This window comes from Emys orbicularis, chromosome 4, assembly GCF_028017835.1.
Source record: "Emys orbicularis isolate rEmyOrb1 chromosome 4, rEmyOrb1.hap1, whole genome shotgun sequence".
Taxonomy (NCBI): domain Eukaryota; kingdom Metazoa; phylum Chordata; order Testudines; family Emydidae; genus Emys; species Emys orbicularis.
In genome coordinates this window covers 110,278,933-110,423,111 of record NC_088686.1, presented here as the reverse complement: position 1 = coordinate 110,423,111, position 144,179 = coordinate 110,278,933, and the positions used below count along the sequence as shown (strand labels likewise).

The 144,179-nt window shown below is 44.4% G+C and overlaps 1 protein-coding gene across 1 annotated transcript; it reads right to left on the bottom strand.

Moving 5' to 3' along the window:
• Positions 1-62,952: 62,952 nt before the first annotated feature.
• On the bottom strand, positions 62,953-116,920 carry KMT5B (lysine methyltransferase 5B). Its single transcript, XM_065402730.1, has 10 exons — positions 116,875-116,920; positions 102,407-102,649; positions 100,648-100,795; positions 83,793-83,958; positions 81,786-81,895; positions 74,724-74,890; positions 74,058-74,077; positions 73,753-73,889; positions 71,241-71,437; positions 62,953-65,037 (listed from the first exon to the last, which is right to left on the bottom strand). The coding sequence occupies exons 2-10, from the start codon at positions 102,564-102,566 to the stop codon at positions 63,566-63,568; spliced, it is 2,577 nt and encodes an 858-aa protein (XP_065258802.1). The 5' UTR covers positions 102,567-102,649; positions 116,875-116,920; the 3' UTR covers positions 62,953-63,565.
• Positions 116,921-144,179: the final 27,259 nt, after the last annotated feature.

The following is a 144,179-nucleotide window of genomic DNA, read 5'->3' as shown; positions in this document are numbered from 1 at the left end:
TTAAAGGGTGATTGAACTATAAAAGTGAGGGGCAGAAACACCCCAAGTTATCTCTTCCTGTCCATTTCTCTATTTTCAACTAATATGACAAAAGAAACAGCTGTTGGACCTTGGGAGAAGATCCGTACCTGAAACTTGTTCAGCAATGCTAGTGAAAACCTGTGGTAAGAATTTCACTTTGAACCTAGTCTAGTTTGTTAAGTTTAATACTAGGAAGCATTTTATCTTCATTTTTCTTGTAATCACTTCTGACTTTAATGCCTTAATACGTGTACTCACTTAAAACCTATCTCGTTGGAGTTAAATAAACTCGTTTTATTCTTTAATCAAAACTAATCTAGTGTTGTGAACTGTCTGGGTAACTCCATTTAGGGTGGCAAACTGTTGTATCTTGAACCCCTTAGAGGGGCAATAGACATAATATATCCGGACTGTGAGAGGGCTGGACAGTGCAGAACACATGTTTTGGGGGGGGAAATTCAGGATTGGGAGTATGTTTGGGTCACCCTGCATGTAATAGCCAAGGCTGCTGGAAGCCAGAGTGCGGCTGGTGTTTGCTAACAGGTTGCTAGGGTCAGAATTGCTGGGCCAGGGCTGTGGCTATACACAGACTCTCAGGGTGTGACCTGCATGCTGTTTGTGAGGAGCCCAGGTTGGGAGCCACAGCAGCAAAGCATTGCAAGGCACTCCAGGTTGCAGGGCAGATGGTGACATACCCCCTCACTGGTCTGGATTGCACCCCAGAATGTCATTCTGAGTGAAGGGTGAGGTGGATTCAGCTTTCATTCTGGACAAAAGCTTTGACAGTTCATATGTTACCCAGATGAGGTTTATCATCTTTAATGATAAACTAACAACCAACAACCTGTAGCTAGAGGGCCCATTAAAGTTACACATTTAGAAACCCTTTCTAACAGTGAGATCATTTAGAGAACAACTTGTCAAGGAGGAAGTCACTGGGTTAAAAATATCACTTAGAGGTGTTCTAGAGCAGACTAGATAAAGGCCAGAGGATCACCAAATCCAAGAGATTGTCACAGGCTGAGAGGGGATAGCTCTGCTTTTCATCCTTCTGAGACACACATTAAGTTCCAATTGGTCTTGGCTGAGACCTTAAAAACTAGGGTCTAGTCAGGGCTGCATAGGCACTAATGCTGAGGTTTTTAACTCTTCCTAGAGAATCTGGACACACAACTACCCGACTGATATCAAAGAGTTGTCTCTAAATCCCTTAAGCAGCTTTTAAAATATCATCCTAAGGATCCCAAGGCATTTGTAAGAGTTGCTTGCTCTAGTATCCTTAGCCAACATTTCCCCCCTTTCCTCCACTTCAGAAGTGGCTGAATATTATGATTATACATATCTGAGGCTTGACTTTCCATGAACTTCTGTGGTGTTACGCTGACATAAAACATGTGTAAAGGAGTGGAGACTTGGGCCCATACCTTGTGAAGTACTCAGGGATCCTTCAGGACAAAAGGCATTATATCAGTGTCAAATATCACTGGCAATGTCCATCTGTGATGATATTTCAAAAGCCCTGCAAGTTATTTTGGGACACATCCAGTTTGTAGGCTGTGGGACTGATGGGTTAACTCTCTTTTTATCTGGCTTTTGTTTGTTGTACTTTGCAATGTAATGGTTTAATTCTGTTTTCTTTGCATTTTACCTTGAATGCAGGAGTAATACAATTATTACTAGAAGACACATCACTAGAAAATAAATCTGACGTAGCTTTACTCCAACAAAAAGCCTGCTCTCAAAATAAGTGTGCTCCCACTAAGCACCAGCCTTTTTCCTTTAAAGATATTTAATATATACCTATGGACTATTGACATTAAATAAAGTATCAAGGAGTTCTCAGTTCTTCTTTGTTTTGAAACAAATGAATTTACAAATCTGGCTTGTTATATATTAACCAGACGTGGGGAATCCAACTGAGTAACGTGGGAGTTGTTGCAACATCAAGACTCCATATAAAAATCATTATTTAGACTTAAATAAATATTGGTTCAAACAAGAGATAGATATGACTGCAGTTTAAGAGGCTATGGTCTCAGAGTGAGTTACCTTAGCACTTATCTCTCCCTCTGTTCTCAACTGAGATCTACTATGTCAATCTGAACTCTTGGGGACTCGGCCTTCCCAGCAGCCGGCCTTCATTCGTGGAATTGGTTTCTTCTCCATCACAGCCTAGGTTTGATGCTTGTCATGGCCCCACACCACATACAACTTACTAGGCCATAACTTGCCTGGTTATTGATTCTGTAGTCAGGCAGGTTTTCTGGCAGCAGAGGGAAGGGATAGTATAGAATAAATTGTTCTACACTGGGCACTGAGGGTAGTGCATAGCATAGTTTGTTATACAATGCCCAGATGCTGTAGTAACGGACTCCAAATAAGTCAGGTGCATGCATATGGAATTGGACCATAAGCTATAACGATACCTCCCCCAGTTTTGGTAAACTGGATGGGTCTGTCATTGATTTCAAGGAGCACAGAGAAGGGAGTGCCCCTATTCAGTTTGTCTATAGAATGATGCAAGGAATTGTCTGCTACATCCACACTAGTAATCTGCTATTTGTTGCAATACAGATATCTCCTTTGCTTAGCCTTGAATTCCAATTGCTCTGCTGAGTGGGAGTAATACAAATCCTTCTGGATACATTTTATATTTGCTGCTCATAAGCAAGGACTAGCTTCCCAGTGTAGCTGGGGTGCTTAATCTCTTTTAAAAATGTGCCTTTAGTGCTAATGAAAGATATTGCACTCACCTGCAGACTGAGGTGCTGTATTTATTTATCCACAGAAGAGGTTCAACAAGAGCAGAGGCACTACAGGCTTCTCCAAACTGCTTTTCAAAGACACCTTAACACTGACCAGGAGGCACCATTGAAGGGGTGAAAATAGTCTGGTTTCCAGCTGCATGCAACTGCTTTTGGCCTCTCTTCTGAGACTACCAGCTAACATGGCCAATTAGTGGGATATAATTGTGGTGGGATTTTTACTCTTCTGGGAGCAGCTGGATTGGAATTATCATCACATTTCACATCGGCCTCCAAAGAACCAACTGAGTTAACAACTACTAGTCACTTCTGAACTGGGAAAGCTCTAAATCCGTGACCTAATGGAAAGAGGCAGCAAATCCCCTTGCCAACCAGTCCTATCTGTGACATTTATTAATCACAAGCGTCTACCCTAAATTTCCATCTCTTGTTAAAACTCACTTTTGGTAGTGACTCTACAATTGCTATTTTTGCTAAACATGAAGAAACAAACTATTTCCACGGACTAGTTTTCAAATAATGAAGATAGACTAGCAACACAATCAGTCCACAATGTATGATCTTACAATTCCAGTGAGATACACATATCTTTATCTCCCAGAACAGATTGGCCTCCCTTCCTGTTTTTAATATGATACAGAAAGCTAACCCAAGCACTGTCTTGGGTCTCAAAACAAAGTCCTTTCCTTAGCAATATTCTTAGCCGAAGGAATAGTTGGAACCAAAATTGGTGGCATTCTGACATCTGAAATGCAAATGCCAGATATATCATAAGAACTTGGCAATAAGTAACCACCACCAAAGTGCACGGTGTTTCCTCTGGCTAACTAGACATCTTGGCAGTGCTGATGGCCCACAACTAGCCATTAATTCCATGTTGTCATTAATTCCCGGAAATGCCCTTAAGTGAGGCTGTTACTATTGTATGTTTTTCATTTTATAATAGTGTGTGTGTGTATAAACTCAGTTTCCCCCTTTGTATCAAATTTCAGAATGGTGACTTGTGCATGACTGGCAGTGGCACAAGGACTGAAAAACATCCCTTGGAGATGTGGAAAATTCTGTGGGGGTGGAGGAGGGAAAGAGACCTGCATTACCTCCCCATGAATAGCTGGTTGGGAGGGATGAGATGTGTGCTGGAAATCAAATGGCTACTGTGATATTAGAGGTGCCTTTTTAGCAAGGGCAAGAGGGTAGGGGCAGCTCACTACTAGCAATAGGGGAGAAGGGTAAGAGCTGCTTATCTGCAATGGGAGGGCAGCAGAATCCTCCTGCTTGGAAGAAGGGGAGGGCAAGAAGCCCAGGGCTTGATGGTTGCCAGTCTTAAAATGTCCCAGCTAAGTTCTGAAGCAAAAAAAATTGACCTTTGTTATTTTTCAATACCTGAGGCTTAGGGATGTCTCAGCTTCAGCATTGTGACCCCAGCACACAAGCTTCAGCAGAACGCAGCAGCAACAAGGTTAATGTTGTCTACTTTGGTTCAGTTGTTGCTGGTGGCTGATAACTAGTACAATAAAACTTTACTGCACTTGGGAGATTAGTGTGGAGGACAATCCTGACGTCATGCAGGGAGAGAATAAAGCACTAGACAGATTCCAAAACTATTGGTTCACCTACCATCTTGCAAAAAATGGTTGTGAAGGGAATTGATGGAACATCAAACTCACGTACCACCAGTGGTACATGTATCAGGTTTTGGGAACCCCAGACTAGAAGACCCAGGAGTTCCCTTCTAACTTTATCTTCTAGGTAATAGGAGAGAGCATATTAACACCCATCTTACTTCCAGATTTTGAGGGATGGCTGTCACAAAACCAAAGCCATCTGGTAGGTCATGATACAGCTATATGAACAAGTCCTGGCTGTGGACTGGTATAAATGGACACAGAGGCTTTTGTGTCTAAGTCACAAATTAGAACGTGGTCCGGGTCAACAGGGACCAAAATGTTGTACATGTATATTTGATCCATGCAAAATGAGTATGGTGGCCTGTGTTCTGCAGAAGGCCAGACCAGATGATCACAGTGGTACCTTCTGGCCTTGAAATCTATGAATTTTTTGACAAAAGGGTTCATCACTGAGAACATACTGGATTTCACAAAAATGTAGTTGATCAGTGACTTGAACCCAGTTGACCACCAGCCTAGTAGTTATTCTACAGCTTGGGGGTTTCTCCCAATCTCTCCTGTTGGAACTGTTCCACTTTGTGAATCCTATATAGTCACTGGAGCAGGGACTCCAACCTGACTCATGCCTGGGGCACTGGAACTGGGGGGGGAGGAGAGTGTCCAGAGGGGTCCTGCCCCCCCACTTTTAAAAGTAGGAGGGCCATGCCCCCCCACTTTTTAACATGGGCATAGTTTGGAAGGTAAGGGGGTGCAAGCCTCGAGCTGGCATGGAGTGGTGTCGGCAGAGGCTGCTCTTCGCAGAAGGATGAGCCTCTTCCCTCCGAGGCTCTGCCAGAAGCTGGAGTTGGGCAGTGGTAAGAGTCACCCAGGAAGCCCAGGCCACTGTGGAGAGCCCTGGAACCTCCACCTGCTCTGGGCAGCACGGGCCAGGGGCCGCTCTCAGGCACCCTGCCCCCCCCCCCCCAGGGCAGGTGGAGGGTCCAACAGCGGTCTGAGCTCTCTGGGCGACTCTTACCACTGCCTAGCTCCAGCTTCCAGCCTGGCCTGGGGGCACGGCCCAGGTGGGCCACAGAGCAGCAGCTGGGCAGTGGTAAGAGAGCAGAGGTCGGAGAGCAGGAGCAGCTACGTGGGGAGTGCTAAGGAAAATTTTGGGATGGCGATAGCCCCTGCAAGTGCCCCCCAGCACCACACCTGCCTGAGGCTTGCAGTTTGGTGGGGCAATGCTGGCCCCAGCTCCCCAAACTATGCCCATGTTAAAAAGTGGGGGGCATGGCCCCTTGGCCCCCTCAGTTCTGGTGCTGGTGGCCCCCCCACTTTTACAGAGGTTCCGGTGCCCGACTCACACACAACACAAGTGAGTGCCTTAGCCCAGGGGTTAAGGAGTCAGTCTTTTCCTCACCTCTTCTGGCCCCGTGATTATTTACATTTATACAAAGTAGAATGAGAGAGAGTGAGAGAAATCGCCCCCCCCCCCCCCACACACACACACACACTAGCCAGGATATTCACCTGGGCTGTAGGAGATAAGGGTTCAAATCCCTACTCCGGATCAGGCAGAGTGGGATTACAAACCCGCGTGAGTACCCAAACTAGCAGGCTGTTGGCTACCCTGGGGCATGTGTGCCCGCTATCCTTTATTGATGAAAATCGTTGAAAGGTCTCGCTTTTGTTCCAGTGCAGAATGGGAAATTTCAGAACTCCTGAAAATATTCACATGATGGAAAAAGTCCCCCCCTCCCCCAGCTCTAGTTTGGACCACTAATGCACACGGTCTTCCTGCTGTGCCTACAGAACTCCTGCTAACTCTATGGCATTGCAGCAGGCACAGCAAGCGACCTACATCCCTAGGTATAGAAGAGGGCTCCCAAATCTAGCACGGACTACACCCTACTTGTGTATATTTATCTCCCCTACCTCCTCCAAAGTAATTCATGAAAATATCTCAATTAATGTTCTGGCCTGTGTGTTTTTGTGCGCGCCATGGCCTTTTTATTTACTTAGTTCCACTTTGCGTAAGGTGTGTTCCACACCCGCTCCCTGACCTTGTGAAGGCCAGTCCCCTAACACACCACTTCACACATGCTTTGTTTTAGTAATTCTTACTCAAGGTCTTGGATTTCTGTTTGTGCAGCTTTGGACAGAATCGGATGTTGGGCTGGGGAAATCCCTCAATGCCTAGTATTTACTATGTAGCCTTAAGCACTAGGGTATAGTCAATGATTTACAAGCTTGTGGCACTGAGGCAGTTTCTCTGTGTTAATCTCTTCTCCTCTGAGGGTAGGTGGCTCAGGTTTTAATTATAGCACTCAGAGGATACAAAAGTTTCTGGGAGCTGCCCAGCAGGATTTCTGGTTCTAGCACTGTGCATTGAACTCCTGGGAGCCCTGGCTCTGGTGCTTGGGGGAGAATGATGGTGGCACAACCCACTCTGAATCCCTCCACCAACCCTACAAAGATTTTTACAGGGCTGTGCCCTACAGTAAACTAGAACCATCTTCTGCTGTCATCACAGTTACAACGTCAGTCACAGCATGGATATTGACCTCATGAGCCTGAAGTGTCACATCATTGGCCCTGTTATAGCCTTGTCCTGGTTCCTGCAGAGAGCAGTGTGAAATCTCAGCCCCAACCAAGCCTTTTGCATGCTTCTTGATATGTGCTTTCAGTACAGTGGCAGACATTGTGACATCAGGAGCATTGCCAGCACTGGTTTTTGTTTTGGTTTGGTTTATTTCCAGAGGTTTCTAAGCATTTGTTTGCCTCAATGGAAATATCTTAACCCCTCAGAATTTGGCTAGTTCCACTGTAGATAAATACTTCAAGAACCATTGGGCCAGATCGACAGATTGACTCTGGAGCCCAGTGATTAGGGCACCTACCTGGGAGGTGGGAGACTCTGGGTCCAGCGCCCCTGCTCCAATGAGTCTTTCATTATTTATCCACAGTGGAACAACTTCAACAAGAGAGACTGAGAATAGAATATCCCATAGCTCAGTGGTTAAAGCACCCTCCTGAGAGGTGGAAGACCCCTCTTCAAATCCTTTCTCCCCCTCTGGCAGAGGGGGGAGGAATTGAACTCCCACGTCCCAGGTAAGTGTCTTCACCACTGGGTTAAGTTATAAAGCAGGCACCTCCTCCTCCTGGATTTTGAATGGAACCCAATCCAGTAGGTATGCTCAGAGGCCACCTACTAGATTGGGCCCTGCAGATGACTTAGGCAGCTGAACACACTTTCCTCCAGTGCATGAACTAGTCTGGGGCTTAGGTGGGAGATAGGTGGCCAGATGTCTAGAAGGAGGCAACAGTGTGCATAGCCCAAGATTTAAAACATGGGCACGTAGGAAATGTTCACAGCAGAAAGGTATCAAGTGAGTTTAGGCACCTGTATGATTAGGCGGTAGCCCAGTGGGAGTTTCACAAATTGCACTGGTGCTGCACATGGGGACTTAAGCACCTAACGCTGGAATTTAGGCACCTAAATTACTTCGAGGATTGCAGCACCCAACGCTGGAATTTAGGCACCTAAATTGCTTCGGGGATTGCAGCACCCAAGTCCTCAGCTCTCAGTGGATTAATACAGGTAGGGCTATCTAGAGAGCTAAAGATGTGGAAAATGAGAGCTGGGGGTGGAGGAGTAGCAACCTGCATGGAACTTGGAGGGAGAAGCGCAAGTTGGCAGAGGAAAGAGGTGGAAGGAGCATCAGGAAGTCTGACAGCGTGCACACGACTTGACAAGTAGCTGGAGTTGCAGCATATGTGTAAGACAATTTAGTTTTAGAAACGTGAAGTCCTCATGTTATTACCTAGCTTGCAGTACATGGAGGCAGCAGACAAGCTAGTGCCACCCACAGCAGCTCCTAGAAACAGAACAAATAGACAGCATAGAGTGACTCAGACTACTGGATTTCCAGACAAAAAGTCTTGCACAAGCATGGAAGCAAGAATTGAGTCTAAACAGAGTTGACCATGGGGGATAAAGATAAGAACATGTAGGTAAAGCTTTTTTATGGTCTCACTGGGGGATGGAGGGAGTGGGTGACAAGAAGTGAGTGAGAGACAGTTGCCAGTAATGATGCCCAAGATATAAACAGCAAAAGCATTCGAGCACTTGATCCCAGACAGAATGAGTCTGTAGAGCGCTGATTTTTTAAAACCCAAAACCAAGAAGCAGGAGGAGGAATAGATACTTATATTACTGAGCTGAGAACTCTGGCATCCACATGTAACTTCAGAGACATAAAAGACTGTCTAATTAAAGAAAGACAGGGTTGTTTGTAGGACACATGATTTCATCTTACAGGAGAGAGTGTTGAGAGAAATGGCTCTAATCTGAGAGTCAAAGTGGGTCAGATAATCTCTTTTATTAGACCAACTTCTGTTGGTGGAAGAGACAAGCTTTCAAGCTTCACAGAGCTCTTCAGCTCTGGAGAAGGAAACTAGAATGTCCAAATTAAATACAAGGTAGGACAGACTTAAGTTTAACTACTTGACCAGCTTTAGACAGACAGTTAAAGATGCTCCTGATCTGCCTACATGACATAGGTGGAGTAGATGGAACAGCATTACACTGGCTCTATTCTTCTCAAACAGGATGCCAGACAGATGGGCAACTAAATCTCTTTCTCCAAGGGCCCTTGCCTGTGGTGTCTCCTATTCTGTTCCCACCCCTCCACCTTTTCAACATCTACATGAGACAAATCTCTTCTGACAATCTATACCTGTAGTTCTTTTCTTTAGATGCAGTCGATGTTGCCAAATGTGTCAAATTATGCAAGACATCAGCATCTGCATGAAGAACAGCTGGCTCATATTTAACTCAGGCAAGACCAAGGTGATGATTCCTTCTTCCCACCAACATTGTGAATTAACTGAGATATCACTTCCACTGAGGCTAGGTGTCTGATCTCTCTTTCAAAGTGGTGCAAAGTCTTGGACTCCTGTTGGAATAGTCATTAAACCTGGACAGACAGGGGTGACAATGTCAAGAAATGCATTCTGTCAAATATAATTGGCTAGACACTTAACCTCGTCTTCTGGGAAGAGGACCTGGCCACAGTGATCCATTGATGGATGATTGTAAATCATTGTACTTGGAGCTGAAGGTGGAACCAATATTGATGCCCCCAGCTCATGAAAAACATAGCTGGGTGCCTCTTCAGTGATGCAGGCCACCAGGAACACACTAGGTCAGTACTCCTTATCTTTGTCCCCTAGTTCACTCCTGTCAATTCAAGGCTTTGGTCCTAATTTCCAAAGCCACCAAATTATCAAGAACTAGCTACAGCAGAGACCACCTCTTCATGCATAACCCACGCCGATAGCTGTCCCACTCTGGGACAATGCAGCTAATCAAACCTAGGACAGTGGTTACAAGAGTTGGAGAGAAAGCATTCTGTCAAGGGGGTTTGTATTTGGTCTAATTTTCCCTTGTAGGTTAGTCGAAGCTAAAGCCTGAGTCCAGCAGAGGGTTTTGAACTTTCAAAGAGTGGGGAGCTCATGGGACTTGCAACTCCAGCAAACAGTTCTTGATGCATCTCTAAGACAAGGTGGGAAAGTGTACAACTTCTACACAAAAAGGAAAAGCAACTGTGAGTTGAAGTTTGTGTCTGATTAGAACTCTTGAAATTATTTTTTTTAATAAACCATAGATCTCCTGCACTCACTTGCTTTACCATATCCTCCTGATCATCAATTGCTAGTTCAGGCATGTTCTGCTGTATTATTGGTGTCATGTCTTCCCATACTCCTCCACAAACACCCACTTCTTGCTTCCCATTAGGAACCCATTGTCTAGTGCTGAACGTTAATATCATTGTGGTTTAAAAGGAAACAGTCTTTCCCTTAAGAATTCAATGTCTTCTTTGGAGGGTGTCTGGTTCCTTACAAGTTCTTAGCCCAGCCCTCTTCAAAATTTTGTACTGGGCAGTGACAACTGTTTCAACAGATATCCCAGGGGTCATCAAAGGCAGTGCAAGAGCATCTGAAATCATGACTCCATTCCTCCAGCACAACACACTAGACCAACAGGAGGAGTACCCAGAGGAAGTTTTAAACCCGAGTCCCCTTATTGTGGGCAACACACCTATCTAACCTAAATTAGTTGGCACTCTAAATATTGCATGCAGCCTCCACTATGGAATATTAAAGGCCTCTTCAAGACACTTCCAGGTATCTTTATTATAGTTGAATAAGATTATTAGTTTACAGATGAAGCAAAACCCCAACACCCTAGCGTGCATGACATGCTCAGAGGCTTGAAACATCCATATCAAAGCTCCCAGGAGACTAACGTGATGAGTAACAGGTGCTGACTTTTGGGCAGTGAGTCTTCTGACTTGCTGGCATGAGAGCTTCCTCCATCGCTGGTTCTCTCATAGAATTCTCTGTCCTCTTCAGGTGCAGTGGATCCTTTGAACAGTAACTGCCTGAGCCAGAGCCTATGGGAGTCTTTCCGTTTACTTCAGTGGGCTTTGGCTCAGGTCTTACATAACCCAAAAGCTCTGTAAAGAGGCCACTTGAAAGGAACTAGAAAGCTCAAGAACAGCTCTGCAGGAAGGAAGTCAGAAATTAAAGGTGTGGAAAACCTACTGAAGCATCTTTCATCCATTCTCCCCACCCATTGCAGGATTGTTCCCTGCAGTGTTTTAGTTCAGTCTAAGTTAAAATTGCTCCATCATGACCCTAGAAGAGATCTGTCCACTGTCTAATAAGAGTAGCTTCTGTGTATAGATACAAGGGAGCTGATTCTTGTACAACTACACTACTACAGAGAAACATGATTTACAAACTGCAATAGATAGGAATTGGTATGCATTAAGAAGTGTAAATGGGAGAAGATTTGAAAATGGAGGAGGATAAAATAACTCTATAGCTAGAAGTCATCATTCTTTTCTAACCTGAACATGTCCCTAATATTATCAAAAGCAGCTTGGTGTTTTGGGAAACCATCTGGCTTTAAAATAAGTGATGCTAATTCTGAAATACTGGCTTGAAGTTTGCCAGACTTGGAAATCATCCCTCCAGTGAACTTCAGGATATGAAAAAAGACAAGACATTCTGTACGGCAGTTCAGAATTCAAATCACCTGCAAGAGCTGAGTCTGATGTCAAACCGTTACTTCAGCAAATCAGAAAAGTCTGGCACGCTGGGGGAAATGGGCAACAAGTTGGTTGGGGAGGACAGCCACTGCCAAAAACAAACAACTTGGCTTAAATATGCCTTGTTTCAAAATCTTCCTATAATGGCTGTAGCTAGAACTCTAACTGAGATACAGAGCATAGTGTTAGAATTGATACAGAATATGAAGAGTTGCGAGCAGAAGCATCTATTTAAGACATTAGGTCAGCTGAACTATCTGTTCCAAATATTAGATGGTATTATCAAGCCACATCTTAAAGTGAGAGTGGACTGGAATTGCTCTCATCCAACCAAACACAGGGACCTATATTCTGAGCTGCACCCAGCAGAAGGTAGCTGAAATAGTTGCAGCTCCCTGATCCTGGGTCAGTTCTGTGCCAGCCCTGGTGTAGATTAGAACCACCTGGGGGCAGCTCTGATTTACACTCCCTGGAAATGTCCCCCAGGGCCTATCACCAGCCAGGGATAGTCAAAGCTCAATGTGTTCTGGCCACACCTCCACAGTGCCCCAACACATGTGTTATGCTGGGTGCTGAAGAGGGAGTAAAATAAGAGCTGAAGATGCCCCCACCCGAGAACAATTTCCAGCATGAGATCCTGCTGATTTCAGTTCCCTTTGTGCTTCTAAAGGCAAGAGAATCTTGCCCTAGCTCTCCATTGAACAAAATTATGATAATGAAAGATTAATAATAAATATAAGAACCAGACTCATCTGCAGTAGAAATACACAAAGTGATCTTAAGGAGAAAATAAGGCATAGGTGGCTGCCTGGCTTTTTTACATGCTCCTTGCACAGCTTGAGGCAGGGCTAATTCAGCTGCTTATGCAAATTAGAGCAGCCTCAAGGTTATTCTAACTTGATGGTACAGTAAAGCCCCACTCCTGTCCTTGCAGGTTGCAGCCTTTGGAGGCCTAGAATTCCCTCTCTGTGGGGGAAGAAGTGGTGGTATAGAGCCCAAGCAGCTCAAATGGGACAGAAGGGGGCGCGGGGGGGCGGCAAGATTTTAGTTTAAGAAATTCCTCATACAATGGGCCTAACCAGCACCTTTTGTAGCCATTTATACTAGTGCAAAGTGGGTGTCATATGCCACCTAATCAGAATGCATTTTACACCAGTGCGAATAACTATGCAAGATGCAGGCAATGGTGAATAGGACCAATATGTCCTGCCTTGTGTAGAGAAGCATTTCCTGCAGCTTGGGATTGCTCTGCCAGCTGGGAAAACTCAAAGTGTCTATTGTTGCCCTCTGTCTCCCCAAACAAAATGTGCTAAGTTGCTGTTTAATTATCAATACTGCAACCCTGGTGATTATTTAGGAAGAATGAGCAATCACACTGAACAGCTATAAAAAGAAACACTGGAGACTCTAGCAAAAATGCAAACGTTTCACAAATCAGGGAAGGCAAAAAAATCCATAATATATTGCTTTTTATTCATCAAAGTGTGTATTTATCCCCTTCCAGTGAGAGACCATGCCTGCACAGCTGTCTGGCTCTTCCAGCGGGGTTGGGGGCGGGGTTCCTCATCCTCAGTTCTGTTTAGTCTTTGTTATTCTTTCCAAGGTCTCCCCTCTCTGCTGCCAGGGCTTCATTTTACTCCCTTCCTTGGCCTCCAGTGCCCATCAGCCTCTCACATCAAGGTCACCCTTGTCTTTGTTGCCATCCCACTCTTTGTCCTCCCCCATCTCTCTGCTGCAGGTGCCACTTAGCCTCTCCTGGGTCCCTGGTATCGTTTTCCTGTTTTTTTTCCCTTCTCAGACTTGGTTCTGGCACAAATGAGCATTCAGAAGCTGTATAGCCACAGGGAGAAAAAGCAAAAACTTAGGTTATGTCTACACTACAGCCTAGGTCAGCATAACTTCTATTGATCAGGGGTGTGAATAAACCACCCCTCGGAGCGCCATAAGTTACACCGACAGACGCGCTCGCTCGTGTGCACAGCCCTGTGTTGGCAGGAGAGCTGCTCCCGTCATCACCAAATGCACTGCAGCGTTGCAGCTCCATGGAGATGTGCCCTAAATCTCTTGTGAAGGATCAAAGCCACCAATGTACATTGGGTTTAAGTCCCTGGGGCATTGTCCATACACTGCAAGAGAGGCGAGTCCAGCTGTGGCACAGGGCCAGGGAGAAACGCACAGCAAAAAGATTGGTGCATCCTGAAGACAATAGGCTAACACTGGAATCTTGCACTGGGTGAAAAGGGTGCAGTGGGAGGTGGTGGCAGAGGACAGAAGCATGGCAACTGGTGCTAAATTACCAAGAATAAAAGTAGGCAGTCCAGAGGGCTCCAGGGCTTTTACCTTGCTAAGGATGCCAGAAAACATCCATTCTTCCCAGCCAGGGTTGCCAATTTTGGTTGGGCGTGTTCCTGGAGACACTCTTTAATTAAAGATTAAGCTTTAATTCCTGGAGACTCCAGGACAATCCTGGAGGATTGGCAACCCTATTCCCAGCCCTCAATCTCATGCAACAGGGTTAGCATGCATTTTGCAGTCCCCTTTTCTGCAGGTGCGGTAGAGGCAGCCATGGTGAGGAGGGGAGCCATTCTGGTAAGATTGAGCTGAATGTGAGACTCTCTCACTCATTTATGGTGCTTTTGCTTTTAATGCCATTCTCCCTGCATATTTAGCTTCACTTCTTGCTGAATTTTGCAAGTTAGGTCACCTACCATGGTTATGTTCACTGCATACACACCACAAAGTTAGTTAACGTATAAATTATCTTGCTGGAAGATTGCAACATAATACTACATCAATTCATAGAATTCAGAGTGATAACACACAAGAACCCAAAAACCACAGAGAGAGAAAGCATGCTGCTCCCTATGCAGAGAAGCACAGCTCACCTCACCTTACTCTAGGGAGCCAACTGCAGATTGACTGCTGCTAGGCCCAGATCACACACTTCCCTACAGAGCCTTCTGTCTGCAAGCAGGATCAGGAAACCCCCCCGACATTTAAAATGAAACTTACAAATGTAAACACAGTTTTCAATACACCATAGTCACAAGCCAAGGTGATCATTTAGTTGGTTCCTAACATTTTGAATGCACAGCTGGGTTCCTTTGCTTGGGTGGGATGTGTTCTGGAAGTGGGGCACCTTCAGCCGTTATTCTGTGGAAGGACCTGCAGTGGGGCCAGCCAGCAGAGTAGAGGCACTCACAGACATGTAAATTTCTTCCTGCAGACACTCAGATTTGCTAGTTATGGGGTGAAACCCCAGGCATCTTCCACAGGGGAGTAGAGCATGGGGCCCTGATGGAACAATAAGCACAACGTCTGAGTTTCCTCTTTCCTCGGAGTAGGGGGGCATGGAACCATCGGTTTTAGCAACAAACCCAAACTCCTCAGCCAAAAGCTTGAACTGATCCTGATCTCTTGCAGAGAATTAAACCTGCTTGGCAGTGGTTTTTATTTATTTATGTGTCCTTGGTCTCTTCCTGATTTAATCAAAACAGAAGTGTTGAAATGCTGGGAGAAATGCCAGGCTTGAGGTACATGAATGCCACATCCAAACAAAATACTGGAACCCTTGTCTTTGACCTAGAGCCTCATTCAGGCGGCAGGGCTGGGAAGATGATCTGAAAGGAACCTGAAACACTTTCACTGATAAGGAAACTGAGGCACAGAGTTGCAGCCCAGCTTTTCAGAAATCACCAATCATGTGGGTGACCTAAAAATTAGAGGCTTTTTGAAAACAGAGGCCTAAGTGACCTGCCTACATTCACACAGGAAGTCTGGCAGAGCGGGGATTGTCAAAGGTGCCTAAGGGAGTTGAATTCAATGGGAGTTGGGTGCTTAATTCCTTAGGCACTTTGATAACCCCAGCCCTTAAATACTGACCCATAATACCCCCAAGGCCATACTCCCTCCAACTCTTTCTGTTAAGGGCCATTCATCACTAATGGGAGAAACTTGACAAATGTCCAATGTGACAGGTCCCCCACCGTCTCTAACATAGATTGTGGGTGGTTCCCATATTAGGTTCTGGTGAGCAGAAAGCATTAAAGGTAGATGACTAAGCTCGAGCACTGGGGCTCCTGGTGGCAGCTGCCAGCAGGTTCCTTGTGAGAAAATAGGCCACATTCTACTGAGCTGAAGTAGCAAGTAGTTATCTCAAGGCAGTTACAAAGCTGCAGCGGAGGCTGACAGACACAGAAACCCCTGTTCATAGTGAGAACTCATCGCAAAGTTCAAGTTGCACTTGTTTCAAAGGACACATAGTTCAGCAGCCCTTGGGTGATTTCTACAACATTCCTGTGGTGGGTCAGAGTCTAAGGCTCATAAAAAGGGAATTTACAGATACTCAGCTGACTCCGCGTTGCCCTTTGGACAGACACATCAACAGCATGGGCTCAGCTCCCTTTCCCATTTCCCCTTTGGTTTTTTGGTCAGTGCAAACTGGAAACAGAGACGACAACTCAGAGCTGCTACCATGAACTTTGGCTGCAGCGTGAAATGTTTGCTCTGGCCAATCAGGAAGTATTATCTAATCTCTAAAATAAACAACTTGCCTGCTTAAACTGAATGACCCGATAGCTAAGATAAAAGTCACTCTGCAGATACCTACCCCATCCTGGTGGTGTCTGATGTTTCCTAGGGGCGATACATTTCCTCACCCAAGGAAAATACTTGAGCAGTTGAGCTACTGAAGTGCCCTTTTGCTCCCAGACAGAAGAAGGGTTGAGGCCCCGATTCAGCAAAGCACTTAAACATGTGCCTAAATCGCACTGACTTCAGTAGGACTAAAAATGCTTTGTTGATTTGGGGCCATATAATCAGCCCCTTGGAAAACACAAGGAGTTCCAAAGCCCAGTTATGTTTCTGAACCTAAAAGCAAACAGCCCATAGAAGGCCTTTCTCTCAGGGTACGTCTTCACTGCAGTTAACTTGCGTTATGTATACTCAAGTTACTCCTCTCAAGTTAACCTAGCTTGCCTGAGAGCAGCCACACTGAGAAACAATACTTGAGCTGTTGTCTTTCAGGGCTGGTCTACACTGAAAAGTTACATTGGCATAGCTACATCACTCAACACCTGTGAGAGACTTAGGGTAGGTCTATACTTACCTCCGGGTCTGGCGGTAAGCAATCGATCTTCTGGGATTGATTTATCGCGTCTTGTCTAGACGCGATAAATCGATCCCGGAAGTGCTCGCCGTCGACACCGGTACTCCTGCTCCGCGAGAGGAGTACGCGGAGTCGACAGGGGAGCCTGCCTGCCGTGTGTGGACCCACGGTAAGTTCGAACTAAGATACTTCGACTTCAGCTACGTTATTTACGTAGCTGAAGTTGCGTATCTTAGTTCGAAGTGGGGAGTTAGTGTGGACCAGCCCTTAGCTAAGTCGACCTAACCCCTGGTGTAGGCAGGTCAATGGAATTCTTCTGCAGCCCAGCTACCGCCTCTCAGGAAGGTGGATTACTTACAGCGTAAGTGTTTACGTTGAAGCGCTGCAGCATTGTAGCTGTGCCACTGTAGTGCTTTTAAGTGTAAACAGAGCCTTACACTGAGGTGCTATACTCTCTTATGTGGTGCTAAGGCTTCTAGGGGTGTCCCCTGTGGTTCTTAGGCCTGGTCTACACCTAAAACTTAGGTGGATCTAGCTCTGTCATTCAGGGCTGTGAACAGCATCAGGTCCTGGTCGACCTAACCCCCACTCTAGACACAGCTAGATTGACCAATTTTTTTTCATTGACCTCGCTGCTGCCTCTCGAAGGAGTTGATTTACTACAGCAACAGAAAAAAACCCCTTTGTCACTGTAGCAAGTGTCTACACTGCAGTGCAGTTGCAGCAGTGTCACGGTCATGCTTGTAATGTAGAAATACCATCAGCGCTGCAGTAAGCTGAGTTGCTCTGTGAATTCTTTCCCAGTGAATTGGGAGAGAGCTTATCTGTTCTTTCTGGGCACACGGCTGGAGGGAGACTGTGGGAAGGCACTGGAGGACTAGCAGCACTCAAGTGGAGCTAGCCTGCCTCCACCCAGCAGAGTGGTTGCGTTAGTAGTTGACAAATTGTGCTAACTTAAGCTTTAGTCCATTCCCCCCTGTTGGGCGAGCCAACTCAAGTGAAAAGCACTACTGCACTTGAGTTAAGGGTTTCTCTGTGTGGATGGGACTCAAGTTTGGGTTTGATATTCCTAAGGTAAAAAACATGCAGAAAAACAAAATAATTCTCCCCAGGGAGTGGGAGGGGAAGCTTTTTTGAGGCCACTGAAAAATAGCATAAAAGGCACTTAAAAAATCCTTAGCAATTCACCTTAAAAAAAACAAAGCCACACTGTATACATGGAGTCCAGCCTTTCCCACCACGCCCACTTCCACTGTACTGGGGCCACAGTCAGGCTTAGGATTCAGGGGAAAGCCAGCTAAATTATTCTTTGGTCCCTTATTTAACAAAGCTAGGACACCTCTTGCCCAGTGTGAGGCTGTGAATAGTCCGTGAGTGTTAGTGTATAAGGGAGATTTTTTCCTCTCAGCCTCTAGCAATGCATTTACATTTTTGAAGGAGAAAATTTTGCGCCAACTCCCACTGAAATCAATGGGAAGGTTCTATTTCAAAGAGATTTGAACCGATCCCTAAATGTGCAGTGGAAAGGGCTAGAAAAATCCATCTTTTCCACGGAAAAGGACTAAGATTAGCCTCGATGGTAGAAAGGACCAAGAACATCAGGAATCCGGGCCTGAAATCTTTGCAGGACCCAAAGGTTTGCCTTGTGCTGGGCTGAGGAAGATGGTTGTTTCCAATGCTACGTGTGCAAAGTAACTGAAAGCCTTAGGGAAACTACTGTATATAACCAGCTGTGCACCTAACCTACAGCCAGGCTCATTCCCGGAGCACCAGCTTACCAGACCTCAGTGCACTATTTTCCTTGCATGATACACCAGTAAAACAGCAATGTAAACTCCTCCCCTTTGCCACATCATGCACAGCACATTATAAATGCAGTGGTTCCAGAGCTCCAGAGTTTTGCAGCCTAGACCTCCATTTGGGCCCCACCCCAAGCCTCGTAGGATATGGTGGGGTCATCCACAAACTCCCTATACCTGGTAGAAAGACTGTATGCAGAAAGCCCTTAGAAATTAAGAATGACTTAGCCCACAAGGGCTCTCCAAATCCACAAGGCCCATCCACAGTAATACTGAGCTCTGATCTAGCACGTCTCATGTTCCAAGAGCTTTTCAGACATGAACTGAACAAGATGCAGGGCACCCTGCAAGGCATCTGCTTTCAATGATTGTGCATTATGCTTTTCCCTCTTTAAAAAAAAAAAATCAAGTGACTCCAGGACTGTCATTTCTGGAGAGGAGGCAGTGTGGCCCAGTGGCTAGGACGTGGGGCTAACTCAGGAGAGACCTAGATTCTCTAGGGAGAATTGGGAGAGAGCTTATCTGTTCTTTCTGGGCACACGGCTGGAGGGAGACTCTGTTCCCATCTCTGCCACTGACCTGCTGTGTCCTTGGGCAAGTCACTTCCCCTCTGTGTGCCTCAGTTCCTCCTCCCGCCCTGTATCTATCTTGTCTATTTGGTGTGTAAACTCTTTGAGGCAGGGACTGTCCATTACTATGAGTCTGCACAGCAGGGCCTAGATCTCAGGTCAGACTTCAAGGAACTACCCAGTTAAAAGTAATCAATATTTTAGTCACATGACAGCATGAAACTGAAGCATCACATCTTTGGCCCTGTTCTATTCTTGTCCTGGTTATTTCATAGAGCAGCGTGACTCCTCAGTCCCAGGGCTTTCCCATGCAGGAAGCCAGGCTGCTGTTTCCTATGTGCTCCTTTCAATCCAATAGCAAACACTGTGAAGGCAGGAGCTTTGGCAGCAGGGATTTTGGTTTGATAACCTCCAAAACTAAGCATTGGTGTTTGCATTATTGGAAATACATTATCGCCTAGGAAACTGGCTGGTTCCCAGGTGGATAAGACCACTTGTGGACTGGGGAGGCTTTGTGGGAGGCCAAGGAAGGTTTCAACAGTGGCCTAATGGACTAGGTCAAAACTATTGCTTTGATTGAATCCCCTGTAACCGTGCCTCGGGGGTCCCAACTGAGGATGCCAAATTCAGGACCAACTGCTGAGAAATACGGCAGATACACCCCAAGACTGGTGGCTAATCCCCCATAGGATATACCAAACCAGCAACAAAAGTAAACTTCTGTTTCACCACACTGTCTAACAAGAAATCGTAAAAGCAGTTTCCTTAGGTATCCCAGTCCTTGTATTACCACCGAAAACACTGGATTTAAAGGCGAATGGTTCTTTACAACCAGTCTCATTAAATAAAAGGTTCTTCTGATCCCAAAGGACCAGCCACACACCCAGGTCAATATATAACTTAGACCTTACCCAAAAATCACGCTGATGCTAAAGAAAAAGAAAAAAAAAGGAAGGTGAGAGTTAAAATTGGTTAAATCAAATACATACAGTAATTGCAAAGTCCTTTGTTCAGGCTTGTAGCAGTGATGGAATAAACTGCTGGCTTAAGTCAAGTCTCTGGTTGCTTCCAAATCATTGGAAGGACCTCAGTCCCTTGGTTAGAATGCTCCCATTAGTACAAGTTCATAGTCCAGAGGCTGGAGCAGGATAGAGGCAAAATGGAGGTGTTTCCAGGGCCTTTTATAGCGTCTGCCACGTGGAGGGAATCCCATTGTCCTTACTGTGGAAAATTACAGCAACAAGATGGAGTTTGGAGTCACATGGGCAAGTCACATGTCCATGCATTTCGCCTAGTCACAGCAGGAAATTCCATTAAGTGTAGATAGGTGTCTCCCATGGTCCATTGTCAGTCAATTTGAATAGTCCCTCCAAGATGTTCTGGCTAGCTACCTTGTGGGCATAACCCCCAGGAGCAAACATTTGAAATCCAGGTATAGAGCCAATATTCACAACTTCAATGATACATGCATACAGATAGCATAATCATAACCAGCAAATCATAGCCTTCTCATAGACATCTTACATGCCATATTTTGTACAAGATTTGTTGCAAATATATAACAGTGGTTGCAACCATGATCTATATAGTCATATTTTAATCAGATGTCACCCCCCCACCCCCAGAAACACTCACGGATTTTCATCATATACCACCTGCCGCTGCATTACAGCTGTCTCACCAGTCACAGCAGAAACCAGCGGGGGCAGTGAATCTGCCAGGAACACAGGGCTGAAGGGGCTGGGAAGGAAGTGGGTTGGATGCAGAACAGCAGCAGAACTGAAGTGGGCAGCAGCTGCAGGAAACAGAAGTAAAGTGGCCTTGGGGAGGTTGGACGGGAGAGAAGCTAAGTTTTGGATTGTGGGGCAGCAGGAGAGGAGTCTCAGCTCAGCTCTCACACAGTTAACACAGACATGAGTGGCTACTGCGGAGCGACAAATGAGAGGAGGGAGGGGCGGATGTAGTTTGCTGGGTTTACACCAAGCTCATTCACTTGCCAGTTCACGTACATTCATTAAACTTCTAACTGCTCCCTCTGGTGGGGAACGTTGGTAAAACCACAACCACAGTGGGTTTTTGGTTTTGGTTTTGTTTTTTGTTTTGTTTTTGTTTTAAGCAACCCAGGCTGCTGGTGAAAGTTGCTGCACTAACACAGCGCTGTAGAGTGACAGCCTCTCCTTCGTCACTCTCAGGTCAGGCAGCAGCAGTGCAAGGTCTCCGCGCACTGTCCCACCTGCGTGTCTCAGGAGCATAGCCAGGGCTCAGGCAGTAGTGTCACTTATGACAGTGGCTTCTGGGATGTGGACTGTTGTCCACCAGGAATGGGGGAGAGGCCCCTACCTCATCTGACACGCCACCGAACGTCCAGATTTTTGGTCACAGCTACCTGCCTGGATTCCAATCAGTCATCCAGAGGTATGAAATAGGATCTTCTCAAGGCTGAGAAGACTCACATTTCACCTACAATTTCCCCCTCGTGGTTGCTAACTCTATTAAAAAAAAATCTATGATGAATTTATTTCAAAAGACATCTACTAAATGAAACGAGTATCAGCTGCCCAGGTCTGCTGAGAAATGCAATAAACAACAAGGGATCACAAACAATGGCAAGGGGACAATTCACTGCGGGTGTTTTTAGTGATTATTTGTATTACAGCAGCACTCAGAAATAGCACCCATTTGATATCAAGGCCCCATTGTGCTCAACCCTGTACACACACAGTGAGACTGTCCCTGGAAATAGACAAGCTAGACACAGGGTAAGAGAAAGGAATCCTCTCCATTTTACAAAGGGGGAAATTGAGAGACAGAGAATTGCGCAAGGTCACACAGAAAGCTGGTGACAGAGCCAGGAACTGACCTTGGATATTAAGAAGTGCCAGGCCAGTGCTTTAACCACAAGACAGTCCTTCCTCTCTGATTGCGCAAGTGTCACAAGGGCCTAACTAATCTTGCAGAACCTTAAAAACTGGTGGCAATGTGCATGATGGAAAAGAACCCAACTTTCCTCTCAGAGCCCCAGGTGGCAATTAGAATACACACTTTGTAAATTGAGCAAATGGAAATCACTGAGACTCAACAGACATGGAAGCCCATGCTGCCTATTTTACAGTCACTTTTCAAAGCTGCAACTCCTTCCTTGACTTGCCCTCTTGCATCTCAGAGTGGTGGTGAACAAACTCGCCAATGGCTGGCAGAGCCCTGCTGCAATAGCTAGGCACTGTGAAATGCACTAAGTGAAGTGAACTCAACCCCCATCCATTACCTGAGCCCATTTCTGCACTTTGTATCTCTTCTCCCCTGCAAGCCCTCATGTCTCCTCTCTAGATTTTATAAAGCGGTGCTGGAGCGCAGTCACATACGCTCATCTAGAGACACAATAGATTTCCAGAGCCGAGATTAGCTGAGGGGCATTTCATTGACTTCTACTCTGTAGAAAAATGGAAAAAGTTTAAGTTTTAACACGCTCCGCAACGCTAGTTTATATAGTGACTAACCACCGAGGAGAATTATAAGCAATTTAAAGAAGAGATTCCAAAAGATGATAAACAATGGGAGAAGATCACTACTGTCCAGTGGTTAAGAAGAGAAAGGGGTTTTCTTCAAGCTAGCTTATTATAAACCAGGGGTCAGCAACCTTTCAGAAGTGGTGTGCCGAGTCTTCACTTACTCACTTTAACTTAAGGTTTCGCGTGCCGGTAATACATTTTAACGTTTTTAGAAGGTCTCTCTATATAAGTCTATATTATATAACTAAACTATTGTTGTATGTAAAGTAAACAAGGTTTAAACAAAATGTTTAAGAAGCTTAATTTAAAATTAAATTAAAATGCTGATCTTATGCCACCGGCCCACTCAGCCCGCTGCCGGCCTGGGGTTCCGTTCACCTAGTTCGGCAGCGGGCTGAGCGGGGCCTGCGGGACCCCGGCTGGCAAGGGGCCGGCAGCCGGGACCCCAGACCGAGGGTGCAGGTAGGAATGTGGGGGGGGGGTGCAGGAGCTCCCGTTTGGTGCTCAGGGTGGGGATGTGGGGGGGTGCAAGAGTCAGGGCATGGGGTGTGGGGGGTGCAGGAGTCAGAACGGGGGCTGGAGGTGTGTGAGGGGGTGCAGGAGTCGGCAGAGGGCTGGGTGTGTGTGTGTGGGGGTGCAGGGGTCAGGGCAGAAGGCAGGGTGTGTGTGTGGGGGGGTCGGGGGTCAGGGCAGAGGGCTGGGGTGCTTGCCTCATGGGGGTGCTCACGGCAGGGGGCTGGAGGGGATATGCCCCATTCCCACCCCTTTCCCCAGGGCCCCATCCCCACCTCTTCTCTGCCTCCTCCCCGGAGCAGCGAGCACGCTGCAGCTCGGCTCAGCTCCCCCTCCCCCTCGATCAGCTGATCGGCGGCAGGGAGAGGGAGTGGGAGGTGGAGGGGCAGGAAAGCACCATGCTGGGGGAAGAAGCGGGGGAGGTGGGAGCTTGGCTGCCGGCATGACCAAGCTTCTGCCTCCTGCCCCCACAGGAGAACTCGGTGGGCGGGAGGGCTGAGTGGGGCCAGGACCCCGGCAGGCAGCAGCGTGCCATCAAAAATCGGCTCGCATGCCGTCTTTGGCACGCATGCTGCAGGTTGCCGACCCCTGTTATAAACATTCAAGTAGAGTTGACTGGGCCCAGCCATGACCTACGCCTCATTCTAAGAGCATATAGCACATAGCACAAGGAGAGGGCACCCTTCCCAGTGCTTACAGACTAAACAGACAAGAGACAAATTGCGAGAGACAGGAAGCGTTGTCCCCAGTTTACAGATGAAACACAGAAATTAAGGGCCAGATTTTCAAGTGCTCAACACCAAGCAGATCCCATGTTGACACTTAGAGCCAACTATTCAAAACAGCTCTGGACTGAAACAGTGCTGATCTCTTGGGCCACTTATTTTGGTGCCTAAATGGCAGTTGAACTCTTTTGAAAATCCAGCCAGTAACCAGAACCAGGAATTAAACGCAAATCTCCTGTGTTTCCCCACCCCAGTGTCATAACCACTAGACCATCCTTCTGCTCTAGCTTAGGACTTGATTCTGCCCAGAACAGGGGAGGAGTTTTGCTGTACGATTTCAAGATGAAAAGCGACAAGCAGGACAGGGTCCAGTGTTAAGAGGTTGCTACAAAGTCACCACATCTCTGCTGCATGCTACCACGATGGCCCCTATAAAAACATTTGGCTTTGTGAACATCTAGTAATCTTTTAAAAAGCACTGAGTTTGGGTTTTACCACCGAGTAAAAAGAATGAAGGGAGACACATGCCATAGGAGTGGGGATCTTCGACTGTCTTATAATTTCTCTCTAAGGAGTCTCAAGGGGAAAGCCACTCCAGTTATGTCCATCCCAGCAGCAGCCCAGGCTTGGAAAGTTCTTCATGGCAGTCCAGGATGTGCGGTGGAAATGATGGTCTACTTAGACAGTAAGCTCATTAGGGGCAGGGACCATCTTTTTGTTCTGTGTTTGTACAGCGCCTAGCACGATGAGCGCTGGTCCATATCTAGGGCTCCTAGGCACTCTGGCAATACAAATAATAAAATACTACTACTACTACTAATTACTTTATTGTGACCAGAGGAGACGACATTATGACTAGGACTTGATTGACCTGTATTCTATTCCTAACTCTGCCACTTGGCTGTGGGATGACATTGGGCAAGTCATTTCACTGCTCCGAGCTTCAGTTTCCCCATCAATCAAATAGCAATAATGATACTTGACCTCTTTTGTAAGGTGTTTTGAAAGCTCTGGATGAAAAATGATACAAGAGTGCTAGGGATTATTGAGTAGATTTTCACTGTTAACCGTAGCTCCAAAGGTTTCAGAGAGGCCAGTTTGGCTGCTGTAATTCCTACCCTCAAAGGAGCAGTCCTGACTAGTATATTTCTTACCCAGAAGTAAGAGTTTCTAGAATTGATACATCCCACGTACCTTTGTTACACTTTTTTGGAAGAGCAGAGCATTACTTTTCTGCCAATAACTGCCAGAACAAATATTATTCTAAAGATAGTCTCTGGTCTGACCTTGTGATTCAGTGAAGGCCTGCACATAGTCTGTGCTGGAGAGGCAATGTAAAGGTACGGATTTGCTCGGATCCTTTAGTCTAAACATGCTGTTCTTTAACTGATTAAATGGCTAGCCAACTACAAAAGCAGTTTCTCCTCCCTTGGTGTTCACACCTCAACTGCTAGAAGAGGGCCTTATCCTCCCTGATTGAACTAACCTCGTTATCTCTAGCCTGACTCACTCTTGCTTGCATATTTATACCTGCCTCTGGAAATTTCCACTACATGCATCCGACGAAGTGGGTATTCACCCACAAAAGCTCATGCTCCAGTAAGTCTGTTGGTCCATAAGGGCTACAGGACTCTTTGCTGCTTTTACAGATCCAGACTAACATGGCTACCCCTCTGATATTTAACTGATTAGTAAGGCTTGAAAGTGAAGGCACATGAGCTAAGCATTCAAGTGGCAAGCTCAGGATTTGGCGGAGGCAGGGAGGCCATTTACCACATATTTGTTGTGCGAATTTCCTCTTCAGGCATCCTGCTAAGATTGTGCTGATGTGAGCGAGCACGGCAGGCAGTACAGCTGCTAATCCTCTCATTCTGAAAGATACAAGATTGACCTAGGCCAAATCTGACAGTAGATCTGTCCTCCAAAACTTGACCCAGAAGAGAGATGTTCTTAACAAGACCTGCACCTTCCTAGCAGAGATGGCACCAGAGAGGGCTGCAGCGCCTGAGCAAATATCAATGATTTATGACAACAAAATAAATAAAAGAGTAAAAGGAGCAGAGGCCAACTCACTGCTTTAATTCTGGGAGCTGCAAAAAAAACCTCAGCCAACAACTCCAAAGGAATGCTTACAGCATTCCTCATACAAGTGTGTGTCAGCAGCCTCTAGATCTAGGCCGAGGGAAGATTCCTGCAGATGAGAGAGATGGGGTTGGGGGTGGTGGTGTTCTATTTGTAGGCTTTGTTCCATTCAGAGAAGTTCACCGCCTCTCTGTCTCTTCCTGTTTCGTCCATTCCCTGCACCCCTCCTCCTCTCTCTATTGGATCCAGTTTGACACTAAAGAAGCTTCTATGTCAAGAATCTGTGTAATAAAAGCCAAGGGACCCTGAGGTGCAGTTGGTGGAAATGATTTTGACTAACAGAAACAACAGAATTCAAGGGCAGGTGTGGACAGAACTGGAATATGCAGAGGGGGAAAAATATCCCTTCAGAGTGGTAGGTGGTGAGAGGATTTGAGTGAACGAGTGCCCCTCTGTCAAGAGTCAGCATATTCCCCACTTTCCTCTGGATGTCATTCTACTCTTTGGAATCATTCCCTCTAGCTCTCTGCCAGTCTGCCTGATACCTGGGGAGAAAACGTTCACACACTCTAGAGCCAGTACAAAGCAAAAAGCAATAAATGGACAAACTGCTTGTAAAAAACCAGACACCCTTTTTCAAGGGTCATTGAGGAAGCATCAGCAGGGCTGAGAAATAAGTGCAGTCTCTCTCTTGGAAGGTGAGCGCCACCTAATGTACCTGAAAGGTAAAGTCCAGCAAATTTAGATGGCTACATTAACTTCTCCTTGTCTCATTTGGTGTCAGTGCCAGCTGCACGTTTCAGATTTGGATCCAAAACTTCAGGCCTAGCCAGATCTGGGTTTTTGGTTCAGACCAGCTCATTTATTTAGAAAGGAGAGAGATTTTCTCTCTTCTTCTGAGCTGGCTCAATTTGATATCAGATACGGCCTCTGTCTCAGAACTGGGTCCTGCTCTTGGGGAGACGGATGGGCTTCATCTCATAGGAAGTGCTAGAAAGGAAGGAAATGAATGAGGAGAACTAGGGATTTGGCATTTGTCCTGATTCCAGCCACCAGTGCAAACCCTTATTACACACAATAAAGGCAATGAAGAAACGCTGCAAAGAAACTAAGATTAGCTGCACTCGTGCAAATCACAGTTTAACACAGTTTACCCTGACTACATTAAGGGTCTGCACTGATGCATTCACTCCAGTGGCAGGAATTGAGGCACGTTCCCAGTGTAGATAAGGCCCAGGAGTTACTGTTTGTAAGGAGATGTCCTGCTGAGTCCTATTTTACCAAATGTTGCTACCCACTTTTCTATGCCATCCTCTTCCACAGCAGAGCCCCATCTGCAGTAGGTGGAAAGAGGCTCATCAATGATGTGTACCTTCTTAAAGCAGGGAGAAAGTGGAGGATGAATGATATAAACCTGCTGGCACTAGAGAGTGATCTGAAAACAAGGATGGGAGAGGACCCCATAGCCAGGAGAAGAGTAAGACCTGCAGTGGTCGCTCTCCCAGAAAGAAAGAGATCCACACCCACTGGAGGCCAAATGCACAGGTGTTTCAAGGCAGGAATATCTTTAGCTCACTGGGTCAACTAGCATAGCATCTCCTGCCCATTCATTAATAATGCATGCATCTGGAAACAAGGGGTTCAAAACCCAGCCATGGGTCTAAACGACATAAGCACGGTCATGAAAGAAAAAACTCGAAGTCCTTCCTAACCAGGATAAATAAGTCACAGCCTCAGGAAACAGTCTGTCCATCTATGCAGTGATGCTGAAATTTCAGGATTTAACTGGATCAGGGAAATTATCTGGTGGTCAGGCATATATACACTCTCCCCCACGCTGGAGCCCCACAGGACTGACTGATGAGAGGTATCTTTACAGTGAATAGTTTAGTGTTGCAGACCAGACCATTGTTTGGGGATGGGGTGGTGCTGACCCAACTTGCCAGCTCCATGTGAGCCTCACCCCAGCTATGCACACTTACACCCACCCACCAGGTCTTAGCTCACCCCACAGCCCTTTCCTAACATGAAGTGTAGCCTGGACAGTAACTCACAGTACAACATTCCCTGCAAAGCAGGGCAGACTGCTTTCTGGAGTGAAGCAGGCCCTGTGTTACTCAAACTCTGGCACTCCCTTGACTTCTAGTGCTTGGGAGACCCAATGGGTGAGCCAGACGGTCTAGCCTCTCCCCCTGGATGGGTTTCAGAGTAGCAGCCATGTTAGACTGTATCCGCAAAAAGAACAGGAATACTTGTGGCACCTTAGAGACTAACAAATGTATTTGGGCATAAGCTTTCGTGGGTTAAAACCCACTTCATTGGATGCATGCAGTGGAAAATACAGTAGGAAGATATATATATATATATATATATATATACACATATACACATACATATACATATATATATATATATATACACATACACATACATACACACACACACACACACACACACACACAATATGAAACAATGGGTGTTACCATACACACTATAACGAGAGTGATCAGTTAAGGTGAGCTATTATCAGCAGGAGAGAAATTTTTTTTTTTGTAGTGGTAATCAAAATGGCCCATTTCCAGCAGTTGACAAGAAGGTGTGAGGAACATGTATGGTAACACCCACTGTTTCATGTTCTGTGTGTATATATCTATATCTATATTTATCTTCCTCCTGTATTTTCCACTGCATGCATCCAATGAAGTGGGTTTTAGCCCATGAAAGCTTATGCTCAAATAAATTTGTTAGTTTCTAAGGTGCCACAAGTACTCCTGTTCTTTTCCCCCTTGGATGGTGGCGTCTGAAAGCTCCTTCTCTCCTCTCCTTTGTCCAGGCTGGCTCTCCTCTCCCCTGCTGGTTCCACTTTGTGACTTGATGGGTGTAATAAAATGCTAGACTGTATCATACTGTTCATTCACTAGGTGGCACTAGGTGTAAAATAACTTCTTTAAGCTACCCTCATCCATCCTTGGTAGCGCATGAAAGGGTCTTTTGATGTACAAAACTGATGTGTATCTTGCTCAGAAGTAAGCTCCGTTTGCTGTCTGTATCTAATACAGGAGCATGACGGGAGGTTCTGGTTTCTTTTCCTGCCTGATGCTGAGTTTGGAGGACAGCTGCAGGGAACACTGGGTAAAGCTGAGGCTTCAGATCAGCTGGGCTCCTGCTGAGCTGCACTGTCAGATTTGCGGGTTTGTTTATTCCCCCAACCCAATTCTACCCTGCACAGAGCTGTCAAAGGGCTGCAGCTCCTGCAAGATGACTCCTTTTCCTTCCTCCAAACATTGTACTGGTTTGGCCTATACACCTGCACGTGTTGGGCTCCTGGAAAATTTTCCATTAAAAAAAAAAAACAAAAAAAAAAAAACAAAAAAACAAAATTTTTTTGGGACAGAAAATTGGTTTTCACAAAATAATATTTTTGGTGGAAACTATTTGCTTTTCTCGAGCTGTCATAACTATAAAGGGAAGGGTGACAGCTCTCCTGTGTACAGTGCTATGGAATCCCTCCTAGCCAGAGACTCCAAATCCTTTTACCTGTAAAGGGTTAAGAAGCTCGGGTAACCTGGCTGACACCTGACCCAAAGGACCAATAAGGGGACAAGATACTTTCAAATCTTGGGGGGGGGGGAGGAAAGGCTTTTGTTTCTGCTCTTTGTTTGGTTGTTGTTCGCTCTTGGGACTGAGAGGGACCAGACATCAATCCAGGTTCTCCACATCTTTCTAAAACAGTCTCTCTTATTTCAAAATTGTAAGTAAAAGCCAGGCAAGGCGTCTTAGATTTACTTTGTTTTCTCAACTTGTAAATGTACCTTTTACTAGAGTGTTTATTTTTGTTTGCTGTACTTTGAACCTAAGACAGAAGAGGGGGGTCCTCTGAGCTCTTTAAGTTTGATTACCCTGTAAAGTTATTTTCCATACTGATTTTACAGAGATGATTTTTACCTTTTTCTTTAATTAAAAGCCTTCTTTTTAAGAACCTGATTGATCTCTCCTTGTTTTAAGATCCAAAGGGGGTTTGGATCTGTATTCACCAGGAGTTGGTGAAAGGAAGGAGGGGGGAAGGGTCAATTTCTCCCTGTTTTAAGATCCAAAAGGGGTTTGGATCTGTATTCACCAGGAGTTGGTGAAAGGAAGGAGGGGGGAAGGGTCAATTTCTCCTTATTTAAGATCCAAGGAGTTTGGATCTGTATTCACCAGGGAATTGGTGAAGGTCTCTCAAGGCTTCCCAGGGAGGGAATTCTTAAGATGGTGGCAGCGGACCAGAGCTAAGCTGGTAGATAAGCTTAGAAGTTTTCATGCAGGCCCCTACATTTGTACCCTAAAGTTCAAAGTGGGGATACAGCCTTGACACGAGCTTTTTCAGATTTTCCTTAGAAAAGTGATTTCTCCCCCACCCCCCCCTTGGTTTATTATTTATTTATTTTAGTTGCACTTAGAAATTCCAATTAGGCATTAGGCCTTAATTGTGATAGGTGCTGTACTCTCATGTAATTAAAAAAAATACAGTTCCTGTCCTGAAGAGCCTACATTTTAGCAGATGATGAAAGACAAAAGAAAGTTACCTGTTTCCTAACTGGTGTTCTTCGAGATGTGTTGCTCATGTCCATTCCATGTTAGGTGTGTGTGCTCGCCACATGTACCAGTGCTGGAAGTTTTTCCCTCAGTGGTATCCGTAGGGGACCAGCTCTGGTGCCCCCTGGAGTGGTGCCCGCATAGCGTGATGTAAGGGGCGCCAGCGGCTCCCTCCACCGTCAGTTCCTTCTTGCCGGAAACTCCGACAGAGGGGCAGGAGGGCGGGTCATGGAATGAACATGACATCTCGAAGAACACCAGTTACGGAACAGGTAACTGTCTTTTCTTCTTTGAGTGCTTGCTCATGTCCATCCATTTTAGGTGACTCCCAAGCAGTACCAACGGAGGCAGATAGGAGTTCATGGCTGTGTAGCTTGTAACACAGCTCTGCTGAACCCAGCGTTGTCTCTGGCCTGCTGGGTGATGGCATTGTGTGCCGTGAACGTGTGAACCGAAGACCATGTTGCCACTCTCCAAATGTCCTGGATGGGGACATGTGCCAGGAAGGCCACCGAGGACACTTGCGCTCTCGTCAATTGGGCCTTCACCAGAGGTGGCGGTTAGACATCCTCAACTCATAAGAGGTCCGGATGCAGGAGGTGATCCAGTTGGAGATCCTTTCAGAGGATACCGGAAGGCCCTTCGTCCTGTCTGCTGTTGCAATTAAGAGCTGCATTGACCTGTGGAAGGACTTGGTACGCTCCAGGTAAAACGCCAAGGCCCGGCGGATGTCCAGGGCATGCAGCCGCCTCTCCTCATTGGTCTTGTGCAGCTTAGGACAGAACACCGGGAGGAAGATGTCCTGGTGGATATGGAAGGAAGACACCACTTTCGGCAGGAAGGCTGGGTAGGGTCGCACTGTACCTTGTCTTTGTAGAAGACCGTGTAAGGCGGCTCCAAGGTCAGGGCTTTAAACTCCAACACTTGTCTAGCTAACATCACTGCCACAAGGAAGGCGACTTTCCACAATAGGTGGGAAAGGAAACAAGAGCCCAAAGGTTCAAATGGTGGACCTGTGAGTCTGGAGAGAACCAGATTGATGTCCCATTGTGGGACAGGATCCTTAATGGGAGGGAAGAGCCTTCCAAGGCCTTTCAGGAACCTGACGGACATCTCGTGCAAGAACATTGATCTACCCTGGATTGGTGGATGAAAAGCCAAGATGGCAGCTAGATGAACCTTGATAGAAGAGAGGGCCAGGCCCTGATTCTTCAGGAAGAGCAGGTATTCCAAAATTGGCTGCAGAGAGGGGTGCGTCGGGGAGATGCTATGCTGAGACATCCAGTGGGAGAACCTCGTCCACTTCGCCAGGTAAGTTGCTCTAGTGGAGGGTTTTCTACTTCCCAAAAGGACCTGCTGCACCTCCCTGGAGCAGGCTTGCTCCTCCAAGTTCAACCATGCAGCATCCACACTGTGAGGTGGAGGGAGGCGAGGTTGGGGTGCAGGAGGAGACCGTGGTCTTGCGAGAGTAGGTCCGGATGGTCGGGCAGAGGCCACAGGGGGGCTACTGCCAGGTCTAACAGCGTGCCAAACGAATGCTGGCGCTGCCACGCCAGAGTGATCAGGACTTCGGCCTTGTCCCTCTTGATTTTTGACAGGACTCTGCTGATGAGCGGGATGGGCGGGAATGTGTACATCAGGTCTCCTGACCAGGACAGGAGAAAGGCATCTGAGAGAGTGCCCTTGCCAAGGTCCTGCAGGGAGCAAAACTGAAAACATTTCCTGTTCTGCCTGGTGGCAAACAGGTCCACTTGGGGAGTTCCCCACCGCTGGATGAGCATCTGGACCACTTCTGAGTGGAGCGATCACTCGTGATGAGAAAAGAAGGACCTGCTGAGGTGATCCGCCAGTGTGTTCCTGACACCAGGGAGGTGATAGGCCTCCAGATGGATCGCATACTGCATGCAGAAATCCCATAGGCGGAGTTCCTCTTGACAGAGGGCCAACGAGCGCGCTCCCCCTTGCCTGTTTCTGTAAAACATCGAGGCCGTGTTGTCCGTTAGCACTCAAACCACTCAGCCGGATAACTGCGGGAGTAAAGCCACGCAGGCTAGGCAAACTGCCCTGAGTTTTTTGACGTTTATATGCAACAGCATCTCTGCAGACCACATACCTTGCATCTGCATTGCGCCGAGGTGCGCTCCCCAGCTGAGGTCTGAGGCAGCTGATATCAGTGACACCGAAGGACACGGGCTGTTGAACGGGACTCCGTCGAGGACCGTTCCAGGGTCGGTCCACCACTGCAACGCGGTGATTACCTCTGGTGGGATGGTGCCGACCTTGTCCAGGTGATCCCTGGACGGGGCATAGACCGTAGCCAGCCACTGCTGGAGGGGTCTCATTAGGAGCCTCGCATGGCGGACGACGTACGTGCACACTGCCATGTGGCCCAGCAGCTGTAGGCAGACCCTGGCCATCGTGAGAGGAAACGCAAAGACTCTGGCGATGAGGTTCCTCATCGTCTGGAACCTGTCATGTGGCAGAAACGCCTTCACCCTGGTGGAGTCGAGGACCGCCCCGATAAACTCTATTCTTTGTACAGGGACCAATGTTGATTTTTCCTCGTTTATCAACAGGCCCAGTCTCCTGCATGTGGCCAGCAGCATTGCTACGGCGTCCTGGACCTGGAGTGACCGTCAACGCCTGAGGTAAACTGCCACCACCGACATGTATTTTGTAAACACCCGCAGTGCCGTTGCCAGGCCGAAGGGGAGCACTGCAAACTGGTAGTGCACGGATCCCACCGTGAAGCGTAGGAAGTGTCCGTGTCCTTGAAAGATCGCGATATGAAAGTACACGTCCTTCAAGTCAAGGGCGACATAGCAGTCTCCCGGATCCAGGGAGGGGATGATGGAGGCCAGGGAGACCATGCGGAACCTCAACTTCTTGAGATACCTGCTGAGTCCCGCAGGTCCAGGACGAGCCTTAGGCCCCACTTGGCCTTTGGAATCAGAAAGTAACGGGAGTAGAACCCATTGCCCCTAAGCTTTAGGGGGACTTCTTCCACTGCCCCCACCTGCAGCAGGCCTTGCACCTCCTGATGCAGTAGACTCCCATGAGATGGGTCCCTGAAAGGGGACGGGCAGGGAGGGTGGGATGGGGGGGGGGGGTAGAAACAAATTGGAGGGTATAGTCCTGCGCCACAGTATTGAGGACCCAACGGTCCGAAGTTATAGATGCCCAGGCTGGGAGGAAAAAAGAAAGAAAGGCGGGTGGCGAACCAGAGGGGGGCAGGATCCAGGACAGTGGCTGGAATGTCGCCCTTGGGCAGACCCTCAAAATGCCCCCTTCAACCCCTGCTGGGAGCAGGAAGAGCTGGCCTGTGCCGAGGTAGAGGGCTGCTGGCCCTGATGGCATTTGTAGCCCTTGCCCTTCTTCTGGAAGGGCTCTTACCTAGGCTGGCTGCGCTGCCGGTGGGGAGGCTGTGGCTTAAAACTCTTCTGCTGCTGCCCCAGGGTGTATATGCCCAGGGTCTTGAGCGTGGTGCGTGAGTCCTTCAACCCGTGTACCTTATCGTCTGTTTTCTCCACAAACAGGGCTTGGCTATCGAAGGGGAGGTCCTGGATCGACTGTTGGACCTCCACCGACAAGTGTGAGGACTGCAGCCATGCCACCCTCCTCATAGTTATGGCTGAAGCCGTGGTCCGTGCCGCAGAATCAGTCGCGTCCGAGGCTGCCTGCAGTGCCACCCTCGCAACTCCCTGCCCCTCTTGCAGGATAGCCTGGAACTCTTTTCTGGGGTCCTCCATGAGGAAATCAATAAATTTGGCCGATTGCCAAATATTAAAATCATAGCTGCCCAGTAGGGCCTGATGATTTGCCCCCTTCAGCTGTAGGCTTGACAACAAATAAACCTTTTTCCCCAAAAAGTTCCAGTTTCTTTGCCTCTTTATATTGGGAGTAGCCCCAGTTGTCTCTGCCTTTCCCTCTCGTTGACCGCAGACATCACTAACGAATTCAGGGCAGGGTGGATATAGAGATATTCATACTCTCTTGTGGGCAGATAGTACTTGCGCTCCGCACGGTTGGAGATAGCGATGAGGGGGTCTGCCAGAGGGCCTTGGTATTCTTAGCCACCCCTTCATGCACTGGCAGCACGACTCTAGCCAGGGCTGCCGAGCTGAGGACGTTGAAGAGGGTGTCCAAGGGCTCCTCTAGCTTCTCGGTTTCTAGCCCCAAGTTCGAGGCTACCCTCCTCAAAAGCTCCTGATGAGCTTTGGCATCATCCTGGGGGACTATAGGTGGGGGCCCCCATGATGGCCTCATCAGGGGACAAGGACGACGATGCAGGTGCAGCAGGTGTCACTGCCTCTGTGACCTGCTTGGCAGGGCCTTCTTCCCCCATCTGTTGCATCTGGGGGGTTCCAGGCATAGTGGCCTCCATCTCAGGTGGGCGGGAGACCGTGGCTGAAGGCTTGTCGGAGCCTCCTGACACCAATTTATGCCCTTGGGATGGCTGTGGGAACCCCTACGGGTTCCAGGGGTGCTGTGGCACAGGCCATTGGCCCTGGGGCTACAATAATCCTGGTGGTATCCCAGGGAGGACTGGTGCCATCAACGGAGGACTTTGACCCGCCTGCAGGAATTCTTGGTCCGACTGAGCCCTGAGATGGAGGGCGAAGTTCCGGAGACCAGGAGCGCACCGAGGCCGACCAGGTGTACCGGTCCTGGCTGTGTCCACCTCCATGCTCCAAGTGGGATTTGTACATGGGTGACGACCCACCGCATCAAGGTCCCAGTGACCGGTGTTGGGGTTCGGCAGATCCATGACAGCACCCTGGCAATCTATGCTGAACGCTTCCTGACCAGTGCCAAATAGTAGAGCAGGAGTGGGAGCGCGACCGATGCCGAGTGTGGACGCTGGTGCGGCAACCTAGATCTGTAGGCCGGTGACCGGTAGGAGAGTCCCGACTGAGTCTTTTGCAGGATTGGCGTTGTAATGAAGGAGAGTGTCTATGACGCTCCCAGTACCAGGGTCGCAGGGTCATGCATGCCTTGATAGGTCTACGCCACACTACCGGCGACCAATGCTTTGAGCCTGCAGAGTGGTAGCCGGAATCTGGAGACCGGCACCGAGGGCTCTGACTAGTAGGCAGCCCTACATCCAAGGCGCGGTGGCTCTAAGCGGGACGCTCCCGGAGGTGGCGAGTGGAGCCGCACTGATGGGGACTGAGGGGGTGGTACAAGGGCAGGATTACCCCTTGATTTGGGAGTTGACATTGCCAGTGTGGGCGGCACTGGGAGGGACAAGATATCCTATGCCGCCTGCAGGGCCTCTGGGGTCGATGGCATCTCCAAATGCCGGACTCCCATGCCGCTGTTTGGGGTGGCGGGTGCGTCCCAGGATGGGCTGACCCACTCAACCGAAGCTGGGGCCCGACCAGGGGTGAAAGTAAGGCGGTACGGGCTGGTATGGCATACCGGTAAAAAGTGGCCACTGGTACCGGCCCGTACCGCTGACTTTAAAGCACTGCCGGGGCAGTGCTTTAAGGACCCTGCTTAAAGCGCTGCCACCGAGGGGTGTGTGTGTGTGTGTGTGTGTGTGTGTGTGTGTGTGTGTGTGTGTGTGTGTGTGTGTGTGTGTGTGTGTGTGTGTGTGTGTGTGCGCGCAAAAGGGGCAGCAACATTAAAGTGCTGCCGCAGCAAAGGACCCTGCTTAAAGCGCTGCCAGAGCCGGCCCCGTACCAATAAGAGCTCAATTTTACTTTCACTCCTGGGCTCAACTCCCACTTGGAGGCGATGAGCCACCCTTCGTGCATCTAGGCTCGCCCCTCGCCCTCTCCTTGCTCTTGCGAGCAGGAGACCAACCTCTCCCAGTCTTCCTCTTCTTACTGGCCGGTGCTGGGGAGGTGGAAGCTGCAGTGCTGTGTGCGGAGTCTGATCGCAGTTGCTCCGGTGCCAGCGCCGACTCCATAAGGAGCGCTTTAAGTCGAATGTCCCGCTCTTAGTACAAGGCTTAAAGCTCTTACAAATACGACGCCTGTCGCTGATATGAGATTCCCCTAAGCACCCTAAACAACTGGTGTGGGGGTCATTGATCAGCATAGGCTTTTTACACCGGTCGCAGTTCTTAAACCCTGGGGACACTACAACTAACTAACAACACATTAGGGAACTAATACTAACTAATATAATTATTTACAACAGAAAGTTCGCAACGAACAAATCTGTAGAAGGAAAGGTTTGCCAAAGGAAAGGAACGTTCCAGCACCGTCACTGGCGGTAAGAAGGAATTGAGGGTTCGGGGAGCTGGCAGCACCCCTTATACCACGCCATACAGGCGCCACTCCCCTATGGATACCACCGAGGGAAAAACTTCCGGCACCAGGGCATGTGGTGAGCACACACACCTAACATGGAATGGACATGAGCAAGCACTCAAAGATCAGGTGGCTACAGCTACCAAAGGGGCAGGGGGAGAACAAGGTTACCATTAAACAATTAGGTTTATTAAAATAAGCAGTGAGTGAAGAAAGTGCGCTAGGGCTAGGATTTGGTTAGGAAGATCTTGCAATGAGAGAGAGGGTCAAGAAAGATGGACAATGGAGAAGAGGGAAGTAAAGAGGGGACTTAGTGCAGAGGGGAAGCCATGGGCATTGATAGACTGGAAGTTGCAGCAGGAGTGGGCAATGGCAGAAGAAAGAGGACACAGGTGAACAATGTTGAAGGAGATGGTGGTGGTTAGACAAGGGATTCAGCAATGGAGAGAGAGTGAGCGAGCGAGCTGATCCAGGGCTGCAGGTTAAACAAAGGCAAGGAACCAGGATGCCAAATGGGAACTTTCTCTTCACAAAGTTCTGAATCATACAATTTCCTTCCTTTGTAAAGATCCTTGATAACACCAAAAATCTTCATTGTTGTTCCCTTGACTGGAAAGTGTGTGTCAACTGAAACGTACTACATGGAAAGCAGCAGGGCACAAACAAAACAGAAAGCCATCATTGTAATCTGCAGGAGAGTGATTCTACAGCATACAACAAACAGAGCTACACCAAATTCTGAACGGTACAAGATGGTTAATTCCCCCCCTCCCCTGATTGGAGGATTTCTGGGTCAATGCAGTCACTGCTGTAGAATCAAACTTATGATTGGGGTATACAGCAGCCACCCACACTCCCATAACTATACCCCTGGTTTGGAGAGTCTTGTTATGAGCAAATGGCACTGGCCTTTTAAGAGCCACAAATTTTGAGTTAGATTCCCCACGCAGCATATCTGATTAGCTAGAGATGCCTGTGTGTGTACAGTATCTGGTCACAAATCATTAAATGAAGACGGGGGTTGTATAAGTACAGTAACTCGCTTAACGTTGTAATTATGTTCCTGAAAAATGCGACTAAGCGAAATGATGTTAAACGAATCCAATTTCCCCATAAGAATTAATGTAAATAGTGGGGGTTAGGTTCCAGGGAATTTTTCTTGCCAGACAAAAGACATATGTATACACACACACACACACACTATAAGTTTTAAACAAACAATTTAATACTGTACACAGCAATGATGATTGTGAAGCTTGGTTGAGGTGGTGAAGTCAGAGGGTGGAAGAGGGTGGGATATTTCCCAGGGAATGCCTTGCTGCTAAATGATGAACTAGCACTCGGCTGAGCCCTCAAGGGTTAACACATTGTTGTTAATGTATCCTCACACTACCAGGCAGCATGAATGGAGGGAGGAGACGCAATAGACGCATGGCTGTGGCTGCAAAAATTCCCTGCGGAAACTGAACATGACGACGAACCCACGCTATCCTACTGGATCACACCACTCCCTCCACTTTCCAACGTACCGGGGGATGCGTGTGTGTGTGTGTGTGTGTGTGTGTGTGTGTGTGAGAGACGCGCATTGCCCCTTTAAGTATGCTGACTCGCCTTTTAAAGTAGATCAGCACATTGAAACAGCAGCTGCTGCCAGCAAACTCCCTCAGTCCTGAGCCCTGTCGTGTTCCCCCCGATCTGTGGAAATGGGGTACAGGAGTGGGGGGGAAGGAACACTCTGACATCAGCGCCCCTCTTCCCCTGCACAGCAAGCAGGAGGCTCCCGGGAGCAGCTCCAAGGCAGAGGGCAGGAGCAGCACACGGCTGTGAGGGGAGGGACACCTGAACGGCCCGGCAATTGATAGCCTGCTGGGTGGCTGCCGCACAGAGAACTTAGGAGAGCTGATGGGGGGCTGCTGGTCCACCCTGGTTCCAAGTCCCCACCAGCTAGCTCCAACGGGCTGCTCTTCCTGCAAGCAATGGGACAAAGCAGGCGGCTGCCAAACAACATTATAAGGGAGCATTGCGCAACTTTAAACGAGCATGTTCTCTAATAGATCAGCGACGAAGCAATGAAACAACGTTAACTGGGACGATGGTAAGTGAGGAGTTATTGTACATACACCTCTACCCCGATATAACGCGACCCGATAGAACACGAATTCGGATATAGCACGGTAAAGCAGTGCTCCGGGGGGCGGGGCTGCGCACTCCGGTGGATCAAAGCAAGTTTGATATAACGCAGTTTCACCTATAACATGGTAAGATTTTTTGGCTCCCGAGGACAGCGTTATATTGAGGTAGAAGTGTACCTACGAACCAGGAGCATACAAGTTCTTATCAGCCTTCCCTAACTTCTACTATCACCAGCCTACAGCGGCCAAGGTCCTGTAGCATGAATGCATGTGCACATACAGAGCCTGGACCTCAAACTGGAGAGGTCAGGCCCTGGAAGAGGGTAAGCGTGTTCTACAACCTGGACAAGTAACTTCAAAGACTGGTGCCTTTGGTTTCAGACCAGTAAGCTAGAGGCCGTAATTGATGTGAGCTTAGAGGCCCATGCCTGGAAATAAGCTCAGCAAGCCAGAGCGGTCAGTAACAAGATCACAAATGTTTTCTCTCATCAATACATGAAGATATATGTCCTGAGTCAGTCAGTCCTAGCATTTCATGCTAGGAGCCACTGAGCCAATGAGCTCACGAAGGCCACTGCTTTGTTTGAAGTAAGCCCAGTAAACTAGAAGTGCTGGCCAGATAATATCACACATGCCTGTCTCTAGACACGAGTCCAATCAGCTCAAAGTGATGCATGCCAGCGAGCTGGCTGAAGCACAATCCGGACAGCACTGAGGATTGAATGGGTGCCATTTGTCTGTCTTTTGTCTCAGGCCTGGTCTACACTGGGGGGGGGAAATCGATCTAAGTTAGGCAACTTCAGCTACGTGAATAACGTAGCTGAAGTCGACGTACTTAGATCTACTTACTGCGGTGTCTTCACTGTGGTGAGTTGACAGCTGACGCTCCCCCATCGACTCTGCCTATGCCTTTCGCCCTGGTGGAGTACCGGAGTCGACGGGAGAGCGCTTGGTGGTCGATTTATCGCGTCTAGACTAGACGCGATAAATCGACCCCCTCTGGATCGATGGCTGCCCGTCGATCCAGCGGGTAATGTAGACAAGCCCTTAGTTTGGGGTCTGGTTAGCTCCTCAGATGCTTTTGGAGGCTCAGATAGCACCAGTGGCCAGAATTGCTTTTTCTGGCAGTGTCTGGCCAAGGTGTGGCTCTTTCTTTGAGATGCAGCCCTCTCTACCATTGTCCATATCCTTGTCATTAGAGACTGGATTGCTGCAACATGCTCTACCTGAGGCTACCCCTTAGAACCAATCAGTAACTTAGGCCTGGTCTACACTTTAACATTTTGCCAACATAGCTATGTCCGTGAAGAGTGTGGAAAAGAAACCACACCCCTAGCTGACAGAGATATGCCAGCAAAAACCCTACTGACACACAGCTTATATCATTAAAAAGTACTTTTACTGGTACAGCTTATTTCGTTAGGAGAACTGGTATACCCCAGGCTGACAAAAGAACCTTTTCGCCAGTAAAAGTTAAGCTGTGTCTCCACGAGGAGGATTTGCTCATATAGCTACGCGAGCAAACTTTCTAGTGTATACCTGGCTTTCAGCTAGTGCACAATACTGGTGCTCACTTTTGAAGCTGAAATATCTAGATGGGCGTATACCATACCAGTGTGCTGTAACCAGCACTGGCTGCTGATTAGATTCAGGATAGAGTTTAAGGTGTGGGTATTGACCTATGAAGCAGTTAGTGGTCTGAGACCTACCTACCCCAAGAACTTGCTTCTCCCCACCTATGATATTACTGCAACTGTGGTGGGCAGAGGTGCTGAAGGGGGAACCCCTTGGTTTACAAGGTAAGGGCAAGGCTGTTTGTGAGGGCCATTTACTCTGGAACTCACTCTCCCTGGTCCAAAACAGCCCAACTTCGTGACTAATTTATCAGGCACTGGGGAGGATGACTGAGCAATACTGAGGGGGGGTTAGTTTTTAGAGTGTGAGAGTTAGTCTGTAGTTGATGGCCCAAATGGCTGATTATTTGGTCATTTGTTGGGATGGGTTTGTTCTAAATGTTATCAAGACCTTGCATATCCTCCAGTTGTCTGTACCTAACTTCTGCGCCAAAGGCCCCTACGATTCTGTGTAATGCCATTGTGGCAGGACAGAAAATTGGCAGCAGCTTCATTTAATTTATTTTTTAAATGGAGGTTTTTATTGAATGCAAACAAATCACAGAGTCAGCACAGCAGCTCCTGTTACTGATTTTTATATTAAATTCTGTTTCATGATGTCACCACATTGAACATAAGAATGGCCATATTGGGTCAGATCAATGGTCTATCTAGCCCAGTATCCTGTCTTCCAACAGTGGCCAATGCTAGGTGCTTCAGAGCAAATGAATGGAACAGGTAATCAAGTGATCCATCCCATCGCCCATTCCCAGCTTCTGGCAAACAGAGGCTAGAGACACTTCAGAGCATGGTTTTGCATCCCTGCCCATCCTGTCTAATAGCCATTGATGGACTTTCCTCCATGAATTTATCTAGTTCTTTTTTGAACCCTGTTATAATTTTGGCCTTCACAACATCCTCTGGCAAAGAGTTCCACATGTTGACTGTGCGTTGTGTGAAGAAATACTTTGGACTTAACTATCTTGAGTAGTTTTGTATCATCTGCAAATTTTGCCACCTCACCGTTTACCCCTTTTTCCAGATCATTTATGAATATGTTGAACAGTCCCAGTACAGACCCTTAGGAGGCACCACTCTTCATTCTGAAAACTGACCATTTATTTCTACCCTTTGTTTCCTATCTTTTAACCAGTTACCAAGCCATGAGAAGACCTTCCCTCTTGTCCCATGACTGCTTACTTTGCTTAAGAGCCTTTGGTGAGGGACCTTGTCAAAGACTTTCTGAAAATCTAAGTGCACTATATCCACTGGATCACCCGGGTCCACATGCTTGTTCACCCCATCAAAGAATTCCAGTAGATTGGTGAGGCATGATTTCCCTTTACAAAAACCACGTATACTCTTCCCCAACAAATCTTGTTCATCTATGTGTCTGATAATTCTGTTCTTTACTATAGTTTCAACCAATTTGCCTGGTACTGAAGTGAGGCTTACTGACTTGTAATTGCAGGGATTGCCTCTGGAGCTTTTTTTCTTTTTTTTTTTTAAATTGGCATCACATTAGCTATCCTCCACTCATCTGGTACAGAAACTTATTTAAATGATAGGTTACATACCACAGTTGTTAGTTCTGCAATTTCACATTTGAGTTCCTTCAGAACTCTTGGGTGAAAATACCATCTGGTCCTGGTGATTCATTACTGTTTAATTTATCAATTTGCTCCCAAACCTCCTCTAATGACACTTCTGTTGCCGGCCCAGAGGGCCCTGAGGGGGCAATAGGGTTCGTTGCCCGGTGTGCGCCGCACCAATAGACACACCAGGGTGGAGAAACAAACCAAATTTATTTGAGATCTCGAAAAGGCACTCAGGAGACCAGCATGTCTCAAATCAGAAGCGCAGCAAATACAAGCAAGTTTTTCCTTTTATATTCCAAGCTGTTTTGAGTAAGCCTTTGTTCTGGTTTCTTCCTCCTACCCCTTTTCTTTTTGAGCAGTTACAGCAGGCACACATTGTGGCATGTTAGAAAAGTTTTCATCCGCATGCTTATTTTCGGCCTTGCAAGCTTTACATAATAGGCCTTTTCCTCCCCCTTCCCCTCCCCCTCCTCTTATCACTACTGTTTCTGCTAGTGCGAGCGAAACTGCAGCTGTCTGCTAAGAAAGCTGACCATTACATATTTTGCTTCAGCATTAGGCTGCTAGCATGGAGGCTGGTGAAAGTTTACAAGATGGAGTTACTGTGGCTTACTTAGACCCAGAGCAGGGGAGTTTTATTGGCACTTATGGCCTTTCATCCCCCCGAGTTACCTGGTAGCTATGCCTAGTGACGTCAACAATTTCCTCGTTTGAGAACACTTAAACCTTTGGCAGAGTTTTCTCATACTTTAAAGACAAAATGCGATTAAGCTCCATGCAATTGGGATTATTAATGAGAGGGTATAAGGGAACTCCTGGGGAATGGGAGGTACAAATTTTATGTATGAGCACTTTACAGCAAGCGAGCAAAAGGAAAAGAACAAAACATATCACACCTGTGAGCAAGAGGCGAACAATGCCTTCCCCTAGTTCCCTTAGACCAGGTAACCAATTTCAAAGGGAATCAAAAATAGTGGGTTCTTTTTCCTGGGCCTTTCACTGGTTTAAGGCCTGTTCGGCTGACAAGATGTGCTTGTTAATATTCTGTGAAAACTCTGGGACATAGGTACAACATTTTTTTTCCAATAAGGGCACAGACCCCACCCTGTGAGACTAACACATAATTTAGGGCCTGGCAGTTTTGTAGAGCCAGCAATTGAAGCTGGTACAGCTCAGAACTTATGCTTTTTTTATGGCCAGGGTATTATTGGCAAACTGGGTGAGAAATTTAGACAGTTTTTTGTAGAGTTGGGCTAGCCGTCCCACCCCATAAGTAGGGAGGAATATTATTCCAAACCTGTTTTTTTTCCCCCGATGGGTTCAATGGTAGCTTTCAAGGACCGATAGTACCTAGGGCGACTTGAGGGAGCCTGGGTTAGAACACGGAGGGGAGGAGCAAGATAGCCTTTGTAACAGCTACCATGCCAACCATGAGGAAGCCATTTATAGGCACTATTACCACAGATTCAGAATGCTTTACCATAACTAGCCTTTTCATTGTTACCTTGTAGGTCCCGTAGGGTGGCTTGTGGGGAAAGGGCAAAAAATGCAGTGCCGGTTTGCCAACCGGTGGTATTTAATAAAGGGACAGTGAGACTTATACCAGGACCAATATAAAATCTACATGTACTAATGCCGGCAAACCAGGTATGATTACTTGTACTGGCTTGCTGATAACATATGAGACCAGTGGGTGGAGAGCGTAAACGAATCGGCTGGGGCTTAAGAGCGCTACTATAGTGGGAATTTCAAGAGCCATTGTGTAGGCCATAAGGAGCTTTCGCAGTACAGTTGGATCGCAAACTTAAATTGTTAGAGGTGCTGCTGCTGGTAACCATTTACCTTTGACAAAAGTCTGACCAATTTTGGGGAACTACTCTCCAGGGCAATTCAGCCGAATGGTGGGGAGTCTGGGCACATATCCAACAGTGGGAGAGATTGAACTCACGGGCAAAGGCAATTTTCAGGGCCTTATAGGTATTGGTAGCCATGTCTGCAGGGATGGCTCCCCATCCTGCATGCGATGTGGGTGAAACAGTAGGTAACAGAAGGATTACTTCTGTAACAAAAAGGAATGTTGTGAGAGACCCTAAACCTGAACCCATATTGTGATTACAACAACCCAAGTGCCCAGAAGATAAGAATTATTGACACCAAACAAATAAAAAAATAAAAGGACCAGGACCATAGGCTAGGTCGGCCTACTGTGAATAGATAGAACCAATGCTCAGGGTTTTCGCGGAGAATGCGCTGTGGCTGTTCAGAGAGATCACCAGGCATTCCCAGCTACCCTTACTGTCTTTTGAATAACAGCTTAAGTCCCAAATTGTTGCTGGCAGTTTTTTTTTTGCAGGCTGGACAGTTCACTGTTCAGGAGTGGGTACTGCTTTTAGTCGAGAGTGATGAATTTAGTTTTTGTGCCCTTCGACCTTTGCTGCCGTGTGGGAGACCAGCAGGATGGTGTGGGGTTCCTTTCACCTTTTTTGGAGAGGCTTGTCCTTTCAGGTCCGAATGAGAATGGAGTCACCAGGTTGCAGGGAGTGGACAGGGGCATCCAGAAGAAGAGGCTGTGAATCTTTGGTGTATTTGTGAAGAGAAGAAAGAACAGCAGACAGAGAGCACATGTACTGAGACAAAAAAACACACCCCATTTCCCACTTTTCTGCCAGAACCGGTGTACCATTTAGAGGCCATGCCCTTTCAAACATAATTTTGAAGGGACTAAGTCCTAACCTGCCCTTGGGGAGAGCACGAATACGGAGTAACACAAGGGGCAAAGCATCAGGCCACCTAAGAGAGGCCTTTTGACAGACCTTTGAGAGGTGTTGCTTGAGTGTCTGATTTGTTCGTTTCACTATTCCACTGGCTTGTGGTCGCCATGGTGTGTGGAGCTTTCAGGGGATTTGCAAAGCACTTGATATTTTTTGAACAACTTGAGATGTGAAGTGTGTTTTGTTATCAGATTCCATCCACTGAGGGAGTCCAAAGTGAGGAATGATCTCCTTGACAAACTTAAGAGCCACCGTTTTGGCAGTGTTGTTACGACACGGGAAGGCTTCAGGCCATCCACTGAATTGATCCACCAAGACGAGGAGGTACCTGTACCCTTGGGTCCTGGGAAACTTAGTAAAGTCTATTTGCCACACCAATTCTGGGCCTGGGGTAGGTTTCAGAGTGGCTGGCAACACTGATACTCCTGGTCGAGGGTTGTTTTTTTGGCAGATTAAACATTCAGCCTGTACCTGTGAAGCTAGGGGTTTAAGTCCAGAGGTTAGAAAATATTTATTCATAAGCTGGGTAAGAGCCTTTTTGCCTGCGTGGGTGGTTTGATGCAGTTTTTGCAACACTGGGTGGATCAGGCCCTTGGGCGGGAGGATTTTCCCCTCTGTGGAATAAAGCCATCCCTCCTTTTCCTGGAGGCTGAGCCTGTCAACCAGGTTTCTGTTATTATGGGAGTACTGAGGAGCTGCAAGCTCACCTACTGATGGGATGAGGGCATGCATTTGGGCATTCTCCTCTGTTGGTGATTTCAGGGTAGCAGCGCGCTTGGCTTCCCTGTCTGCTCTGGCATTGCCCTTGGTTACATCTTGATCTTTCTTTTGATGGGCTCTGCAATGCACCACTGCTACTGCTGAGGGGAGTTGTACTGCCTCTAACAGCCGGAGAATTTGAGACCCATGCTTAACCGGGGAGCCTTGGGCTGTTAGCATCCCTCTTTGCTTCCATAGACCAGCATGAGCATGCAATACCCCAAAAGCATACTTTGAATCAGTAAAGATATTAACCTGTTTGTCTTTTGCCAGCTTGAGTGCACGAGTCAGGGCCACTAGTTTAGCAAGCTGGGCAGATGTCCCAGCAGGTAAATTCTCAGCTTCCACAGTATTATGAAGTGTCACAACAGCATAACCCGCCCTTTTTTGCCCATTTACAACGGTACTACTGCCATCAGTATACCATTTCAAGTCAGCATTTGGGAGTGGTTGATCTTTTAAATCTGGGCGGCTGGAGTATTGGGCATCTATGATTTTCAGACAGTTATGTTTCTGCTTTTCTGTTTCTGGTAGCAGGGTAGCTGGATTAAGGGAGGGACAGGTTTGCAGGGTAACTTCAGGATTCTCTAACAGTTTTGCCTGGTACCGAGCAACCCGAGCCTGTGTGAGCCAGAGACCACCCTTAGTATCCAGCAGGGCTTGGACCATATGGGGAATATACACTTGCACAGTTTCTCCCAGTGTCAGTTTTTCAGCTTCCCCAAGCACTAGGGCAGTGGCTGCGACCGCCCTCAAGCATGCTGGCCACCCCTTTGCAACTTGATTCAGTTGTTTAGAGAAATATGCCACGGGACGTTTCCAGGCGCCTAATAACTGAGTAAGCACTTCCAGGGCTACCCCTTTTCTTTCATGCACATACAGTTGGAACGGCTTAGAGAGATCCGGCAGACCCAGGGCTGGGGCTTCCATTAGCTTCCTTTTCAAGATTTTAAATGCCCTGTCCGCTTCTGGGGACCAGTGAAAGGGGTCATGATCCACTCCCTTAACACATTTATACAGAGGTTTAGCCCACAGTCCATACTCTGGGATCCATATTCTGCAAAAGCCTGCCATGCCCAAAAATGCCCTGAGCCGTTTGTGGTTGCTAGGGATAGGAACTTGGCAGATAGTCTTCTTTCTTTCATTTGAGAGCTGCCTCTCCCCCTGTCTTATGTGAAATCCCAGATACTGTACTTTTGAAAGAGCAATTTGGGCCTTGCTCCGAGCTACCCTGTATCCTCGGAGTCCAACAAAGTTCAGGAGACTCACAGTGGCTTTGAGACAAAGGGATCAGACCCACAGCAGCAATTAGCAAGTTATCTACATATTGCAGGAGGAAGACTTTGTCCGCATTATTTCACTTCTCCAAGTCTCTGGCCAGAGCCTGGCCGAACAGAGTGGGGGAATTTTCAAATCCCTGGGCCAATACTGTCCAGCAAAGCTGCTTTTTAACCCTTCTGTTGTCCTCATTATGCCTGGCAGTATTTTGCAGATTTCATAGTTGCTTAGGCACATTCAGGCCCCCCTTTTCTTGGTTGTCAGCCAAGTCTTAGCTGTGAACAATGTCCTTGGATGGGGCCAGCATTTTATCTTTGGACTGAGCTTGCTAGCTATATTTTCCAGTTAACTTGTTCTGTTCTTTTTTCTTCTCCCTTTCTTGGCTTCTTTGAACCTTCAAAGGAAACTTCCACTTTTCACTCATACACCTTCTCTCCAACAATGAACACATACACATTGCCATTATACACCCTTCCAGTAAAATAACTTTTATACAGAGCTTTGAAGCAACAAACCAGGACAAGCACACCCACTTTTGAGGATTTTACTTGGTACAACCTCTGGTGTCCAATAGCTTTCCTTTTTAAGCCTTAAATGCCTTCTTTGTGCCTTTTTTTGGCCTTAGCTATAACCTGATTTCGCTCCACCTCAGACAACAAGGTTCTCATCAGTATATTGCAATCATCCCAGTCAGGCTTATGGCTTGCTAGACACCCTTTAAAGATTGAAATGAACCGATTTGGATTCATTGAGAATTCCCCTGCTTCTGCCTTAAAGGCAGCTAGGTGCACTGGGTTAAAAGGAACATGAGAATACACTGGCACAATCTGGGCTGCTCGATCCTGTGTTCCTGGATGGGCTACCACATTCTCAGTAATCAACGGATACAATCCCACCGAGGGGGTACTCTATGGAGCCTGTGGGGGTGCTGGAGCTGAAGGGGATACCGATTCTGCCATTAAAACTGTGGGAGGGTTCTGGGGATTAGCAGCAGTTACTACTGAGTCTGTCAGAGTCAAATGGCACTTGTGCAAAATATCAGTCCTATTTCTTAACACCATATACGTATACACAGAGATGAGGAGGTGACCAGCCCTCCGTGGAGAAAGAAGTGGTTCGGGACTATTTAGAAAAACTGGATGAGCACAAATCCATGGGGCCGGATGCGCTGCATCCGAGGGTGCTAAAGGAGTTGGCGGATGTGATTGCAGAGCCATTGGCCATCATCTTTGAAAACTCATGGCGATCGGGGGAGGTCCCGGATGACTGGAAAAAGGCTAATGTAGTGCCCATCTTTAAAAAAGGGAAGGAGGAGGATCCGGGGAACTACAGGCCAGTCAGCCTCACCTCAGTCCCTGGAAAAATCATGGAGCAGGTCCTCAAGGAATCAATTATGAAACACTTAGAGGAGAGGAAAGTGATCAGGAACAGTCAGCATGGATTCACCAAGGGGAAGTCATGCCTGACTAACCTAATTGCCTTCTATGATGAGATAACTGGCTCTGTGGATGAGGGGAAAGCAGTGGATGTGTTATTCCTTGACTTTAGCAAAGCTTTTGATACGGTCTCCCACAGTATTCTTGCCGCCAAGTTAAAGAAGTATGGGCTGGATGAATGGACTGTAAGGTGGATAGAAAGCTGGCTAGATCGTCGGGCTCAATGGGTAGTGATCAATGGCTCCATGTCTAGTTGGCAGCTGGTTTCAAGCGGAGTGCCCCAAGGGTCGGTCCTGGGGCCGGTTTTGTTTAATATCTTTATTAATGATCTGGAGGATGGTGTGGACTGCACTCTCAGCAAGTTTGCAGATGACACTAAACTGGGAGGTGTGGTAGTTACGCTGGAGGGTAGGGATCAGATACAGAGGGACCTAGACAAATTAGAGGATTGGGCCAAAAAAAAAAAAAAAACCTGATGAGGTTCAACAAGGACAAGTGCAGAGTCCTGCACTTAGGACGGAAGAATCCTATGCACTGCTACAGACTAGGGACCGAATGGCTAGGTAGCAGTTCTGCAGAAAAGGACCTAGGGGTCACAGTGGACGAGAAGCTGGACATGAGTCAACAGTGTACCCTTGTTACCAAGAAGACTAACGGCATTTTGGGCTGTATAAGTAGGGGCACTGCCAGCAGATCGAGGGACGTGATCATTCCCCTTTATTCGACATTGGTGAGGCCTCATCTGGAGTACTGTGTCCAGTTTTGGGCCCCACACTACAAGAAGGATGTGGAAATATTGGAAAGAGTCCAGCGGAGGGCAACAAAAATGATTAGGGGTCTGGAGCACATGACTTATGAGGAGAGGCTGAGGGAACTGGGATTGTTTAGTCTCCAGAAGAGAAGAATGAGGGGGGATTTGATAGCTGCTTTCAACTACCTGAGGGGGGGTTCCAAAGAGGATGGAGCTCGGCTGTTCTCAGTGGTGGCAGATGACAGAACAAGGAGCAATGGTCTCAAGTTGCAGTGGGGGAGGTCTAGGTTGGATATTAGGAAACACTATTTCACTAGGAGGGTGGTGAAGCACTGGAATGCTTTACCTAGGGAGGTGGTGGAATCTCCTTCCTTGGAGGTTTTTAAGGCCCGGCTTGACAAATCCCTGGCTGGGATGATTTAGTTGGGAATTGGTCCTGCTTTGAGCAGGGGGTTGGACTAGATGACCTCCTGAGGTCCCTTCCAACCCTGATATTCTATGATTCTATGTTCATTCCATTTACCTGTTCGCTGACAAAACAAAAGTAACTGAAGGATTGTGTTGTAATTAAGTGATCCTTCCGGTGGCCAACTTTCCTGGCACTCTAGCTGATATTGAGGCCAGTCAACTGTACAGAACCTTTTCAATTTACTTCTAAGCATCGAATCTGACCCAAACACGTCCCAATTTGCTAGAATGCATTCTAAGGGTGTACACTGTGCCCCGCCGGCTGTACTCTGTCCCTGCCCCATACTCTAGGGAGACTGGACTGTTCCTACCTTATCCAAGGGTCCGATTCCTACTGTCGCCCACAACTGCTTCTCCACTATCCGTGTGCGTTGCACCGTTGTGCCCTCCGGGGTCGATCACACCACGTCTCAGCCGAGGCCCCCGATGAAATCACTGGTGCGCACTGGGCGTCGGGCGTCGCCGTAATCCGTCGGCCACCAGGAGGGATCCGGGCAAGGCTAAATTTCAGCCTCGAGCCCCACGTTGGGCGCCAAAACTGTTGCCAACCCAGAGGGCCCCAAGGGGGCAATAGGGTTCGTTGCCCGGTGTGCACCGCACCAATAGACACACCAGGGTGGAGAAGCAAACCAAATTTATTTGAGATCTCGAAAAGGCACTCAGGAGACCAGCATGTCTCAAATCAGAAGCGCAGCAAATACAAGCAAGTTTTTCCTTTTATATTCCAAGCTGTTTTGAGTAAGCCTTTGTTCTGGTTTCTCCCTCCTACCCCTCCCTTTTCGAGCAGTTACAGCAGGCACACATTGTGGCATGTTAGAAAAGTTTTCGTCCGCATGCTTATTTTTGGCCTTGCAAGCTCTACATAATAGGCCTTTTCCTCCCCCTTCCCCCCCCCCCATCACTACTGTTTCTGCTAGTGCGAGCGAAACTGAAGCTGTCTGCTAAGAAAGCTGACCATTACATATTTTGCTTCAGCATTAGGCTGCTAGCATGGAGGCTAGTGAAAGTTCACAAGATGGAGTTACTGTGGCTTACTTAGACCCAGAGCAGGGGAGTTTTATTGGCACTTATGGCCTTTCATCCCCCCGAGTTACCTGGTAGCTATGCCTAGTGACGTCAACACTTCAATTTGGAACAGTTCCTCAGATTTGTCACCTAAAAAGAATCTCTCAGGTTTGGGAATCTCCCTTACATCCTCAGCCATGAAGACCGATGCAAAGAATTCATTTGGTTTCTCTGCAATGGCTTTTTATCCCTTGAATGCTCCTTTAACATCTCAATTGTCCAGTGGCCCCACTGGTTGTTTAGCAGCCTTCCTGCTTCTGATGTACTTAAACATTTTTTTTGCTGTTACTTTTTGAGTCTTTGTCTAGCTGTTCTTCAGATTCTTTTTTGGCCTTCCTAATTATATTTTACACTTCACTTGCCAGAATTTATGCTCCTTTCTATTTTCCTCAATAGGATTTAACTTATACTTTTTAAAAAAGCCTCGTGTAATGCAAATGAAGAACTTTAGCAAGAAAGTGCTAATTCTTACACATTTGAAGGCAAGTGGTCATTGTGTGTGATGATCAGAAATCAAAGACTCTAAATGCATTCCTCTCTCTCCACCAATCAAAGAGAGAGCCCACGTGGGTGGTGACCCTGTCAGATTGTTCTAAGAGAATGAATATAAATATGGATAGAAAGAAAAATCATTCATCTCTGCACTGTTTGGAGTCTAACAGGGTGGAATAACTGAACGAAAAGACAGATCCCCAGAGTTATTCTGGGTAGCCCTGAGAAACTTTTGGGAAACTGGCAGATTACTACAACTCTGCTACCATTTGGAATTCTAGATTGTGACTCACCTGTACCTATATTTTACCTGCTTTAACCTCTCAATAACTCATTTCTTTTTCTTCACTAATAAACCTCTACTTAGTTTACTGTAGCATTGGCTACTAGCATTGTCTTTGGTGTGAGATCTAGGACGCAATTCAGCCTGAGCGAGTGACTGGTCTCCTGGGACTGGGAGTAACCTGGAATATTTGTGATTTTTGGTGGTAAATATTCATTTATAACATAGTCCATCTTGCCTGGGTGGCAAGATGCACTGGAATGCAAAGGGGACTGTCTGTGACACCATTATAAGACTATTGCAGTACTTCAGGAATTCACATTGGTTACTGGCTTGGTGAAATCTAATTATAGATCATACTACCAGTATGGGGTGTCTGCCCTGCTTTTGACAGTCTGCCCTGAGGTAGACACTGATGGTTGTGAGCCACTTCAGACAGTGTGACCGTAATTACCAGAGTTGAAATTTGACCAGATAATACCCCTATTTTTGCAAAAGATACCACGAGATCTTTAATGATCCCAAGTGGTCAGGACTTTGGTTAAATCTAATCCAAAAGATTGCACTTTCAGCAGCACCGTCCCCCCTAACACAAGCTGGGGCATGGGTTCAGGATTGATCAGAGATAACAAATGCACCTACAGTCATCACCATCGCTACTTTTTGCAGCACCCAAGTATTTCTTGGAGATCTCCCATAAGAACGTAAGAGCGGCCATACTGGGTCAGACCAAAGGTCCATCTAGCCCAGTATCCTGTCTTCCGACAGTGGCCAAAGCCGGTGCCCCAGAGGGAATGAACAGAACAGGTAATCATCAAGTGATCCATCCCCTATCACCCATTCCCAGCTTCTGGCAAAATGAATGCCCATCCTGGCTAATAGCCAGTGATGGACCTATCCTCCATGAATTTATCTAGTTCTTTTTTGAACCTTGTTATAGTCTTGGCCTTCACATCCTCTGGCAAGGAGTTCCACAGGTTCCCATCCAAGTATGGAAACAAGACTGACCTGACTTTGCTTATAAAATCTGACAGGATCACTGCCCTAGGTAATATAAATGCAGGTCATCTGACCCTATTAAAGGATGCTGTGGTGTTAGGCCAGAATTCAGGTAATCAAAAGGAATAAACTTGATATTAAAATCCTTTTTTACTTGAATGGATTAAAGAGAATATTTATTTGAACAAAGAACAGCACTTGATTTACTGTGTATTCTAATGGAAGAAATTTTTTGGTCTACACATCTATTGTTATGGATTTCCAGAACCATAATCTTTTAAAACCAAAACACATTTCAGCTCAAAGGAAGAACAAGCACTTGATATGGGAGCAATTATGTCTGCATGCTTCAGATATAGCAATCACTAACATTTCTGTAAATTTTATGATTTAATACCTTAGAAGTGTTAAATCAGCACATCTCTAATATCCCAAAGCTGCTGACATTTCCCATTGTCGCTGTTTAGACCAGAGTATTTACAAGCTGTCATGTTCTGCGGATACAATTTCTCTAGGTGGCCCTTACAAAGATAAGCAGGATTTAGTGACAACTTGATGTATAACACGGCATGCTGGGAATAGCTGATGAACTTGGAAAGGGCCCTCTGTTGAGTGATATTGTAATATCTGCGTTCATATGGGCAAACTCCCAGCTTGTATCCAGAATTTCAGAAGTAACTGGTGGCACTGCACATCCACTCATTCTAAACCACAAAATCCTCTCCTGCAGCTCCCTCAGTATTTATTGTTCATGATGTAGGGACGGGGTGAGATCCATTTTGATTCTCTGTAGCAACAGCTAAATTTACCCCAGTTATAACTACTGTAATATCGGACTACAGTAGGGTTTCAGTTAGACAAGGCAGTAACACATAGTGCCCTGAGGGCAGTAATGTGGGTAGTTTGAGCCAGCATTCAAGACCTCTGTTGATGGTCCAAGTGGATTCTTAGGTCAACGAGGACATGTATATTTGTCCTAAGACAAATCTTTCCCCTGCCCCACTTCCTCCCTCAGCCCCATCAAAAAGCTCATACTCTCCCTACCCTTCTTTCTCCCTCTCCTTTCTAAAGTACCCCCACTTCAGAAGGTCTGAAAGAATCTCATGCTCCCTGCCTACCTTCCCTCTGGGCTCTAGATAAGAAATTCTTCAGTTCAGGATCTTCTGTTGTCCGGTGTTTCCAAGCTTGATGGAGAGGGTAATTCTAAGTTGCAGGGGATGACAAGGCCAGTCAGGACTAGCTGCAGGCACGGTCAACCTGGCTCTGCCTCCCAGTAGACAGAAAGCTTATTTTACTGCTATCGGGCTAAAACAAGAAAGAGAATTTAGTCCAAAGCATCAGGACCCTGGGCCCCCCCCCCCCTTTACCTACAGCCAGGGATCAGGGAAAAGGAGAAACCAGTGCAGTAAGTTCTGGAGGTAGGAAAGCTCAGAGCACCAGGACCCTATCAGTATTCTGTGCAATAAACTCCTGCCACCATAACAATCTGTTGATACGGTACCATTCTAGAGTGTTCAGGGAAACAACCCTTTGCCCTTAATATTTTTATTTTTACCACAATGTTGAGGGGCGTCTTGGGGGCAGTGGAATCCATTTTTATTTTATCCTCTGTAATGAACAACCCACCAAAGTTTCCCCTGTGATAGATGGGAGTTGTTGCAAACTCACTCAACCCCTAAGAAGCACAAGCACACCTATACAACGTCTCTCCTTCCACCACAGCCCCTGCAAATGCAGGTGTACCTCAGTAACCACTGTTCCTAAGGTATGCAATTGCTTCTTTATTATTTGAATATAAAATATTAAAAAGTCTTTAAAATAAAAATCTTATTTCACTATCCTTCCTCAGAAGAAATAATCTTTCAAACTTTTTTTTTCCTCTATAAAATGATAGACTGATATATTACATAGAAGTCCCTCTTTTGGAATCATTCCAAACTATAATGGCATAGTGTTTTGGGTAGCCCAGTTCTTGTGTCTTTAATTGTTCTATTTCATTTGCTAGCAACTATTCTCTTTTCATTGTTTTAAGTTCAGAGTGAGTGGGTGTTCTTTATTTTTATCATTTGTAACCACTAAGTTATCAAGATGTTAAGTAAGTGAATCACATTTGCACTTCCCAGGAAATTACTTTGGTCAGTCCATGCTGTGGAAAAATACATCTCTGGGGTTTTCAGTTAAAGGTTTTAAGAAAGTCCTGACTAACACAGACATTCCCAGGCACAAGTAATTATCCCACATCTAACCATCTTTTCCAACATTTTACTGAGGGAGGTTGTGTATGCTCTGCCAACAGCTAAGAACTGATTTGGAGTTATGCAACATGTAGGATATTATGTTCCAAATCTGTTGGAGTGAAACTTATCACCTGACAAGAGGGAGTCTGAGAGCTGACCAACCAACATGAAAACAACATTTATGGAGACAGACTATGTTTACTGTCCGGACTAGATGCAGGCTGGATATTTACAAAGACAAATGAATCCCAGGAGAGTTCTCAAAAGAGAGGGTCCCCTGGGATAAGACACCACAGCATGTAACTGTGTAAGAGCAGAAGAAATAGCCCAAGTGGTTATCCATTACACAGGAGTGACTAGCATTTTCTGCTCTCAGTGTAGTCATGTCTATTGACTATTGTAAATTTTTTATTAATTGTCACTCCTATTTTAAAAATCTAATTACAGTAAAGTAACTTTTGTATTTTATTTTTTTGGCCCCCATAAGGAAAAATCCAGAACTATTTGGCCTGACAAACTTACAAGACTGGAGCTTGTTCACTCCTTGAACCAAAAGCTATTGGGCTGGCAGAGTTTTCAAGCTCTGCTAGGTTTACTGGCTTCATTTGGATATGCATCATTTGTTTTTGCAATGTTGATAAGCATTGCAGAGAGAAGCTCCCTCCTGTGGAGATTGTAAGTTCCACAGGAACAAAGTTTCCATAGAGTCTATTTCTGCATTGAGATCTGTCAGAGGAAGTTGTGCACAATGAAAATATTCTTCATAGATTATATGTTAACTGATTCAGTTAGTAATTTAATTCCTAACATTAGCAAAATTACACTCTTTTTAATGGTACACATAGCTAAGTTTTGTTGAATAAAGGAATGAAAAAGTCAGCATTATTGGAGAGAACAAAAGACTAAAATTTATCTAGAGTGATTTTTTTCCCCACCATCACTAATTGGCTCACCAAACAGAGCATGGTCCAAGTCTTGTTCTCTGTGATCTGCACTAACTAGCTGTTAGCGCCAGATGGAATTAAAGGTACTGGTTTTAACCTATAGAGACCAAAATTGTTTAGAAACTGGTTATTCAATAAACCACCTATGCCAAATCAACTGCTCTATTTAAGGTAAATGGAACTGGCCATGTGTGAATATTAAATTGGGGGGGGGGGGGGGAGAATCACTGTTTGGCACATGGTAGAAGGAAACTGACTTCTAACCTTAAGGGAGGCAGAAGCAGGAATGTGATAATGGTGAGGTAAAACAGTTGAAGCTAAAAGAGATTGCAATTCCTTTCCCAAGCGGTGCAGAAGTATGCACAGGCCAGCATGAGCTGAACAACTTGAGGGGGTCACTGGTCTGTTTATACCATGTCTTGTTAGGTCACTCCTCAAATTCTATAGCTTTCCTCATTGTGGTCACTATGGTCTCCAGTAGGTGAGAGCTAGCATGGGTTGGAATTAACCTACATTCAATTTATTACTAACCCATCTAATTTCAGCTACTTTACCATTGCCGGAAACTGGCTTTTAGCAGTTTGTCATCCAGGGAGAAAAAAGCTATAGTCCTCTTTCCTCTTCAGGGTTGCTTCTGTTACTTCAAAATACTTTTGTAAAAAGCCTGAAGATGAAGAATAAGCTGAAGGTCAGGGTCCAGTACTAGTACAGCTTCCATCTAACAAAGCTAGAAGTTTTCTGTGGAAAGGTCAGTTAGGAATATGCAAATAGGTATCTGCTAAGTAAACTGAGTCGTATAATCTCCTTGCTGCCAAAGCTGAAAAATGTCATTTTAGCCTCTTCACCCCATCACCTGTAGGTAAACACTTATCATAAAATGATCACTTGTCACCCTCAAATAAAACCTGCACAACACCATAAAAAGACAAGCCTAGGAGCTTATAAATACAACTCTGCTAGACACCAAAAATCATGGCCTCACCAGAGGCACTGATTTTATGTCTCATTACAAACTGTAACCCCGCCCCCACTCTCCTTTGTCCTTTGCCCACTTCATTTTGAATAGTTTCTTGCAACACGTTAACTCCTCATACTTAATCTGTTCAACCTTGTATTTAGCTGTGACACACTGATTACCAGACCTGAAGAAGAGCTCTATAGAGCTGGAACGTTAGTCTCTCTCACCAACAGAAGCTGGTCCAATAAAATATATTACTTCACCCAGCTGGTGTTTCTCATATCCTGGGACCAACACACCTACACCATCACTGCAAACAACAATTAAAGTAGCCAGTTTATTTTTAGAGCCTCCACTGGCACTAGTAGGCTAAACGGATAAAGAAGCCAAAAAGCATTTCTAAATACTTATTTTTGCAACTAGTTGGGATGCCTCCAAAGTACATACTTTTGCAGGCAATGTAACCAAATAAAATTCAATGCATTACAAACGGGGAAAAAAACGTTTCTAGTTATTGTAAACTACAAACCAATACCTGTATGCAGTGTTGCTGTAGCCATGTCTATCACAGGATATTAGAGAGACAAGGTGGGTGAGGTAATATCTTTGGACTAACTTCTGTTGGTAGGAGAAACAAGCTTTTGAGCTACACAGAGCTCTTCAAGTCTGGGAAAGGTACTGAGTAGAGCTCTGTGTAGCTTGAAAGCTTGTTTCTCTCACCAACAGAAGTCAGTCCAAAGATATTACCTCACCCACCTTGTCTCTCAAACCAATACCTGAGCATTCAAAGTACATAGCAGGTGGGCATTGTCTCCCTAACAAAATGACATTGAAACTAGAAAAGCGTACATGCAAGCAAACCTGTGACTGGGCATTCAGACTACATAATTTTGTAGAAAATGCATTGCAAATATGTTTGCTGCAGGTTTTCGAGCTACACACACAGTACTTTGGTTTTCAAGTCCAAAACACATTACTTGCATGCTGCACTTAGATTCAGGAGAGAGAAACTATGCGGTTAGCTAAGTGGGAGCTTGGCTTGGATAGGGTCATGACACTATCTGGCAATCACAACCTTCCACTGCTTATGGAGGGGCTGGTTTATCTTGGCCTGAACAGCTTTCTGGGATTTCTCTGCACTCTTCAAGCAAGTAGTGTTTGATCTTTGCCTGGACATTTCTAAGCAGATCAGCCTTGTTTCTCTCTCCATGTCAGGACACCTTCCCATTCCACTCTGCAAAGAGCTTTGGGGGAGCACTGGGTGACAATGAGCCCTTTTAACAGCTGCCTTCTCTAAGCCTTCAGTGCCTTCATGAGCAATTTATCTGCCAAGATTCATCACTGCCTGTAGTAAATTTAGCAGTCTACTACACGATCCCTAGTGTTACCCAGGCTTCCCAAACCCTCATAGAGGATTTGAGAAGTGCTCCCATATACTCCCCATGGTATGAAGTGATAGCAATTGTCAGGGCCAGCTCTAGGCACCAGCAAAACAAGCTGGTGCTTGGGGCGGCACATTTTTAGGGGCGGCATGGCCGGCGCCAGAATGCCGCCCCTAAAAATGTGCCCCGGCCGCCCTAGCTCACCTCCGCTGCTGCTGCCACAGCGCGCGAAACAGCTGATTCACGCGCTGCTGCTCCCCCTCCCGCCCAGGCTTGAGAGCCTGGGAGGGAGGGGGAGAAGTGGTGCCCGTGCCGCGGCGGCTCGGGGTTTCCCCCTCCCTCCCAGGCTCTCAAACCTGGGAGGGAGGGGGAGATCCTGAGCAGCCGTTTCGCGCGCCGCTGCTCCCCCTCCGTCCCAGGCTTGAGAGCCTGGGAGTGAGGAGGAGAAGCGGCGCCCGCACCGCGGCCACTCGGAGTCTCCCCCTCCCTCCCAGGCTCTCAAACCTCCCCCTCCCTCCTAGGTTTGAGAGCCTGGGGGGAGGAGGCAGGGCTGGGGATTTGGGGAAGGGGCGGAGTTGAGGCGGGGCCGCGGGTGGGGTAATTAAAGAACGGGGGGGGGGGGCAAAATTGTTTTTGCTTTGGGCAGCAAAAATCCTAGAGCCGGCCCTGGCAATTGTGAGTCTGTCCATATTTTTTATGGGGAAATCTATAAAGGGCAAAATTTTACAGAGTTGTATTATTTATCTTTTGCTATCTGCTAATCCCTTAAATCTAACAATGTTTATGAGTTTATCATTATTTATCAGTGACTTCAGCTGGGGTATCCTTCTACACCTGCAAGACTCACCATGGTAAGGAAGAAAAAAAGTGGACAACAGAAGACATGTTTGCAGAACTGCTCAAGACTTCCAATTCCGGAGTCTGACACCTGGGAATGGAGGGACCATATGCTGGAGGAAACACAGAAGGACCAAGAGGAATACCAAGACAACACGCCCCTTCTCCCACAACAAAGATGCTCCAAAATATTATGGAGCAGAACATCAAAAGGACTAAATCACAGCAGCCACTCCACAGCGTGGACAATTCCTTCTTCCAGGGAGTAGGACCATGCACCATCCCCATCAGCTTCTTTAGGGCACCAGCATTCTCAGCAGCAGCATCCCTTCCACTATACCCGTGGACAATAAGGAGAACTGTTCTGAATACACCTGCACTGACCTGTGATGCAGCCCAGAGGTCAGTAGTTATTACGGAGCAATTATTATTGTATAATAAAAGTTCAATTTTGTGAAAACCATGATTTTCTTGGTCTTACAATACAGAGATTTAGTCCCCCAAATCAGCAACCCCCTTCATCCATGAACAATTCATAAACCAGTTAACTACTGTATGTGCAATAAAGTAACACTGTCTGGCTATAGCAGTGGTTCCCAAACTTTAACAACCTGTGAACCCCTTTCACTAAAATGTCAAGTCTCGCAACCCCCCTCCTAAAAATGAATATTTCCAGGGATTTTCTCCTTTACCTGAGTATAAATTATAAAAGCAGTGACCTTGGAAATATAAAATTTGTTTTTATGACATGATTACACACTATTTATTAATCAATCATTATTTATCATTACAGTATTTTTATTACATTATGAAAACAGCAACACTCTTCCAAGACCTCACTTTCGCAGATTGTATCACTTTGAATAAGCCTGTTATAAGACAAGGCTCCTATGTTTCATCAAGGAGTATCAGATGTGAAACAGCATGAAGGTATTTAAGAAACCAACTCAGAGTTCGTCCTACACAAGCATTCAGGCCTCGAGCAGTCCAGGCAAACAACACACGTTACAACAAAGCTTAAACTTGTTCTTCATAATAATTTTAAAAACAATACTGGCTGCCTATTTAATTTTAAAAACAACAAAAAATATCCACCTCCCTTTCTTAAAGGGAATCTTGAAGTTTAAATCTCCTCAGTGTGATAGATATGTTTGCTTTGATCTGCTTAGCTCTTGGAAGTCCAGGGGCTCCGGGCTGCTGGCCCCGTGCTGCCCAGGGTCCCTAGGGACAGCTCTGTCCGCCATCAGGGAATTTTTCCCCGAGAACCCCCTGTAACATTTCACGAACCCGTTTGGGAACCACTGGGCTATAGCAAACTCTCAAAATGTGCTCTTTAGGCTTTCCTCAACTGTACAGCACCTTGGTGGGCTCTAGTAACTGGCTTGGTGTCATGCTGCATGAAACCAGCAAGCAGCCTGTCCACCTCCACCCTAGTGGAGGCATTTCCCTTCTGACCTCACAGATATTATGCAAAACGCAACTTGCAGCAACAACAGTAAGAATATTTGGCTCGCTGAGATTGGTATCCACCAACCCTTTGGTACACCACTGGCATACTCCATGGTCATCCTGCACTCTCAGGAGATAGTTAAATCTTTCATTGTTGCAGTCCAGGTTCCTGATGAGCCATAGAAGGGTAGGCTGGGTCCCTGATAATCACAACCCCACCAAACTGAATATGCTGGTCTGGGAAATGTGTCCCTGCTTGCAGTTTTTCCAAAAGTCTGCCTTCCTGACAGGTGACACCTTTCCAAAAGGTGCCATCATGCACCTTTCCTGACCATCCAATGTTAATGTCAGTAAGACATCCAGGGTGATCCACCAATGCTTGCATAAGTATGGGAAAGTATCCCTTTTCTCTTTATGTATATGGAGACAAGGTGGGGAGGGGAAGGATCATCCATTTAATTGAATTCATTTATTTCCTTCACATTGCGTCTCACAATCCTGTGCAGCAGGACATGCTGAATGCCTGGCACACCTGGATGATAGCCACCTCAATGTAGATTTTCCCCACACCAAACTGACTGCCCATCAGCCAACAATATTTGTTGGAAATCACTGGAAGCTTTCAATCTGTTATCTCCACTGTCATTCATTCATTCATTCGTTAGGTCTACGTACTCTTCATTATTCAGTTTCTAATGCATGGTTGGCTGCTGTGGCATTGATTGTTTCCTTTTTATGGAACCATAGCAATTATCCTGCCCCTAAAACAGGCAACAGAACTCTGTGGATCTGTTCAGCATCCATGCTTCTGATGGTGAATTGGCAGAGAGATTGAAAACCAGCACAAAAAAGTAAATTATGGGATGGACCATAGCATAGGACAGAAAGAAGTGTGGAAATTTGATCCCAAACTCCACAATTCCTGAGAAGAGTGATGTCCCACAATACCCATCCACATTTTTCCACAAGGTAATGTGCTGGATGGCAGTGCAGGGGACACTGGGAAGACTACCCTCAGTGCTGCATGTCTTTTGCTATACAATCTGATGCTGTATGAGGACACAATGCACCAGCAAAGGTAGCCAAGCGTCAACTCACTGTGCCAAAGTAGCTATATTGGTAGCTGTATGCCAACAAAACTTTTGCTAGTAAAACTTTTTAGTGTAGACAAACCCTTAGTAATCCCATTTTTACAATAACCTTACCATAATGATACAATAATCTTATTCTCATACAATGTTAAAATTTGAATGCAAAATAGTTCATTGTAGCTGACCCATTAGTCAGTACAGTACTTACCACAGAGTTTACTACGCAGTCTCAGGAACCAGGAATCCAATGTCTTAGCTAATGGAGGCTGGGCATTACATAAGACATATCCACTTCTGTGATTCTATTATCTGTTCCACTTAACACACTGCCTGATCATTTATCTCCTGGAGAGTTTAAATTCTAAAACATGGCAGGGAGGAGAGAATATGCAGCAAATACTCATGAAGGGCTAAATATTAATCTGGGCCAATGTCTAACTCTCCTTTGAGAATAGAAGAAGCTGATATTCTACTGTTTCATTTGCAATCTACTGAAAATAAATTATGACTCCAAACTATTTTGAAGAGTTAATTTGAAAAGATTTTGTTTTCCTGAAGACTGGAAGCTAGCTAAAACCAGCTACAGCATGATCATCTACTCTGCGAATTTACCCACCCGCCTCTGCCAATGCCCCTAAAATTGTGATCTGCAGCCACCTTGTCACTCCAGCTGGCTTTTCTATGCAGACACTAGAATGTGTGTTTAACGGGAACATTCCACACATCTTCAATGTGTCGGTTACATGGATTAAGTTGATCCATTAAACATGTACTTATAATCTATTCTGATTTCCCCATGTCTCTAGAAACTAAAGCACCCTAACAAAGCACATTTGTCAGAAACTTCATCCACTGTTTAGTAAAACAACTTGTATGACACAGAACATACAAAAATCTGCCACTTAACTCAAATTGAAGACATTTAAAAAGATCTATGTGCTAAAATAAATAGTTCATCTGTTAAAATTTATATATAATTTCCATTCCTCCACCCCCCCCCCCCCGCAAGGGCTGTTCCTCTTCCTAATGGCCTTATATAAAAAACAAAACCCTGAAACTCTTCACTGATTTTTTTTGTTTTACTGTTATAACATATCCAGACTGAAATCTTAAAATATAAACTAAATAAAAGCAAAGAATTCCCACTGATGCAGAGTTTAAAACTAGGTTTATAATTTCCTATTTTATTGGCATGAATGTAATTCTAAACTTAAAAACCCTTCTGGTAAGTTATCTCAATTTCTTATGACAAAATTTCTCACAACACACAAGTATTTACAACATATACATATTTTTTCAGTCCTTTACACTGGATTTCAAAAAGACAAACATTTGTATAGGTTACCACAGAACAAAAGCTGTGACTTAGGTTTTTTTAATTTCATAAAACTATCATAAGTTAAAGTGAATAGATTTCTTTAAATTCCTTGTAGCATTTGACAAGTGCAACAGAAAACTATGAAGAACCAATTTAGGATAGCTGCAGTTCATTGGATAAATGTTGCCTGTTGTAATCACATTGTTTCACAGCAAATTCTTGAAAAAATAAGCACCAATCATTCTTGCAAAGAACAATTTTTATCTAAAAGTATTGAAAAGTGTTAAATACAAGGTGTTTAATTTACATAACAAGCAATAAATACACCATATCCAAACTTTTATTCTGCATACTGCTACCCTTGTACATATAATGTACTAAAAAGTCAGCAAACTGTCAACGCCTTTTTATTTCTTTTTTCTCTTTTTTTTTTTTTTTTAAAGAAATCAATTTGACTTCCAACCAACGGTTTGCTACTATAACAAAGGCCACAAACAGTACGTCGGGGACAGCATACAGTGTTAAAACTGACAAACTTCAAGGGGGAAAAACATCTAGCAAATAAATTGAAAAGCCGTAGATCATTGCTGGTGATATTAACATATACTAGAAAACTTTAATATGCTGCTACTATGATTTTTTTAAATTACTGTTTAGTCAGATATTGTAAGAGCAAACTAATGCCCTTATAGGTTAAAAATAATTGTGTAGCCACATTATTGTGTTCTCATTGTCCTGCATGGAAAGTTTTGATGTAATTTTATAATTTTGCTTGAGCCTTTATTTTACAACAGAGCATTACCTCTTATTCTAACTCAGAATTGCACATAAGGAGGCTATTAAAAAGTACAATAAAAATCTGCACAAATCAGACTTAAGAAGAGTCAGTATTCTGTACACTTTCTACAATAGTATGTTGATAAGTGAATAAACAATAAAGAAGTGCTGTTACTAAAATTTTCAGAAAGTTCTTCGGTTGAGGAATAATTGAATGGAATTTTTTTTGTTTGCTTGTTTAAAAATGGACATCCTGGTCAGTTTAAGACCTATAAGCTTATGCATTGAGCCTCAAAGACTGATCTTCTCTTCTTCTAGAAGAAATATCAATGTCTATTGAATCCTTGCCAACTATAAGCCTTAATCGCTTAGCTGGAGGAAGAGGAATAAAATCATCTTCAAATTCATCATCATAGTCCTCCTCCTCCTCCTCTTCCTCTTCTGATGAAGATTCATCTGCAGTTTCCTCCTCATACTGACTGTAATCATCCACTTCCATTCTTGACTCCAAGAGAGAGAGAGTATCACTACAACACATGCCATTTTCATGAAGGTCCTCAGAATATGTCCCTCTGTTTTCTTCCTCTCGTTTTAGTTGTATCTTTAATTTTGTTGAACTGTTGCCTGATCCTGAGTTAAATCCATTATTTAGCTTTGCTACATACAAGTTATTGTCTTTTTCATGGTCTTTACTTAATTTGATGCTTATTTTTGAAGAGTTTATTCCATCATTTTCTTGGTCGTTTGCCTTGCTGCTGCTATCATGACGCCTACGCAGGGTCAGTTTGGGAATCCCAGAACTATTTTCAAGGATTAATTGCGCATCATACCTTGTGATTCGTCTTTTCTTTTTACTTTTAGCAGTTCTAAAGCTGTCCTTTGCTTTGAAATTGTCAGATGTAACAATGGAGCAGCCACCAGACATAGGAATACCATCCTTATATCCAAGGGCCGCATCCACTACATTACTCCTTTCTCCATGTTCCGAATGAGAACTAATCAAAATTGGTACTTCATCTTTGCCAGGTGGATTATGTGTAGGATCAGCTTCTTCTATATTTGCAGATGATTTCACAAGTTTTCCTTGTCGTGATTTCTTTCTGGATATGCCCATATCATGCTTCTGATATCTAACCTCCCCTTTATATGATGTTCCATGAATCAGTTCATTTTCATGTATCACATGAGACTGCTGTTGTAAGATATCAGATCGAGTTCCCGTCAAGTTGTTTCCATAGGTATCCAACATATTTGGTTCAAGCTTTATGTCAGAGGTCTCCTTCAAATTCATCCTTGTTCTCATTGACCTCCTGGTTATGTATGTGCAGGGTGATATTTCACCATGCTCATGAGCACCTTTCACAGAATTCAGTTTATATTCTCTTGCTGCATGTCTTGTTAAGCATCCGCTAGAGACTGCAACTTTAGCTGGTCCCTCTATTTCTTTATCCTTTTTAATAGGTAAATTTTTATATAGAACTACTTTAGGCTCTTTGAGAACTAAATTTCCCATTTCAAGCTTTCTAGAGGCATTCTTTTGCTCTAGCCTTTTGCACTGATTTCTCAACTTTATCTTTGAAAGTAAAGGCTTTGCAGGCTTTTTCAGTCTCTTTGGTACCCTGGAATTATTTATATGAGTTAGTTTAGATGAGGTAGAATTTGATGAAGCTGGAATTCTTGACATAGACTGTCTTGTTAATGCTCTACTCTTGCTGTTCTTTTTTACACCAATTGAAGATTTTCTGTTAGCTGCAAAATAAAAATAAAAAGTTAATTATTTTTTAAAGACAAGTTAATTATCTGGCCTTTTGCAAGTATTGTCTAACTTTTTACTTAAGAATTAAGAACACTTAATATTAATATAAATTTACAAAAATCAGATTTAAGTCAATGTAACATCATATAGTTTTCGAGCAGAAGAGAAGTGATTCAGACCCCAAGGTACTGCCTTACAGTTACCAAAATACATCTAAATTCCAAATTCTGGTGACCCTACACCTAAAGAGATTATTTGTATAGAGTTTCTTGATGGCTTTATAGAAATAATCTGTGCATGTCATTGTCAAGTTTTGCTCTACATTCTCCAAGCACAGGAGAGGATCAAAGCTCTTTGTCTTCCCCCACCCTTTTGCTAGGGAGCTCAAATGACCACCTTTTCTGTCAATCGTTTTGGCTCTCATCTCCTTCTCAGGTGCCACATTGTCTGTATCCTATACTTGGGTGAGCGTGAAGGGATCTGTCTGCCTAAGGACAACATTTCTAAAGCACTGTATTTACACATATTCTATGATGGCGGACACCACAGTTTTTTGGACTCAGCATATTTCCTGCCTTTTCTTTGTACTTTGATTTTCATAACAGGGAGCAATTTAAGGAAGTTAACAGGAACAGTGCTGCTATGACATCCCAGTAGCAAGTGGGAGCAAGATGGAACCTAAATGTTTTAAGCAATTTGATGTCTGCTTGCTATTCAAGTCAAACTATTTAGCAATTTATGTCTCACTTTTAGAAAATAAAGGTAGATATGAATGCTTACTGTTACAAGAAGAGGATCTTTCTAGTACTTCACTGAATAAAAATTCTTCTGAATTTCTTTTGAGATTATCAGCTGTCTGCATTTACTTCAGACTAAAAACTGAACTGACCAGTCACTTCACTGATAGCAACAAGGTATATTATTGTCAAATTCTAGAATAGGATTAATGGTTTCTGGAGATATGAGAAACTGTCTCTAAAGAAAAATGACCATCGTCTACATAATATAGACTCAAGTTATCTATTAATTTGAACACCATTTTTCCTACATAACTGTCTGCGAATGTGTAATTCCGTGGGCAAGTTAGTGAGAGAAAGATAAAGAAGATTAAATTTGATTAATGAAAATCTACAGATTCATAAATTTCAATGGCATCACCCTCTGCAGCATTACTGGGGGTATTCACTGTTCCCCATCTCCCAACTCTATATCCTCCAGTTGGTGGAAATTTTGATAATACAATGGTGTCAAAAATGGATTGAGTTGGGTGTCATTTGAAAGCATTTTTTCCCATGAGCACAATGGTACCAAACATGACAAATCTAGAACAATTATGTAGCGATATATAACAGGAAATGTTTAAAAATAACTTTAAAAAAAATGACAGGTTTCAGAGTAGCATCAGTGTTAGTCTGGATCCGCAAAAAGAACAGGAGTACTTGTGGCACCTTAGAGACTAACAAATTTATTTGAGCATAAGCTTTCGTGGGCTACAGCCCACTTCATCAGATGCATAGAATGGAACATATAGTTGCCATACCTGCTGATAATAGCTCATCTTAATTAATTAGCCTCTTAGAGTTGGTATGGCAACTTCCACCTTTTCATGTTCTCTGTATGTATATACATCTTCTTACTATATGTTCCAGTCTATGCATCTGATGAAGTGGGCTGTAGCCCACGAAAGCTTATGCTCAAATAAATGTTAGGCTTTGTCTTCACTACCCGCCAATCCGGCGGGTAGCAATCGGTCTATCGGGGATCGACTTACCGCGTCTAGTGAAGACGCGGTAAAATCGATCCCTGATCGCTCTGCCGTCGACTCCGGAAATCCACCTCGGCAAGAGGCGGCAGCGGAGTCGGCGGCAGCGGTCGACTTTCCCGCGTCCTCACCGCCAGGTAAGCCGACCTAAAATACGCAACTTCAGCTACGGTATTCACGTAGCTGAAGTTGCGTATCTTAGGTCAGACCCCCGCTGTAGTGTAGACCTAGCCTGAGTCTCTAAGGTGCCACAAGTACTCCTGTTTTTGAAAAAAATGTACATTAATACAGGCATGTCAAACATGCAGTGCTCACAAAGTTAAATTGTGGCCTTTGACTGACTAATGTGTTATCAGTTAATGCTCAGAACAGGATACCTGATTAATTGTGTTAATGTTACAGATTCTGATAAATGGAAAGTGTGCTTCAAGGTGTTTTACCATAAGCCAAAAAAAAAAAAAAAAATGGTTCAGAGGTACTGATTATCAGCTCTGTTCGTTATGCCAAAAGACTTATAATGAGGCATTGGTTAAGACATCAGCCTCCAGCCAGAAATTGCTGGAATCCATCTGCAAACAGTATGCACATAATTACGTAACACCACATTAGATCATTTTTAGGTATCAGTGGCGAGACAAAGAGTACTGACTGGTAGCTGAACTTTTGGAGAATACCACCATGGAAGACCTGGTTAAACACAATGCTCGATGGCACCTTACATGCAATAAGAAGTGCATTCATAAACTGAATTTGGCAAGGTTGGAGAGGAAGTACATCAAGCACCAGAAAAAAGTTGAAAATGCCTGGACAAGTGCCAGCTGTGGGCAAGACTCGCCTTATACTGGGTCCCATGGCATGCGTTTCGAGAAGTACACCTGTCAGTTCTGCAGTAAGCCAGATGCCCAAAGGCATCTAGTGAGAACAGTTTCAGTTTTAGCATGAGAAACTATGAAGCTGTCACTCATAGCAAGAACATTGCATGGAAAGTAAAGTGGATTCACTGACCCAAGAGAGACCATGCAAATGACACTGCATAATCACATTAAGAGCTACACCAAGAATGCACTGTACACTTGTATTCTGTGTTGTAATTGAATTCAATATATTTGAAAAATGTAGAAGAAATATTTATAATAAATTTAAATTGCTATTCTATTTTGTTTAATGGTACAATTAAAACGGCGACTGATTTTTTAAAATTTTGTGATTATTTTTGTAATCGTTTGACAGCCATAAAATATACATCTGAGGAACTGAATCAAAATGTGTCGTGACACTATACATGGGCCTTTACAGTCCTGTTCAACAGCTAATAATGTCCCATGATGATCTCTGTGGGCAGTGGATTCTATGTCCTGACAAAATACACACGTTCTTCACAGTGATATGTGCAATCGGTTCCTTTGCTGATTGCACTGGTATTCCTAAGATCTGGGTGATTTTGTATAGTGACAGTACTATGAACCAAAATCTTGCAGGGAAAAAGCAGCAATGCGCTATAGATGAATAGACCCAAACACTTATTGTCCTTCAAAAATGCTACTTAGATGTCTTCTTTGAAAAGCATACTAATGTGTTTGAAGTTGATTCCCAAAGGGTACAGGATTTGCAAGACCAGTTCCACACACCCAACGTATATTCTGCTCTCAACGACCTATTGTGCGGGATGAAGAGCTGCATATCACAGATCAAACCATTTGATCAGCTGAACAGGTGACAAAGCCAACTTTCAGGTTGGTGTGGTGATACATGAAGATGGTTGAGTCTTCGCTGCTCTTTATTTGATTTGTCAGGACTGCTAATTGGAATTTGCACCTAGCAGCGCTGGAAGACTTCATGAAATACTTCTTTGCTTTAGATTTATCCAACTATTCTGCTATGATTGCCTGGTACCTCGCTGAAAGAAGAAGCTTAAAAAAGTCTGACCCCAACATATGGGATAAATTTCAAAAAGGAAATTGAGCGATAAAAGGTCACCAGTTCCCTTCTGTGCACTTGGTTCAGACAAAGCTCTAGAACACAAAAACAGAGCAATGAAAGTAACTGGGGAGTTGGTGGGCATAACACAGCATCCAAGTGCTCTTTCCCAGTTTTTCCTGACAACACCAGAATGCCATTGAATTTCTAACAAAACATGAAGCATGTCTGGGATGACTTCCCCAGAAGTGACCAAGCAACATCTAAACTCATTAGGTGCTGTTAAATGCCAAGAAAGGGCAATTTTAAAGCTACAGGAGAGCTTACTCACATTGGCAACCCATTCACATATGATGAACTGGAGCTCATTAATATCATGATGAAAGCAGTCTTCAGTGATGAGATCTCAGCGTGATGTTGATCTATGTGAGACTTTGGGAAAGTACAAGTTCTCCAGTGTACTACAACGGATATTCAAATGTGATGGAACACCACACACGTGCCAGGTGAAAAGCAAATTAATGCACATGGTCTTCCTAAGTAATCACCTACTGACATGACCAGTACCTCATGAGAGCAGAGGCCTTTCAGTGTAGCAATCAGATGGTATGGTTGAGGTACAAACTCTTGACAAACAGAAATAATTAATACCTGCCAAGATTTGGCTGAACACTTCCATTATGAGGCTAGAGAAAAGACTGGACCTATGACAAAAATCTACCTCATGTCTGACAGGTACGCAGAGGAATAATTTAAAAGTATTACCATAAAGAAGAGACTCCATGATATTGCACTTATCCAATACAAAATCAGACTCTATAAACATCTCCAATGTCACAATGAAGAAGCCCATACTTACACGAAGGATGGGGCCAACTACATACCTTGCAGGAAAAATGCTGCAGAATGCAAAGAATTACTCAAAGAATTTCTTTGTCACATGGCGTAATGAAGCTGCTTCCTTGCACTGTTCAGTGGAGTTTCTCTGTCGTTCCCATGAGGAGGCTGACACTAAAATTATCTTGCATGCCATCAATGCCACAGAGAGATACTACTAAACCCCAAATTTTGGCACAAGACAGATGTTCTAATGCTCTCTGAGACACAGAATCCTGCAGAAGTCTTGGGTACTGTAAGATTCTGTTTCTGCGCCTGCTGTTCGGGAACAGAATCACTGAATGTCCCTTAGAGATGTGTTTCTATCACTCAGCCCATTAAAAGCCACTGTACTGCCAGGTTTCCACACCCGTTCAGGATGTGACACTGCTGGAAAGGTATTTGATTCAGGTACTTCAAATACCTTCAAATACTCTCTCCTCGCTCTGAAAGAACTCGAAATGACTGAGACAGTCACAGATGAGGTCATAAATGCACTGGAGATGTTCATATGCCGAGTTTACCACTTGAAGACCAACATTACAACACTTGCAGAGCCAGGTTGGTGGATGTTTTCCAAAAAACAGACAAATGGAGAAAAATTGCCACCGACAAGGGGTGCATTTATACCTGCTAACAGGAGGGCAAATCAAACAATGGAATGGCTCTGGGATGATCAAGCTTATCCAAAACTGCCCAACCCTATCGGGCATGGATGAGTCGAAGGATGGACTGAAATGCTCCCAAATCAATCATTCAGCTAATCAAATGCTTGTGTGCAAAGACCAGATGCTCGTCACCCTGCAAATGTTTGGCTAGCAACCTGCCTTGTATGGAAGTGTGTGAGTTCAGCACGGATGAGGATCAGTATGACATGTCCAACAGCTGTGCCCTAGATGGAGATGACACTGATGATGCCTTTGATGAATAAATGTTTTCAGTTCAACATGTCAAGGCTAGCTTCCCTAGGATTATCACAGATCAATGCATCCCTGTGTTACAGTATCAAAATGTCCACTAACTGAAGGACCTGGGAGACGGGGATGGGATAGACGCGGAACAATTCCCCACTGTCTTGTCACTTTCTGCAGCACCACTGAAATTATGATTCTGTAGATTTTTATGAATCAAATGATACCCCCTCCTTACCATTCTATCACTAACTTGCCCAACTAATCAGATTTTACTACATTATGCTTAGATAATACTTAATCCTGTCTTGAGTGCAGGAGACTAGACTAGAAGACCTCTCAAGGTTCCTTCCAATCCTATGATTCTATGCTCCCAGACTAATAATGTGGATTTCTTTACCCGCTTGAATTTCTCTTACTCATGATCACTCATATTTCCTGAAATATTCTACTGTGCATGTGGTATTTTGAAACTGAGTAAATACATACAGGCATACTGAGACATTTTGTACTGTGGTATGCTTTGAAACAGGAGACCTATAGAAAATTCTGGGTACAAATACAATTTTTATTTCTTAATCTTTAGTTTATATATATTATATTATATTACATAATGAAAAGCCTAGATGTTATTGTGTCTCATCAATATAAGACTGAATTCCACTGAAGTGAGAATTTTCTAATATTATGAAAACAAAGCCTTTTATAAAAAAGTTTTCCCTTTGCTTACTTGCATTAGCTTTTTCCTGAGTGGTATCTGCATCAGTGTTAGAGCTGACAGACTGGCTGTCTGAGTTTTTGCTGCTGTCACCCAACTTTTTAAGCCTGTTTAAACGTTTATCTGTTTCTCTCAGTCCATATTTGCTATTGATCACAGGAGTAGGTGCTGGAAGTCCCACTCTTGATTTAAAAGCACCAGTTCCACGTCTATAAAAGAGAACAATACATATTAACAACTCTATATAGTAGTAAGGCTCTGTTTGATGGCATATAACATTTGAATCCCAGGTATATTCAGAGAAGGTAAGTTGATGCAACTGTTTCCAGTTTTTTGGTATTTTGTGGGCCATTCTGCTATTGATACTGTAAAGAATTTGTATGCATATTTCACTTTCAATTAGGGATGAAAAGAAACTGGCATCTAATTACTGAGAGAATAGATACTTGTCTTTTGCAATTACCTTTTCCTTTTTTAAAGAGAGTAATTATCTACTAAAACCTGTTTCAATACCATTTGCATAATCCAACTTGTATAGAATGATAATTAAGTACAGAAGTTCAACCAGTATTTGCTATTAATTCTGTTATGAAAATTTCAATGAGAATTAACATTTCCCCCTCACATCTGCCTTTAAAAAAAAAAAAAAGACAACTGCGATTGTAGCATTTGTTGTTTTCAATGTGATATCAGGAACAGTTACTAAGTAGATAACGATGGTATTGTCGTAATTATGATTGTCCCTTTCACACTTGTATCTTTCTTCCCTGTAGATGGATACAAACTCAATTGATTTGTTCATCATTAAACCCTTACTGTTGGCCAAGCAGAGAGAGACTGTCCCAAGAAGTCTAGAAGGGGATGGAGATTTACCAGAGCCTTCAGGCTAGCAAGGGCAGAGTGCATCTGAATAAGAATTAGGGACAATCCAGATCTAAATTTATATGAACTTTCCAGCATCTTAGTTTACATGTCAAAACCAATTCAATAGCTTCTTAGCAAAAAGGTTAAAAGGAAACTAAATTCCACCAGACCTTCCAAACATTTAATAATTTAAACTTAGATACTTACCATTTCCAAAAAACTAGAAGATTATAATAAATAGATTGCATAATAATAGTAAAGAGGTAAAGATTCAGATAGTGCAGGTAACCAATATTCCTTGGAGTCCCTCAAACCATTACGAACATCAAGGAACAAAGAGTACCTCTCTCATTCATATATAAAACTTTTACACAGACACATGCACACACCCATATGAGTGTGCCCTCTCCTGTATACACATGGAGTGTGCATGTCTGTCTGTCTGTGTATACATATACACACAGACACGCACACAAAAATGTGTAGAGCTTACAAGATCAGTATAGTTTTTCCAACAGTTTATCCAAAAAGGCTCTTAAAGGATATGTCTACATGGCAGCCGCGGTTTGAAAGGCAACTTGTGCAGATGTACTTGCTCTAGCTGTACTCTAACTAGCTCACTAAAAACAGAGAATGCAGAGGCACGGAATCATGACCAGCTGCATAAGTAAGTGAGTGAGTGAGTGAGGTGGTGGGGAGAGGGAGGGAATGGGTGTCAAATGGGCTCCTGCAGCCTGTGCCATGGTATCCTCACTTCTATTTTTCCTGACCTAGAGTACAGATAGTGCAGTTATGTCTACACACTGCCATTCAACTCCCCAGCTGCAATACAGATATATGCCCCTGCAACACTTCGCCTAACTCCCCCCGAAAAATAAATCTAGATAAAGTTCCCAGGGGGGTACTGGAGCGATCTCTCCTATGTCCAGAATTTTTTATTTATTTTATTTTTAAATGGAAATTTCATTAGGGTAGAAGACAGAATGAAGACAAAGGGGAGATCTCTTGAAATTCTCTAGATAGATGCAATAAGAAGTTCAGCAGGGACAGTGTAGATAAAAAATAAAAAATAAAAATGCAGCCAACTTGCCTCTGTTACTATGAAATGAACTGGTGTAAACAGCAGTAGCACCAAATCAGATGTCTATGTTTAAAATATACAAATTGTAACAACTATACAGACTGAGAGGTACTACTCCCATTCTCACCAAAAAGCAAGACATTTGAGTAACAAAAACTGAGTGAATGAAACTGTCTTACAGGGTTGTCCCCCATTTTCAAGGATATCCCTGAAAATGAGGACAATAGTTTACAGAAGAGTTGTGAGAATTCTCGTAATATTAGATGGCTAGGAGGTTGCTAATGCTGTTTTTCTGTCCAACACATGCACATTTTAGTATCCAATAAATTTCTGAAGTCTGCACTGTTCTATTTTTTGGGGGGTGGAGTGGGAGGAACTGAGCTATGAAGAAATTTTGGAAAATATGGTGATAAAAATAAAACATTTAAAAAAGGTAACATTTTAAGAACATGATTATACTATATACCTACAACTCTTGAATAGCACTTGCCCTTCAGCTTCACAACATGCATGTTATGTGGGCATCCAATATGCCCACATGCCTTCTTATAGCTTATTGTTTACATTGTCAGCACATACCTTTCACAGGTGTAACATTCGCAGTATTCATTATTTTCTCCAAAAAAACCGTCCCCGTAGTAACAAGAAATTTCTTCACCAGGTTCAATATCCCTTAGAGCTTTCACACATGCTGTATCTCGACCAGTTGATACAAACTAAAAGAAAACAGATAACCATTAAGGTTAATTTGGGTGTTTGAATACAAAACAAGTATACATATATTTGATGGGCACGCTTTGGGCAGGATTTGGTGGTTTGCCCTCCCCCCCCCCTTTATTTTTATTTATTTATTTATATTTATTTTTTTAAAGTTTCATGCTTACCTTACAGTTAGGTCTGCAATCTGAAAAAGGTCCAAAAGATAAAGTCAATTAACTGTTGATAAGACCTGAAACATGAATAGTTATAGATATCTAAAGTAAGGTTTTGCTCTGACTTCAACATCTGCTAGAATCTCAACTAAATACTTGAGGATATAGGTTATTAAACAAGAATGATTTATATACAAGTGGACATCTTAAACAGCTTTAATACAGTTTGGTTTCTAAGCTCTTTACGTTAGGAAGATTGAAAAAAAAAACCTCCCCATGGAAATGCACATCTTACATGCCTGTGCCCAACTCTGAGGAGATTCTCTGAACACTGTCATGCAGTAGGGATTTGGGGAGGGTTGAAATCTGCAGTTATGCAGATTCAGCAGCCATTCCCCTGTATGTATGCTTGGGAAAAGCGGGGGTGGGGGTGGGGGGGAGGGGCGACCCTTCCCATAGCTTCCAATTAATTTCCCAGTGCACAGCTCAGCAGCTGACCAGGATTTAGGCTTTAAACTAATAAAGTATTCCAGATTATGTTAATTATATCTCAGATACATAATTCAGAGTGAATCCAAGCAGCATTTCCACTTTGAGGCTGCATGGCATAGCTTACACACAGGAACATTTAAATGGAGTACCTTTTGTCATCTTATACTTCCTATCCTTGTTGCTTACCGTGGTTGATAAATGCAGCGGGACCAAGCCATAGCTGAGCACAGTTTTTCCGTGTGGAATACATGACACTAAAGTCATTCTCTCCGTGTCTGAGCAGCATGTTCTCTTCTATTTCTGATAGCTCAGCAATACAACCCACCAGTAATTCTATTTTGTCATTTCGTTTCCTAAGTGTTAAAAAATTAAAGACAGAAGTTCCAACAATTACAAAACAAGTAACAAAAACATTCCAAAATCTTTCTTCACCAAAAAATAGTTTTAAAAAGATAGAAAATGTTTTTAAAACTGTTTAAAACTTCCCCCCCCCGCCCCTGTGAAGACCTTAGTTCAGGGATCTGTGTGTCCCCTGCAAGAGTTAAGTCTTTACACTGCTTTACACATTAGTAGTGTCAATTAACACAAGAAAATCTGAGACTTGAACTCAAGTCCTAGCAGTTAAATGAGAAAAAAAATTATTAAATCTTATCTTAATATATTTGTAATTTTAAAATTTATTCACGCAATCTGTCAGCAATTGTGGATCTTAAACTATTGTCAGTATTTAATTTTAAATCATTTCTATTCACATCTAAAAGATTACATTCCTAAACATTTTTAAGGAGGTGTTTATCTTTGCTGAATAGGGATGGATTACTCAGATGCTTAAAACAAATGCTAAGTGTAAGTGCTTTGCTGAATAATGGCACTTAAAATGCGTAAATTATGTAGATATAAAATATTATACATTCATTTTAGACATATAAAATGTTGTATGTGCTTATGATTTACAAACAAAAAACTGGAAGTGACAGAGAAGTGCGGACAGCATCAGGGTACTGTAGAAAAGGTTCTTGGGCCAAAGCCTGGAGCAGAGCTACAGGGGAAGGATCCTTGCTCAAGTCAATGGATATTGACATAAGCACAATTGGCACTGTTTCTGCACTCTTCCCAATGTTAGAGAAGGCAACAGCAAAAGGTTGATGCTGAAGCATACATAGTCCTCAGCATGGAGGAGAGCAATACTAAGGCCTGGGCTACACTACGAGTTTAGGTCGACTTTAGCAGGGTTAAATCGAATTAAGCCTGGACACGTCCACATGACGAAGCCCTTTCTTTCGACTTAAAGGGCCCTTTAAACCGGTTTCTTTAGTCCACCTCCGACGAGGGGATTAGCGCTAAAATTGGCCCTTGCGGGTCGGATTTGGGGTAGTGTGGACGGAATTCGACGTTATTGGCCTCCGGGAGCTATCCCCCAGTGCTTCATTGTGACCGCTCTGGACAGCACTCTCAACTCAGATGCACTGACCAGGTAGACAGGAAAAGCCTCGCAAACTTTTGAATTTCATTTCCTGTTTGCCCAGCGTGGACAGCACAGGTGATCACGCAGAGCTCATCAGCACAGGTAACCATGATGGAGTCCCAGGATCGCAAAAGAGCTCCAGCATGGACCGAACGGGAGGTACGGGATCTGCTCGCCATATGGGGAGATGAATCAGTGCTAGCTGAACTCCGTAGCAGTAAACGAAATGGCAAAATATTAGAAAAGGTCTCAAAGGCCATGAAGGACAGAGGCCATAACAGGGACGCACAGCAGTGCCGCGTGAAAATTAAGGAGCTAAGGCAAGCCTACCACAAAGCCAGAGAAGCAAACGGAGGGTCTGGGGCAGAGCCGCAAACATGCCGCTTCTACGCGGAGCTGCATGCCATTCTAGGGGTCCAGCCACCACTACCCCAACTGTGTGCTTTGACTCCGTCAATGGAGAAACACGCAACAGGGAAGCGGGTTCGGGGTACGCGGAAGATGATGATGAAGACAATGAAGATAGCTCACAGCAAGGAAGCGGAGAAACCGGTTTCCCCAACAGCCAGGATATGTTTATCACCCTGGACCTGGAACCAGTAACCCCCGAACTCACCCAAGGTGTGCTCCCAGACACTGAGGGCACACAAGGGACCTCTGGTGAGTGTACCTTTGTAAATATTACACATGGTTTAAAAGCAAGCGTGTTTAATTATTAATTTGCCCTGGCAATCGCGGCCAGTACAGCTACTGGAAAAGTCTGTTAACGTGTATGGGGATGGAGCAGAAATCCTCCAGGGACATCTCCAGAAAGCTCTCCTTCATGTACTCCCAAAGCCTTTGCAAAAGGTTTCTGGGGAGAGCTGCCTTATCCCGTCCGCCATAGTAGGACACTTTACCACGCCAGGCCAGTAGCACGTAGTCTGGAATCATTGCATAACAAAGCATGGCAGCGTATGGTCCCGGTGTTTGCTGGCATGCAGACAACATCCATTCCTTATCTCTCTTTGTTATCCTCAGGAGAGTGATATCATTCACGGTCACCTGGTTGAAATGGGGTGATTTTATTAAGGGGGCATTCAGAGGTGCCCGTTCCTGCTCGGCTGAACAGAAATGTTCCCCACTGTTAGCCACGCGGTCGGGGGGGGGGAGGGGTGAAGGGATCATCCCAGAGAATTGGGGGTGTGTGGGGGGGGGGGAGGGGGGTAGTTGGGTTTGTGCTGCATGTTAACCCGGAAACCCCAGCCCCTCCTTTTACATTGCAAACCCATTTTAAATGGCCAACCGAACGGGTCCTTGGTATGGTAAATGAGGGCGCTACTGTTTGAAACCATTCCCACATGTTATGAGGGTTAAAAAAGCCAAAAGACTGTGGCTTACCATGGCTGCCTGCAAGCCGAATTCTGTTGCCTGGCACCGCGTGAGTGATCTCTCACACCAAACCGGCAGGCCCTCAATAGAAGAGGAAAAATGCGACCTTGTAACGAAAGCACATGTGCTGTGTAATGTGAACAGCAAAATTTAACGTGAAAGAGTGTACCCATTGTTCTCTAAAATGTGTCTTTTTTAACCACCTCTCCCTTGTCCTCCACCAGCTGCAAATGTTTCTCCTTCGCAGAGGCTAGCAAAGATTAGAAGGAGAAAACAGCAGACTCGGGATGATATGTTCACGGAGCTCCAGATGTCCTCCCACACTGAAAGAGCACAGCAGAATGCGTGGAGGTAGTCAATGTCAGACTACAGAAAAGCACAATATGAACGAGAGGAGAGGTGGCGGGCTGAATCGCGGGCTGAACAGAGCAAGTGGCGGGCTGAAGATGATAGGTGGCGTCAGCTTGCAGACAGAAGGCAAGAGTCGATGCTCCGGCTGCTGGAGCATCAAACGGATATGCTCCAGCGTATGGTTGAGCTGCAGGAAAGGCAGCAGGAGCAGAGACCGCCGCTACAGCCCCTGTGTAACCAACAGCCCTCCTCCCCACGTCCCACTGCCTCCTCACCCAGACGCCCAAGAACACGGTGGGGGGGCCTCCGGCCACCCAGTCACTCCACCCCAGATGATTGCCCGAGCATCGGAAGGCTGGACTTCAATAAGTGTTAAAGTTTTAAAGTTTTAAACTGCAGTGTGTCCTTTTCCTTCCCTCCTCCCCCACCCCTCTCGGGCTACCTTGGCAATTATCCCCCTAGTTGTGTGATGAATTAATAAAGAATGCATGAATGTGAAGTAACAATGACTTTATTGCCTCTGCAAACGGTGCTCGAAGGGGGGAGGGTGGGGTGGTTGGTTTACAGGGAAGTAGAGTGAACCGGGTGGGGGGGCGGAGGGTTCATCAAAGGAAAAACAAACAGAAGTTTCACACCATAGCCTGGCCAGTCACAAAACTGGTTTTCAAAGCTTCTCTGATGCGCACCGCGCCCTGCTGTACTCTTCTAACCGCCCTGGTGTCTGGCTGCGCGTAATCAGCGGCCAGGCGATTTGCCTCAACCTCCCACCCCCGCCATAAATGTCTCCCCCTCACTCTCACAGATATTGTGGAGCGCACAGCAAGCAGCAATAACAATGGGGATATTCTTTTCGCTGAGGTCTGAGCGAGTCAGTAAGCTGCGCCAGCGCGCTTTTAAACGTCCAAATGCACATTCCACCACCATTCGGCACTTGCTCAGCCTGTAGTTGAACAGGTCCTGACTCCTGTCCAGGCTGCCTGTGTACGGCTTCATGAGCCATGGCATTAAGGGGTAGGCTGGGTTCCCAAGGATCACGATAGGCATTTCAACATCCCCAACGGTTATTTTCTGGTCCGGGAAGAAAGTCCCTTCCTCCAGCTTTCAAAACAGACCAGAGTGCCTGAAGACGCGAGCATGTACCTTTCCCGGCCATCCCACGTTGATGTTGGTGAAACGTCCCTTGTGATCCACCAGGGCTTGCAGCAGCATTGAAAAGTACCCCTTGCTTCCACAGGGCTATCGCCACTCACTTCTCAACTGTGAGGGCTGCTCTCATCCTGGTATTCTGGCGCTTCAGGGCAGGGGAAAGCAAGTCACAAAGTTGCATGAAAGTGCCCTTACGCATGCGAAAGTTTCGCAGCCACTGGGAATCGTCCCAGACCTGCAACACGATGTGGTCCCACCAGTCTGTGCTTGTTTCCCGGGCCCAGAATCGGCGTTCCACGGCATGAACCTGCCCCAGTAACACCATGATTTGCACATTGCTGGGGCCCGTACCTTGTGTGAGGGCTGTGTCCATGTCAATTTCCTCATCACTCTCGTCGCCGCGCTGCAATCGCCTCACTGGCTGGTCCTGGTTTTGCTTTGGCATGTCCTGGCTCTGCATATACTCCAGGACAATGCGCGTGGTGTTCATAGTGCTCATAATTGCCGCTGTGATCTGAGCGGGCTCCATGATCCCAGTGCTATGGCGTCTGGTCTGAAAAAAGGCGCGAAACTGACGGAGGGAGGGAGGGGCGGGCGACTGACGACATGGCGTACAGGTACAGGGAATTAAAATCAAGAAAGGTGGCTGTGCATCAGGGAGAAACACAAACAACTGTCACACAGAATGGCCCCCCCAAAGATTGAACTCAAAACCCTGGGTTTAGCAGGCCGTTGATTTCACGGAGGGAGGGGGAAGCAAATGAATACATCTATTTTTTACATCTTAAGCTGGCAGCAGATGATGCAGCATGACTGATAGCCCTCGGCATCTTCTGGGTGCTTGGCAGAAGATACTGTACTACGACTGCTAGCCATCATCGTCAAGACGGTTCAATCGGACTGCCGGCAGGACTGAGTCTCCAGGAGACAAAGCATGTCTGCCCAGGTGCCTCTGATTTAACTGGAGTACGATGATGACGGATATCAATCTTAATACACCACCATCTACTGCCAAAAGGCAAGGGGCTGCTGCTGTGTAGCAATGCAGTACCACGTCTGCCGGCACCCAGATGACATATGGTGACGGTGAGCTGAGCTGGCTCCATGCTTGCCGTGGTATGTTGTCTGCACAGGTAACCCAGGTAAAAAGGCGCGAATCGATTGTCTGCCATTGCTCTGATGGAGGGGGAGAGGCCTGACGGCATGTACCCAGAACCCCCCGCGACACTGTTTTGCATCATCAGGCATTGGGATCTCAACCCAGAATTCCAACGGGCGGTGGAGACTGCGGGAACTGTGGGATAGCTACCCACAGTGCAACGCTCCGGAAGTCGACGCTAGCCTCGGTACTGTGGACATGGTCCGCCGGCTTCATGCACTTAGAGCATTTTATGTGGGGACACACACAATCGACTGTATAAAACCGATATCTATAAAACCGGCTTCTATAAATTCGACCTAATTTCGTAGTGTAGACATACCCTAAGGCTTCATCTACGCTTGTCTGCCTATTCTGCACTGAAAAGTTAATGGGAGATAGACTGAAAGTTGGTGCCCTGTCCTCCCCAACTTTGTTGATATTAAGTGGGAGTGAGGAACCTTACTGGCACTCTGTCTCTCTTGATTCTTCCATTTTTCCCTCTGGAGAGGGAATGTAGCTTGCTGGATGCTGAATTGGAGTCTCATGCCTGCTTAACAGGACTCAGTAGAGAGAAGCTCTCCACTAACTCATGTGAGACAGGGATTCAGATGCTACCTTTGCCCTCTATGGTGAGAGGGTCTTTAGAGTCAAGATGCTCCTTGAAATTGCCAGTGCTAGAGCTCTGGAAAAAGACTCAGTTGACCAGGACCTTGAAGATGATGGTGTTATTTAGCACTCATCTATAAAACCAGTAGATACAGAAAATCCTGATACCCTTATGCATGATATACAGCCATTCTGCCAATCAGTCTTCAGTTATTAGAGGCTTCTCAATGTAGACATACTGGACATACTCCATGGCAATGAACTCTACCAACCTAGACAGAAACCAGGGACTTTGATACCCCACTGTTGGGCACAGAGTCTCTACTAGCAAGCTGTTCTTTGGAGTGGACAGTTCCAGATGCTCTTCAACCAGATTCTGTTGACCCAAATGAATCTGGGAAATTTAAATCCACTTATGCCAGGCACAGAGCCACTCTGGAAACAAGATCTCTGAATCGGAGTAGCCACTCAACGTAGACAGTGCTGAATACCCTGTACCAGTGTTGGGTCCGAAGAGCTTCTCCCACCGTAACAGGGGTTTGAGGTAGTCCTCCTGCCTTTGCAGGTCTGGACGATACCTGCAATGGCAGAGGTGCTAAAACAACTTTTAATTTAAAAAACAACACAACAAAAAACCTGACTACCCAACTAAATAATCAAAAATATCTCCCAAAAGGAGTCTGCATATACAAGGCATGCTTGTCTTACAAACTGGAATATGCAGAAGGCATCCCTCAAAGGAGCAGCTCATTTTTCCAATTGTAAAAAAATGCTACCTCATTTTTTTCTGACACAGCTACAGCAAATCTGGCTATGTCTGAATCTTGACATGGGCATGTTCCTCACTGAGGACTAATGCTTTTTTTTTTTTTTTTTTAATTAAATTAATTTTGACAGGATAGGATTATTTCAAAATTGTGTATAGAACATGTGGCAACACAAAACATTAAATCTACAATGTTTACACTTTGATGCATCACAAGTACGTGTGATTAATTTATTGTGTGGTGATTGGTTTAAAGAACTTGCAAGCTCTGAAAAACTGCAAACTTAAATTTCCACGCTGTAGTTTTAACTCCAGCTCTTTTATTGCATTTACATAGGTTTTACATTTAATTTTTTTTAAATGGGGATAGAAACAATGACTTGATTTAGTTACAATGCTTACCACTCTTTTGTTGCAACAATTTTGGCTCCATTCTGCTCTGAAGAATATCGATTGCAAGGCAATATCTCAAATCCGCTGTCAGTTGCAAACATTCGTAAATAAATAAATACCTGAAAGGGAATGACAAAGAAGACAGAGTAATGCTGTATTAAGTGCACACAAAAAAAAGTAATGAAAACTTCTGTATCTTATGAGTCAAAAATGTCCCTTTACAGTATTTGTTGCCTTTAGTTTGTGGACATTCTGGATTACAGATTTTAACTGCACATATTACCATAGAGAGGTTTATTTATTTAATCCACCCAAGTTTGAAAGATTTGTAGATACACAAATACCCTCCACACACTTTAGTGTCTTAATTAAATATACAGGAGTACCTCAGGCTGCAACAAAGACAAATTGGAAGGATAAAGTTCAATTTTTATTAGGAACTTCTTATGGGAGTCAAAACTCCTTAGTTCTTAAGGGGAACAGACAGCTATGTTTAGCCTTTGAGAACAGCCTCGTTGTTTCTTTAAGGTAGAGTCCAGCTTTTTGGTCAACAGGCCAGATAGAGATACTACCCACAAGAGGACGAGAAGACTAGCTACTGGATTTTTTGATTGCTGGGTCAGTTCTATGGGAGATGTTCTATTTGTCAGTTTTATCCAAAGGAAGCTTGTATAGCTTGTCAGACACTCTGGGAAAGGAGAATTTGTAATATGGCTCCTTCCATGCTTTACTATTTTTGCCAGATTTTGAGGACAGGAAACAATTCCATCTTTTTGGTTTTAACTCAAAAATATTTCCCTCTCTTTGGTCAGAGCTTTCTCCTCCTTGGCTTCCTTAGTCTCCCTAATCTAGTTTAGGCAGCACTTTGACATCTGTCACAATGAGGTGTCCAATGAGAACTGGAAGATCTGAGATTTCTCAAGAGGCAGCAATGGCTTCTTTTTCCAAGAAAGAGACATTCAATTGTTTGCCCTACCTCTTTGTATTCTGCAATTTGATTTGCAAGAGGATACAGGTGGAAATCCTCCAGAGAATGTGAAGAAGGGAGCAACACCAGGAACTCCCCAAATGGTCTTGTCTAACCAATTATAGGACTTTAGGATAAAACTCCGGGCCTCCAGAAAAGGAATGAAAAGACCTCTGGCCATGAGACCTGGGGGCTTTAACTTCCTGAAATACCTCTTCAGGGTGAGGACCAGTCACTGATTCTCTATCTGCCTAAGCAAGGGGAGGAGAGGGGAGCACCGTTCTTGTGTCTTTGGAATCTGATCAGCTATGCCCAACCTGGTTGTAAGGAAGGCAGGGCAAGGGCTGCATTATTACATTATCACTAGACTAAGCTGAAGTGCTGGGAAATTGATCTTCACCAGCAGAGGCTTGAGGAAATTCGGGGCGGGAAGTCTGAAAGAATATAAGCAGATATGTCTGAGTAGCACTTGAAGCAGGAGCCCGCCAAACAAAGATTGTGTTAACACAATCTGTCTCAGAACAGGAAAAAAACCAAACCTTTAAAACCAAGAAGAACCCCCTATCAATTCACGATGAATCTTAGAACTTGCCAATGAAAAGAGTCATGTACAACCACATTGGAAGCATTTTCTCTCCCTTGACAGTCCTCCATTAGGAGCAGGAATGTCTGACTTAAATGGGGGGAGAAAACAAAATGATGGCCTTTGACAGACCCAATTACAAAAGGAGACCACACACAGCAGGAAAAGCTTGACATCTAGAGTGGTATGTCTGCCTATGTGTGATGGCAGCAAAAGGAAATTCCTGTGTACTTTTATTTCTGGGCAAGTTCATTAGATAATCTTATTTTACTTTACTTTTTTGAAGTTTGGGTTTTAAAAATCTAAAAGATGAAAATGGGTAGAAAGGTAAGGCTACACAGTGGCTTTATTTTTCTTTACTTCTCCTGTTCTCTCACTTGAGTAATATTCAAAATACTCCTTAAAAGGCTACGAAAGCATGTGAAATACATATAAGTAATCTGAAAACAATTATAAATAAACCTACATGTTCCTTGAACAACCTTTCCTGCATTTTGTTCTTGTTAAGAAAATAGTGCCGGGCCCAGTCACCTGACGTCAAGGACTTGAAGGCTTTTTCTAAGTGCTCATCTTTCTTAAAACGTTCAATCACCTCTTTCAACTCTTCCTGCCTTCCTTTTATAGGTCGAAACCTGAAATAAAAATAAAACCACTCTAAATCAACTGTTATTCATCCTTATTTAATCCTTTCACATATCTCATTCCATTGCTGACAAGAAATTTTGCACAAGGATTATTCAACTCTTAGCATCAAGGGGGCTACATATCATGTAGTCATGGTTAGGTCCCTCATTCCCAGAGCTCTGAAGTAGCTGAATGGGAACTTTAACAAATGTTTAATCTGGAGAAAATTATAGTTTCCTAACTATACAGAAGATCTGGCTGAGGAAATTTAGATCCTGTAACGAAAAAAGATTGACTGATGATAACCTTTCAGGGAGCAATGACCAAACAGGAAATATGATTTTAATGCTTTCATATCCCTTCCCTTGCTACCAAACAAAACAAATGCAAAAAAATCCAACAAAACCAACCAACCACCATAACCCTTCCCCCCCCGTAATATTAACACCAGGAGAACGACCTAGGATTTTGGTTTGTTATTGTATAATTTCATCCCTCTTTCTCCATCTCCAGATCTACCACTAAGAGTAATGGGATGTGAACTGAAGTTAACACAAGAAATACAATCAGTTATTCTACAGGCACAAATGGAAGAACACAATTACTTCAATACTTGGTTTGAGGATGGAGATTGCCTTAACCCAAACTTAGTGTTAACTGTTGCCTAAAGAAAATATGTAGTATATTGACTCTATAAAGCCCACTATAAATCCTACACCTTATTTTGCTACTAAGTGGTGAATTCTGTACCTAATGGTATCCAGCCCTTTATCCATCCCTTTTTTTAGAAAGCAATAATGCACATTTCTATGGCTTTATGACTACACTTGCACCCACATGAAGAATAAATATATAAAAAAACCTATTAAAAAAGTATCCCACTCCAACGATTTTCAAGATTTTACTTTGACCTAAGCTATGGCGTGTCCACCCTGAGAGAAAAAGTCTTTCCAAAGAAAGGGAATAAAGGAAACTGATTAGCCAAATCACTAACACACTGAATCCGAAAACCAATGTTAAACAGGAAACTAGGATAGCTTTCCTCCTAAATATTGAGGATTATAAGAAAAAGAAAGGCATACACCAAAGAGCAGTGGTTCCCAAACTTGTTCCGCCGCTTGTGCAAGGAAAGCCCCTGGCAGGCCAGGCCGGGTTGTTTACCGGCCGCGTCCGCAGGTTCGGCCGATCGCGGCTCCCACTGGCTGCGGTTCGCTGCTCCAGGCCAATGGGAGCTACTGGAAGCGGCAGCCAGCCCGCGTCGCTTCCAGCAGCTCCCATTGGCCTGGAGCAGCAAACCGCAGCCAGTGGGAGCCGCGATCGGCCGAACCTGCGGACGCGGCCGGTAAACAACCCGGCCCGGCCCGCCAGGGGCTTTCCCTGCACAAGTGGCGGAACAAGTTTGGGAACCACTGCCAAAGAGAAATTCCTGGTGATAGAAAAGACATTTTCCTCTGTATTGGCTACAGGAGGCTGGGACTGTAAATGTCCAAGCAATGCAAATGTTATCCTTAGTAGCAAGTAGAAAACATCAAAGTTCATGCAGTCTCTGTAAGTGATTTTTGACAACCAATATGCCATGCAGCCCAAATTTGAGTACCTGGTATATGTCAGGGGACTGTTCCCACACAGGCCACAAGAAAAAAAATTATTTTGCAGGTGTTTTGCCTCTAAATATCTATTTGTTTATATAAGACATCTCTGTTGCATAAGTAATCTATTAACAACTGTTGACTGAACCATACCCCTATGGGGCAGAGGACTTTCCCTATAGGCCAGCCAGAGGACATAGATATCTTATTTGAGGCTCACGGTTGTTTCAGAGTCTTCAATGGGGACCTACTATACTTATTTTTGGTTTAGTTACCACTCAAACGGCATATTTCACGTCAAACAAGAAAAAAAATGTACTCTGAGAAAACTCTTGGAGCTAATTTGGGTTAAAACATCAACAAGGCTAGGTGAGACCATAACATCCCATTAATTCTTTGAGGTGGGTCACTGAATTACTTGCACACTTCATTTGTGTCAAATAAATAAATAAAAATGAAATGCTGCCAATCATGTATTCTCCAAGTATGCTTTACTTCCCGTTTGCTACTTGCCTCAGAACAGAAGACATCAAGATGCTCTCCTCTATGGTACAATTAATGAAAGAAGTTAAATCAAAATCAAACAAATGATAGCTTGAATCACTTTCTGCCTCAGGAAAAAAACCAAAACAACCACCATTCTTGTGTCCTTGATACAAGTGGAAGGCAGAAGAGGAAGACTTCATGTTAGTAATGGCACTTCTGCTGGTACTGGAAACAATCAAACCCTCATGGTTCTTTTATACTAGTGTGCTTTTCACTGGGTCTCCATTTTGTGCCCTCTTGAAACATACTGATCTTTTTGTAGTATCCAAAAGATCTAAAGCCCCAGGGATTCTCACTGAGCAGAGAACTTGGCAAATGACCTTTTGTAAGAGGAGACAGATCAGACTGACTAGCTTTGTAATGAGTATCAGAGGGGTAGCCGTGTTAGTCTGAATCTGTAAAAAGCAACAGAGGGTCCTGTGGCACCTTTAAGACTAACAGAAGTATTGGGAGCATAAGCTTTCGTGGTTAAGAACCTCACTTCTTGCATCTGAAGAAGTGAGGTTCTTACCCACGAAAGCTTATGCTCCCAATACTTCTGTTAGTCTTAAAGGTGCCACAGGACCCTCTGTAGCTTTGTAATGGTTGGGATGAAGTCTGATAAGGTGGCAAGATTTAGGTAAACACAGATGCTCTCCTACAAAAAAATCAAATTATGCCATGGAATATCTCCATACTGGGGGGGGGGGGGGGGGGGAGGGGGACACAGCTGTCTCTTGAACAAGCTCTGAAGAGAGACCTCAACTTGGAAGAACGATGTAATCAGACTACTGAGGATATGCTTTTGCTCATTTTGTACACTAGGGAATTCGCCCTCAATACACATCTCACACAGAAGATGTTAAAAGGAAAATTCCTTCCAGTACTCCCAAGATGCAAAAAAAAGGGACTACACCTGGATTTAATAACCATACTTAACTGAGCCTTCTCAGATACAAGCATCAAACCATTCCAAATGGAGGATCCTAAATTGAAACAGCCTCTAATGTTAGAGTAGGACTTCTTACTTGTTTTCTGCTTCATCTTTCTATTGTCTGATCAATTTCCTCAGTAAGCAGTGAACCACGCTTACTTGGCCAAAACTAGGAAGTACCCCTAGCAATCACATTACATGAAACACTGTACAGCAACAGTTTGCGTACACCTTTGGTTGCAATGGATATGGCAGTATCTTATCTGGTTTTCCCCGTGAATTAGTCCTCAACTTTTATTGTTGAGCTGACTAAACGGCTTCAGCACCTTTATGGTTATTTAAATCAAAAACATAGTTCCCCCTCACAAGAGGCATCTGTAGAATTGAGGACTACAGATAGAAGGGAAAATCATGAGTACTTACCTTAAAATTCTGTTTCTATGAAGATGATATCATGCAGGAGTCTCAGTCTTAGGTCTCCAACATGAGTTATGAGGGAAAATCCCCCAGTTCTTAAGATTTTTGGTCCTCTGAGGCACTTATAGACCAGTTCAAGGACACTGCCCTACTAATTATGCTTCGATGCCCTGGATGCTCCAGAACATTCCAGCCAGTTTCTTTTAAGAAAAGGAAGCAAGTAGTCCCCTAAACTCCAAATTGATAAAGCCAAACAATTCATTTACTCATATGCTTTTTAAAAAATAAATATATATCAAATAATACCAAAGAAGTCAACCAGATAGGAAATGGAGGCAAGAGTGCCCATAGGGCAAATGCACAAGACATCCTCTCAATATTTAAAAACTCAAATTCAGAGGGGAAGCGGGTGGCTAGGTGAGTGAGAAGCCTGCATAATATATTTAGAGAAGCAGCATAATTTTCCCTTCTCTGAAGATACCATCAATGTAAGATTTTCACTTTCGGGGAGTAAGTAGTTTGAGGGAAGTCCCAATACTCATGACATAATTAAATACTATAATAGGCAAAGCAAACAAGGAAAAATCCAATCAGTAAGTGAGAATGTGACTATAAAAAAGCCACAATGAAGTCTGATTTGTTGTAATTGGGAACATATTTAAAAACAAACAAACAAACAAAAAAAAGAGGCAAGCCCTATAAGCAAAGAGTTGGGGCTCTTCATACTACAAAAAACAGACTGAAGTTGTAGTTCCATCCTCAAGATCAAATCCGATAAAAAATACTTGAAAATGTATGGATATATGTAAAGCAACCACATGATCCTATGCCCAGGACTAAAAATCTTCCTATAGTAGGCAATGGGAAGTGTTCTGTTTAGGACTGATTATCAATTGAAATACTGTCTTCAAGACACAAGACAGCTTCCCAGGCAGTCAGTCTTTTAACATGTTGCTCTAGCGACAGCATTACTGAGGAAATAAGAGGTAAAAAACAGAAAACTGATTGCATTTCCAAGGCTTTTCATCTGCTCCAAGAACCCCCCAGAGAGTCTTAAGTTAAGGGCTTGGAGAAGGGCCACTTTTCTGGGTTGAGCATGCAGGTGTTGGGGAAAAGTTAAACAAAACAAACACACTACACAGGAAGTCTCACAAAAATAAAACAACCCATCTGGGCTAGGAAATGTTGTATGAATCCATAGCAGCACCCTTTACTGTAAAATCTGCTATAAGGTGAGTCAGTCCCTAGTGTATGAAGCATACTAATTCTAGGAGCTGAAGTCACTCCCATGTGGAAAGTGATCTTGTACACAAGGCACCTTAGCTCACAAATAGAGTTAATCAAAGAAGCCTTCAACAGTTCTGTCTGAAACATAAAAGGGTGCTTTTTAACGCTGAATTTGAAGAAGTGTCGAGATCAGATAGTTGTCTCATGATAGGCCGACAAACATACAGTGCCAAATTAAACTAGGATAAGTATAGGAAATTATATTCCAACAAGTGAAGCTATTTAAAAAGGAGTCTATGTGCAATTAAAAAGTCACCATAGATGGCCGAAATCTCTTTATAGCCTCCTTCTGAGATGTTGGGAGTAGGGAGCCCTGCTTGAGGACAGCACACATACTTAAAACTGTATCTTGAATGTAATTAACTGTCAGTGAGTGTGCATATCACTTGGCTTTGATGAATCTGTTTCCTCCTGGGATGGGTTTGGATTTTGAATATTATAATGCCACCCAATGAGACCAGCACTGTATGTGCTGAGAGTCTTATAAGAGACTCCATCTTGGTGTGCACAGAGAGAACTCTGGCACTTGCTAACCAAAGCAAGAAAACTTATTCTAACCTGATCTCAAGGAAAGGAAGGAAGGATAGCAGACAGACAGTGACACCAAATATTGGGTCCAGATGCAAAAAAGGGAAACAAAGACCTCAAGCTTCCAGGAACCATGGGAACAAGAGGGAGAACAAGTATGTTTTATAGTCCAAGAGGTCCCCACAGATCTGAAATTCCCTATGACAGCTTGACTCCACAGGCAGACTAGGAGCCTCATCTAGGGTGCTGACAAGTATTCATACTGTAGTGAAATGCCCATACCTCCTCTGTGATCATAAGTAGCAGAGAGAGACAGTGTTCTACTGACGTAAGAACCTGGGATTTTGATTTGCCAAGGAAATTTCCCCAGTAGGTGTGTAAAAAGTGTTCTTCAATTAAATAGGGGTGCATTAAGGAATCCAAAGGTCTTGAAACTCAGAGCCTCCCAAAAGGATGAGTGCAAAAAAACCACCACAAACAGAAATCCTGAAACAGATCAGAGAAATGTCATGCTGTGCATACAGTCTCCAAAATCTGAACATGGAAGTAGGGCTTTTGAGGAGCTGCACGCCTGTAAAACCATAATGCACAGAACCTGTACATTTGGGTAAACTCCAAAAGATTTGCTGGTTCAAAAGCTATATCCAAGGCCTCCCGAAGCACATGGAGAATCAAGGCGGCTTCTTTTCAGGATGGTGATAAGACTCAGATGATAGTAAACAGTGCACAGTCATGATCCCCACGGATACACTGAGGGATTCTGGTTCCAGCAATATGAATCCATGATATTATAGAGAAACTGGGTGAGAGAATATCTTTTATTGGACCAACTTCTGTAGGTGAGAGAGACAAGCTTTTGAGCTTACACAGAGCTCTTCTTCAGGTCTGGGAAATATACTCAGAGCGTCACAGCTAAATAGAAGGTGAAACAGATTGTTTAGCAGAGTGAACATATATTTCAAGGGAACATTCAAGGTGAAGTGACCTGTTAACATCACTCCAGTCAGAGGGAAAAACCAACACGGCTACAACAGCACTGCATACAATGCATGACATTATGGCATGCGGCACTGACTTCAATGGTGCCAACATGATGGAATTTCTAAACACATTCTGTAAAAGCCTATGGCCCAAGAATGTTCACAGACCAATTGCGTAGGTACTGTCAGAACCTGGTGATGTAAACATCATCATCTAGAAGTTGAGAAAACTGCCAAGAGTCCTGGACTCCGAAGTGCTGATGAAAGGCACCAACACACTCAGAGATGTCCTTCCACACATACCCTAAGGTGCTGATTTGCCTCAAGGTACTGCTGCTTCAAATATGCCAAGGAATCCTAGAGGTATAGTCCTCCTTAAAACAGCCTGAGAACGTCATACTTGAGAGGAACCAAGGGTCTTCATAAGTAGTGTTTTGACTTAGCACTGGGTCACATGACAGTTTTCAACCAGCACTTTCTGCCAGTAGTCCAAACAGCATCAGTAAGAGCCTGAACTCCACACCTCAGGTGTTGTCTCTCTCTCTCTCTCTCTCAATGGCACTTTCTGCTAGAACCCAGATTTCATCCATTGGAAATAGCCCATTGAGAATTCCCCAATAATGCCTCAATCTGAATTTAAAAGAACCTAAAAAGAAAATCTTAAATGAACATACATAAAAACGTGAGCTAAAGGAGAAAACTTTACTGATCCATAAAATAAGTGACTAGCTCAAAGCCAGAAAACAGAAAAAGATACCCAGCTTCTAAATAGAGGCTGCAGGGCGAACCAGAGCTGTGCTGGTTAGAACTTTAGGGCAGCTCCTGCAATAAGCTCCTTTGCCAGCTTTAGTCAGGGGAGAGGGGAAAAAAACAAAATGGAATGTTCTGGGTCCTCTAAGGCACATGATGTTGAAGCCTGCTGATTAAGACAGTCCCCTTGAGACAATCTACAACTGCCTCAAAGAGCCAAAAATCTCATGAGCTAAGGAGATTCCTGCATGACTCATGCTGGAGCCAAGAGAGCTAAAGAATGAAAATTCTGCATTGATAACATCTTTAAAGAAAGTCATTTCCCTTCTTTTGATGAGCTGGAGAATAGTAATATTTCAAATTACCCTGTATAGTAAGTAGTTTTTTCTCATCAATGAGATCCCACAATAGCTGAGGCTGTTGTAATATGAGATCTGGCTAGATGATTGTCTTGTCCCAGTTTGGCCCTTATAACTGAGAAGGCCTTATTAAGTAAGGCTGTCAAGAGAACAGCTACAGAGAACCAAAGCTCGCTCTCTCTCTGAAGTTTCTCTTACCTCGGGGTTACTTAAAGAATCTTGAAAGTCCAAGGTATAAAGCCAAGGGTCAGTGAGATGCTTGCCTATAAAGGAAGTTAAAGGAGAGGTTCTGGTAAATTCAGGAGTACAGTACCTTGATTAATTCAGTCACTGAGAGCAGTGAGTTTGAACAAAAAGGGTAAAATGATCCTGCAAGAGATACAGAATGGTGCTCCATATAGTGCACATATCTGACATGCTGCACCGGTGAATGAGGAAGTTATAAAATGCTACAGCTGCTTCTTAAACTTAGACTAGGGAAAATGAAGAGAAAGACATGTCGGAGGTTACCAAAAATTGCATCCCAAAGGTCTCTGCTTGAATGACAGGCACTTTATTCAGAAGATAGTTTGCTTTGGTGGACGTGAAAACAGAATCTTATATTACATCAGTAGCACTATAGCATGAATATAAGGACAAACAGTGTAAGGCTCTGGAGCATTGAAGACAATGCCACACAATGAATACAAAAAATTCAGTTCCAATTATAACCAAAGAGGAAATGTTTTTTAATTTACTTTTAAAATACATATGAAATAAAAAGTAATATAATGCATGGTCTTCACACAGACAATATTTGTAAACTTTATAGTTTACAAAAGCTAGTGGTACTACTTTTTTTTTTTTTTTTTTTTTAAATCAAGTCTATTTCTGCACTTAATCTTCAATGCTGTCATTAAGAAAAGCCAGCTTCTTAACCTGTATGCCAACACAAAAACTATATCTTCAATGGATAACAAGGGGGAAACACCCCAATAATTTAGTCAGTTTCAGTTCAAGAAACCTATTGCAAAATTAAAACTCAGACTGATATGTCCAATCTTTAAATGTGTCTAAAATTTAAGCAGAAAAAGACCCTCAGCCACATCATTTCATTGATCAGGGCAGCAAGTAAATGGTTTTCTGTTTTGGCTAAGATATTCCTCTTTTCCTCCTAACCTCCATCTCCACTTCATAAATACAGTTTATCATTTCATTCTACTGTTAGCACTCCAGTCCAGCTACTGTGTGGAGGTTCTTTTGAAGTTGCTATACTCCACTGAAATTCAATTGAATGTTGTGATGTACCACTTATATAGGACAGCCTGGGGAAACATTTTACCCAACACACCCGATACCTTAGACAGCAGCAAATTAGTTAAATCCGAAACAGCCATGTCGTCTTGCAGAAGAAAAAAAAAAACAAAGTCATGAAACTTATTGTTAGCAAGCTAAAACCAAAGAATCAAAAAATTGGACAATGCACAGATTTTAGACCACAGTGGTTTTTCAAAATGAAACAAAGTTAACTTTCAGTATCTAGATATTTCTAGGAATCTGGGTCTCAAGAATGCAGATAAACTTTGAAATGAAACAGTAAACTGCTCTATAAAGGGGCTACTTACCAATTGTAAACACATGTTCTCCAATGCATTACCGCCACAGAGCCACAACTTAGGAAATGTGTGCTTAATTACATGACCACAGAATCATATTTAGCAAGACTTCGCAGTTTGAGCATGTGCGCAAATTCCATCACATTCTAGGTTTCACTAGTCAAGGGTATAAATATACCAGCCCTCTAGTGGTTCCTGGAATTCCTCTACTTATAGAAGCCTTATTTAGAGTTGGGCTTTGAAGTAGAGGGGAGATTCAGTGTGGCTCTGTGGAGGCAATGAATTTATAGAACAAGATTTACTGTTGGTAGCCTATCCACTTTGCTTCTCCATGCTGCTATCTCCATAGAACCCTGCTGTATGAAACATTAACAAGCAGTGAATTCCTTTAGGAGGTGGGGGCTGAGGTGCTCTGCAAAGTTAAACAACTGAAGCAATGCTCTCCTGAAATCAGGATGTGTTCTTTATGCAATGATGAGAGAATGTGTGGGTGTGAGGTGAAGTCCACATAACAGCCCTACAGATTTCAGATAAGGGCTCGCTGTGGAGCTATACCATTTGGAAAGCCAGCTACCCAGCCCTGTAAATCCAGGAGATCTTCAGATGCAATGAGCATCAGCTAGTTCATAACATTACTAAATGCAGTCTTATCCATTTAGAAAACCTGACCTCTAGCTTTTTCTCCAATGGGCAAAAATTGTTTCACTTTCTAAATATCTTAGTTCTGCCTAAAGTGGTAGATGACAGCTCTCAGCATCCAGGATGTGACTCACCTCCCCAGGAACACCATGGAGCTTTGGGAAAGATAGGCAGCAATACCGACAGACTGAGAAGACAGTCTAATACCATTAATGTGAAAATTTGGGATGAGACTTAAAAACTGCCTTGTCTTTGTTGAATGCTGTAGAACAGAGGTTCTCAAACTGGGGGTCAGGACCCCCCAGGGGTCACGAGGTTATTACATGGGGGGTTGCGAGCTGTCAGCCTCCACCCCAAACCCCGCTTTGCCTCCAGTATTTAGAATGGTATTAAATATATAAAAATGTGTCTTTAATTTATAAGGGGGGGGTCGCACTCAGAGGCTTGCTGTGTGAAAGGGGTCACCAGTACAAAAGTTTGAGAACCATTGCTGTAGAAGGTGGGTTGACTGCCAAGGTTTGTAACTTCATGAAGCTCATGGCCAAGGAAGAGGCCACCGGAAATGATACCTTCAGTGAGAGGCGGTATAGTGAGCAAGAATCCAGATGAATGGGCCCTTCTACAGGTTTGATTAACCCCAAAGTCAAGTCTCCCATATCAGTTAGGTTTCACAATGGGAGGATACTAGTTTGTAAGACCCTTTAAAAAAATGTTTCACAAAATACCATGGACCATAAGCAGACCTTAGCCATAGCTAAAAATAGTGAAGGATAGCCTTTACAGCAAAGAGAAAGCCCAATATAACTGGACCCAGACAAACCTCTTAAACTGGCTCAATTGGCAGCATAACACTTCCTACCATATGGCTTTTTGGACTCCAGTAGGGCAACCTTAGATTTCTCAATCAAGAAGAAGACATCTTGACCTAGAAACCCATGAGCAATATTGCCAAGTGAAACCACTTGAGGTCTGGGTGAGCTACCCTACCATTCAGCTGGGACAAAAAATCTTCACTCTGGAGAAGTAACTAGATGACTTCTGGACAGGGCCAACCTGACATGCCTGAGATCAATGATCCTGTTGAACCTTCCCCAGTATTTTGGGGAAAAGAAAAAAACCAAAAGGAGTAGAGGAGCCTTCTTTCTTACTACAAAAGGCAGAACATCTGATATGCATTGTGATCTCAAGTAGCATTTCAGACACTTGTCTTGGCATATAACAAGGAAGCCCATATCTGGATGACCACCAGAATCTGAGTGACCTCTTATGCAGATCTGTACGATGCCAACTCAGATTGTCTAGTGAGGTATTGTTTGTGCTAGCCAGATGCAGAGCAGAGTGTCCCCCTTTGTTTCAGATGCACCACTCTCACAGACTGATTGCCTCCTGACTCAGAGGTGACACAGCACTACCCTTTCTAGTTCAGAAGAGTACAGCCCAGATTAAAGGCTACAGTTATCTCAACAGCAGGCTAAGAGAAGGGCACCCCCTTCAAGACACTCTCTAGCAGTGTGCTCCATCAAGAGTCTGCTGAGGGAGAAGGATATCAAGCTGAGAACACTTGTTCTGTACAGATTCCATCACCCTTGCAAGGATCACATCTGCAGCAACACAAAAGTAGTGATAACATGCAGGTGACCATCAGGCTGAACATTTGCAAATAAAAATCCCATTGACTATTCTGGGCTGGATTTAGCTGGGTCTACTGCCTAGATCAGATCTCTGATATTCTGAGATAATCAAGTTAGAATCTACTGTATCCCCTACAAAGCTTAGAGCCTAAGTTGAGACCAAGATTTATTTACTTTCAGATAAATAGAGAGAGAAAGCAATCCCCCTACCCGCCCCATGGTAGGAGCTACCCTGCTGTACAACTGAGCTCCTATGAGCCAGACAAGCAATAAATACATCTGCAGGTCTCAACAAAGCAGGTCAGTTACAACCACCATCAAGCACTTGGTGAATACACAAGGAGTTGCTGCCAGCCCAAAGCTCAACACCTTATACTAGTAGTGCTTGTTGCCTGCCATGAATCTAAAGTACTTCTTATGTCTTCCTTATCGAGACGGGGAAGCGAGAAGCTTGAAAGCCACGGGCCCTGAACTAGTCCTGAGAGTTGATGATAGGAATTATGCTCCCTAACAAAACCATGTGGAATCTGGATTTTCTTAGGTATTATTCAATCTGCAAGTGGCCAGAACAGGGTGCAGGCTACTAAGTCTTTCGGAAAGTGATAAATATCAGGAGAAAGGTTTTGGCACCACATCTACAGAGTTCCCATTTTCAACAGAGAGTCAACACTACTTCTTCCAGCTGTGTATGAGAAGGATGTCTAAAAAGGGTACGGGACAGAGCTTGGGTTTTGGCATGTTTTCAAACTAAAGGTGCATCCCTGTTTGACCGTGTGTAAGATTCAGTCTGAAGAAATGGCTCGCCCACCCCCACAAAAAAAGGGACAGTTACCAAACAAGAGTAAAAGAGGGAAAAGGGTGAAAAATCTAAGCCTTACAACTGGTTATGAGTCGCATCCTCAGATACTGCCTAGATGCATTGCATACTGCTGCAGCGGTAGAGGAGAAAGCTTTTCCTCCTCCAACGGGGATGGAAAGACTTCCAAGACTGTCTGGGCCCCGTGCCAGGGAGCTCCAGAAGAGTACTCTTGAAACTGCAACATTTGGAACCAGAAGGCACCTTTTAGGAGCCAAATGATCCAAATTTAGAAACCTGGCTGTGGGTCTGGTGGCCTTCAGTTTCTTTAAGGCCTCATCAGTCCCTTAGAAGAGTGAATCCATTATTTTGCCTTCAGCCTGTGCCAAAAGTTCAAAATTCCACAGCCAGAAAGATCTTCCGCAAGAAAGACTGGCATGGTCAAAACCAAACAACTTCACTGGATATGTCAAAAGGGACCCTAAGCAAATGCCTACATAGACTTATTGTTCCTCAAAGACCTTGAGGAACTCCTTTTTTGTCCATTAGAATAAATTGGGCCTAAAAGGCCATCCTAAACTATAGTGAGGACTTACATAGGGGCATGACAGCCTGGCAGCGAGAGGCCTTGGCATCAGGACTGCAGAGAAATAACCTATTAGGCATACCTAACTTCTGGATGTTTTGTTTCCCAGGGTAGATGACATTTTCCCAGCTTCCGATTTATCATTTGCAGCCAAAACCACAAGTGAGCATGTGGAAGAATATTGAGAGATTAGCTCAAATTCCTCCCTAGCTCTTGGTCCAAAGCACGTGATTTCCTAGAAACCAAGGCAGCCAAGACAGACTGGTTGCAGACCTCTTCAGCCAGTTCCAGCAGACTTTAATGGATAGAGAAGACTACTTTCTCTTGGAGATTCAAGATGTTAAAATAATGTGTTATTTCTGTGCAAAGTCACTAAATGGATCTCCAGAGCGATCAGTCCATCAATTCCTCAGTAACACCAGAGGAAAGGAGGAAGTGGGTAAGAGCCTCGTCGGAGGATGTGGTAGAAAAATAACCTCTCAGGACTGGCCTTCCAGTTTCTCTTTTAGAAGCATTTGACATCATCAAGCAGAACTACTAATTGTGAGGGCTAAGGTAAGGGAACCCAGAGAAGACTGCCTTCTACAAAGAAAATGACCTGTTTCATCATCACTCCCTGGAGAAATCACTAACTCAGGAGGCAGAGGATCAAAGGCCTAAAAGCCCTAAGATGCACAATACCCATATGGAGAAAAGCCTAGGTAAGATTTAAACTCTGAAGCTGCCTAAGATGACATTTAATGCTCCACAGATGCTCCAGTACAGAAAACTAGGCTCCTTTTTACATAGCGTTGCAGTAGAAAGTGAAAAAAAACCTGTTTTTCTTGGTTTCAAGAAGTTCAAATCACTTGGTTTCAAGATTCAGTAAGAACTGTGATCCAATGGATTTGAAAGTGACACCAGCTTGCTCCAGAAACATGGCTTTCATAGCATCAAGGTCCTATTTGCAAAGCTCTAGGAAATGCTGAGGTACAGAGAAAATCTCACTTAAACCATTTTGATAGACCCTGAAGGTGAAGTAGTAGGAGCTTGGTACTTAATTTGAGTCTCCAATATCCCATCTAGCGGAGTATTCAAAGGGCACTGACTTCTGGTGCTTTAGTCAGATAGATCCATCTTGCCATAGATGACCAGTCCACCTGCTTCTATTCTTCTTGTGATCCCAGTATAGGTGACTTCTCCAAATTCTAGGAGTCTGGTGGGATGCTTACCAGAGCACCCCTTTATCTTATATTTCCTCTTCAAAACACCAACCAACTATAGCTCAAAGGGATTTGGTGATTCACATGGCACATGTGGGGCTCTGAGGAGGCATGGTCATGAGAATACTGCATTAATGTGATTAAAGTTTCTAACTAAATCCAGGCATATTATTTCAGACTTCATATTCTTTCACTAATGTTTCAGAGAAAATAATAAAATCACCAGCAACAAATACAAAATTCACCACACTTATTTTCTATTTGACAGCAGTAGCTCAGTCAACAGTGGGTGGGGGAGGGCAAAAAGAGGAAAGGGAAAATGTTAATTTAAATGTTTTACTAAGAATTTTAAAGATGTCTTGTCTTGCCCTGCCTAATGATTTCTGTGCAAATAACAAATCCTTAAAGAACCTTTAACTGCTAAATCAGACCCACAGAGAAAATTTGTATACAACACAAGATATTTGTATATTTATCCAGTTGCAGCAGAAAATAAGATCTTGGCTTCCAGAGATGTAAGTGAACGTTGACCTTAAGTCAGCCTTGTGCTGGACTGTTGTTTACATAAATACAAACCTCGTAACCATATGCAAATCAACAGATACAAACATCTTCAAGATTACTGTAGAATATTTGTGACAACCATTTGCATAGCAGCCTCCTCTCAACTTGCCTGAAGGAAAAAAGTGCATTTTCTACCATGACTGGATGTTTTGTTTTAGAGACACTTCAATATACACGGTGTAATGTTTGCAAGACCTCTTAACAATGAAGTAGAAGATGTTCCAAAATTAAGAGTTGTGAAACTAATTTAATTTCTACTATCACGGCATGTCCTGGTACTAGTGTTTCTTATTCTCTGAACAATTATCTAGTCATTCTGCATCTGAAGTTTTTTACCTTATAAGATAATGCAAAACAAGAAAAACACCTTACTAGATAAAAGCAACAAAATCCAAGCCGTCTGGCCATGACAATAACCAGATGTGACCAAGAGAAGCTAAATAAGAACTATGCTGATGCCTTTATTTTAATTCATTGCAATAAGACACTCTCTCAACAGAATTGGGAAAATGTGTTTCTGATGGAAGCTTTAAGCTTCACCAAAATGTTTCCCACACTGCTTCAAATTTAATAACTATTACCCTTAAAGTCTAATTGCACACTGCCTGCAACATTGTTTTACAGGCCTGAGAAAGGAAGAAATACATGGTGATAGTCTTGTTTCACAGCCATTTGTTTGAAATCAGTAACAAAAAACTGAAGAAATGTAGTTTGCTTGTTGTAGTCTTATAACCAGAAAACATTACACATTTATGAAGTTGGCATGTCAATCATAAAACAAAGAAAGGAGAAATAATATCTCTGCTTGATCATTGCCTTGACAGGAAGCTACAGAATCATGTATACACCTATCTCCTTCATCTGACTTCCCATGCAATAGAAAGAGGGCTCCTTTAATTGCAGTAGCATCTGTAATCAGCTGGGCCAACTACAGCAGATGCTCAAATACTGCAGTAACAAGGACCTTAAGAATACTTACCTAAATAGGCAGTTTTATTGTGGACTCAAGATGCTATTCTAACCAATACCCTGAAATACACCTGAAGAATGAAAGCATTCCTTAAATGAATGGCAGAAGGATGGACGCTGAGTTCTGAAAATGCAGCTTTTTAGAATGGGCCTGCAGATTTCAAGTGTTTGTTAACACACCACTGCACCAATGTAACCCTAATGTGTAAGGCCTTAGTAGTGCATTAATTTTATTGCATGACAACATGAATTAATTTATCATTCGTATTGGTCAACCTGTTTTTCTACATCCAAGACTTATTCGACGTAATAAAATACAGCAACGATCTACTAATGGGATTGTATATAAATAGTCGTGCGTAGATAAAAATTATTCTAACTTAATAGTCAAATATTTTGGATCTTCAATAAATCAAAACAAAACTTTATCCAAGGAAATATTAGTATGAACTGGTTGAATTATCTGCTTATTATTTTTTATTTGTAATAAGGCTCCAACTGAGATCAAGGCCCCACTGTGTTTATAATGCCCAACACAAAATAAGAGACAGTTCCTCCCACAATTATATGTATTTTTGGTAAGCATATAGAATTAAACTACTGCAATAAAAGTCCATACACGGACAACAATTTAACAGGATGTTACAGACTGTGTATAATCTATATTCCTATTTTTCAGAAATACTAAACACTCAAAAACCAGACACCGATCCACACCAATTTTAGGTTCAAGTTTTCAGGAAGATGTGTGTCTAAGTACAAATGTATACGCCTGACTTGGGTGCGCAAGTCCCAAGTGTGTACATGTATATAGGCATGCATACAGACAATCTGAACTGAATCCCTCTAGTGGGATTTTGCATGCACTTGTTTGAGATTGTTGGCCTTAGTGCCAACAACATTTAAATGGTCACACTAAACCTTTTAATAAATCAGAGACTGAAGGAAGCCAACACCTGAAGTAACAAAAATTTTACTTTTACCACCAAACATTATTTCAAAAGGCTAATAATATAACCCCTTCTGAATTGATTAACGTAACTGTTACCTAGATTAAGAAACTTTCTATTAAGTTCCTGCTCAATAATGGAACTTGACAACAGGGTTTAATGGAAATACCAACTATAGTGGTGCAGCTACATGTTGCTACCATGCTTTGAGTCCCATTTACCAGAGCAGCACCACTCTGAAGGCTAAAGTTACCCAACAGAACAAGAATATAAAAACAGATATTACCATTTTGTAAATTTCTACAGATATGCAAGAAATTCCTCATTTACCCTTTACTGTCTACATCACTAAGATGATTATTTCTCTGCTAGGTAAATAAAGGCAAATAAAGTTACCTAGTATTCATTTTGTGTGTCTGAAAACCTAAATAGGGATCAAGAACCAAACTAGTTGCTAGGTCATCATTTTCACACAGCTCCTTGGCAGACATTCCAGAGGAAGGCACGTAGCGACTTTGGCCCTCAAATCCTGAAGCACCACTACCTGCGAAAAGCAAAAACACCAGGGTTACTTAAATAGAAAACTATTCAATCTTACAGTATCCTCCCTTTAAAAGGGCAACGCCACCAAGGATACCAGCAGCAACAAGAAGTGCGAGGCACTGCACTAGTGCAGCTCTGGCTTGGATGCCCTCAATCAGCTGGGACACCAGCTAAAAGTAAGTCCCTTTAAGAGAGACCACTCTGCTATCACCAGGGATTCCAGCAACCTGTTTTGTTGATTGGAAGTATAATGGGAGAGGGGAAGAAGTGAGGTCCATGAGTGTGATCTCTGCCCTGTGAGTTCATGATGTAGGTTCTCATTCTTTCGTTTTATTTGATCTCCTTTGGTCTCTGTGGCAAGGGGCCATGAAACAATTAGGATGCTATCTTTCTTGGACAGGGCGAAAGACCAGATGAAACGGCAGCTTTCTCTAATCCTAGGCTGACCTAGAATTTGGTTTAGGTGATCTCCTATTATTTAAATATGGCCAGGAAACTGATGTTTCTTTCAGATGCAGACCTTGCAAACAGTCTCACATACCGTCCTTGCCTAGAGATTAGATTGTTGCAGTGTGCTTCACAAAACCCTCTCAAAACCATTCAGCAAATGAAGCTGGGACTAAGTTTGGAAGCATGCTTTTTATAGTGGTATACCTGAACTTAAGGTTATTGTAACAGTACTCCAAGATCCGCAAGAAAGGGGATTGCTGGTAGGATGTTCTCCTTGACCTTGGAACTTGTACCATTTCACCCAGAATGAAGTAACCCAAATCTGTTAACATTTCAGACGTGCAAAAGGCCCATCTAAAGAGGATAATTAGGAGAGTAATGAGTCGTCAGGAAGGGGGAAAGTGAGGACACAAAGGGAAGATTGTTTTTCCTAGCTATTGTTGGTTAGTAGTGCTACGCAGAATGGATGGTGTAATTTGATTTTTAAAATACTGTTAAGGGTGCCTAAAGCCATGGATATGTGCTTGTAAAATCATTACCAGTACAAAATTCAGCAATATTTGCCTCAGAGATTTCAAATTAACAACATAAAAGTAAAGCCTGATTTTCCAAACTCCAAATACCAGTGTTACCTGAAATTTGTATCCGATCCTCTACTTGAAATCCATAATAAAAATTTAAATTCATTTTTAAGAAACCTCAGTTTTACAATGGATTACTGACGTAGGTGTGACTAATAAAATTTGGGTTTACCTATACAAGCATGTATATTTATGTAACTTTCACAACTGGTTCCACAAGATTTGTGGACAAATTATTATTTTAGAATGTATCTAAAGTCCACTCTGCAACCATGTTAGTTCTTAGCCATCACATATTAAGGATGTTTGCTGTATGCAATTTTTTCCCCACTGAATTCAAAATAAATCAAAGTTAAATCATTTGAATTTAACTTTTCAATGGGACTTAATAGAAACTAACTTCTGAAATAATCACGACTGAATTACAAGTATAATAAAAATATTCTACTGCTAACAGCCTTCCCAGTTAACTAACCATGTATCTCAAGATTTCAGAATAAGCAATTAAAAAGCTAACAAATCAGTAAGCAAGATGCTACTATGATTCACATCACAACCCAACCCCACAAACATGTACATACATCTGCTTGATCTTCTCTCAACTCCATTTTTGCTAGTCTTTGGATTCTCCTTTCCAGTGTGCTGCAACTTGGACTCATTCTGCTGATGTTCATTAGACAACTTGCCTCCATTTTTCCTGCCATTCACCACCATGTTCTTGGATTCTCCCAGCCACTTCATTCCCACAGACAGCCTGACCCAGTTGCATTTAGTCACTTTTCAAAAGGCTTGGAGAAGTGGGTCAATAATTTCAGTTTCAATTCCTAGTGGAAACAAAACACCAAAATATACAAAAAGATTAAAACTAAATGAGAAGCCATTTTCAAAGCAGAGTTTTAAGACAAAATCTCAGAGGTGCTCAGGAATGGTAAGAATTATTGTAAAACTATAACAAATTACAAGAACCATAAGCTTTAAAAAATAATAATCAAGAAACCAATTGAGTACTTGCTAGTTTGAAATATTTAAAGGAATTATACTTTGATAGAAACAAAAGTTTCACTGATCAGGATGCACAACTGGAAGTTATGCATGTCAAAGCACCATGTCTTTGAAGAGACAAGAGAGTATCAGCAACTGTGCTGATTAATGCTGAAAGGCATTATTACTTCTACATTACCATATGGTACCATAAGCGTGTGAAGTACTTTACAGACATAAGTAATCCAAAAAAGTTTCTCACCCCAAAACAGTTTACAATCTGAGTTGGTCTATGGAGCTTGTAAACACTATGAGTCCTACATTTTTTTTTTTAAAAAGATGAATCTTAAAAATTATAAACTTAACCAGCATAGGTGATGGTGATTATCATGTCAACTGGCATTATGCTCATGGGGTTTATAACTTTCTGGCAGCACTCAGGGTACAGAAAGAAACAAAACAGATTTCATATGACTCGAACCAGGATCCCTGGCAGAAGCCATCACAGACATCCTTATTTATTTTTGATCATTTGCATCAGCCACTTGATCCACAGCAGTTGAGGTTTTGAAACAGGGTAAGAAAACTTGACACCTCCAGATCAGAAAATACTGGGGGAATGCTACCCAATAAGTGTTTGACATTTCTGATGGAAACAATGGTTCAAAGTTTCATTTTAAATCATGTTTTCAAACACACACAGCTCGACCACTTATAAAAATGATATATACACAATAGGCCAGAGGCAGCTTCAGGGGTAAAATGTCTGACAATCATGCCCTCCTCAAAGGAAGCTGTAGCCCAGCTGCCTGTGATGGACTCTGGTGATGCACTGCTGCTGTTCACCCCATATTCAACTGTAAGCACTAGAGCATATTTAGAAGGCACTTAAAGGATCCAGGTCTTAGATGGTTTCTCCTGTTTGTATAAAAGTCTTTCACACAGCCATAACTTAGGCCAGGGATCGGCAACCTTTCAGAAGTGGTGTGCCGAGTCTTCATTTATTCACTCTAATTTAAGGTTTCGCGTGCCAATAATAAATTTTAACGTTTTTAGAAGGTCTCTTTCTAAAAGTCTATAATATATAACTAAACTATTGTTGTATGTAAAGTAAATAAAGGTTTTTAAAATGTTTAAGAAGCTTCATTTAAAATTAAATTAAAATGCAGAGTCCCCCGGACTGGTGGCCAGGACCCGGGCAGTGCAAGTGCCACTGAAAATCAGCTCGCGTGCCGCCTTCGGCACGTGTGCCATAGGTTGCCTACCCCTGACTTAGGCTATGTCTATATTAGCACTTTTGTTGGTATCACTTACGTCGCTCAAGGGTGTGGAAAAAACCCACCCCCTTAAGCGACATAAGTTACACTGACAGAAGCGCTGGTGTCGACAGAGCTATGTCAGCGGGAGACACTCTCCCATGGACACATCTACCACCGCTCACTGGGGCTGGTTTAATTCTGTTGACAGAAGAGCTCTCTCCCGTCGGCATAGTGCAGCTACATGGGAGATTTTACAATGACGCAGCTGCACTGGCACAGCTATGCCACAGTAAGGTCTCTAGTGTAGACATGGCCATAAGCTACAATATTGACATGGGGATCACAGTGTTCACTGTAATCGTGAATTTGAATGAAGTCTGTGACCCCCACAGCAGCAGCTCCTTACCCATTCAAGCATTGCAAGCTGGTCCACATGGTCACAGGAGGTGCAGAGGGCCAAATTTGACTGGTGTTGCAAACTGGCCCACGGAGTCACAATGCCAATCAAATATGACCCACTTCCCCACCATCTCCATAGGGGCAGATGCGCCAAACCTGAGTGGCGCTGTGACTACATGGGCCACCTTGCGACACCTGGAGCAGGGAGGGGGGCCCAGCCCTGTGGGATAAGAGCCGTTGCTGAAGGGTAAGTGTGGAGTGGGCTCGCTGTCCAACCACAGCTCCACCCTATGGGCCCCCCATTCCCTGTTACATATCCTTGTTTTCCTGCACCTCTGCTGGGACAGTTATTAAAATTTTTCCTGAAAAAAATCGTAGCCTTAAGTATAACTATCTAAATCAGCTCTGAGTGATGATGCTTACATTTAGAGCCAATGTTGCATTTGGACAAAATTACCAAACAAGTGATGGATATCATATGGTGCTCAAATTCTTTGGTTGATCATTCAGTGCTGATAAATACAAAACACTTCAGTTTTGAAACCAAGTTCAGGAAATCCCCATGAAAAATTAACTGTCTCTGAAACATCTGGATAAATGGAATTTTGAATGACTATGTAGGGATTAAAAGTTACATTAGACCAAAATCTGGGATTTGCTATATTCATCCCTCAACTGGTAACAAAAGAAAGCCAGCCAGATTAAGAGAGCAGTGACAGGTATAATTCAAACCATAATGACTAGCAAAAAATGTCTGTACCATTATCATATCATTTTGGTAACAGATATTCTTTACATCATTAGTGCTAGAAATCAATGATTGATAATACCGAAAAAATGAGAATCCCAATTTTTCATAGTAGAAAGCATTCACTTCTACCTTCATCAGTTTGTGAGATCTCAGATACTCAAGTGTTGAAATTTGAATGGAAAATGGCAAAGACAGTAATGAGAATGATGTGACTTTACAGTCAAATATCTCAGTTTGCCACACACATGAAAGACTAGTAAATGTTTTCAAGCAATGGTCCTGGAGTAGTAAATAAAAAAGAAAACATGTTGATCCCCGATAGGGAAATATTCCATTGCAAGCACTGATATCTGAGGGAATAATATTGCAGCACAGTTAACTACAGCTTCTGGAAGCAGAGGAGACAGAATTTATGAGTTCTAAAGGTCCACTTAAAAGTTCTGAGTGTGCCTAGTTTCTAAGTAGAATACTCCTCAACTGTCAGAACTGATGGAAACATATACTAGAAAATAATCTGCTTACTTTATCGCATACCTCCTGATAGACAACTGTATTTCTAATGTGAAAGAACACTAACTTGTTTTGAACTGTAAAGCACAACTTGACATTACTCTAAGAACAGCAATTAAAACAGAATGAACTAATAAGGAACACAAACAGCAGAGACAACTGACAACATTATAAATGGATGGGGGGGGAGAGAGACATCAAAAGCAAAGGTTAAGTCTATTAATTTAAAATTCAGAGTTTAAAACTGGTAGTGATCTAATGGCCTGAGGCTATCTCTACACCTACTGGTCCATGTAAAAAATTATGTCTAGCTCAATGGGCCAGTAGTAAGTAGTGTCACAATTAGAGCAGAAAATCTACAGTATGTAAATGACCGGCAAACCTCGCTTTTTGTTCACAGCCTTTTGCACAAATAATTATAATATCAGCAAGCCATTACTGCTTCTGTATACCACTGTAACTTGATCCTTGTGATCACATGATTTGTAGAGAAAGTGATCTAGTTCTAAACAATCTGAAAATTGCATTTAGGTATGGTAGGAGTCAGATTTAAATTGAAAAAGCAGGGTCCGTTTCATAGCGTCAAATAAATGTACTGTACACAATGAGTTTGTCATACTCAATTTACAATATTACCAGTTGAAAAGTGTTGTATCCTAGCAGATTAGATTGCAAGATTTTTAGTGACCTAATCAGATATTTTAGAAAAATCTTTGAGCGCAATACATATACATTCTCAACATTTGGGAAAAGTATGCCACATTGTTCAGTGTATGTTTTCATCAGTTAAAAATAATTCTATTAGGCATCCTATGCCTCCAAAGTGCTCAGTGACATATAATAAAGTAAATGTTTGTAATACAGATGGCTAGAAGTACTGTCAAAAGACTGCAAATAATTATTCAAACAAAAGGTAAAGGAAAAACATGACAAGTATGGACAGAAGATTTAACAAAACTACAAGCTCCAAAACCTACTAGAACGCTAATCCAAAGATCTAGAGCTTCAAGAACCTTTCCCGATAATTGTCATATCATAAAACAAAGTGAAAGTATTCAGAATGCAATGGAAAGCATATGACAAAAAAAAAAAATGGTTTGGAATTTTCCTCAGAAAAGCTATGCAGCAGGAAGTTTTGGTTAAGCCACTACAGCTATGGAGGCAGATTATGTATTTCAATTAAATCTGTTTTAGCAACTCTTTGCTGTGAAGAGGTAACAAATATCATGTGGACATGAATTCAGTCCAGCATCTTTTTACATCCAGACTGAATTTTGCCAAGCTACAATAAAATGAAGTACAGGCAATTGAAGTCTGTTGGAAAGGAACTTTTTATTGTAGTAGATGAGTTCTAACATAACCACATTAAGTGCTTCTGTCCAACTGTGACATGTGAAAGAATCACATCAGTTACACTTCAGCCAGGAAAACAAACACGCTACATGAAGGAGGAAACTAGGCTTGAGTCAGTTTAACTCTGGTTCTGCAGATGCCACCGAAGAAGCACTATTTGTAAATTCAGCATAGGTACAATTTTTTTGGGGGGGGAAGAGGGAGAGGATGGAGGAGGACAACAGTTTGGATAAGACAAGAAAGGAGGGAAAGGGGGACAGGAGAGAGATCCATGGGGGAGGGGGGGGAAACAAAAACAAAAGCAAGGCTAACTTGCTAAATTTGAAGGTAAAGATGGTCTCTGTAGCCAAAAATTAAAATGCAATTAAGTGCTGATTATGCAAATTTATTAGACAAATACTTGTCAAGGCAAATACAAGAGACAGGAACGCCTCTAAGTAGGATACAGATGCAATTCTGGTGAAAACTCCAAAACAATTTACACCTTAGCAGGCAGGAAGGGGCAGTGGACTTCTCCGCAAGCCCAACTGGGACCCATCTTTCATTTGTCTGACTACTCCCACCTCTTTTATATTGGATTGGCATTAGCAGTTTTAGTTTGCAAGCCAGTTGTAGGTGTCTGCAGAATTTTGCATATCATGTATATGCTCCTTGGCCCTACACTGAATTTCTTCCTAATTAACACACACCACCTCCAAGATCTGGTATCAAGGTCTAAAATCAAGAAACAGAATTTCTTTGGTGACCAACACTGTTGCTAAGTCAGATGGAGGTATCAAAGCAAGAGACTCACTCACCATGCCAAACAAAAGTGCAGAATCAAATCTGCGTTATGCAAAAAAAACAGCCATAGAAGTATCATGGCCCCAATGGTAGATTTTATGAGGTTTAAATTAAATTCTGAAATAATTCTCTAACATTCTCTAAAATGTGGTACATTGTGCAACACTATTTAATTTGAACAATTAGAGAAAAATGTAATTTCTCTTTAACACCCAGAGATCTAGCTAATGCTGTTGAAAGTCAAGTGCTACTATGAAAGAGGCAAAGTGCAAAAACTACACTTTCTAGTGTAGAATGTTTTACAGAGCCAATAAAACACAACAGGGGCAAGCAGATTTTTCAAAGTCCACTCTAGCTCAAAACTATATGTAAACATTACTACACAAACACAGACACGCTCTCTAAAGTGGCCTCTGTTTAGCTTGTCTTAGGGTTTTATACTGCCACCCATCACTGTAATAGCCATGTAGCCACATTAGAATGGCAATAGTGAAGTCCTCAGCATATCTGATGGAATCTCAGGCTCTCCTTCCTTTTCAAGTGGTAGAAACCTCTGCTTGGGGGTAAATTTTCACCCTCCACATACATTTAACCGCCCTTGTTAGTCTTTCAAACTAAATAACCCTATAAACTACATAAATAAGATCTAACTTGAGTTTCTCTGCAGGAAATTTACTAGCTAATTACACCAGTGTAACTCTTATTCTGGAACAAGAGTGACCACATGGTGAGTTACACAAGTATAACTATAGTATAATTATACTGGTAAATTTCACCATGTAAACAAGCCCTTAGTTTCAATGTACAGCCTAATCTCATTCCACATCTCTCACACTTTGAGTGCTGACTTCAAGATGATAAATTCAATTACATTTATCAGCTTCTGAACTCTATTGGAGATCTATTTTTATTTTTTTTATTAAACAGAGCACCTCTTACTGTGCTCTCTGAACACTCCCCAAAACTATAAGGTACACAAAGATAAAGTGGCTAATCATATATTTAAAAATGCCATATTTACATTACTACACATCCCCAGAAAGCACAGTGTAAAATGTAAAGTGCTGTGGTTAGTCAAAGAATTAGATCATCTGGCAGAACCCTATTTAAAAGCATTCTTGCAATACTCATTTCACTAAGTTTTTTTCATGTCACTTGCCCACATTGCTTATTACAGTATTAATGAAATCACGCCACCAATATTAGACCTAGTCTACACTTGTAGCAGAGTGTAGGGTACATGTAGCTACATACCACAGTGAAAAATAAGCTGCATCCACACTCACTGGGCTGTGCAGCTACACGCAGCAGTAAAAAGCTCTGGAAGGGGGGAAACTTTTCCCTGGTACCCACCCCCTGCCAGAGAATTTTCCCACCTGAGTCTTTCATGGCAGCAGGGAAAGGCTCTGGAAGCAGAAAACTATATTGCTAAAAATAGCAGTGTAGATGTAGGAGGCACTGCTTGGGTGAGTAAAGCACCACATAGGACACATTCCTTAAGATTCAGGCATGTAGAGCACTCTACTCACCTAAGCTGTGCCTCACCGTCTATACCGGTATTTATACCCACGTGACGTAGGCATGCAGTGTCTGTACACTGCACACTGCCATAAATGTAGACCTATCCTTAGAGTGCTGCAATATACCTCTGAATGTACTTTTTATAAACTTCTATTTTCACATTGTTACAGAAGCTGTAACTGTTACCTTTTTCTCTGAAGTTTCTTGTACTTCTGAACCAAAGGTGAAATGTTCTGGGAAGTTTATAATGGTTCAGTTTGGCCAATTCTGAGATCTCAAATGTATTTTTCAAAAGTTTGTAAGTTTTTCAGATACCCTTTTGTGATGAAATATCTCAGAAGACAACTTTTTTTTTTTTTTAAATGGAAGCTTGCTATGGATTTACCCCTTAACATAGACAAATGTCTTTGATAGGTTTGAAAAAAATTGGCCTAAAAATACTTGGGTAACACGCATTACAGAAACTGTAGACTGACTAGTTCCATCCCTCCAGCTCACAAAGGAATTACACAATCTTCAACATTTGACTGTTCTGGACCTACTTGTAAACAAACCATACCTCCCTTGAATTCCCTACTGCGTTTATTTAGATCACACATTAAATACAATTTTCATACGACTGGGACTTTACTACAGAGAGCACCAAGTTCTAGATCAGGGGTGGCCAACCTGAGCCTGAGAAGGAGCCAGAATTTACCAATGTACATTGCCAAAGAGCCACATTAACATGTCAGCAGCCCCCCGATGAGCTCCCGCCCTCCCCGCTCCCAGCACCTCCCACTCCCTCCCCGCACCTCTGGATCAGCTGTTTTGTGGCATGCAGGAGGGGGAGTGGGAGGAACAAGGCTCAGGAGAGGGGGTGGGAAGGGGTGGCGTGGGGGCAGGGCCTGTGGCAGAGCCAGGGGTTGAGCACCCGCCGGCACATTGGAAAGTTGGTGCCTGTAGCTCCAGCCCTGGAGTCGGTGCCTATACAAGAAGCCGCATACTAACTTCTGAAGAGCCGCACGTGGCTCCGGAGCCACAGGTTGGCCACCCCTGCTCTAGAAAGCGTGTTTTGAAACTGGCAGAACATCCAGCAAAAAAGTTGCCAGTTATGCTGGACTCCTGTTGATTGGGTGAAAGGTAGGCTTGACGGCCTTTCCATTGAGCACCCAAGCTACTAATTTCAAGTTTTGCATGCTCTGTAGGATGCATTGCCTAGAGAATATGCAAGATTTTAACTAAACTTAAAACTGGGACATTGCCAACATGATCATAACAGACAAACCAGTCAGCTTACCTGTGTTATAGTTCTAATAATCTAAGGTATTATCTATAATAATTTTTAAAAATCCAGTTTACTTTTCAGTATTTATGCTGTTTACATTTTTCAGTGGGGAAAATGAAAGTCAATCTAGTCAGTTTTATTCTTTTTATAGGCAGTGTAACTGATTGCAGTGATGAAGGAGTTTGGACATAGACTTCAAACACTGCAAAAGTGTCCATTTAAAGCAGCTGGTTTTGCTTTTTTAATTTGTGGAAAGATTTCTCATTGGTCTTAAATTCTTTGTAAAAACAAGCTTTTGCAAAACTTAAGTTTTTCCTCAAGTTTTTTTTTTTTTTTAAACTGATCAAAAATGTCTTCACAGTCCTGAAAAATAAAACCTAATATATGGTTTAAAAGATAAAATTTCAACAAAAAAGTTACGTTCGAGATTTTACATACGCTAATAAGAAAAACAAAAAACGTAGTTTCACAGAAAACAGGCATATATCCTGCAAATACTTATACAAATCCTTAAAAATGAGTGAACTACTCATAGGTTTAACTGGACTATTACCTGTACTGCTGTACTACCAAGAGGCATCATTGTGGTAGGGATGATCTAAGGCATTGCAGTGAACACTATATAGTGGCAAGACATATGAATTATTGTTGCAGTTAGAACCATAATGGAATTTCTTTAATTTTAGGAAAGTATCACTGTAAAGCCACAAAAATTGGTAAGGTGGCCCAGGCCAGTTTAAGTTTGAGCGTATGGTGTTCAAAGAATGAAATCAAATAAGCTGTGGACTCACTTCTGCAATATTCACCATATCAGAGATGTAGAGCTTAATTCAGTGTAAAAGGAAACTTTAAAATAAGCCTCAACACATCCACAACAAAGGTGATATAAAGTATACAAGTGGCATTTACTCTAATCTGCCATACTAGACATCCCTCATCAGTAACTGTATTATTTAAAGCCAACAGACAAGTTTCTCATTATAATTTGAATTAAAATAAGATACAACCAACTACATTCATAGAACCTGTTTTGCTTTCATAGCAGTCACAATTCAAACTGTTTGGGAAATCTTATGGAAAACCAAAACCGTCTGATACATCAGTTCAACCACTGCAGGCTCACAATGGGATAAAAACCCAATGTTTCTTTTTGCAAAGTGGAAAAACCTCAAATGACAGCCACTCTTTTTACTGTGTTAGAACCTCCTATGTAGCACTCAACCTTAATAAGGAATCCACTTTGTCACAAGAGGAATTTCTGAAGAGGGAAAGGGAAAAAGAGGGATTTGGAAAGCAGCACAGGATGAAGTTAGATTACACACTCCAACACCCAGAGATCAGTGGTAATTCCACTTTACACCACAAGAAAGCTGTCAGTCTCAGAAAGGAAGACAATGAGGAGAGAGTTAACTAATTAAGATTAAGACTAGGCTCTCGGGTAAATTTAAGGTTGGGTAGGGAGAAAAGTGAACACTAAAGAACCATATCTGTTTAAAATTCCTCCTCTTACCCTGCCTTTTTAGTTTGACACAGTTGAGACTTCTGGAGAGAAGGGTTAAAGTGAAGCAGTGGAAAGTATTATTTTTGGATCTGGACAAAAACTATGTCTGCCTATGTTGGATAGCCCTAATGACCGAACAAGAGACACAAACTTCATCATCTTCAAAAAAAACAGGAGTACTTGTGGCACCTTAGAGACTAACAAATTTATTAGAGCATAAGCTTTCGTGGGCTACAACCCACTTCTTCGGATGCATATAGAGTGAAACATATATTGAGGAGATATATATACACACGTACAGAGAGCATGAACAGGTGGGAGTTGTCTTACCAACTCTGAGAGGCCAATTAAGTAAGAGAAAAAAAACTTTTGAAGTGATAATCAAGATGGCTCAGTACAGACAGTTTGATAAGAAGCAAGTGTGAAAATACTTACAAGGGGAGATAGATTCAATGTTTGTAATGGCTCAGCCATTCCCAGTCTTTATTTAATCCTGTGTTGATTGTGTCTAGTTTGCACATCAATTCCAGCTCAGCAGTCTCTCGTTGGAGTCTGTTTTTGAAGTTTTTCTGTTTTAAGATAGCCACCCGCAGGTCTGTCATAGAATGGCAGACAGGTTAAAGTGTTGTAGCCCACGAAAGCTTATGCTCTAATAAATTTGTTAGTCTCTAAGGTGCCACAAGTACTCCTGTTCTTTTTGCGGATACAGACTAACACGGCTGCTACTCTGAAACCTTTCATCATCTTCAGTATCTCATTGGTCTTTCTACTGAACAAAGGTCTTCACGTTAAAGGAGAAATCCCCGATTTTGGCATAAGATGCCTAGCCTTGACGCAGTGATGCCAGCAAATGCAAGCAGAGCATGATGTCAGATGCAAGTTATTGATGACACATAGAGGGCATACTTAGGAACCACACCCCTCAGCAATGATGTCTTTCACTTCCTTTTCTTCTTACTTCAGGAGATAATCAAGTAAAGGGAGCATCATGTACCAAAGTCTGATTTGATATTGGGGCACAACAGCCTGATAATTATCAACATAAATCTCCGACAAACAAAAAGTACACTTCTGCCCAATACATCTTCTTGACTTCTTTGTCAGATGGAGCAGAACATCCAACCCTAGAACCCTTTGGGCCTACACAGCAATGAAACAGCCCCGCAGCCTGAGCATGAGTTGGGTGGTATGGGCCAGCTGCAGGTTTTTCTTTGCTGTGCAGACATACCCCAAGATGTGGGATGTTTCAACATGAGATGGATTAAAAGGGGAGGCATGGAAAAGGAATCTGGAGAAGACTGCTCAAGGATCCTGAAAACCTCAGAGAAAAGACTCATAGCAGAGACCAAAAGGGAATGAGAATCTGCCCAATCAAAGCTCTCTTGCGAATGGAGCTGTTCAGGAGAGCCTCCAAGCCCATCTCAGATGTTTTTGTGGCCAACACAGGCAACTCCCCTCCCCCCGCCCCCCATATTAGAGACTCTGAACTCTCAGACCCTGGTACACTCCCAGATTCAAAGGAGAACTCACCACAAAATACCTCTGAAGAGGAAAAATGCACTGCCACCAAAGAACTAACACTACCCCCAAAACAAAAAGTCTCCAATGCAGAAAGGGGCATGTTCCCTAGATCAGCTGGTCCCTGTCTGGGAGCAAATACTGTCAGAGCCTTCAGAGGCAATAGAGCTGGCTACCTCAGTACCAACTCTGCCTCAGAAGAAAACACAGAGCATTCTGCCATCATGGAGCTGGATGAAAATCTTGGGCCTGACATCAAAGGTTTCTGCTTCCCTACTTTAAAGGGGTCTGAAGCCAACAAAGAGTTACTCTGTCCCTACACAGATATGGGGCACTGAGGCAAGGACAGATCCACAGATCTAGTTAATAAGGCCTCCATAATTAGGAAAACAGGAGGCTTAGTGCGAGCGCCCTTCAGGCCCAAGGAATGAAGGTTCAGCATTCCGAACAACCACCCAGGCAATGACCTTTTCTCCAAGGCACATTATACACGGAGTTCGTGCATCCAACCCTAGGAGGACAGGGAACCATGAGATAACGCCACCTAGATCAGACTTTTCACACCACTGATTCAGTGGGGTCCAGATCAGACATGATGCCTCAGAATCCAGATTTTTAGACTAACTCCTACACACGTAAACCCTAAACCGTAGAAAAGCTATTTACATTACCAAAAACTATTAGTAATAAGACGGGGGAAACAAACAAACTAAGCCTCTGTACACAAAGCAAAAATCCCTATGCCTGTAAATGACTATGGAAAGGAAACAAACACACACTAATGGCATTGCATATGTCTATCATTTTGGCTCCAAATGTTCGGTGCCATGAGGGAGCACTCATGCAGTCCCAAAAGGCACTACTTTTCTAAAAGATTTATGAAGCTCAGTGACACTGGAAGACTATATCCCACAAATGGGAATATGCAGAGGCTACCTCAGAACAGCAGACTGACATTCATGGTAAAATCATGCGAGATAACATAGAATCCTTACTGTGATAAGTTAGAGCATGTGTCTTAGGCTAAACCACTGTACTGTATGAACTGAAAGGAATACTGGGAACTGCAGTCCAATGTATCAGATTAGAACTAACATATATGAAACCTCTTCAATGTTTATAATGAATACACACGGATCTGTTCTATCATGACAAGCATTTAGAAAGATCACGATATATAAAAATTCATGTACTAAGTAAGATAATGTAGCTTCATTAAACAAATGTTATTTCTACTCTTTAACTAGGTGTTATTTTGATGAATAAACCAAATAGAATTTAGGACGCGTACGTCTTGTAACCAAAAAACAAAACAAAAAACTTATTTTAGGGCAATTTAATTATGTAAAAAATGCATTTTTACCTCCATTATACTTCTGAGACATTAGTATATTTCAGCTACCTTAAACAATCTTGAACAAATTCAGCCTAGAGGTTAACTTTTAACAAAAAATGAAATTGAAGGATGTGTGTGTATGCATGTTCGTACACAGCTGTATTCTGAAAACGCATTCTAATAGTTCTGATTAATTTATTAAACTTGAAATAACCCCAATCTTATGCATTTTAAATTTGAGTGCAACTTTATGAAATCCTTTCTATAGTCAATATATAATCTGACGCTCAATTGGCTCAAATAAAACTCACCTTTAATTTGCTAACTTACAATGTAATCAGTTTTTTAAATGTTTTGTTGAAGGCAGAATGCATGTACTTTCAATGGAAATATTATAAACATACATGCGATCAATACACAGAAACCATTAGGTAATTATTCAAGACTATATATAAAAGGATTCTGTCACAGATTTGTTAAGACACCTCTGTAAAACTTCACACATTTTCCCCATGGTTTCTCTTTCAGAGAGGAATTTCTTAAAAGACCATTTAAATTCCAAGTCCCCAGTACAAGTTTGATTCTGGATGAGGATACACATTTTCCTTCCTCATGATCCCTGTTGTAACTTCAGAACTTTTGGTCTTTCATCAACAGAAAACAGGAGACATTTCAATATAATGGCAATGTCTTCAGAACCAAGAATGCCCATTCAAAACAGAAACAACAAGGAGTCTTTAAGGTGCCACCGGACTCCTTGTTGTTTTTGTGGATACAGACTAACACGGCTACCCCCTGATACATTCAAAACAGGTTTAATAAAAAGCCAACTAGCAGAGATTTAACACAGATTAAAAGATTGTAATATTATTTATTCATACATAGCAACGAAGGATGCAAACTCTACAACTGAACTCTAGTGATCAGATCTCTTAATATCAAAGTTGCCAGCACAGTAACGAGCTTCTGTCCTCAGTTTCCACACATACCCAAGCAACTGCTCCCCAAACCCTAACCGCAGAGAAGAAATGGATTAGGGGAAAGCTCCTTCTGATCGCCAGGGAAGATGCAACTTTATGCTATTCTCCTCTCTGCCTCTTCTCTAATGCTGTGCTGCCCCCTTGAGGTCGCCTCCCGCCTTCTCTGGACTATGTGAACAGACACCCCAGTCCCTTCGAAGGATTCGAAGTCCTCATTCTTCCTGGTCACTGCAGCCAAAGGTGTCACGGTCACCCAGCCCCCTCTTTTCCTCCACACCCAACGAGTAGACGGAACACCCTGAGCCACTTCCCTTGTCAATCAATTCCTCCCCGGCCGACGGAGCCGCCATGGGTCCCTTTAAATCCCCGAGAACCAGAGGATGTCAGCTGTCAGAGAGCAGCCCACCGCCCGCAACATCCCCGGGTGGGACCAGGCTCTCCTCGCTGTGGCACCCAGCCACACTGCGATCCCCCGGGGAAAGACACACACGCCCCCCTACCCCCAGCGAGGGGGACACACGGCTGGCACCCCCCGCCCCACACGTCACCCCCGACATTACCCCCCACACCATTCCCTCTGGTCCTGGCTATTACACCCCCCACGGTGCCCTATTACACCCCGCGGGATCCAAGCCATGCCCCCGGCGCAGCCCCCACCGCCCCAGCTACTGCCTCCCGCGACCCCTCCCCCCAGGCCCCCCGACAGTCACCCCCACATTAACTGCCCCGTCTGTCCCAGTGCCAGCTCACCATGACTCCCCTCCCCCAGCAGCCGAGGACCCCCTGGGCTGGGGACCCCTCCCCGGAAGGGGATCGCCCCCTTGGGCACGGCCCCCCCGAAACGGGGCCCCTGGCCGCTTAGCAGCCCCCCCACCCCACTGAACACTTACCGCCTGGCTGCCCCTCCGCGCTGGGGTCCCCGCCGCCGTCCCCGGCCCCGCCGCCGCTGCCCCGAGCTCCAACCAGAGGAAAATTAATCATAAAAATAATAATAATAATAATTCCAGGGGGAAAAATGGCGGATTAAAATCCAAGATGGCGGCAGCGAGGGCCGAACGCTGTGGGGCAGAGCCGCCTAGAGATCCATCCGCGGGGCCCCGCGACAAAGAGTCCCCTGGGCCCCCTCGCAGAGACCCTGCGGAGCGGTGGCGATACAGTCACCGCCTCCTGCTTCTCCGCGGGGAGCCCCCGGCACTTGGCTCACACACTCAGAGCGGCCTCCGCTGCGCTCCCGGGTCCCTTCTCTTCCTCCTAGCCCCGCTGTCTCCTCACACAGCCGAGAGAGGCGCCTCCTGTCCGTGTGCTCCAAGGCGGCGGAGGAACACGCCAAGCCTAGCCCTGCTAGATCTCTCCTCGCGGCGGAGGAATACGCCTCAAAATAAATCCCTTCTGTCTCTTCACACTACTTCACAGAGCGAAGGGGCAACGCCGAACGGGTCTCTCAGTTTGCGCCTCACCTGTGGCGGAGCAACAGTACGGCGAACGACTCCCATGACCTCTCACACTGCTCTGAGCCGAGCGGAAGGATTCAGACAATCACACTGAAACAAGTTCCGGCCACACCAGAGATTTACGGAGCGGCCGCGGCGGAGCACGAAAATAAGTCCTGGATACTAGTGGAGTCTAAAAGATCCTTCCACCGCTGATTGCCCTTTAAATACTAGGCACTGGCCGCTGCGGAAGGAAAATGAGCCCCTCCCACCCCCTGCGCAGGGAGTGAGAGTCGGTCGAGACCCGGTGTTCGCACACACAGAGGAGACCTGTCCGCCTGCGGGAGAGGCCAGCGGGGTTCTGAGGGGGATGTGTCCCGTCCCACCCCACTTCCAGTGTCCCCGCCCTGGCGACCCGGAGGAGTTCTAACCTCCTCTCCAAATACCCACCTGTGTGTGTCAGTGCATGGAGGGCATCGGGGGGGCTCACCACCTCAGTGCATGGGGGTCGGGGGGTTTCCAGGGTTTACTTTGGATAGCTGCCTTTCTTTCCTGAAGCTCTAGGAGAAAACAGAGTTAATAAGACACATGTACCTTTAGACATACTACTTGTAGCCTGAGGAGCCATCCCTCCCGTGCTGAAGGGGAGGCAGGGCCTGGCTAACGAAGTATGTGTCCTTTGCTGCTTGCCACTGTCCTGCTTTGGCTTCCAATCAAAATCCCCAAAGTCAGGGATGGGTCGTCACACCCACCAGGGGCAGCAGGTTTATATAATTTTTGGTGGTGCCCAGAATGGGTCCAAGTCCTGCCCCACCCCCACCTGCCTTGTAAGCCAATATATATATTTTTAAATAATGTAAAAATGGACTAGAAACAGTAATCATTTAACAATTTCCCTATATTACACAATGTGTGGGGGGATGAGGGCTCTGGCTGGGGGTGAGGGCTCTGGGGATGAGAGGGGATGAGGGCTCTGGCTGGGGGTGGGGCTCAGCTAGGGCAGAGGGTTGGGGTGTGGGGGGATGAAGGCTCTGGCTGGGGATGAGGGGTTTGGGGTATGGGAGGGGGATCAGGGCTAGGGCAGAGGGTTGGGGTGTAGATGAACTGCTTTTCCCTAATACACAGTTACCCTCTTTAATGCATGTCCTAACAGTTTTCTAGGGTTAACTGCACATCATAAAACAGAACCCCACTGAAGACAGGCTACAATTATGAATCACCATTAGTTTATAAATTAATACTAGTATGTGCACTAATACACGTAATTTATCAGTGAAATGTCATTTTGAGCTGTTTGCATGCCAGAATCATTAACTTCATACACACATGCTTGTGTATTGCACCTTAGCTTTTTTAGTGATCTTTCTTCATCAGAATAGTTATTTTTCTGTGTCATTTAAAAAGAGGCAAGAAAAAGAATTACATGGGCATTTCTGAAAATTGTTCCTCCCTCCTCTAAGCAGAAAATGTACTGCAATTTGGTATCCAATATAATTGAATTGAAAACCTATGTTAATGCAATAATTGTTGAAAATTTTATATTTACAGAAGTAAAGAAATTCAAAAATAAAAGTTCTCACCACATTAGCTATATTGCACTTGTGTAATATTTTAAGTTGCTCTTTGTGTTTCTTATCATAGGATCTATATACACAGCATGACTAGTTTTTAGTATCACCAGTTTTATTATTTTTTACAAGCACTTCAGGTGGCCTCTGCAGCATTTAAGCACATTAAGAAGTCAAGATAAGATAGCAAACGCATTTCCCTCAAAAAGAGGGCATATGCCACAAAACCTCTAGCCAGCAACACCTCAGCACATGTATTGAATGCTTCATGTTCTACTAGTACTATTAAAAGATGTGAAATCCAAGGATTTTTAATCAACTCTCATTGCTTGCGGAATTTTGTTTTAAATCACAGTTTGAATTATACAAGCAAGCAAAAAATGTGTCTAAAACTAGTAAGTGACTTGAGTAAAAAAAAATTCCTTACTAAATAGATTTTACTGAAATTTAGTAACAAGTAATTGCTTCCAAAGCTGAGAATATGCAGCCAGCTGTTAGCCCAGAGGACAAACTTTTACTGTCAAGCTGTAAACCTCTGAAAATAGTGATTTTAAATCAGAAGCGATGGCACATACTTAATATCATCACAAATGGTGATACCATGATAACATTAATAACTGAATTTATACAAGGACCCAGATTGCCTAGTTTGCTTTATGAACTTGCCCCCTCCGAGTTAATTGCCATATTGGGTTTTACATATACAGGGATCACCTCACCTTTCACTGAATTCCAGCTACTTCTGGGCTGGAAGCTAACAGCCTTTGGCCTTGTCTTCACAAGTGATTTGCCTCAATTCCAGCAATGGATGGCCAGCTGTTGGTGTAGCTAAACCAGTTCAAACACAATGAACCTTGAGAACACCCCTCCCATAGACCCTTGCAAGCGAGCTGGAGAAAGAATCAAGGTTAAGCTGGAAAGGATATCAACTTCTGAAAATACACTTGTCTAAAAAGAGTTTTCCCTGCAACACTCCAAAATTATTATAACTGAAAGAGATTAAAGAAAAGCAATATTTTCAGTTTGTTTACATTGTGCATTTGACAGCACTTTGTGTTAATCAACTTCACTGTTTTCCCTCTGTACAGTAGTCAATCCGTTTTCCTTTTGTATGGGTATTTCACACAGCAACATGGATAAGAAATATTTTTTAAAATAGGAAAGTTTGATGGTAAAAACCACAAAAATTGGCACGGTGGTTCAGGAGCAAGTTTAGTACATTAAGCTACTTTCAACTCTCTTTAAAACTGACTAGACTTCAATATGACGAAGTGGGTATTCACCCACGAAAGCTTATGCTCCAATACTTCTGTTAGTCTATAAGGTGCCACAGGACTCTTTGTCGCAATATGACTGTGTCTCTTTAAGGCTGACTGGCTGATTTACATACATTTATGACAACCATCGTGCACACAAAGCCCAGCTCCCTGGAAGTGCAAGCTCAGAAATGTAGTGAAAAATTTCTATGGTACAGGCCTCAAATAATTTTCAATATTAAATTTTGTTACTTTCCAGCCAAGTATTTTCTAACTTGGTAATAGGCATAATGCTCAGTAAGATAGGGAAAGTTTCAAATCTGAAAATGTTGCTGGTTTTGGAGTTAACTATCAGGGAAGAGGAAAGTGAAGATGGAATCATTTATTCTTTTAAACGGACAGAAAAGATTACTTTATTCACACACTCGTTCAAAATGGCTATGACAATTTGCCACCTTAACTAGAAAGTTTGCTCTGAAGCTATAGGATTGAAAGGTTTAGGACCCTTACCACTGAGTTGAGGGGTGATAGGAATTTCAATGGACAGTGACAAGATAAAAATAATTTAAGTGACTTTAATTCTTTAGCAGTATGGTTAACAGATTAATTTTTTTCAGTTTAATTGAATTTAATAGTAGCCACTTGTGCTGTTTGTTGACTTTTTACACTTTTCTCACCTTGGGCAGTGGAACTTGTGTGAGATGGAAAAAATAAAAATGAAAAAACAATAAAATGTTGTGTTTAAATGTTTTGTTTTTGTTGTTTTGGCTAAACAATTTTCATTAAGAAATCATACTTAAATATTTCTAATCATGTTAGTTTTTGTAAAACCATTTCTTTTTAACAAAACCTGCTTTTGAGGCCCGAACTGAGGTCCCAATCCTTACACTCTATACAGTCAGAACCTTGCCTCTCTAAGGAGTTCCACTGAAATCACTCAGGCTTTGTGCAGGTGAAAGGGTGTGTCCACTCAGCCCCAGTTTCAGGATCAGGGCCTAAGTTCACAGCCTGCCTCTGAAGAAAAGCTTTCTACTAATATCAAGCCAAATTTAGCTTTAGTGGAAATGAATACATTTCCAGCTAAATTAATGGTGTGTCCTCTTACACCAGGACTGAATTTGACCAGCTTGGTTTATTTACAAATCTAACCTTAAATATTGTGGTAATGGTAATTTCAAGAGCTATGAACATGCAACAATAATTGACAATCCCATTTCCCGTTGACAATTTAATGAGGCCATATAGGTGTGGCAGGTAGGTATGGCAATTTCCTTCAGTATCCTGGACAAACTTTATTCAATTAAGTTAAACCTTATCAAATTAAGTTTAATAGCTTTGGAGTCCGTTGTATTAAGTGACTGGTTTATGTATCTTTGTGGGTCAGGGATTGTATGTATTTCCATGAGAAGGGGTAGCTACAGTTCCACCAGTGAACAGTGGCAGTTGTTTAGGCAAATTCATTCAGGTTGTAACACCTCCAAAGAAGCAGCACTACCTGCAGAGGCACACATATACTGATTCAGACTGGATTTTTTACAGACTAGCAGACAAAGAAAGGACTTTTGGTTAAATAGCCTGAGTTTAAACTGACTCTCGGCCTGCTTTCTGATTCAGCAAACAGACAGCACCTCTGGTCCAAGGGGGACCCCAATCCTTAGGGAAGGATTGGAAGGACTTTGGCCTACTGAGGCCTATAAGACTGGGGGTACTGAGCGGTGGAAGCTCCCTAGAAGATGGAGAGGCCACCAGTGCCACAACCATGGCCTCGCCTCTCCATGCTGCCCCTTCCCTCAAGCCTCCGACCTTGTGCCACCCCCCCACCCCTTCTTCCAAGGCCCTGCCCCCATGCTGTCCCTTCCCCCCAGATCCTGCCTCTGCTTGCTCCTCTCCGCACCCTCCTGACTTCATTGCTCACCCCTTGCAGGGGTGAAAGTAACTCAGGACACTTACCGGGCCGGGGTCGGGGCCAGCTCCGGTCCCCAGAAGGAGTGGGGCCTCAGGCGGAAGGGGCGAGGCTGGGGGTGGTCAGCATCCCCCAGCCAGCCAGCCCTTCCAGGCCGCCTGGCCCACACCACCCGGGGCTCCCATGGTGATTTAAAGGGCCTGGGGCTCCGGACGCCCCTTTTTAAATCGCCGGCCCCGGGGCAGCTGCTCCCTTTGCCCCCCCCCCCATCGGTGGCCGGGGGGGGGGGGGGCAAAAGGGGCAGGGACATTAAAGCACTGCAGGGTCCTTTGCCACAGCAGCGCTTTAACGTTGCTGCGCCCCCGCCCCCCCCGTCATTAAAGGATCCTCAAAGCGCTGCCACAGCAAAGGACCATCCTTAAAGCGCTGCTGCAGCAGCACTTTAACACCCCTGCTCCTTTTGCCTCCCCTGTCGGCAGCCCTGCCTGTACGGACCCTACCAGCAGGGCCGCGGGCTTTGTACAGGCCAGTGCGGGTTCTTACCGGTACGCTGTACCGGCCCGTACCGGCTCACTTTCACCCCTGCCCTTATGGCTGGTAAAAAGTGAAAATCACTTTTAAAACTGATGGGGCCATGGCCCCTCCCCCGCCCCACTCCTGTTGCTTGTTCTGAAGTTGTGATGAACATGTGACCACAGGATAAACCCTTGTGTGGGGTTCGAAGGATTAATCACCAGCTAGCACCCTTGTTGGAATGAGGGGATGATCTCTGGTAAACTTATTACTAGGGCTGCCAATTAATCGTAGTTAACTCACACGATTAACTCAAAAAATTAATCGTGATTTAAAAAATTAATCGCTGTTTTACTCGCACTGTTAAACAATAGAATACCAATTGAAATTTATTAAATATTTTTGGATGTTTTTCTACATTTTCAAATATATTGATTTCAATTACAACACAGAATACAAAGTATAACTGCCACATTATATTATTATTTTTGATTACAAATATTTGCACTGCAAAAATGATAAACAAAAGAAATAGTATGAATGTGCTTAACATTACAGTGTGAGTAGCCCCACTGAAGTCAATATAACTCGCTCTACTGAAGTCACATAAGTCATTTTTCACTGACATTTGCATACAGAAAAGTTAAAATGAATAAAATTGAGGTCACGTTATTGAACTGTAATTAATTTATCAAAAACTGCACATATCCTAAGTAACAGATGGTCAATAGTAGATGATAGATGGCCTCCTCTATGTAAATAAATGGCTGTAATTCACTTGAGGGGTTCTGCTGATGTCATAAGCTGCCAGAGTGCAGCTTGAGTGATTTATTAACAGCTGCAGAAATAGAATCTTAGAGTGAATCACATCCTTGTATTCACGTAGGGTCTACACAGATTGTTATTTATAAAATACAGAGATTTATTTTTCTTCATTATTACAGGGTTCTTTTATATGAAATTAGTCCTGGTGGACCTTCAGGGCTTCAAGCATGAGTGGAGTCCTATGTTAATGAAGGGAAGCATCCAATTGTCATTCCACTCCTGTTTGTCCCACTGAGGGAAGGGAGCTGGCGGATCTGTACTAAGCATGAGTTCCCTCATCTTTCTGTGGTCTCCCTCTTCTAGGCTGGCATCATCTCCTGCACCAAATGGCAAGTCAATGCAGGAATGTGAGGTTGCAAGAAATGATTACTTGCCCTGTTTGTGCTTAATGCTGACTTTTCTTCTCCTTGTTCAGTTAGCAACACAACAGCCTACCTGAAACTCTGCCCACCCCGAACTTCTCTATTCTATGCTGCTGCAAAGACTTTTAAGACTAAATGTGCTACTAAAAGGAGCAAGACACCATTTTGTGTTTATGGATCCACTTCATTTAAAAAAAACACAACATACTGTATTACTGGCTTAATGACATTAGGCCAAATTCTGCTGTGCAGCCTCTTTAGCTTTTGATAGATTTACACCATTGTAACGGGAAGAAGAATTTGACCCATCTATTGCAGATCTCTATATCTAAAAGAAAAGTACTTTCAGCTGTGCCAATGAGTTTTCTCCAACTAGATGAATGAAAATATAGTGCTCAAGTTCACACAACAGAACAAAATCGTGCTTTCTAATTCTGCAAGCTAAAAAGTTACTGAAAAGCTGATAAGGGACACAGGGGCATTTTGTTAGATTTCAAAGTTCTGCTTTACCCCCAGTAGAGTTGTAGCAAATAGACAGCTCAAGGTATTATTTGTCCATATAGAGCACATATCAACCCTCTCAAATGTGGGAATAACAGTGCCTTTCCCCCCAAAGTTGTCTGATAAGCAAGGGTTAAGCTGCCTACTTCATATTCCTATCAGTAGCCTTTCCTACACTAATCTTCTTTCTTTTCAATGCCTGCTTGCAGCATCACAGCAATGATGTCTTCTCAGTTAGCACCTTCTATTTTATCAGAAAGAGATGGAATTATTTAGCCTTCTCTCTCTCCCGCTAGTATTAAATGTGCCTTCAGCCTTCCTCAGAAGCATGTCATTTTTCCAGGTGTGAGAACTGTTTCTAATTCATGGGATGCTCATTCCCATTACTCTACATTAGAACTTATAGTTAGCCAAAACCAGTGTTGGATCCATCTGTGAATCCTATACATCCTGTACACTACACTTGCACATCTCAAAGAAAGTAAATTCCATGAGAAGGGCATTAAGGGAGCTTGTTGTACATGCACATCTTCTTTTGGACCTCTCAGACTCCCAGCTTTTGTCCATTGTGTCCAGAGTCTGTTCTACACAGGGATGGTGCAGCGAGAAGACTGTAATTCTAGGGTGGCGAGTGGGTGTACTTTTAAATGCACGTTGTTGGGGTGGCATATCAGGTTTTTTTTTCCTTTACAAAAGGGAGATTATTAAAGTAATGGAGGGGTTTTGGCCAAAAAATTAAGTCTGGTACATCCCTGGAGTGTGAGCATGAGGTATAGTGGAGTTTACTGAGTTTCTGGAGGAAGTTTGTCAGTCACCAGCTGGTAGTGACTTCTGAGGAATGCAAGAGGACAATGCTTTAGGGAAAGGGCTGGAAAATAAACTCATTCCCTCTTTTCTCCCCTATCAGCTTGGCTGAAGAGATGAGCTAGCTGAAGTTTTATTATAAAAGGCAGGGGTTGAAACAAAGTTTGGGCTAGGTAACATATCGACACCCGGAAAGAGGGAGAAAGGGCTCGGACCCAACATTTAAGCAATTGATCTTTCTTGCTATCAGGTTGGAGGCTGATCTCTGCTGGATGCAGTTCTGACAGCAGATTAAAGAGAGTACTTTTTAAAAGCCAGCCAATTTTTAGCTAGTTGGACGCTGTACCAGTTATCGCTTCCCTAGTCAGAACACTTGTATTTTATTTGAAATTGTAATAAGCACTCCAAACCTGGGGTTTTGTCAATGATCTTATGTCTTCTACTGGTGCAACGTGTCTCCTTTGCTGCTACACACTGAGTTCTCATCTTTCCAGTTCGGCAGATAAGGAGGGTCATCTCATCTTAATGGGAAAATGGTCCTTTTTTTGGAACATTTGCCCAGCTTTGGAAGTTCATAAAATGTCAGGACAACTGCATTGTGTGTTGGGGTAAATTTGCTGTACATTTTTCCTTTTCTTCTCCAAAGTGACTAGTGGTTTTGGGTGCCCAACTTGAGGTGTCTTACAGGGATCTAATTTTCAGAGAGCAGTTGTTCTACACTTCCTGAAACATCAAGCACCTTTAAGTCATCGTAAGTTGGGCATCCAAAAATGGAGGCACCAAAGTAACTAGTCACTTTGGAAAATTTTGGCCTCAGTGTCTAGGATTACCAGATATCAAGTGTGAAAAATTGGGACACTTTTTTTTGGCAGGGGGTGGTGGGGGGAGGAGGAGGAGGAGAAGGGATGGTGGTGGTTTATAGTCTTATAGTCTTACAGTATAAGACAAAGCCCCTAACATCAGGACAGTCCCAATAATATTGGGACATCTGGTCACCCTATTAGTGTCCAACTAAGTGTTCATTTATTTGTCTTTTATCCCAGTATAGTGGGGTTCTGCCAGCATATCTGGGGCAGAGAGTTCCAGATGTCAATTACTCTCTGAGCAGAAAGAAACAGTTCATCTGTGAACATTTGCTCTTAAGCTTTACATAAGCTTACATCTCCCATGTCCCATTGGTATGGAAGTGTAGCTTTGATAGCACTCTGTGAATAAATATAGTAGAAAGTCTCATTGGACTCCAGAAAGTCACATAATAAATCTGCTGCAGTTGTTATTACTTCAGGAGTTGTAGTAATTGACCTGCTTCTTCATAACCATAAATTACATAGAAATACATTCTGTCTTGCTTCTTGCAATCTGAGGGTTTTTTTGCAGGTCCAGTGTAACATGAGATCAGGTCTGCTTAGGAAGTGCAACAGAAGCACGCCACTAGAAATGCCATTGCCTTTCTTTCATTTATGTTTTGTTCAGAACTTGAATTTGGAAAATGTTTGAGTGTGTGCTGTCACTAATGCATCTGGAGATACTTGGTTTTTCTCTGTCCTGACTTTTGAACTAACTTTGCATTATCCATCTACACTGGATGGAATTTAACATCTTGAATCTGTTTCACTGTGTTTTGGCCATGTATATTTTTTCCTACCTGTGAATGAGCAATTGCCAGTGCATCTGGATAGGCTTTGGCCTAGCAACAAGTTTTCTTTGGCTTCTGCTGCAGAGTTCGCTTTTGCTGTCTTTATGGGCTCCATACTTCTGTGTTCTTTCTGCAATACTACAAAATGGCAGGTGTAAGAAGTGACTGCACAGTCGGTACTGGGTTCTTCATATGCATATCTGATGTTGTTGGTTACAGAGAATGAGACTAAATGGACTTTTTGAGGGCTGGGAAATAACTTGTTGCCGTAGTCCAGTGGTCCCCATGGCGCCCGCCGGGGCATTTATGTGCGCCCGCCTACTGACAAGGGAGCGCTTCCGCCGGACAACCCGCCGCTGAGGAGTGTGGCCGCCGGACAACCACACGCCGAAATGCCGCCGAGAAGCGGCAACGCCAAGAAGTGTCACCGCCGAAATGCCACTGCTTCTCGGCAGCATTTCGGCGGTGGCACTTCTTGATGACGCTGGTTCTCGGCAGCATTTCGGCGGCGACGCTTCTCGATGACGCCGCATCTCGGCGGCATTTCGGCGGCTGTCCGGCACCCGCCACACTCTTCTGGGAACATGAATATGCTATTGCAACAGAAAGGTTGGGGACCACTGCCGTAGTCTAACTGTTTCCCTGGATTTGATAGACAGGAGGTATATTTCCTTTGAAAACAAGAGGAGATGTTGCCTGTGTTCTCTACCAATAGGTTTAACAACTTGCTAACGGCTGTACCAGATCATAGTGTGTAAGATCATAGTCCAGCGTATATCAGAGGCAGTTGATAGCCTTCTCAGAAAAGGGGAAGCTGGTTTTTGGAAAGGGTGTGGATGCACAGACCAGATTTTCACTCTACGAAACATAATAGAACAGTGCTTAGAATCATAGGCGCCGACTCCATGGGTGCTCCGGGGCTGGAGCACCCATGGGGAAAAATTAGTGGGTGCTCTGCACCCACCGGCAGCCAAGCTCCCCCCCCCACCGCGCCCCACCTCCTCCTCCACCACCTCCTTCCCTGAGCGTGCCCCGTCCCCGCTCCTCTGCCTGCCTCCCAGCGCTTGCTGCCGCTAAACAGCTGTTTGGCACCATGCTTGGAGGGAGGGGGAGGAGCGGGAACGAGGCTGCGAAGGAGGGGCCGGGGCAGGGATTTGGGGAAGGAGTCGGAATGGGGCAGGGAGGGGGTGGAGTTGGGGTGGGGACATTGGGGAAGGGGTTGGAATGGGGGCAGGGCAGGGGCAGGAGGGGGCGGGGCAGGGGTGGAGTCGGGACACGGCCGGGGGCAGACGGGGGTCAAGCATCCACCATCGGGAGCAGAAGTCGGCACCTATGCTTAGAATGGCAATGCAAACTTTACATAAATTTCATAGACTTTGAGAAGGCTTTTGATAGCATTCACAGGACCAGCCTATGGCACATTCTGCGGGCATATGGAATTCCTTTCCGTATAATCAATGTCATCAAAAGCTTTTATTTCAACTTTACATGCAGTGTTGATCACAGTGAGCTCAGTTTTGAAGTCAAAACAGGAGTATGTCAGGGGTGTGTTATCCTCTGCCATCCTCTTCAACATTGCCATCGACTGGGTAATGCGACGTACAACAGAAGACATCCCAAGAGACATTACATGGACACTCTTCTATCCCTTGAAGACCTGGACTTTGCAGATGATGTCGGTCTCCTATCATACCCAACACCATATACAAGAAAAAACAACTCGACTCAACGCATTCAGCCAGCAAATTGGACTGAAAATCAACCGCAATAAGACAGATATCATGACCTTTAATATTGCCTCACCATCACCAGTACAGACAGAGGATTATGTTCTCACCAATGTAGAAACAATCACATAATTGGGCAGCACCATCAGCCAGGACGGTGGCACAAGCCAGGACATCTGGAACAAAATCAATAAAGCCAGGAACACCTTCAGGAGCTTAAATACAGTCTGGAAATCATCAAAATACAACACCAAAAACCAAACTCAAGATTTATCAGAGCTGAGTACTTTCAACACTACTTTATAGTGCAGAATGCTGGGGAATGAGAAAGTATGACATGTCCAAACTGTCTTCATTCCAAACAACCTGCCTCAGAAAAATCCATATATTTTGGCCCAGAACAATCTCAAACCAGGATCTATTGACACAGTGCATCCAAGAGGCTCTGAGCACCATCATTGCCAGGAGGCATTGGAGATGAAACAGTCATGTGCTTCGGATGGAAACTGATTCCATCACCAGAGTAGCAATAAGATGGACACCTGAAGGCAAGCGAAAATGAGGCCACCCGAAAACAACATGGTGAATAGCTGTGGAAGCCAAACTGAAAAACCTGGGGTACAGCTGGGGAACCATTGAAAGGCTTGCCAGAAACAGACAGGAGTGGAGGAGCTTCGTCACTGCCCTTAACCCCAGAGGCATAATAGGAACATGATGATGATGATGAACAGCTGTACAGAGGAGGCATTCTGAGGCCTGGTCTACACTACGAGTTTAGGTCGACTTTAGCCGCGTTAAATCGAATTAAGCCTGGACACGTTCACACGACGAAGCCCTTTCTTTCGACTTAAAGGGCCCTTTAAACCGGTTTCTTTACTCCACCTCCGATGAGGGGATTAGCGATAAAATCGGCCTTAGTGGGTCGGAATTGGGTTAGTGTGGACGGAATTCGACGTTATTGGCCTCCGGGAGCTATCCCACAGTGCTTCATTGTGACCGCTCTGGACAGCACTCTCAACTCAGATGCACTGGCCAGGTAGACAGGAAAAGCCCCGCGAACTTTTGAATTTCATTTCCTGTTTGCCCAGCGTGGAGAGCACAGGTGACCACGCAGAGCTCATCAGCACAGGTAACCATGATGGAGTCCCAGGATCGCAAAAAAGCTCCAGCATGGACAGAACGGGAGGTACGAGATCTGCTCGCCATATGGGGAGATGAATCAGTGCTGGCCGAATTCCGAAGCAGTAAACGAAATGGCAAAATATTAGAAAAGGTCTCCAAGGCCATGAAGGACAGAGGCCATAACAGGGATGCACAGCAGTGCCGCGTGAAAATTAAGGAGCTAAGGCAAGCCTACCACAAAGCCAGAGAAGCAAACGGAAGGTCCGGGGCTGAGCCGCAAACATGCCGCTTCTACGCGGAGCTGCATGCCATTCTAGGGGGTGCAGCCACCACTACCCCAACCGTGTGCTATGAGTCCCTCACTGGAGAAACACACAGGGAAGCGGGTTCGGGGTACGAGGAAGATGAGGATGAAGATAATGTAAATAGCTCACAGCAGCAAGAAAGCAGAGAAACCGGTTTCCCCAACAGCCAGGATATGTTTATCACCCTGGACCTGGAACCAGTAACCCCCGAACTCACCCAAGACCCTGGGGGCACACAGGGGACCTCTGGTGAGTGTACCTTTGTAAATATTACACATGGTTTAAAAGCAAGCGTGTTTAATGATTAATGATTAATTTGCCCTGGCAATCGCGGCCAGTACAGCTACTGGAAAAGTCTGTTAACGTGTATGGGGATGGAGCGGAAATCCTCCAGGGACATCTCCAGAAAGCTCTCCTTCATGTACTCCCAAAGCCTTTGCAAAAGGTTTCTGGGGAGGGCTGCCTTATCCCGTCCGCCATGGTAGGACACTTTACCACGCCAGGCCAGTAGTACGTAGTCTGGAATCATTGCATAACAAAGCATGGCAGCGTATGGTCCCGGTGTTTGCTGGCATGCAGACAACATCCATTCCTTATCGCTCTTTGTTATCCTCAGGAGAGTGATATCATTCACGGTCACCTGGTTGAAATGGGGCAATTTTATTAAGGGGACATTCAGAGGTGCCCCTTCCTGCTCTGCTGAACAGAAATATTCCCCGCTGTTAGCCACGCGGTGGGGGGGGAGGGGTGAAGTGATCATCCCAGAGAATTGGGTGTGTGGGGGAGGGGAATTAGTTGGGTTTGTGCTGCATGTTAACCCTGAAACCGCAGCCCCTCCTTTTACATTGCAAACCCATTTTAAATGGCCAACCCAACGGGTGCTTGGTATGGTTAATGAGAGCAGTACTGTTTGAAACCATCCCCACATGTTAAGAAGGTTAAAAAAGCCAAAAGACTGTGTCTTACCATGGCTGCCTGCAAGCTGAAATCTGTGGCCTGGCAGTGCGTGAGTTATCTCTCACACCAAACCGGCAGGCCCTCAATATTAGAGGAAAAATGCGACCTTGTAACGAAAGCACATGTGCTGTGTAATGTGAACAGCAAAATTTAACGTGAAAGTGTGTACCCATTGTTCTCTAAAATGTGTCTTTTTTAACCACCTCTCCCTTCTCCTCCACCAGCTGCAAATCTTTCTCCTTCTCAGAGGCTAGTGAATATTCGAAAGCGAAAGCGAAGGACGCGTGATGAAATGTTTACAGAACTACAGACTGCCTCCCATGCTGACAGAGCACAGCAGAATGCGTGGAGGCAGTCAATGACTGATTATAGAAAAGCCCAATATGAGCGAGAGGAGAGGTGGCGTGCTGAATCGCGGGCTGAAGATGAGAGGTGGCGTCAGCTTGCACACAGAAGGCAAGAGTCGATGCTCCGGCTGCTGGAGCATCAAACTGATATGCTCCAGCGTATGGTTGAGCTGCAGGAAAGGCAGCAGGAGCAGAGACCGCCGCTACAGCCCCTGTGTAACCAACAGCCCTCCTCCCCAAGTCCCATTGCCTCCTCACCCAGACGCCCAAGAACACGGTGGGGGGGCCTCCAGCCACCCAGTCACTCCACCCCAGATGATTTCCCGAGCAATAAGTGTTAAAGTTTTAAAGTTTTAAACTGCAGTGTGTCCTTTTCCTTCCCTCCTCCCCCACCCATCCCGGGCTACCTTTGCAATTATCCCCCTAGTTGTGTGATGAATTAATAAAGAATGCATGAATGTGAAGTAACAATGACTTTATTGCCTCTGCAAGTGGTGCTTGAAGGGGGGAGGGTAGGGGAGGGTGGGGTGGTTGGTTTACAGGGAAGTAGAGTTAACCGGGTGGGTGGGGGGGCGGAGATTTCATCAAGGAGAAACAAACAGAAGTTTCACACCGTAGCCTGGCCAGTCACAAAACTAGTTTTCAAAGCTTCTCTGATGCGCACCGCGCCCTGCTGTGCTGCTCTAACCGACCTGGTGTCTGGCTGCACGTAATCAGCGGCCAGGCGATTTGCCTCAACCTCCCACCCCGCCATAAATGTCTCCCCCTTACTCTCACAGATATTGTGGAGCGCACAGCAAGCAGCAATAACAATGGGGATATTCTTTTCGCTAAGGTCTGAGCGAGTCAGTAAGCTGCGCCAGCGCGCTTTTAAACGCCCAAATGCACATTCTACCACCATTCGGCACTTGCTCAGCCTGTAGTTGAACAGGTCCTGACTCCTGTCCAGGCTGCCTGTGTACGGCTTCATGAGCCATGGCATTAAGGGGTAGGCTGGGTCCCCAAGGATCATGATAGGCATTTCAACATCCCCAATGGTTATTTTCTGGTCCGGGAAGAAAGTCCCTTCCTCCAGCTTTCGAAACAGAACAGAGTGCCTGAAGACGCGAGCATCATGTACCCTTCCCGGCCATCCCACGTTGATGTTGGTGAAACGTCCCTTGTGATCCACCAGGGCTTGCATCAGCATTGAAAAGTACCCCTTGCGGTTTATGTACTCGGTGGCTTGGTGCTCCGGTGCCAAGATAGGGATATGGGTTCCGTCTATGGCCCCACCACAGTTTGGGAATACCATTGCAGCAAAGCCATCCACTATGGCCTGCACGTTTCCCAGAGTCACTACCCTTGATATCACCAGGTCTCTCATTGCCCTGGCAACTTGGATCACAGCAGCCCCCACAGTAGATTTGCCCACTCTAAATTGATTCCCGACTGACCGGTAGCTGTCTGGCGTTGCAAGCTTCCACAGGGCTATCGCCACTCGCTTCTCAACTGTGAGGGCTGCTCTCATCCTGGTATTCTGGCGCTTCAGGGCAGGGGAAAGCAAGTCACAAAGTTCCATGAAAGTGCCCTTACGCATGCGAAAGTTTCGCAGCCACTGGGAATCGTCCCACACCTGCAGCACGATGCGGTCCCACCAGTCTGTGCTTGTTTCCCGGGCCCAGAATCGGCGTTCCACGGCATCAACCTGCCCCAGGAACACCATGATTTCCACATTGCTGGGGCCTGTGCCTTGTGAGAGGTCTAGGTCCATGTCCATTTCCTCATCACTCTCGTCGCCGCGCTGCAATCGCCTCCTCCTCTGCTGGTCCTGGTTTTGCTTTGGCATGTCCTGGCTCTGCATATACTCCAGGACAATGCGCGTGGTGTTCATAGTGCTCATAATTGCCGCGGTGATCTGAGCGGGCTCCATGATCCCAGTGCTAGCTATGGCGTCTGGTCTGAAAAAAGGCGCGAAACTAGTATCTGACGGACCAGGGGAAGGAGGGAGGGAGGGAGGGAGGGAGGGGCGAGTGACGACATGGCGTACAGGTACAGGGAATTAAAATCAAGAAAGGTGGCTGTTCATCAGGGAGAAACACAAACAACTGTCACACAGAATGGCCCCCCCCCGAGATTTAACTCAAAAGCCTGGGTTTAGCAGGCCGTTAATTTGACGGAGGGAGGGGGGAAGGAAATGAATACAGAACAAATTTATTTTTTACATCTTAAGACGACGGTGCAGCATGACTGATAGCCCTCGGCATTTTCTGGGTGCTTGGCAGCAAATACTGGGCGCTTGGCAGTTAGCCTTCAGGCCTATTGCACGATCTGCTGCTCAGGGAAGACTCTGCTAACGTGCGATGAGCCAACAGGGCGCTTGGCAGAAAATGGCATACTACGACTGATAACCATCATCATCAAGACAGTTCCATAGGACTGAGCATGTCTGCCCAGGTGCCCATGATCGACAGCCACTGCTGTACGATGAGGACGGTTACCAGTCGTAATAAACCATCTACTGCCAAAAGGCAAGGGGCTGGTGCAATTCAGCCCCACGGCTGCCAGCCCCACAGCTGCCGGCACCCAGATCGCCAATGAAGGCTACCAGTCATGCTGCACCGTCTACCGCCAAAAGGCAGTTAGCTGCTGCTGCTGTGTAGCAATGCAGTCCCACGTCTGCCGGCACCCAGATGACATATGGTGACGGTGAGCTGAGCTGAGCGGGCTCCATGCTTGCCGTGGTATGTTGTCTGCACAGGTAACCCAGGTAAAAAGGCGCGAATCTATTGTCTGCCATTGCTCTGACGGAGGGGGAGGGGCCTGACGACATGTACCCAGAACCTCCCGCGACACTGTTTTGCATCATTCGGGCATTGGGATCTCAACCCAGAATTCCAATGGGCGGCGGAGACTGCGGGAACTGTGGGATAGCTACCCATAGTGCAATGCTCCGGAAGTCGACGCTAGCCTCGGTACTGTGGACGCAGTCCGCCGACTAGAGCACTTAGAGCATTTTATGTGGGGACACACACAATCGGCTGTATACAACCGATTTCTATAAAACCGGCTTCTATTAATTCAATCTAATTTCGTAGTGTAGACATACCCTGAGAGTGACAAGGCCATCCTCTGAGAGGCAGTGTTTCTGGAGATTAGAGCAAGGGCCTGAAAACCAAGATTCCTGGATTCTGTTTTTGGTTCTGCAACTGACTCATTCCACTGACCTGCTGTGTATTCTTGGTTGAATCCCTTTCTTTCTCTTTCTTACCCTCACTTGTTATAGCTGTAAAATGGGAATAAAAAGAACATATCCTATGGGAGTGCTATGAAACTAATTCAGTAGTGTTTGGAAAGTGCACTGTAATCAGGTAAAAAGTGGTATAGAAGTGCAGCATATTTAAATCATTATTTTCTTCCTATACAGAAAGAAAGCATGAGCTGCCATCCGTCCTCAAATGAGTTAAGTAACTATTTTTTATATCATTAGAAAACAATGACAAATAGACCTTCTTGTTTGCAGAGCTTCGAAAAGGCCAGGGCTCCTAGCAATTGTTCCTAAAATCACAGAGCAACACCTCCAGCAGACTGACTATTAGTCTCACACGAGTTGTTTGACTTGAGCATTGCACTTCTCTCTTGTTCTCCTGATATTGGAGATGGTGGTGGTGGTAAATGCACAATACCCAAGGCCTGCCAGTCTTATGGGTAGGCAAAACTTCGATGGTGGATGTCACGGAGTCACCAAGGCGATGCTCTGGAACTACTCCATATGAAGCCAGCCAGGAGTCTGGGGGAGCATGCCTCCTCTCTCTGAGCATACTGTCGCTAGGACAAGAAGCTTACACAGCTTCGACCTTCCTGGGTCTGACCTCGGAGCATTCAGCATCCCCTTCCACACCGTATGCTTCCTGTAGCGAGTCCGCCCGGGCGGGGCTCCTGAGGAAGCCAGAGGGCCCTGCATCCCAACTCCGCAGTCAGACTTGACTTTCAGCCAGCGTAAAATGGAAGGTTTATTAGTTGATAGGAACACAGAGCATAGAACAGAACTTGTTAGCACGGAAATCAGTGACTTTCAGCCAAGTCCATCTTGGGGAGTCCTGGGCCAGAAGCCCTGGACTCCCCCTCTTCCAGTCCCCCCAAGCAGATTGCCAGCTTCCAGCAACCCGACCTCAGACACCCCCGTTGCTCCTCCTCCTTCTCTTTGTCTCACTTCCCGGGCAAACAGTCACCTGGTCATCACCTGGTTGCATCCCCCTCCTGGGTCTCAGATTATGAAGGGCACCGGTCATAGCATATGTGCAGGCAGCTGGAGCAACTTCAACTGCCCCAGAGGTCTCAGCCAAAGTCACACACCGCTATTCCCACCACCGAGGTATTGGTGCAGCATACAGGGAAACCGAGGCACACACAGTATTCATGCAAAACAGTAAAACTCACATGGGCTCAACAGTAAGACTCACATACAACATAACAAGGGAAAATCCCCACTTCGTCACATCTCTTCCCCCTTTGAGACCGAACTGAGCGGGGTCACTTTAGCCAGTTGCCTGAGGAAGTTCAGGCCCCCCTCTCCAGGACAAAGCATCAGCTATAACATTTGCACTCCTCTTAACGTGGACTACCTTCATCTCATACTCCTGGAGGGACAGTTCACCTCAGCAGCTTAACATTGGCCCCTTGGTCAGTGCACACAATATATTGGTGCCCAAATAGATCCAGCTGCAGCCTTTTAAGAGCCCACCCCAGGGCCAGGCATTCCTTCTCTATGGTCACATAGCTCTGCTCTTGGGGCAGCAGCTTCCTGCTCAGGTACATGTTGGGGTGTTTCTCCCCCTTTGCATCAGTGTGCATCGGCACCACGCCCAGCCCTGTGTCTTAGGCATCAGTGAACACCATAAAGGGCTTGTCAAAGTCTGGGTTTCCCAGCACCGGGCCCTTGACCAGATCCTCCTTCAGCGTGCAGAGAGCCCTCTAGTACTGCCCGGTCCAGACCAGCTTGTCTGGCTTACCCTTCTTGCACAGCTCAGTGATGGGAGCTGACACAGAGCTAAAGTGGGGCATAAACCTCTGGTAGTACCCTGCCATCCCAATAAAGGCCTGGGCCTGTTTCTTAGTCTAGGGAGCAGGCCAGTCTCTGATGGTCTCCACCTTGGCCAGCTCTGGCTTCAGGCAGCCGCTCCCCACCTTGTGGCCCAGGTACGACACCTCTGCCATCCCCACCTTGCACTCTCCAGCTTTTACAGTCAGCCCTGCATCCTGGAGGTGACCCAGACCCCTCTTCACCTGGGACACATGGTCCTCCCACGTCTGGCTAACAACACAAATATCATCAATGTCTGCTAGGGTGAAATTCTCCATCCCCCTCCTGTAACTGATCCACCTGGCGCTGGCAGGTGATTGGCACCTCCTTGAGGCCGAAAGGTCGGACCAGGGATTTGTACAGCCCCAAAGTGGTGACAAAAGCAGGTTTCAACCTGGCATCTGGATCCAAAGGCACCTGCCAGTAGCATTTGGTGAGATCCGAAGTGGACAGGGGGCTGCAGACAGGGGAGTTTGAGAGGGAGTTTGACAGAGGGAGGCCTACGATGGTTAGGAAGACCCGCAACACCTATGCCAGCACTGCTACTGTCTCCTCCACCTGCGCCTGTAGCCAGACAGAGCGCCTGAGCATGGATGCTTCTACCCAGATCCTGGTGTGGTTTTGCAGGGACTGTGACTTGCAATTCCCACTTACTGATATCCAGGCTGGGGGGACCATCCAATGTGAAAGGTGCCTGCTGGTGGAATCTCTCAGGCAGCAGGTGGGAGAGCTACAGGAGGAGGTGGCTAGGTTGAGGAGCATCCAAATCCACGAGCAATTCCTGGACAGTCTCCATGTGGAGACAGCTGAGGTAGCTGTCCCAGTACACAGGACTGCTGACACACCACTGGTGGAGGAGGAGATGACTCAGGGTGGACACTGGCAGCTGGTTACTTCTGGCAGCAGACAGTACTCCAACCCTGCTCCAAACCCTCCCGCCGTGAAGATTATCCCCATACCAAGTACTCACTGGCAATATTAGTAGCCCACTGCCCAGACATTCTTCTAAACTAACAGTCATGCTCTCCAAGACAGATGTATGGGAGGTGTAGGAGATTTAAAAGGATTGCCCTGGTGATGGATTGTGATAGGCAAGGAATGTTTGGCATGACTGCCTACTTTCATATTCAGTGCCACTGGAGACAAGAATGGGGTAACAAGGATAGCCATGATGATAAGCAGATTCAGTGGGGTGGATAAAGTATGTCACTAAACATACTTTTTACCCTCAGGGCAGAAGCCAGTTGGCTACAGCAGCTGAAGTGGTAGGTATCCCTTGAAGAAAGAGACAGTGCTCACTTGCCTCCTCTCCTCCCTGCCTCCCACACATATAAAGGCCATAAAATACTTGGCAGCAGGGGAAACTTACCTTAGAATTTTTAGTCATTGATGAGAAGCATCATTTTCCATTAAGAATACTTTGGTTCTTCATGGCAGATCCTTATATGTGAGGATACAGAAAGGAAGACAAATGGGAATTCATTCTACTTGTGTCAGGTCCATTGCACCTTCCTGTTGGGGGATTGTCTGATACGAACAATGTAAGTTCATCCTGACAGGTTATGAGAGTCACAGCTTCCCCTATCTAAGCACACTTCTTTGCCACCAATGATGGATTTCCCCCAACTACCTCTGGAATTACCAGGAACTTTGTGGTGTTCTTCACATTAAAGCAACAAAACATCTGTGCCGAACCTGTCAAAAATGGAGGAAAAGTCATCCTCTCTTTCTAATTCTATCCCCCTCCTGGTACCAAGTGTTATTCTTTGGATTAAAGCAAAGAGAGCTTGTATTTAACCACTACTATTAAGATTATATAACTCTAAAACAATAGAAACCAGAACTTGCTCTCCATAGCAGCCAGCAGTTTACTGTCTGACCCTGCAGGCCCAGACCCCACCTTACAGTTTGGAAGCTCTGAAAATTCACTCCACATCCTTGAACAACAGCTGCTTCATGTAAGCTTCTAATACAGATATACTCTTCCTCCCTGCCTTCCCTTGTTTCAGAGAAGCAAATACTGCTATATTGTCACATAAAGCACCTCTTCACAGTATGGTCAGTCTACACAGTTTAAGAAACTTTGCAAATATGGAGGTACACCTATCTCATAGAACTGGAAGGGACCCCAAAAAGGTCATTGAGTCCAGCCCCCTGCCTTCACTAGCAGGACCAAGTACTGATTTTGCCCCAGATCCCTAAGTGGCCCCCTCAAAGATTGAACTCACAACTCTGGGTTTAGCAGGCCAATGCTCAAACCCCTGAGCTATCCTTCCCCCAATAAATAAACATAACAAATATGTTCAGATGTCTTTTTGTAAATAGGGCCAAAAGCAGGGCCGGCTCTAGGCACCAGCAAAACAAGCAGTTGCTTGGGGCCGCAGATTTGCAAGGGGCGCAAGAATCCAGCATGGGAGCTGAGAACCAACAGGGGGCCCTGGGAGCTGTAGTTCCTTGGTTAGCTCCCTGCCTATAGAGCCAACCCTGGAGCAGGGAAAGAACTACATTTCCCAGCATTCCCTTGGCCACTACCAACAGGAAAGGGTGGGGGAAGGAATATGGTACTGAAATCTTCAGCTTGCTGTGAATGGTAGGAACAGAGCCAGCTCTAGGTTTTTTGCCACCCCCCCCGCCCCCCTATATTGCCCCAGCCCTGGACTCTCCCCCGCCCACACCCCCTGCTGCCCCAGCTCTGGCCCCCACCTGCACTCCCCTGCTGCCCCAGCCCTGGGCTCTTCCCCCCCCCACACCCCCTGCTGCCCCAGCTCTGGCCCCCACCTGCACCCTCCTGCTGCCCCAGCCCTGGGCTCTCCCCCGCCCACACCCCCTGCCACCTCAGCTCTGGCCCCCACCTGCACTCCCCTGCTGCCCCAGTCCTGGGCTCTCCCCCCCCCCCCACACCCCCTGCCTCCCCAGTCCTAGGCTCTTCCCCCCCCCCTGCACCCCCTGCCACCCCAGCCCTGGTCTCTCCCCCACCACCCGCACCCCCCTGCTGCCCCAGCCCTGGGCTCTCCCCCCCGACCCGCACCCCCTGCCGCCCCAGCTCTGGGCTCTCACCCCACCCGCACCTCCTGCCGCCCCAGCTCTGGCCCCCATCCGCACCTCCTGCCACCCCAGCTCTGGGCTCTCCCCCACCCACACCCCCTGCAGCCCCATCTCTGGCCTCCACCTGCACTCCCCTGCTCCCCCAGCCCTGGGCTCTCCCCCCACCCGCACCCCCTGCCGCCCCAGCCCTGGGCTCTTCCCCCCCCCCCCCGCACCTCCTGCCGCCCCAGCCCTGGGCTCTCCCCCAAAGAAGGAATTGGGGGGACTAAATGGACGGTGCACCTCTCTATCTGAAGCCTAGCAAGAGAGGTATGTGGATCTCACTAGAATTTAAAATGAAAAGTAAGGGAGGGGAGGCTCTGGACCTGGGCAGCTTTAGATACAGTACCAGGCACTTAGGAGGATTTCCACTTCTGAGCCATGGAAGCAGAAATTGACTTTTCCTTTCCAGATATAGCTAATATTCAGAAAGGGAATCTAGCACCTGCCTTCCAGATTTGAACACCCTCAAAATTCAGGAGTGCTCAAGCTCAATTTGGGCAGCTGTTACTTCATTTCCCCCAAATCAAATATACTGATCCACTGTAACTTGCTGTAGAAAAAGTAGAATAAATTGAGCAAGAAATGCTTCCCAGTGGTTATTAGGACTGGAATTGCTATTTTCAACAGCCATTGCTTGTTTTTTTTTTTTTTTTTTTTTTAAGTTTTAGTTTTATTTGTTTAAAAGGAAGACCGTGATAGTGCATTCCCCATAGAAACAAAGAATGGAACAAAAGAATAATAAAGGCACCTCAACTTTTCCTCATTTATGTAGGACAGTTTTATAATATGCATCCAGATATCCTCCAGTCACACAAGCTGAAAATTGTTCCACTTTACTGCAGATCTGTAACCATATGGGAACCAATCCTGTCTATATTCTGTGCACATCCAAAATTCCTGCTGAATGACCCGCCCTGGGAGCGAGTTACCAGTGACCCAGGGCTGGGGCGGCAGGAGGGTGCAGTTGGGGGGGGGGGGAGGGGGAAAGCCCAGGGCTGGGGTGGGGGGCATCCCAAAATTTTTTTGCTTGGGGCAGCAAAAAACCTAGAGCCGGCCCTGGCCAAAAGTCACATCAAGTGGCATTTTGAGCTGCAGATGCAGCTTAACATTAAGCACCAAGTTTTACTGTAGGAAAGTTTAGAGAACGGGAAGAAGAATTTTCAAAACCACAGTTCCTCAATAGTAGGATCACTAATCTAAATCTTCCTGTTAAAGAATGAGACATAAGACATGGAGTGTTTAGCTGGTTATTTACTCTCATTCCAGTCACCCTGTTGTTGAGAATGGTCTCTTGCTATCCTGTACTTCATTTGGTTGATAATTCCTGAACTCCCTGCTTTTGAACTAAAACCTGGTATGTGCATTTCAGACAGTACCTTCTACATTTCCATAGAAACATGGAATGCCTTTCACTGAAGCATTTACTCCCCCACTCCTTCCTTCTGGGGACGAAATTTTAGCTGACAGCTTGTCAGGCACATTTTTATAACCCAAGGTCTAAAGGAAATCTCTGCATAAACCAGATCAGCTCTTACAGTCCAAATGGGCTTTCTTGATTGGGCTATGACTGGCCAAGAGACACTCCATTTATTGCCTAAACTAGACAAAACAAACAAGGAAGTGTCACTTTGTTGCATTATTCCCCCATAAGATTGTTTCTTGCTGGCAGAAGTATTCATCTGGATTGGTGGTTTTCAACCTTTTTTCATTTGCAGATCCCTACAAATTTTCTAATGGAAGAGTGGACCCTTTTGGAAATCTTAGACATAGGGGGTCCGCAGACCACAGGTTGAATATCACTGATCTGGATGAAGTATAAGTAACACTAGAGGGGGTTAGAAGAGGTGACCTATTTGTAGTATGCTGGTCAACAACAGGAATCCAAATACCACCCTATTCTACGTAACTTGCTCTAATGTTTGAGGACTTCCTAGCTTCTACTCTTTCTGTATTGCTCCACTGCCATTCCTAAAAGCACATGGAAACACTTGCTTGTTCTTGACATCCCATCCCATTACAAAAGGCAGTGTGGCCCAGTTGGTCTGGACCCAGGCGTTCCAGTTCTGATCCCAGGTCTGACAGACTACCTCTCACAAGCCTTGGGGAAATCAACCTTTCTGAGTCTCTGTTTCTCCATCTGTAAGATGGTGATGATATTACTCAGTTACCTCCTCAGGGTGTTGCAAAGATTGATTAGTGCTTGTAAAGTGCTCTGAAGGTTTTAAGTGGTAGATAAATGCTACATTAACGAGCAGCATTATTACCCTTGCACCAAGGATAATATGAGTCCCTTTGGTCTTTTCTGAAGAAGTCTGGCTTGCTCACTCTCCACTCTAGAAGGCTGGATGGACTCAGAATAGAAAGGTCAAGATGCATTAATACAAAGAAGTGCAGAAAAATTAATGTGTCCTACAAAACCCTATAAGATAGTCAAATGTCAACTGGAAAATCCTAATATATGCCCTCAGGATCCTTCTGTTCCAGTACCTAGCTTGCTGAGCCTCCTACTTTAATGGAAAGAAATGGTGAAATCGTGTAGAAGGTTAATATATAATTAATCTGGAGCCAAGACACTGCTCTACTCACTTATATATATCCCCCACCTCCATTCCCCAATACTTTGAAATTTATTCAGCCACCTCTGTTTTACCAGAGCTCAGTCAAATGCAATAAGCTGTCTGTAACAGGGTGACTTTCCTGTGGGCTGGAGAGCCTGTGGCTATGCCAACCCTGATTCCAGGAGGAGCCACACCTGAATTAAATCAGGTGATTCCCAAGGTAAAAGGCAGTAGGAAGTTGTAGGAATGGGGTTTCCAAGCTTAGGCATTGTGAATTGCATGTGGTGCCTTCATCACGCAGCGGCGTTGTGTACTACAGATAGCTACAGGTCAAATGCCTATTATTTTAAGAATTATGCTTTTAGACTTAAACTTTTGGGCTAACATCATTGGGAACAGTGACGATGGAAACACTAAGCTAATATATGAGGAATGCTGGAACTTAAGTGGTGGACGTGAAGGATAAAAACTCAAAATGTCTTATGTAAATAGGATTAAAGTGTGGACAAAGGATCATGAAAAGAGAGATTTTAACCTTTTTTAGTCTATAGCTTTGAGAAAATGCATTATAATTGGAAAATTATACAATTCCATATCTACGTCAGGAAGTATAATGAAGTGAAAAAAGAGGAAAAGGTGTGTTGAATGTGCATGATCTAGCAAATCAATACGTTTACGATAAGTGGGGTTGTTCCTGCCTAATGTGTACCGACTGCTCCAAAGATGTAAGAACAGGAAGAGTAAGAACTGCATTCTCCGTTCCTTCGCGCCAAATCAAGAAAGCTGTATGGCTATCAAATCTTGTGCTGTTTGATGGCTGAACTGGCAGGGATAATGCTGGCATTAAATTGGGTCACAGATGTGTACCCAGCCACCGTGGTCATCCTGTCTGATTCCTTATCAGGACTAATGGCGATCAAAAACGGCACTTCAGGTAGCAGAAAGGATATATTTAATGAAATATTACTATTAACAGAATTGATGCATTTGGTAATAGCATGGATCCCAGCACAGGTAGGGGTAGTGGGCAATGACACAAAAAAGCTGCCAAATACAAGCAAGTTGATTTAGAGATCCCTTTAAGTAAACTGGAGTTTAAAAATCTAATTAAAATTGAGTTCCGAGAGGAATTGCAGGAAATACGGGCAAAAGAAACAAAGGAGGGGGGGGAATTGTGTGAAATATGCTCAAAAGTTGAAAATGCTGATCTACTCCAAGGCCCTGAGAAGAAGAGTGAAGTGGCTCTAGTTAGAATTTTAACTGGCCACGGTGGCTTAAACTGTTTATTGGAAACAAATTACTAACAAAGATGGATTATGTGGGATGTGCAAGGTCCAGAAAACAGCTCATCATCTCCTTTCGGAGGGCAAAGAATGTGCCATCAAAAAGAGGAATTTATATGAAAAACTCAGGCCTTAAAGTATTAAAATTTTTGCTGCAGCATCTAGTAAGAGTATCAGGCAAAAGGGGACTTATTTAAAAAAAAACAGTATTGCAATTCTTTAAGAATACTGGGAAAGATGAAAGACTTCACTTCTTGAATAATCTATGGCGTCCAGTGCTTAGCAGTCAGATTCAGCAAGTGAGTCTGCTTCACCATAAATCACAGCAAGGAGAAGGGATGGGGTTCCTGCAGTGAGGGAACTACAGAAGGAACCTGCAGGGAGAGAGGGTCTCCTGCAGTGGTCCCAAGGAAGGGGCAGTTCCTCAGGGAGGAGGGGCTGTGCCCAGCTTATGCCTTAGTAGAAGCCAGTTCTCAAAACAAACAGAACATTGGTAATTTAATAAAAATCCAGACCCTAAGAAGGGGTGTGATTGGAAAGAGATTATGGAGTTTGTTCAAAGATCCCTGATGAAGGGGAAAAAACAGGGGCAGGGCACTGCAGAGGCACTCCTGGCCACAAGGAAGTGCATGTTACTCTGCCCATAAATAATTCACCTGTTCATATATGAGACAAAATATTAATATATTGAGAATACTTCGCCAATAACCCCTTTTCTATAACTCCTCCCAACACTTAATAGACTGATTAAGTCAGTCCAACTTCTCAAATGGTTATGAACTCTCTTACTTTAATGGTCAGTGGCAATACAAAGAATTACCCTAAGGTTCCCAATCTGGATTTCAAAGAATGATCATCTGTCAACCATATCTGCAGTAGTCCTGATGAGAACCTGATGGTCTACTGTCAAATGCAAGTGGAAGAGTGGATTCACAAAGCGTGATTTCAC

What these genes read in the sequence shown, in the direction of transcription:
- KMT5B (XM_065402730.1), bottom strand. Translation starts at nt 102,566, where the DNA reads ATGAAGTGGCTGGGAGAATCCAAGAACATGGTGGTGAATGGCAGGAAA. An exon ending in ATTGTTGCAACAAAAGAGTG is followed by an intron (nt 74,891 to 81,785) that starts GTAAGCATTGTA and finishes TTTAACACTTAG; the next exon opens with GAAACGAAATGACAAAATAG. An exon ending in TCAGGAAAAAGCTAATGCAA is followed by an intron (nt 65,038 to 71,240) that starts GTAAGCAAAGGG and finishes TTTATTTTGCAG; the next exon opens with CTAACAGAAAATCTTCAATT.